Genomic DNA, 123,554 nt, shown 5'->3' on the forward strand with positions numbered 1-123,554 from the left:
TTAAAAAGTGAATGATGTCGTCTTTGACATGTGAATCTTTTTTAGTTTGAATATGAAGTCTCATATGCTTATAAATAGATCATTTGAGAACTTCACATTTACAACACCAAGAGCCTACAACATTCATTCAAAGCTTTCATTCTCTCTTCTCTAAGCATTGAGCCTTAATCTTTGTTCATTTTTAGAGATATAATTTGCGTTGTATTGTTCTTATTTCACTCATTGAGAAGTGTTTTCTGATAACATACTCATTATCAGCTCTTGTATCAGTAAAAGAGTGTGTATAACCCTTGTGCGTGTAGAAAGTGTTCTACACAGGGAATAGTTGAATTACCACGTGTAAGGTGATTGCAAGTGTAGAGGGTGTTCTATACGGATCCTTTGTAGTGGTGTTGTTCAAATGTGTAATAGGTTTCTATCTCCACCTGAAGGAGGTTGAATAGTAAATTTGGGGATCCTTAAGGGGTAGTTTGAGACGAGAACGTAGGTAGTGGGGCCGAATCTCGTTAACATACTGAGTTTGCTTCTCTCTTACCCTTACTCTTTATATTTATTACTGTTTCGTATTTTGTTTATATTTTATATTGTATATTTGATTTATAATTGTTATTTTTTTTTAATACAACTCAATTCACCCCCCTCTTGTGTTAGTCATCTGGGCAACAGGAAGATTTCAAAACTTATCATAATGCACTTTTTAAGGAGAGTAAATGTTTTGAAAACTAGTGCTTATTGTACTCTTTTTCCTTCGCTAAGGTTTGTTTCTATTGGGTTTCTTTTGCAAGGTTTTAACGAGGCAATCCTAAAACACTTGGCGGTACACATGAATATTGTACTATTTTTCTTTCGTCATTGATTTTTTTCCCACAGGGCTTTTTCTTGACAAAATTTTAACGAGACATATTTTTTTATATTAAATTAATTTAATTTTTTTAATTATTATTTATATCAAGGTTTTAAAAACCGTTCCGTTCCAGCCGGAATTTTTCGTGCTGGAACAGTAACCGGAATCGGATAGGTGTCTATTCCGTTCCGGGTCAAATTCCTACCGTTCCGGTCAAATTCCGGTATTCCGGCCGGAATAGTAATTCCGGTCTAAAAAAAAAAAAAAAAAAACACTCTCTTGTAAATAAGTTGAAAAATAATGAATAAAATTGTACTTTTAGAGTTTAAATACCTCTTTCCGTGCACTAGAAATATTGTTACTTTTAATAATCTGTCTATTCTTTAATTTTTTTCCTTTATTTTTGTGTCTTAACTCAAGTTTATGATTTTTTTTAATATATATTCATTTTATAAATCTTTAATTTTTTTATATATATACACATATACATATCACACACTTACATATATATGTATTTATTTTATTAATTATTAGTTTATATATACATATAAATATTTATATATAATATATAATTAATTCCAAAACGATACACCGAAACGTACCAATACCAAAATATTCCGTTCCAGTGCCTCGACCGAAATGGTCTCCAGTAGGGGTGAGCATCGGCCGGTCCGGACCGGCAAAACCGACCGGACCGGCACTGTTTGGACCGGACCGGACCGGACCGAATTGGGTCCGGTCCGGTCCGGTCCCATTTTTAAGGGACCGAAAAGATTCGGTCCGGTCCCGGTCCGGGAGTTTTTCACCCCGGACCGGACCGGACCGGACCGAATAGGAAAAAAAATATATATATTATTTATATATATTATATATTAGCATATTACTAATATATATAATAGTATACTATATGTATATATATATATTAAATATATTACAATATAATTACATAAATATTAAAAAAAATGTCATTAAATATTAGCATATTATATAAATATATAGTTATCATTATTACTATAATTACATATAGTTATTAGTTATAGTATAGTTATTATTACATATATTTATTAGTTATAGTATTATTACTAATAGACTAATAGTATTAGCATATTACTAATATATATATAATACTATATGTATATATATTACAATATATTACAATATAATTACATAAATATTAAAAAAAATGTCATTAGATTAAAAAAAAAAAACAAAAAAAAAAGTCAACCTTGGACCGAATGGACCGACCGGACCGGACCGGACCGAATAGGACCGGACCGGACCGGTCCTGATGGAGTTCGGTCCGGTCCAGGGTGGGAAAACCCTGGACCGAATAGGTCCGGTCCGGTCCACAAAACCTCCCCGGACCGGACCGAACTCACCCCTAGTCTCCAGAACAGATTTCAAAACTTTAATTCATACATTACATATTTGATAAGAAAAAAAAAGTTTATGTATAATATAGATAGTATAAAGATGATTTGTGAAATTTTTCTTTAGAATTAGTGACATATTCAAATCGAACATTTTTGGATCAACCAACTCCATATCATTCCATGCGATTTAACAGTCGAGCGTAACAATTACCAAATACGAATAGTAATAGCATTTCACAATCTGGGTAGAGATTAATTAAAGGAACTGAGTTTAGTTGCACTCATACAAAGCATCACACAGCACAACATCGGCAATACAAAAAGATAAAACATCATTCTCCAAACCCTCATGGAAATAAACCACCCAGAGCAACTTAGTACTCATCACCCTCATCATCCTCGCCTTCAGCTGACTCAGCACCAACTTCCTCATAATCCTTCTCGAGGGCAGCAAGATCCTCACGAGCTTCAGAGAATTCTCCTTCCTCCATACCTTCACCCACATACCAGTGTACAAAGGCACGTTTCGCATACATGAGGTCAAACTTGTGGTCAATGCGGGAAAACACCTCAGCCACGCTGGTCGAGTTCGAGATCATGCAAACAGCCCTCTGCACCTTGGCAAGATCGCCTCCAGGAACAACAGTGGGAGGCTGGTAGTTAATACCGCACTTAAAACCAGTGGGGCACCAGTCAACAAACTGAATGGTCCGCTTGGTCTTTATAGTAGCAACAGCTGCGTTGACATCCTTAGGCACAACATCACCACGGTACATTAGGCAGCATGCCATGTACTTGCCATGGCGAGGATCACACTTGGCCATCATGGATGAGGGCTCAAAAGCACTGTTGGTGATTTCAGCCACTGAGAGTTGTTCATGATATGCTTTCTCAGCAGAGATGACTGGTGCATAAGAAGAAAGCATAAAGTGGATTCTGGGGTATGGGACCAAGTTGGTTTGAAATTCAGTCACATCTACATTCAGCGCACCATCAAACCTTAGAGAGGCAGTCAAAGATGAGATCACCTGAATTTCAGAAATAGAACAAACATTTAGATGAGACGAGCTATATCATAGCAACATAATCTAGTAAGCCCAACATAAATGTGACCCTGTTAGTAAAAAAGGACATATGCAAGTACAGATGCCTCTTTTTTATTCATATTTAATCTAATAACGCAATTATCTATCAAAACACAGAAGTTAATACTTCTAGATCATCTAAGTATGTTTATTAATTAGCAGACCAGATTCACAATTGTAAGCAATATGCCCATACACAAGTCCACGAAAGTTTTCCAGATTTCTTAAAAATGAAATAAGTTAGGATATCAACCTGAGAGACAAGACGGTTGAGGTTGGTGTAGGTGGGTCTCTCAATATCAAGGGAACGCCTGCAAATATCATAGATGGCCTCGTTGTCCAAAAGTACAGCCACATCAGTGTGCTCCAGGAGAGAGTGGGTTGAGAGGACACTGTTGTACGGCTCAACAACAGATGTGGAGACCTGGGGAGAAGGGTAGACTGTGAAACCCAGCTTTGATTTCTTGCCATAGTCGACGGACAATCGCTCCAAGAGAAGGGAGCCAAGCCCAGAACCAGTGCCCCCACCAACAGCATTGAATACTAGGAATCCTTGGAGGCCAGTGCAGTTGTCAGCAAGCTTTCTAATACGGTCCAAGCACAGATCAACAATCTCCTTGCCAACTGAAACAGGAAATGGATTTTCTCAGATCCTCTATTTGACATTCCACAAAAATACAGATGACAAATGTGAGATGCTTACTGGTATAGTGGCCACGGGCAAAGTTGTTGGCAGCATCCTCCTTGCCACTGATGAGCTGTTCTGGGTGGAAGAGCTGGCGGTAGGTTCCAGTCCTCACTTCATCAATGACAGTGGGCTCAAGGTCAACAAAGACAGCTCGAGGGACATGCTTCCCAGCACCAGTTTCACTGAAAAAGGTGTTGAATGCATCATCACCCCCACCAACGGTCTTGTCACTTGGCATTTGGCCATCAGGCTACACAAACAAGAAATCATTTAAGAGGTTCATCAATCAAACCAAAAGATTGAACCGACCTACCAAGTAAGGGCTAACCAGACCTACTAAGTGCCTATGAACGTTCAGCTAATCAATTTTAATGGCTTTCAAAACCAACCACCAATTCTCATTCACATACACAGCACAACATTTTCTTCATTATTTCCATTGAGGTACAGAAAACTACAATGAATAAATGCACTTTATGCTTTATGTATTTGTCTTAAAAAAGTTATGCATACTGCATAGACATACGATCCAAGCATGTACATACATACGCTCAGTTTTAGCACCATGTGTTTTTTGCATTTGATTTGATGAATATCCCCCATTCAGGATTTTTTCATTTATTTCTCTAAATTATCCCTCATTTTCACATAGTTTGGCCTGGATCTTTGCTCGAACTATACTTTGCATCTAAACAATAGCAAGGGAAAGCTTTCTTTAAGTTACTTTACCGATAAATGAAATGTTCCCAAGCTATTTATTGGATAATTCATCAGATCAATTCTCAGTCAATTGTGGCCAAATCTACAAAAAATTTCCTAGGTGATTTTCGATAACATGTGGAGCAACAATTAAATTATTACAACTGTATCACGAAGTCAAGCAAAGGATTACAATAGAACGAAACCTAGAGTAACTAAGGGAGAAGCTTGAAAACTAAATCGAATCAGAGCTTTAAAAAGCATTAAAAACATCCATGGTCCTAATGGAGATATTACAAAAGCCAGATCAGATGCTTAAAACAAACAGATCTTACAAATTGCAAACCCGCAGACAAAGGTCCATATCAAGATACCTATTAACTACTCAAAATAACACCGACAAGAGACAGATCTGAGGAAAAAACAAGCGGATCGAACCAGAAAATCACAGAAACTAATTTCCATTCGAATAAAACCCATAGAGAACGGAGAGTAGAATAATGAAGATAAATTGGAGAAAATCTGAAGGAAACTCAATAAAAATGTATCACCAAAATTAGGTGCGCAAATTGCAGATCTGACATACTAAAAGAAATCAGAGAAGAAAATCGCAGATCGCACAAAACAAAGAATCACAAAGATAGTTTCTATATTAAACTTATTACAAGGCAAAGAATGAGAAAAAGAGTACCTGGATGCCGTGCTCAAGACAGTAAAGCTCCCAGCAGGCATTGCCGACCTGAATACCGGCCTGACCAATGTGGATTGAGATGCACTCTCTCATTTTCGCTGGGAAGTGAAGAAAATTCTAGAAAACGAAGGAATATAGTAAAGGAAAAGAAACTGAGGGAGGCTTCCTCTTAGAAACGAAGGCGTTTATCAAGACGCCCTCTGGAGAAACCCTTGTGATAGATCTGAATCTTGCGGTTTGGTGTATATATAGCAGGAAGGAGCGAGAGACATTTAACCGGAGGTGTTGGTTGAGCCAGGGCGGATTGAGTTGGCTGTCAGCCTGTGATTGGAGGTTGGCGTAACCAACCTACTAACCACAGTTGGTATTTTATTTTTCAGATTTTGAATTATTAAATTTTGCCGCCCGAGTGGCCCACTGAGGGGTTACCGTTCTGTTTGGCAACAAGGCTAAATTTTTCCTCTACTCAGCTTAAGATTTTCGGTGCACCGTCTTACGATTTTGTTATTTTTTTATTATTTTATAAGTAAATTATATTAACAGTTATAAAGTACGTAATTGTCATACGTTTTTTTTAAAATAAATAAATATAAAATTTATATAAAAAGTTAATTTTTTATTAATAGGTTCAATTTTTTAAAAAAAAATACATAACGCTTATATCACCCATAACTATATCTTACATTACTAGTTTTTATAATCTATTTTATATCTGTATTAGTTTTATAATCCCAAATAATATAAGCGAGAGGTGTGCTGTAACTGTAAATGATAATCATTGAAGTTTACAGGTACAAGCAACCAAATTTGGTGGTCTCGTCTTTATGAACGGTCCCAATTCTGCCCGATGGGTGAACGGCATCATTTGTCGTCGATGATGCTAGATGGATAAATTTAGTAGCCAAAAGGGACGTCATCTAATAAGAGAGGTATTTTTTGTGTCTTGTTACAAGACATGTCATGCGTACAACACACAAGCCTTGTCCATTTGGAGATTTTTAAATTTTAATAGATAAAAAATGTATAAGAAATGATAAACGAGACCCGGCATCATCTAACAGCAAGAAGTTCTTATTGTTTCTTAAGCATAATATCTAAAGAAAATACTCCCTTTCGAAAATTAAAGCGAGATCTAATAGTTTAGGCTATTGGATTTCAGCTCTCTGCAGACCGAGCTCCCGAATAATTTTGGTTGCAACAATCTTTACAAAAACCATCTTAGCTAAATGACTCCAATACCAAAACTGGTCCTGGTGAATCAATTGAGGACATTGCCTCCATTCCCAACCATCAAACTGAGCATTTGAGCAATGCAGAGGATGGTGTCAAATGCCATAAAACATGCAAAACAGAAATAGAAGCAATTGATTTTCCTTGGAGCATAAGTTCTAACAAGCACACTGATAAGGAAACTAACATGCAGAACATTTCGTAAGCAGGATGGCCAAGTATCTAAAAAAGCCTTGAGAAACTAAACAGACCCTTTATTTAGTTTCAAGGGATGCAGACGACAACGATTAAGCTTGACGAGATGCAAGCATACTGTGATGACGCAGGCCAGGGGTCGCCAAGTAGTCAAGCACCCGTAAATGTAACTAAAACTTATCAATGAACTTATTCATCTGCTCATAAGTATTACACATGATCGCAAGAATAAGTTCTTCTGGGTCTTCATGCTGAAACCATCATTGTATTCATCACAAGCACAACAGTTACTTCCAAAGATGAAAATACTCTGATGCAATCTCATCATCCTTGATTCTGACAGTTCCTCTAATTATGTGTACCGTTATTGATGTTTTGAACATTTTCTAATTCTGGAGAGTACAAATCAAGTTGCAGGCTGTGAACCTGTCCATGCACGGCGATCATCATCAAATTCATTCACCTTTTGGTAGCGGCTTTCTTGTAGATAAGTTACCCCAGTCCATAAACCACGAATAAGTAGGATGCATACAAACACTACACTTCCAAGGGTGCAAACAACCTGGATTTAATACACAGTGAAAATGAAGGCCAGATTCTATCAGAGAAAGTTCACGGACTAAATCAATCACAAAGACCAAAAAGTACCACGGGTGACGGACCACGCACCAAGATTCTATCAGTGAAAATGAAAGCAATAATTACCCACGCACCAAGCTTCAGATAATTTTCTTAGCATATCTATGGCATGAGTGCAGCTCATGCCATATCAAGAGTCTACCAGCATTCACAGCAGTCTTAGAAACCATAGGTGGTCACTGAGCTTTTACAAAGGCCATATACTCGCATTACTCCCATTGCCTCTTATGTTATCATGGGCAGTGCCGTACTAACCTCCAATAAATTGCAAGAACAAACTACTGTTCTTTAATCTTATGGTATCTTTTGTGATACTATACTGCATGACCAAGGAACAGAAGATACCATGCCTCTTCCCCACCCCCCCAAAAAAAAACCCAAACACACACACACCAACACCCAATTTTCAACTCCTTCATGACATTGATTGATAAATGGATAAAAGGAAAAGTGAGCGTGTTGGTGCTAACATTTCAACTCCTTCATGATAATTTGAAGAAAACACAGCCTAAACTTTCTAAAAAGAAATTATCCAGAGCTGCAACATTTCAAGGACACGATAAAGGTTGGATGTAATGGGGCTGTCGATTGTCACCAAAAAAAAAAAAAAAACACAAAAAACAAAAGACGAAAGACGCTATGGGGTTGTCCCATTTTTTGTTGATAAAGATGAAGAAAGACACGCTGCTCACTAAAATTACTCCTAGCATATGCAAAGATTAGCATAAGAACTTTCTAGTTTCTGCTTACTTCCTACATGGTACTTGAAATTTGAAAGCCCAAGCATCCATGGATTGACAATCAAAATTATATGATTGAAGACTCTCAGTGTCAAAACTTACAAATGCATATTTAAATAACACAATTTCACAATATAAACAAACCCCCACCCCCCAAAAAAAAGGGGTATACAATAAACAGTAATAATGATTTCAATTTCAGAACTAAAAAGAACCAACAAAGATACGTGTAATTATATATAATGGCATTGATGCGCATGAATTTCCTTTATTTTTAAAGAATAATTATATGATGCATCCTACTTCTAAGAAATAATAATACAAAAATTCTATGTGCAGTCCTTTTTGTGCACTCTTTTTGTGCACTTCAGTGATATGATTGGTTGGATATTAAAAAAAAATTAATACAGCCAATCATATCAGTGGAGTGCGCAGAGAGTACGCAAAAGTGACTGTATGTAACATTGCTCATAATAATATGATACATCCTTACCTCAAGGAATGCCTTCAAAACCCACAGAAATGCCAGCAGTAAGACTCCGTTAACAGAAAACCCTACCTGCATTGACAAAAAGGGACATCACGAGATTTAATTCATTTTTCTTTTTGTTTGTTAGATTAGGAGAATCGAAGCCAAGAGGGTCCCTATTGAGTTTACCAGTTTGGCAGATATAGGAACAGGTAAAACAGATCGTACGGCCTTACGGGCTCGCCTCGAGATCTTCTTGAACATATTCTCAATAAACCGAACCAGCAGATCCAAGCTCCTATCTTCGTCTTCGTCAGCGTCGTCGTCGTCATCTTCGTCATCATCGAACTCGGGGCTGATCGAACGGCTCCAATTGCGAGTATCGTCAATGATACCTTCACTTCCCTGAAACCCAAATTTTTTGTTTTAATAATAATTAATTATATACAATGAAAGAGAAAGTAATGGATCTAGAGAGAGAGAGAGAGGGAGCAAGAAAAGAACCTGAGGGAATTTGGAGGCTCTTCTAGAGGCTTGGAGGAGAGGAAGCTTATGGAAAGAGTGGAATTGTCGGAGGGAGAATTTGAGAGACGAATTGGAGAGAAACTCAGACCGTGGAGACTGAGTGAATGATGAGAGAGAGAGAGGTGATGAGAGAGTCACCGAGAACGACATGCCGCGCGGTGACTTCTGTTGCTTTTGTTTGTGGGGAGACAAAACGCAGGTGTTTGAGACGGTGGTGGGAGCTCGGTGCCGTTAGTCAGTTAGGGCGCAGACAGGCGCACGTCGTTCAGTTCCGAGTGTCACGCTGCTACATCGTGAGTACAAGACAGTTCTCTCTGGACATCAACGACATGTCATCTATGTTACGAACATAGATGGATACATTGAAATTAGAATCCGAAGGCAGCCCAGATGCGGGGAAGTCCACATGCCACGGAACCTATTCCTCCACCGTTTGGGAGTAGAACATGCCGTCTCTTTCATTTAATACATGAAAGGGAATTGGTAAAAACACACCCACACAACCATTTAAAATGTATTCTATAATTTTAATATTATTTTTAAGGAAAATATTAAAAAATACTTATCCGACCTATGCATCGGACCGATAGCATATCTTATCTTTTTTTTAATATTAAAAAAATGTCTTATTGGTTAGATGCATGGTTTGGGGTCATTTACTAATAAGAAATAATTTAATCACAAAAAAATTATACAAAAGAAATCTCACAAACTGATATGACTTGATATGGTTAGTCAGATTATAAATTTAATGTACTTTTATTATAAAGTAAATCTAACAGATCAGATAAAACCAATCAATTTATTTGATTATTTTGTGTAATTATGGATGTAGCAGTACTTCTTACTAATTATATACTAATTGTGTCACTACCATATTTGTTTACACCAAATTTATTTGGTTCACACTGTTTATCTGTAATACCTTCTTTTTTTTTTAGTAATATTATATGCAATTGTGGAGTGTGCAAACGACGCGCAATCATTTTGAAAAAGAGTGAAGTTCACGATTAAAAAGTTAATTTTTTTTCATGTGGGTCTCATACTAATTCACTTTTTTCAAAGAGGCTGCACGGTATTTACACAACTACGACTCCAAATATCATTTTTCTCTTTTTATCCACCTCTATCATACTAGTACCTAATATATATTCACGATGTACTCTCATATATAAATTGTGATATTAATATCTTTTATAAATGTCAAGTCCGTAGGAGTTAAGTACTGTTAATTGTTTGGTCTTGAGTGTACCAATTACAGAATAACATGTCATAAGCTTCCTCTCCTCCAATTAGACCTTATGATCCAAGCTATACATCGCAAAACTAATATTAATTAATTATAATTATCCCACCCTAGCTGTAATGTAATGTAATGATTCTTATCTCTGTTTTTTTTTTACCGGTTGTTGTTGTAAATTAGTTTACGGGAAGATAATTCAAGCTTATGATCTGCTCCTTGTTCCGAGTTTTGACATATAATTAAGCGGTCAGGTTGAATCTGTTGCATGCGCCCTACGTGTTAGGTTTGGATGGACATGGTCAGGGGATCGAGGCCATATGACACCAGAGTACATTAATGGCTAGCTATTGCTTTATGCATGCATTAAAGTGATTGTTACGAATCATTTTCCCAATATTAGTCGTCCTCTGTGAAACCATTAAAGTTCTTTCCAGATATTATCTGCATAACTAGAAGGAATACCTCATATATAATCTGATTTCCTTTCCAAAATCTTCACCTGTAAGCATTATTTATCTTGCCGGAGTCATTTTTCAGGATCTTCGAGTTGGATGGAGACGCAGAGGAATTTAAGCTTTGCTGTGGAATCCGGGTACACGACCTCTAAGTTTGATGATGATGGCCGCGTAAAACGAACTGGTATTTCTTTTATTTTTCTATAAGCACACATACATCTTCACGACTTCATGTTTCTTGGGGCTTCGCTTCATTTCCTTTTTGCATGGTTTCAATTTTTGAAGGAACCGTGGCGAGTGCAAGTGCACATATCATAACAGCCGTTATTGGGTCTGGAGTACTGTCTCTGGCATGGGCGATGGCTCAGCTGGGTTGGATCGCGGGGATTGCTGCTATCCTTATTTTCTCTCTCATCACTCTGCTTACTTCTAGTCTACTTGCCGACAGTTATAGGTCGCCTGACCCTGTTAGTGGGAGAAGAAACTACAATTACATGGAGGCTGTAAAAAATAACTTAGGTAAGAAAAAGACTGCATGCACGCTTTTGTTGTTATTGTTGCTGCTGACCCAAAACATGATATCTTCCAAAACATTAGTTTGTTGATGCTATACGACTCATTTGACTATGAGAGATCTTCAGGTACAGGTGCCTTTTGCGTTCAAAGTTATATAGGCAAATCTACAACTGGGTCTCATACTCTCTCTCTCTCTCTCTCTCTCTCTCTCTCTCTCTCTCTCTCTCTCTCTCTCTCTCTCTCTCTCTCTCTCTCTCTCTCTCTCTCTCTCCACAGGAGGAATCAAGTACAAGCTTTGTGGGGTAGCACAATATACAAATCTTGTAGGAATAACTATTGGATACACCATCACTTCTGCTATTAGCATGGCGTAAGAGCTATCCACCAAAATCTCATCATATCTGTGTGCTTGTAATAATTTGTTCATACGGTTCACAAGTGAGATCTATCATTTACGCTAAGCCTAATATCGAAAGATCGATATACTTCTCACCATAAATGGCTTAATTCCCTTCATTTATGTGCACATAATTAATGTATTCTTAAATGTTCTGAGCGCATCAGTAAGAAGATTGCATATATATTATGACTGTTGATTTCGTTTTTCTTAACCAGGGCCGTCAAAAGATCGCACTGCCTTCACAAGAATGGCCATGACGCAGGATGTCACACTTCAAACAATCCCTACATGATCATTTTTGGGATCATTGAGATTGTTATAAGCCAAATACCTAATTTTCACGACCTTGCAGGGCTCTCCTACGTCGCAGCTGTAATGTCTTTCTCCTACGCTTTCATAGGCATCGGTCTCTCGATAGCACGAATAGCAGGTCCAGCAACAATGCAAATTTTAAATATCGTTGGGAAGTACCAACCATTGGGGGTTGGGGCTGGGGGAGGGGAATTTCATTGGCATGACAGATTTTGATGGCCTTCGATCCATTGAAAGTAGTGGTTAGTTAAGTATGATTTTTTTGGTTTCAAGTGTTTTCGTCTTTTCAATTTTGCAGATGGGAAAGCTGGGAAGACAAGCATCTCAGGTGTAAGTGCAGGAGTAGATGTGACAATTTCACAGAAGGTGTGGAACAGTTTACAGGCCATTGGAAACATTGCCTTTGCCTATTCGTACTCGAATGTCCTCATTGAAATACAGGCAAGCTCTATCACGATCTCTAAGTACATATGCATAATCTTCTTCCACTCGTTTCAAGAGTACTTATAATAAATTGGATAATCCATCACAAAATATTTTCTTCCAAAATAATGTTGACTGAAATTTCAATAAATTGCAGGATACACTAAAATCAAGCCCACCAGAGAACCTGATGATGAAGAGAGCTGCCGCCATTGGAGTGTCAGTTACCACCGGCTTCTACTTCCTGTGTGGAGTTCTGGGCTATGCAGCGTTTGGAAACGGAGCGCCTGGCAATTTTTTAACAGGATTTGGTTTTTATGAACCTTACTGGCTTATTGACATTGCTAACATTTGCATCATTGTCCATCTTGTGGGAGCTTACCAGGTAATAATTATTTTAAAAAATATTATATAGCTAGCCTAGAGCAAGGAGTGGGTTTTGCATGTGCATGACAAATCTTAGGTTTACAAAGAGATTCCAAAAGTAAAGCAGATCTCTACGTGAACCTAGCATCTCTCTTTGTAAACCTTGCACGTGATCTCCTTGTATAGAGTTGGTCTAAACCCAATACAAGGAAGTTCATCGACTCGTTGTATATGCCACTAGATGTGAAATTTATGCTAGCTGCTGCTTTATTTGTTTATTTGCGAGTAAATTCAAATTATATATGCGTGTAGGTTTTCAGCCAGCCATTACACCAAAGTGCGGAAAAGTGGTTTATCAGCAGGTGTGGAACAGGTCATTTCATAGTACAAGAACATCAGATTGTCATTCCGTTTGTGGGTATTTACAACGTGAGTTTCCTCCGGTTGATCTGGAGAACAATGTATGTGATATTTACGTCTGCGATCGCCATGATGTTTCCAGTCTTCAACAGTGTTTTGGGCTTGCTTGGAGCCGCAGCATTCTGGCCATTGACTGTGTATCTACCAATAGAGATGCACATTTCGCAGGCTAAAATTCGCAGTTTTTCTCTTCCCTGGATTTGGCTAAAGATATTGTGCTGGGTTTGCTTGACTGTATCACTCGCTGCTGGTTTCGCATGCATTCAAGGCATTATTTCGGAGCTTAAACACTACCAGCCTTTCAAGTCTGTTTCTTGACGTATCTTCTGAGGCAACCTTTGTGAACCCTTGTTTGAATTAATTATCCATGTTATCGCATGTTGGCTAGGGCCGTTGGAGAGATGCATGTAATGGGTCATCTTACTATTATCCCTTGAAATTATAAATAGTACTGGGAATTGCTCTAATAATTAATGTGAGTGGGAGTACGATCTGCATATATACAACTCAGCTACTATGGTTGTTAAACCCCAAATAGTCGACCATGATAATATTCAACTTCTAGTTTTTATATATTTATCTTGATTTATTTTCTACTTTTGTGGTGAATAACCTTCCCATAACGAAAAAAAAAAAACGAACGTAAACATAATCCCATCTGATCAACCGCACTTCAAAAACCAGTTTACCAGGCAAAAATAGAAGCTAGCGGAAAAAGATGTCAAAAGAGAATTGTATCTCGTGAGATTCTGGGCTAAAACCATTCAACTCATAGGTCTGTGATACAAGATAACATGACAGCTTATCTAGATAATGGTGTGCAAGGCACTTTAACATAAATTGATGTGGAAAGTTCTATACTAATGTTAGGATTTATACAAGCAAAGAATGAGCAAGAGCAAATAGATAAGCCACAGAAACATGAGATTAATTGAGTACTAAGGAGGTGTATGTGAAAACACTGCCCTTTAATTTACACGTGGGGCAATCTGTGAAATCCTTTCTTCTTCTAGAAGTGCATATGGATCGATATATTGGGGTGGCGAAATAGATGTCTTGCTTGCATCATGGACAAAAGTTGGTCCAAAGTACTGCCAAAGAAAAGAGGAAGAAACTCAAATTTAGATTCCATCAAATGACCAGCATTGCGATGCAATAAGATAAGGAAATGACTCAAATCTTTCTCTAACTCCACCTCATGTGTTCATTACAAGCAGAACGATTTCAACAAATATAAATAAGATATAAGGCAGAGTAGAAAAGTAAGTCCAACAGGTCACAAACGGCAATAAGAACATTAATATTATCAGGTGATTGTTCAAGTCAATATTCATGGGTACCGAGAGTCAAATACTAAAAGCCTCCATTTTCAAGCAGTTGCCAATCTAATTTTAAATTTTGCTTGAAAATTTGTCTGTCCTTCCTTCAAATATTGTACAAGTTTGACATGCATTCAGCAAAGGAAAGGCACATGCCAAAGTTAGGTTCCCATTGGTAATGAATGAAACTAATTTGCCTTTGCCAATTCAAGAATATATTGGTCACTAAATATCTAGAAGATAATTCAACAGTTTGATATTCAGTCCGCATGTGACTTCTTTGTGGAAATTTGAAGCCAAAGTGAGAATCCTCCAAAACAAAAGAAACATGACAACATAATATCCAACTTAGAATGTTAGTGAAAACTGGGTCCAAGGATCTTGTGGTTCTATTATAATAAAGTTGATTTCGTAACAGCACTTCCTAAATGAAGTTAACATAATCGAACATTTCAAAAATATTAGACACTAAAAAATAAAGCTAAACAAAACTAGAAATGTTTAAAATCGATCCATAAACATTGTCTAGCAGATGCAAACAACAAATGAACAATCACAGATCAAAGGTGGAGAGAGAGAGAGAGAGAGAGAGAGAGAGAGAGAGAGAGCTTACAAAGTAGAGAGCCAAAAAGAATGTAACAGTTATAAGGATCAACGGCCAAAATCCAAAGAAGAATGTCCCTCCAATTGTTAACAAAAGTCTAGCCCGAGGAATTAAACCCTGAAACAATGTATATAAGTCAGTTTTCATGTACAATGTGTCCATGTCACAACAATAAAGCAAAGAGGAAGCCTAAGAAACAAGTTCACTCTGATAAATTTCTTGACATAACACTATCATATATTTGATTTACTGGAAAGAGTAAAAATTTATTAACTAATTCCTAACCATCTCAAAAAATGTTATCAACCTGCCCCCATTTCCTTACATTCGATTTGCTTATCTTCATGGGCAACTAACATATTACAAGGAACGACATGTAAGAGGAAAATCATGAATCAATGACCAGTTCCGTATTTGACATAAAAATACAAGAAGCTTTGGATAACTTCTATGCAGATTAAGCAGAAGGTTTTGACAATTATATGGTGGACGTTGGTTACAAAGAACCTCTTACTCTGCCAAAGTTACACAAGATTAGATAAACTCAGTTCAAGAAGATCTATCACTCTAAAAGTGTACTAATTGCTACTTGGAATTATGTTTCACGTTTCCTCTCTCTCTCTCTCTCTCTCTCTCTCTCTCTCTCTCTCTCTCTCTCTCTCTCTCTTTTTTTTAAATTGGGTAACTTCAGCATAATTGAAGAAAGAGTACCCAAGTACATTTTTAAGGGGGCATGCCCCCGTATAATGCTATACAAAGTGTCACTATAAATACTGTAGACATTTGCATAGCCAACCACACAAGCAACAACACAGCTCCAAGGCACATCTGCTTCAAACACAAGAAGACCAAGGCAAAACTGCTACAGACACCACCCAGGATAGCTGTTACAGACACAAGATATAACAAGCACAACAAAACAGAACTGAGCAACCATGGCACAAAGCAGGATTATCAAAAGGAACTCCTTCCTTTTGTCTCCATTAGATAATATTTGCTTTTTGTCTCTGAAAAAGGATATTTTCCACTGAACTAATACCACTCCTGAATCTTTGAGGTAAATTGATTTTACTATATACTATGCTGCATAAGTTCAACAGATTAAAGCATTGAAAGCATATAAAACAGACACTGGTTCCAAGCCTCTGAACCAGTGTCTGGATAAACTGATTCAAGATAACGCCAATGAAAACTTTGAGGTAAGCGTATTGAATTAAAATAAAAAGAAAAAATTTGGACCTCAAGTCCTTCACTGTTCAATTCCATGGAGCGCTCTCTTTGATTAGATAGGCTTTTGTCAAGCTCAGTTGAGACTGCATTTCTATTCGAAAATCCTATATCTTCTTCCTTCAAATTTGTTTCGTTATCCAGTCCATATTTGCTTCTTTTTGTTTCTTCAAGCAATGAAGTCGGAGTCATGCCCCTCTTCCTCAGTTCCTTCATAAATAATGACTCAGGAGGTTCTTCACCTGAAAAATATTGGTCATGTGAGACACCAAAAGTGAAATCATCATTAAGGAGAATCGTACTGCATTACCAAGGAGTCAGCAGGAAAAAAATTGGAAATGAATTCCTCACAAGGGTCGAATAGAACATCTAATGAAGCTAGAAAATAATCGAACATCTTCAAAAAGCAATGTTGTGAAAGACATTTCTGAAACTAACCCAAGGTGTTTGTATATATGCCATCAAGCTATGAGATTGAGGGGTAAAATTGGTTCACAGTCCATAACATCTTCACCATCCAGAGTAACAATGAGTTGAAGAATAGTGGTGGGGCTCGTATTTACTACAGTGAGATCTTAGTGTGTTAGGGTACTTCAATATAAAATCATCAATAAACACTAAACACGCGTGCACGCGCACAGAGAGAGAGAGAGAGAGAGAGAGAGAGAGAGAGAGAGAGAGAGCTCTGATGAAAAGTTTTGCACTGCTAGAGGCATTCCCGGCACAATCAGTTATTAAAATTCAGGCAAAATGAGATCCTAAATTCCACATGTGGATAGTTTTCATACTTGAGCAAAAAAATAAAAATCCTAACTTGGTAAACAGCACGGCACCATTTCACAGTTCGAACATACGGACCAAAAGAAAGCCCTCTTGACCTGAGAGCAACGCAGTAGAATAACCCACTCAGTTACGTCAATCAAAAGAGCAAGACACAAATTAACAGAAGTTCTACCTCTCTTTTGTGACTTACCATGAATTGGTCCGAGATGTCTAGCCCAACGTATTTACCCAAATTATTCCACTTTTATTAAGAGATTAAATAAATTCTTTCGCTTTCTGTCAACGCAAAATCAAAGCACTTGTACATAAAAAAATAAAAAATAGTAGTACGCTTAATTTCTACAATCTTTTGGTGGACTAGTAAGAAATTAGAGCTCCATACTTACAATTTTCCATACTCGACCCCAAGAAAATTAAAAAAGGTACCGTTTTTACTGGAATTTAAACTGAGTTTTCAATAACAATAACCTAAAATATGAGCTCTTGGAAACTCCATGTTTCCTTCACTAAGTTTTCTCAGCAACCAAACAGAGAGTTACTTTCTTTTCCTACCCCAATAAAAACAAGTGTCAATAAAACAAAAACAAAACCCGAAAATAAAGACGAAGAAAGAAATAAGAAAGACGAAGAATGGACTGAGTAGGAGAAGCTTGCCGTTGCTTTGGTTGTCGCTGTCTCGAGCTTCACAACAGACCCTAAAACCTTTGGTCGTATAGTACCTGGAGCTCCTACACCAACCAAACCTCAGAAACTTTTTCCTGGAATCCGATTCCGAGCTCCATTTTCCCGGGAAGTTTGGCAGGGGAATTGAAACCGGAGTGAAAGCGGATTTCAAAATTTGTAGAGAGGCCATTTGGTAAATTTGGAGCAAGTAGGAGAAGAAGTTCTAGAGAGATTTCATTGCCAGAGTTCAAAAAAAAAAAATAAAGAAAATAAGAAAAAGAAGGGAAGTGGTTTGAGACTGAAGAAGAGGAGGCGGGGAAGGGGCGTATTTTAGTGCGGGAGCGCTTCCTGTGGCTAACGTGCGCGGTGAGAGGTACAGGCAGGTTTGTGGCTGCAAGTTGCGGTTAGAATACGGACAAATGGAAACTTGTTCTCAAGTCTTTCCCCAATTTTTAAATAAATAATAAAACCCATACATCATTTAAAAATAAATAATAAATAAACTAAATTATTGGGAAAATCACAACACAACTACGTTATAATAATTAAAATCTCACTTATTCCATTGGTTCCTTTTCATTGTTTTAATTTTTTTAACTAAACAAATGAATAATTCATAATTCATAAAAGTTTTAACACAATTTAAAAAGAAAAGAAAATAAAAGAAATTGGAGTTCTATTTCTGAGGTAGTAGGCACCAGGCAGTGGTAGCCTCAAATTCTTAGAGTTGTGTGTTAACTGAGAAATTTAAAAAGTGATTAGGAAGATATGAAAGGAGAAGAGGATATTTAGGTCCCCACAAGAAGGTTGGTTAATGCATGAAACGAGAAGTAGGTTGTTTGGACACTAGTATTAGATGAAATAATTTTAGATAAAAGTTAAAAGTTAAATAAATGTTATTTTTTAATATTATTATTATTTTAAAATTTAAAAAAGTTAAATTATTTATTATATTTTGTATAAAAATTTTAAAAAATTATAATAATAAAACGAGAAGAAATGAGATGGATTGAGAATATCATGATATATATTGACCTTTAAGATTTCATCATCTTTTAAATTATTTTAAATTTATAAGTACTTAACACAGAGAGATGATATTCAACAACAACCAAAAAACCTATATGCTTAAAAAATTATATATGAATAAAAGAAGACAAAAGAGGGGAAAATGTCTAATTTTTTAAATTTCATAACCTTTCAAATGAATAGACGATGCGATTTAACAAGAGTAAAGTTATTGTTTCGAAAATCACATAAATATATATATATATATATATATATATATATATATATATATTTATATCATCATACATTGCGGTTTTGTTTTACAAAAATATGAAGTCTGCACCACGGCAACCCCAAAATTAGCGCGCAAACAACGCTGTTTTTTAGTACTGATTTGAGGTTTTGGACTTGCGTATACGATGGGAAGCTAGCAATCATAAATCAAGACGTAGAGAATACACACACACACACACACACGTATGTATATATAAGTATATATTTGACAACATCTGGTTGGACTACAGCCTGAAAACTTGGACTATTTTTGAGGCAGAGAGCAACCAATTACAACAAATTACATACTCCAAGTAGATGTATATAGTTCCAACAAACATGTGCAATTCATCTACAACGACACGTCAAAGAAACTCATAGAGTTCCTTACAAGTTACAACCAAATAGGGGACAACAATTTTAACTAAAACTTGTGTGTTAATAAAACCAAAACTACAATCTGCACGAATACTCAGTCCTGAAGGATGATAATCCGAGTAATTGAGCTACCCTAGGCTTTAGTTACACAGCATATCATGGAAAGATTGAGTCCCTAAGTGATGGTCTTGACCTGGATTGATTGGAAAGCCATTGGGGTTGCACGGGTTGGAGGGACGTCTGAGACCACCAAAACAGCATCTCTCTCTTTCAGCATCCCTCCTGATTTTATTAGGTCAATGGTTTCTGAGATGTTAGCTTCCATGTCAGCCGATAAATCAACAAGGAGCGGAATTACTCCCCATTGCAGATTCAGAGCCCTACGGGTGTTATCATCATTCGTAAATGCAAATATGGGAGGGTTTGGACGGTTGCGTGACAGGAGTGATGCCATGTGTCCATGCTTCGTGTACACAAAGATTGCGTCCACACCAAGTTTGTTAGCTACAGACACAGCACATAGTTGTAGTTCACCAGTTAACGAAACATAAAAATAAAACATTTAATTCTCACATGCCAAGTACTTGGTGTGTGCAATAAATTTGGGATCCAGTCTTCTCACTTAAAAAAAGTACTTGGTGTGTGCAATAAATTTGGGATCCAGTCTTCTCACTTAAAAAAAGTACTTGGTGTGTGCAAATGAGACAGAGATATAGAGAGCATGCTTTTGTGTACCAATCTATAATGTCACATAATTTGCATTTTAGTAACTCCTTAATAATAAACAACACAACAAGAAGAGCTAACAGCTACCATTTAGGTAGTTTCGGAATTGGGGATGATAGAATCAGACGGGGGCTGTGAAATTACCCATTTCTGCAGCACATTTGCATATCTGCTCAGCAATTCGATCAGGCAATGATACTCCAAGTTGATACTGATGGAGACGACTTTGTTGATTTTCCACACGACCCCATGATTCCATTCGACTGCTGGTCATCTGCAGGACAGAAAGAGCCTTCTGTCCATATAAACCAATAGCTGACTCACCGGACAACATCAGCGCATCAGCATACTGCCTAACTGCTTCAGAAACATCTGCAACCTGATGGAACCGAACCATAGAATCAATAATACAATGTTCAAGAAGTCCCTACTGTTTAACGCATTATTCCTCAAGCACACTCCCCTTTCTTCCATACAGAATTCCTCATAACCAAAATAATAACAGCAGTGGTAGTAGTACTTATTGTACTTGTAGGATGGTACCTCAGCGCGTGTTGGGGTGGGATATTCAACCATGGACCCAAGAAGTTGAGAAGCTACAATTACTGGCTTGTTTAGTTGCCTGCAAAGATGAACTATTTCTTCTTGCACGATAGGAATCTGTTCAAGTGGAATCTCAACTCCAAGGTCACCCCGAGCCACCATGATTCCATCTGAGGCCTCTATTATCTCTTCCAATTTCTGTAGAGACTCCAAGCACTCTATCTTTGCCACTACCTTCGTGGATCTGTGAATAAGAACTATTCAGTTCTTTCAGGCGAACTTGAAGAAAAAGTGATAATGAATAAAACCTAAGCATATTTATTCCAAGCAAAAACAATAAGCTTGATTAAAATATGCATTCCAACTTTTAGAAAATTAAAAGGGTGATCTAGCAAACCTAAACATTATAAGCCATAAGTGTTAACTAGGATTGGTAACAATCAAAGTTTTTTTTAGCATATTGAGGGGGGTAAATAGGATAAAGTTTCTTTCCATAGCTGGTGATCCATCACCATACTGTGGGCAAGTGGCGCTAAGTTCAATCACAGGGAAGAGATACTGCCTCAAATCACATTTTCAGAAGAAACAACATATTTTCCGAAGAAACTAGCATTGATGAAATTTCAAGTTGTCAATTAGTGGTGATAGGTCAAAGAATTTAAGAAGAATCAATTATATTGTTCAAGAGGAGGAAAAAAAAGCTATCAATATGTAGAACTCAGCCAAAAAAAAAAAAGATTAAAATTGAATTTGTGACAGTGCACTTCCTTACACAGATGATTTGGTGGAGAGGTAGTTCTTAAGATGTCTGACAAAACCGGAATCATTTACAAATGACATGGCAATGAAATCGACACCTTCAGAAACTCCAAATTCAATGTCAGCCCAATCCTGTGGATCAGACAATATAAATTATGAATATATGATGATGAAAATATATTCTATAGTTATGGGTTTCGTAGCATCATCTGAAGACAGATGAGGCATCTAATCAGTGATTCAGTTCAAAATTGTTTAAAACACTTTTCATGTTTTCATGACCAGTAAACAAGTCGGCAAAAAGAGGGAAGAGAAGATGATTTCAGGCACATTGATGCTTTAATCAGGGAGCTGGTTTAGAGCAAATGCTGCAGAAATGACAAAGAAACTTCACATTCACCAGTTACAAGGACCAAAGCATGCCATTATGTTAAACTTATATGTCCATAAGTGGAAAAAAGAGAATCTAAAAGCCAAACAGGCTGGAAAATAAAATTCAAGAACAAAGTATGCAAAATCAACCTTAGTTGATAGAGTAAGAATCCCATAATTCCTCCCCACCAGCTTCCCATCTCTCCAAAAGCTCAATTTGGCTCGAGGCAGGAATAAACCAGGGTCAGTGCACTTACAACGTAAATCACTCCCAATCTTTTCTAATACTTCAAACCCTGCCATTCCACCGTCAATAATAAGTTCATCTCCCACCTCGATACCTGCCCAGGTAGTAAATCATAGCCAAATGCATATCAGTAAAGTTAATTGAGAGAGAGATTATATATGTGTGTGTGTGTAAAAAGATAGGCAGGTGGGCTGGGAATCTGATTCTTGATTCAATTAGTATTAATATGCGACTACCTTCAGAAAAACCTTCATAGTTAGCTTGAACAGTGAATGGACGCGAACCCTCAAACTTTTGCGCTGTAAACAGCCAGATTGAACCATCCTGATGATCCCATTAGAAGGTGAATCTATCAAAATTGCATCTTTCTTATGATAGATCAGCATTGTGAACAAAACATAAAAGGAGACCGTACTCATCTTTTTTCCCTAGTTAACACCTATGTTGAATTTTTTCTAGACACAACCAAACCCAATTAGTGAGTTCAATACATTTACCTCTGCTTTGACAGAGGAAGGAGCTCCATGATCCACCACATGAATCTGACTACCTTCAGTATCAATCATGACCGAAACACAAAATCCTTTTTCTTCATTTAAGCTCTTAATCTTCCTAATCACATCTCGGTGCCACTCCCTCGCATTCTGACACATATTAAGCCTAGCCACATTCATCCCTCCCAATGCCAACTTCTCCAAATCCTCCAAGGAGCAACACGCTGGTCCTATTGTGCACACGAGCTTCGTCTTCCTCATTCCCATAAACCCCTTCTCCCTCAACTCCCCCTCCGAAACCACATCAAACCCCAAAACTCCCCTTAAACCCTTGAAATCCCACAAACCTTCCGATTCCTCCCCACTTACTCGCACCACTGTCCTTACTCCAATCCCAACCTTTCCCTTCATCTTCCCTCCATTGCAACAAAACCCGCCACCAAAACAGGGGGTTCCAAAGACCCAATTCTTCGATTCCAAACAAGGGATTTTCGTGATAATAGTACCACGCATAAGACTTAAACCCCAGACGACCGCCATGGACCGAAAAACTAAAGGCTCTCAAATGAACTTCTTGACGAGGATTTAGACTTGATGATGAAAATGTCAGAGGTCAAAGACTTACTTGTGATTGAAACAGCTTGACTAGTAAAGAAAACAGAGTTATCGATAGAATTGAGGCAGTTTTGGATCGAAAACCCCACAGGAGTTTGGATGGCGGAGCTTCCAAGGCGAGGTGGAGGGGTGCCGGGGATTCATTATGGACAATATTCCATACAAAAAAAATTAAATAAAGGAGGACAGGTAAGAAACCGTAGTTTAGGTATTGTTTGTACTTTGTACCCACCCACTGTCTAACAACGGGCTGGTTTTGTGCGTTTGTTTTGGGGGTGGGGGGTGTTGGTGAAGTTGGACGAGTCAGTCAGCTGTCCCGATTTAACGGTCAACTAACCTTTCCGGGGTGGTGTTGGCTTTATTTTTTGTGGTGATATATGCAGCAGTTTCACTTTCCTGCCTGCAGCATTTGAATTTTGGACTCTCTGGCTTATACCCAGGGGAAGCGTTGTACGGTTGGGGTCCAGAGACATAAGAGTGAAAAGAAATGGCAGACTGGAAAGTGAGGTATCAAACATTTGGACAAGAAAATGCAATGACCAGAGGCAAGTAGATTCGAGGAGAAGATTCAGATATACTTCCCGCGTGAAAAATCTCAGATGTCCGTCTGCAGTATATATGTTTTTTTGAAAAATGCTGAGGCAACCGCAAGGAGAAACCGCGGCGTAATCGCATCCCGCGTGGCATTAAATGGATACGGCACTGTTTCATTTTCTCGTATCTCAAAACCATTTTTTCTCATATCCACACTTCGCCGCTTCTTCTTCTGCAAATAGCAAATTGATGGGGAGGAGGAAAAGCAAGAGGAATCTGGGTTGGATTCCAAGGTGGGTCATTTTACTCGTGTTCAATGTTTCTTATCTGGGTTTGTGAATTGGTTCCAATACCTTATCTGTAATTGTGGATGGGTAGGTAGTATTTGCATGATTATGCAGAGACGGGACGAGAGAGAGAGAGGGTTAAAACTAGGAAGTGGGAAGTGGGAGGAAGACCTTGGACTTGGGCGTTGTTATTGTTTTTGTTTTCTTTCCATACTTTGCATGCTGAAACGTGCGGGCCAATTGCGAACTGGTAAAATCGCCATTGAGGCAATAATAATCTAGGGACAACTGGAGAAGACCAGTGACTTCGTGGATTCGTGAGTGTGGCTCTGTGGTTTCGTGGATTCGTGGGTGTGGCTTTGTGGAGAAGACGAAGAGAAGAGACCAGTCATGGCTTCATGGGTGTTTCGGTGGGTTGATGGAGACAGAACGATGAATGTGAAGAAGACGAATAGAGGTCTGCGGCTTGGAGAAGACGAAAGGTAATCGTGGGGATGGAGAAGAAGAAGATGGAGAAAATATAAAGTGAGAGTGGGGGCGAAATAGGGATGGAGACCAGGGACCCCTTCTGTCTTCGAGCAAGAAACGAAATGATGCCATTTGTTTTTTCCACGTCGTACGCGATGCCGCGGCAGGGACGCAGGCCGGTTGTCCATTTCTGATTTTTTTTTTTTTTTTTTAAAGCGCATCCATGCGGTCCTGTAACAGAGAGAAAATAGAGATCAAGGCCCCAAACAAACGTTCATCTAATGATTATATTTTTAAAATTTTTTAAAATAAATTATAAAAAATAATTTTATTTTTTGAAAATTTTAAAATAAAAATTATATTAAAAAATTATATTATAATAATATTTTATTCTATTTTTAACTTCCATATTACCTTATATCATTTCTAAAACTTAAATTTACGAGTTTATGTTTTTGGTTTGGATAATCTCTAAAAGTAATGGCACTGAATTATGCATCTGTATTTGTAAAGTCATATTTGCATAATATCTATACTAATCCATTATTTACTCTTTAAATATTATTTTACTAATTATTTCTCCTTCCTCCAACTCTCTCTCACTCTTTCTCACAACCTTTTTCCTCTTCTCCCTCCCTCGACAACACAACAAATATTCACTTTCACCTTCATTTTATTTTTATAATATATTATATTCTTGTATCATTTTATTATGATTGTAATATAATATATAAAAAAATATGTTATTATTATTATATTTGTATTATTAATGTCAAATATACGTAGTGGATGCTAATTATAAAATACATATATAAAAAAAGTAATTTTAGGAAAAAATTAATAATAATAAATATTTTATTATTATTTTGACTCAAATATGTATAATCTAATGTGAGAGTTTTTCTTAAATAGCAAAGTCAATCTCTGAAAGTGGTACTTTTGCATATGTATATGCATAAATCAATATCAATGCTCTTATGAATGATATTGTTGTTTAATTGGAGTGCTTCCAAATTTGAAGGCTGTCATAGGCAGCAAATTATTATTTCAAATATTTTAGTAAGCAGTTTTATAATTTTAACAAATGAGAAGTGCTATAATTTGGAATTGTTTTTATATTTTACTTGAAAATATAAAAAATTTGTAATGATTAGATGAGATAAAATGAGATGAGTTGAGAGAATCTTCTAATCCAAACAATCCCTAAAAGACACATTAGCAAGAAGCCCTCTAATTAGGAGGATTATGATTATTGCTCTACCTTTTGTTGCAATCCATTTCCCTTAATGTTTCCACCTACAATTAACAGGCTCAGAGAAAGAACAAAAAGGAAAAAAAAAAAAAAAAACCTTTTTAACTATACAAGCCTAAAATTACCAGCTTCATGCAGATCTTTTATAAAAAAAAATAGACCCTATTATAAAAATTAAAAATAACTTTATGTTGGTGGAACTCACTTTTTCATAAAAAAAAAAAAAAACTCGGTAAGACTTATGCATTTAGAACTTGTCCATATCATTACTATTTGAGTTTTGTTACATACAAGCAAAGTCGCGTATTAGTCTGCGTATTAATATTGATTATTTTATACTTAAAAGTTAAATTAACACTATTTTCAATAAAATTTACTTTTTGATCAATTACAATAAATTAGTGCACATATTAATGCACAAATATGCTTGCAACTAAACTTTTCCTTACTATTTTACCATATGTTATGGCCCCGATGAATGGTGTTTGGTTCAGTTGAAAATGACAGAAAATGTAAGAAAATTACGAAGAATTTGACCATGGTAGTCTCCAAGAATGGGCTTAAATGTAAGAAAATTACGAAGAATTTGACCATGGTAGTCTCCAAGAATGGGCTTTAATACAAGGCTAGCTTCAGCACTAGTTTTATACACTTTTAATAGGCTGAATTACTTCAAACAACTCAACTAAATTGACCCACCTACAACTAATAAAAGACCAGCCCAATGAACTAAGCCTCACATCCAGTAGATTCGCCACCATGATCGATCTCTCTCAATGGGAGTAGAGAGAGAGAGAGAAAAAAAACATAATTGCCTTCATTATTATAATATGGTGCATGTTCATTGATCGTGATTCGTGAGCCTTCACTTCATTATCATAAAGCCACACAATGGCACCTGCATTATCTGCTTGGATGGATAAAGGAAGTTCAACATATAATGCAATGCAATAAATACGTAACAAAGATTTAAAGAATATAAATTTGGATATTAAAAGTATTCTCAGTATATTTTAATATTATTTATTATTTACTTATTATTATTATTATTTAATATTCTATTATTAATTTTTTACTACTATTCATAATATTTCTTACTACCAAAACCCAACTTTATATGGTCGGCATAAGAATCCCCTTTCACCATGAAAATAATTTGTTAAAACACGATAGATCGAGCCTAGTGTGACAAAGTAAGGCTCCATTAACGTTGAAGAAATAGGGGTTTTTTTTTTTCTTTTTTCCTTTTTAAAAAAATTTGCTTTAGAAATTAAGGTCATATAGCACTTTGGGAAGGTTATATTTCATATATATATAAATATATATATATATATATATGTGTGTGTGTATGTTTTATTGGCTAAACTTTAAAAAATCTACCTTACTTTAGTTAGGTTAGGTGATCGGATCAACCACGATGACCAAGATTTTCTCATACGTATCTTGTTTCTTTTAAAAAAATATTGACAACGCGTATTTACCCACTTAATTAGGGAACAAGGTCGTTGGATAGTGTGTCCGTATGTTGCGGTGAAGGCTGACCAGAAATACTGACTAAAGTCTGGCATTATCTTCAAAGTCTATGCGCATATTCTCTGCTTCCTTATTAAACTCTTATTGCTAATTACGGCATATTCGTTGAGCCTGTGACATTTACTGACATTATGCTCTTATTACTTGAATGAGCCGTACGCTCAAGCTGTCTAAAGAAAAATAAAAGACTAAAGAACCAGACATGTGACTTACTTGTTTGGAAGTCATCAATGCTTACTTCCTCGACTGGATCGTCCTTATTTAAAATAATTTTGTCACTATCAAATACATCATTTTTTTCTTATTTTTTTTATAGTTTTGTTTTAAATAATTATTAGGTTATTATTATTTTTTAAATAAAATTATAAAAGAAAAAGACATCTCTGGTTAGGAAAAATATAGATATATGCATAACAGTAACTCGTTTGTTTATGATTTGAATAATGCTACTTGTCCCTATAAATGAATCTCGATAATTTTTTTTTTATTTAGTAATTAAAAAAATATTGTTAAATGATACTGTGAGTTTTATTTTTTAATGTGTAAAAGTATAAAAAAAAAGAAGAAGAAAGAAAGCAAATAACCTTACCGAGACGGCGGGACCCATCCACGTGCTACACCTACACCCAACTCTTATGCCCATATATACTCTTTAACACGTTGAGAAAAAGGTGCGGGCTAAAGGTGTAAGCTTAATCCCTTTGTTGGCTTTCTAGCGCATCCGATTTTGGGTTTGGCGAGATTGACAAAGACACATAAAAATTCAAGTTCTGCAACTTAACTTGACCGGTTGGAACTTGGAAGGGCTTCAAATATAAAATACTTTGCTCATAAAAAGAAACATAACAAAATTATTTATTAAAGTAATGTGATTCGAGGTGTAAAGTTTATAAAGTAAATATTTTATTTAAAGAAAATAAAAAGGCACAATTGATTTGCAAACGGCTTGTCCATTTATCGATTTTGATTTGATTCCCGAATCTGTATCCGGTAGTACAGATGCTAGTCGCAAGTTGTCCATTCACATTTTAATACAAAAATCTTTCATGACCCATGATTTAAACAGGGAAACGATGCACAGAACAAAAAAGAACAAAGAAAAAGTGAAATGCTGATCTTACGTACGTGGGATTCCGACCTGGATCCGACAATTTTTTTTTTTTTTAATTTAATAATTAAGAAAATATTTTTTTAATGATATTGTAAAAAAATTTAAAAATATTAAAAAAATTAGCATTGACGGATCCGTTGCTGTAGAGGCGGCATAGAGCCACTCAAAAGAAAAAAGGTATCTTCATGGCCATAAAGATACTGCGTAGTGGTCCATTAATCACCAATTTTGATACGAAAAGCTTTGCATATCTGCGTGTTGATCTTAAATTTTCTGAAGCTCTTAATCACAAATATGAGAGCTAAAACACGTCAAACATAAGAGGGGTCATAAGGGTCATGAGACATTTTACTTGATATGAAAATTGGAAAGAGTGATAATTCAGGCTTCATCTATAATCTGATTTTCGAAAATTTGGAATTCTAAAATTTTGGGTTGGATAATGTTCGTGATTCGGGAGCCAGATTGAGTTGGATGAATGAATGGACATTGGATATATTGACAAAACGATGTTGTTTTGTTTTTAAAATATAAAGAGACAATTTTGATTGTATATTGTATATGAGATTTGCTATTTGTTATTCTAGATCGGTACAATTCATTACATTTATTTTTATTTATATTTTAAAATTATTTTTGATTTTATTTTTATTAAATAATTAAGTCTCGTTTGGTTATACAGTTAAGATGAGATGAGATGGGATGTTTTATTAAAAATTGAATAAAATCTTGTTATAATATAATTTTTTAATTATTTATTATATTTTATATGTGAATTTAAAAAAATTATAATAATAAGATAAAATGAGATTGTTTAAGTTTAGGTAAATAAACGGGGCCTAAACTCTTAGACTTATCATTTTTATACCATGTACATGATAAGGAAAAAATAAAAAATTATGTTTGGGGTGTACTCGAATTTTTCATTGTACATACAGTATGTTTGTGAAGAGAGAATATGACCAAAGAGGAGAGATGTAAGACAGGTAGGAGAAGGATGTTTGTGTTGAATGAGGATTGGATCAGAGTAGATTGGAGTGTGGAGAGAATATGAATCGGAAGCAACCAGGCTCCGGAAGACAAGATCTGAACAGGCTGTGATCAAAGTGGAACCTACGATGCCATTCCAGTGATGCCACACCCGAATCCGATTGCATTTTAGGAATGGGAGTGTAAAATAGGAAAACACAAAAAAAAAAAAAAAAAATCCCCAACAGTCGAGGCTTCCAAATCTTCGGTCTTCCTCCACAATAAATATATATATATATATATATATATAAAATTACAATGCGAGTGTATTCAGCGACAGCAACTCCACTAACTGCTCCCTCTCTCTCATCCATGTCTCTGTTCTGTGTTAAATGAGATGAGATATATAAATGCACGCACGAGCTAAATTACATGGAGAGAGGCAGATGGAAGGAAGAAGAGGGAATGCTATAGAAGAGAGAGAGAGAAACCCAGCCAAGCCACACCTATCTACGCCCTGCCTCTGAGTGACACAGACAGAGCAGGAAAAACAAAACGAATCCTTGGAGTTCTAATTCACCGCCCGGGAAGATTCCATATTTCCAGTTCGATTTGGTTCATTTCATTGAACATTCCGCTCCCTAAATCCATTGTAATAACATTGTTATTATTATTATTGTTACTGTGTCGTGGTCTTCATCGTTATTAATTAACCATCTCGAGCCTGTACTAGTTCTGGACAAAACAAAACAATACGAAAGAAATCAAGAAAACGAATCCCAAATCCCAGTTTCATCTCTGGAGTTAGGGTTTCTTTTCCTTACCTGTGGGCATGAGGTTGAACGGTGAAATCCAACCGGAGGAGGAGAGGAAGGTAATCGATAGCTTCAATTCGCAGACCTATTCGATAGGCATCGGGTTCCCTCACTCACAGTCGCACGATCTCGTCGTCGGGTATGCCTTGACCTCTAAGAAGAAAAAGAGCTTCTTGCAGCCCAAGCTTCTCTGCCTTGCTAGGTATAATCTCACTCACACCTATTGCTAGGTATAATCTCCCTCACACCTATTGCTAGGTATACTCCTATTCGTTTCCGTACACATTCTTCCATCATTTCCATCTATTGCATTCAAATTCACCATTTTTGTACAATCCTCGATGATTATTGCCTTTTATCGCATTGAAATTGGCCATTCTGTCACATAGAAATGTGCTTGTGTATGTACATGCTGTATATTTTTGCAGTATGAAATTCGTCAAGTTAATTTCCTTATATGGGGTAACGCCCAAAGATTTGGGGGTCTGTTTTCTTGTTTCTATTTGTGTCCGATACTTTTTCGGCAAATCGCTTTTGCAGTGGTGGTTGTCTTTCTCGATGGTGGTGAGAGACGATCACTTTCGCGAATCAATCTCTTGCAGCTGTTTGGATTGACTTTTTTATTATCGGTTTCACTTCTGGGTATCTGCCTTTCGGATTAGTCCACCAATGAGGAACCAACCCGAAGTCAAGTTGCTTTACTCTCTAGTTTGTATGATTTATCTTCTATAAAATTGATCTGTTTACTGAAGAATCTTGTCTTTTCCTTGTGAAGAATGGTTATTCCCCAATTTGTCCCAAGATTTCCTGCAATTTATTTATTTATTTATTTTTTATTTTTTCTATTAACTGTTTGGACTATTAGCTTGTGTTCCCTACAAAGGAGCTAATGCATCTGTACGAGGACTTTGTTAAATATTTTATTAGATAATGTTTGTAGACTATGTTCCATGGAGCTTTTGTTGTAGATGGCGGATGGACCTTTCATGTGTGTCAGCAGCTTGGAGCTTCAACTGGCATTAATTTACTCTGACCATTATGTATGTATGTATGTATGTATATGCATGCGTGTATTTATTATTTGTTTATTCCGATGAGATTGGTGGAAATCAGCATGGCCAAACATCGCTTAAGGCGTCTTTTCTCTTTACTTGATTTTAGTCCCTCATAAATAGCTCAACTCTAGGTTGTTACTTTTAAGTGTTGCATTATAATTTTTGATAGGTAACTCTGGCTTTTAATTAGAGGAAAAACCCGATGGCCATTTCATCCGAAATGCTTTGTTGTTTTTTTAATTATGTAGAAGCAAAAATTGGTATTTAACTTTCTTTGTTGCGTGTGTTATGGACGAAGGAAGCTTTATCCTTTAGTGTTGCCTGACCAACAAAATGTTGTTATTTGTGCTGTAGGAATAAGGGGATATTTTTTGTAGCCATTGATTTAAACAGGCCCCTGTCAGAACAAGGTCCTTTTGATGTTGTTTTGCATAAGGTTAGAGATCATTTATTTTTTCTTCTTATTCGACTTGTAAAAACCCTTTTGATTTTTAAGCTTTTGTTGTGGCTTTTTATTGGTTGTGTATGGTGTTTTGACAATACACTGGTGATAATGCCATTGCTTGGCTTTTTTTTTTTTTTTTTTGATAAAGCATTTTTGACTATATGCTAATAACACCTTTTTAACATTCAAGTAAATGTCTCACAAGCCTAATGTTCCTTCCAGTTGTCAGGAAAGGACTGGTGTGCCAATATTGAGGTCCGTTCCATCTAAACTTATCGTTCTTGTATTTTTATATCTCAAGTTATACGAGGAGTTGAACTTGTGATACTGCATTTTCTTGATATACAACTTGTAATATGATATAAATAGATGCTATCTATCGTTTATTGCCATTAGCTATTACGGTGCAGTAACTTTCTGAATCCTTGTCATCTTAATAGTATTAGTAGTAGCTGCAGCAGCAGCAGTACAACAACTACTAATAATAATAATAAGATGGCTATGCCTTTAGAGTGTGGCTTACTTTGCTGTTATCTGTTTTTGTCCTTTTCTTTTGAAGAATTTCAGGCAAAAAAATCCGGAAGTAACAGTCCTTGATCCTCCATTTGCCATAGAACATCTGCACAATCGTCAGTCCATGCTGCAGGATGTGGCAGATCTAAACTTGTCTGACTGCCATGGTAAGCTTCTTGCTGCTGTTATAGTGAACTGTATCAAGATCTTTTTCCCCTTAAGTCTTCTTTATATTTTAATTTGTGATTCCAACTATTTTTGCATTGATTGTTAACTGTCGTTTTAGGCAAGGTTGGTGTTCCAAGGCAGTTGGTCATTAAAAAAGATCCATCTTCAATTCCTTATGAAGTGAATAAAGCTGGGCTCAAGTTGCCTCTGGGTATGTTCTGATTCTTTTTTATTTTTTTCCCTCTGTTTAGATTAGGGCTGTGGGGACCAGAGGTTTGTGATGTGTTTAGATTATCCGAGCTTAATTTGCTTATAGCGCTTAATGTCTTTGTAGTTGGTGGATCCATATTGGTCGACTTATGGTTGACTTAAAATTTAGACAACCGGTGTTGGAGGGGGTTTTTTTTTGGGGATATATCATATATACTCCTAGGACTCCTAGTTTTTAAATGATAATTGTTGATGGGCTTGTTTAACTGTTTTGTAATCTTTATGGGGGTGTTCTAATGTCAAATATTTTTAATGTTTCCCCTGTTTGATCTTATTTCAGTTGCAAAACCTTTGGTTTTGGATGGAAGTGCCAAGTCACATGAACTATTTCTTGCTTATGATCAGTTCTCCCTTGCAGAACTTGAACCTCCTTTGGTTCTCCAGGAGTTTGTTAACCATGGTATATGTGGCAACTGATGCATGAACATCTTCATCGCCATTCCACCAACTACTATAATTTCAATTGAAATTCTTTTTATTTCACTTATTATCAGGTGGAATTCTCTTCAAAGTTTATATTGTGGGGGAAATCATAAAGGTTGTAAGGCGTTTCTCTCTACCTAATGTCAGTAAGCGCGAGCTAGAAAAAGTTGCTGGTGTGTTCCGTTTCCCAAGGGTTTCATCTTCTGCAGCTTCTGCAGATGATGCAGATCTGGAACCTAGTGTTGCTGGTGAGATTATTGCATTTGATTTTTTTCTCTTCCCAAGAATTTTAGTTCATTCGACTTCCTATTTTGACTCCCTTTTTTCTTTTTGTGATTGCATATTATATATCATTTCTTTAACTATGAATCCATCAATGTGTTAGTTCTATCATACAAGAAATGAGGTTTTATGGGTTTTTAAGTGATACTGTGGTTGATTCTTAAATGTCCTCGTTTCTGGTTCATTGTAGAGGTGTTTCATATTATTGCATCAAACTTGTGGTGCCGGTTAAGTGAATTTGAGTGGCTGAGGCATGCAAAGAGCTGCCTCATAAGTTGGCTGCCTCATTACTCACTGTAATTTTATAATGCAGAACATCCTCCACAACCTTTGCTGGAGAATCTAGCAAGGGAGCTCCGTCACCGATTGGTAAGTGTTCTTGGTACTAGTCATTTGTTGCAGCAGTCATGTAAATAGGTCTTGTAATCTGTTCCCAATAACTAGTTATGCTGTATTTTCTAGGGTCTCCGGCTATTCAACATAGACATGATTCGAGAGCATGGGACCAGAGATGTCTTTTATGTCATTGACATCAACTACTTTCCTGGCAAGTATAACCTGTTTGCATTGAAGCCAAATTTACTCTATTTTCTGATTCGATTTAGGTTGAGTTCAGTGTTGGATTCTGGAACCTTTGAATTGAATGTGCTCTCTGACAAGTTTTCATGTCTATTGTCGAAAATTGAATAGTTCGTGCAGTTTTGAAATTATTTGTTTTGCTGTGAAATGGGAAACAACCCGAAGAGGAGGATCTTTAAATGATAAAACTTGCCCCAGATTAATGCAAAACATCATATGTAACGACTTCGGATTGGCTGGTTATTTGCTTTCATTCTTATACATCTGGAACAAAATATTTTTTAAGTAGGACTTAAGAGCTCTATTTTGTCACTTCACATTATCATCATTACTCAATTGTCATTTTTGTTTTGATTTTTCCCTGGGCGTTCAAATACTTGAAAGCAAAGAGCTGTAACTTCTTTTAGCTGTTGACTGAAATACAAGTCTTTCTGCTTCTAGTGATTTTAAGCATGATCCATCTTACACAGGAGCAAATCAAGCTTTGGCCAATTTAATAATAATTTTGAAGATGGCCAATAATTTTACCAAAACCTGATGTTGCAGGTTCAAATCCTTGAGCGTGATTCTGTCCTTGTTAGTTTTTTGAGTAATGATACACACACAACACTCTTCACAACACTTTTCACAACACATGATATAAAATGAGGGAATTTTTGTAAAGTGATGTTATTTTTATATAATATTTTACAATAATACCCCTCATTTTAAAACATGATCATGAAATATGTTATGAAAAGTATTGTATGTTTATCAATTTTCTAGTTTTTATCACTCAAAACGTTCAATAGGATTTAATCACTTGCATGCGCCCATAACCTGAGTGTGGACTGGGATATGTTTACTGGTCGGATTAGCCCATCGCTAGGTCCATGAAACTGTCAGTTAGTACACGTAAGCCTTTTTTTAGACATGTAAGCACGACCGAATTTCTGGTGTGTTTTTTTTTTTCTTTATTGCACCTTGCAGTTGAAAGTGTAAACGTCATGTCCAATATGTCTAGTTTCTTTTTGAATTATTTATGTTAGAATTGGAGCCTACAAAGGTATTAATCACCCTCCAGGAGATATGAAGCGAATGTGAACGCCTCCTCACTCTATCACACACTAGCACACTCAGACGCATGCATGGATAATTAACGTTGTCTCATATTTATGTTTTGGAAGCACTGCAGGGTATGGGAAAATGCCGGATTACGAGCACATATTTACAGATTTCCTGCTGAGCCTTGTGCAGAGCAAGCATAAGAAGAGACCTGCTGTTTAATGATTAAAAGAGGCTTGTACAAAGATATATCTTGTATATGATGCTTACTACTGCAGGTGTTGGCTTTGGCCAAAACCCCCCCTCCCTGCTGGGAGATTGAAGAAGGGTCGAATCTAATTTTTACTTGTGTAACTACTGGCTGGTATGAAATGTTCACCACTTTCCAATTTGTTTGGGGGCAGTGGCTGATTCTTTCTTCTCGTAAAAGGATTCTACTGGTCCCCTTCTCTGACACAATTTCTCAACCTATCAAATCCTGTAATTGATGGACAATTTTTTTTTTTTTTTTGAGGTTTTTGTTATTCTTTTTGTTTTGAAATGTTTTTTTGATGATTCAAACTGTGGCTGCTAAGCTAATTTCCTGCGCAATTTCCCTTTCGTATTTGCTAGTATTTGCGTTGTCCGAGATGATATTTAGAGCTTTGGAGTTAAAAAAAAAAAAAAAACTGAAGCCAGTAAATCATGAAACCTAGTTGTTGCATTTAAAATAGGATCCTCTGGGAATATATTTTGGTTTCACACAAAGCTCGATGATAATCAGAATGTTGCATTGCATCCGTTGAACAAGATCACTAGAAGTTTAACAAACCTAAACATGCAGCATGCATGATAACAATATTATTCCCATGATCGGTGAGAAAGGGGGCAACAGTAATTGAACATTGGTGACAATAAAAAGAATAGTGCTAGGCTTGCCCATTAAAACAATTGTGAATTGTGAGTTTTTATTTTTTATATTTTTAAATATTTTTAAAAAATAAAAAATATATCAATACATTAAAAATTATTTCATTAATCATGAAGTAAAAAAATTAAATTAATGAACGAACTTTTAGAGTAGTCACATTAGAGCGGCACACTATCATTTTAACAACAAAAATGCTATGCACACCGATAGATCATAGATGGGTCCTGATTGGATCTCGATTTAGTGATTAAGAAAATATTTTTTTTTAGTGATTTTGTTATTTTTTTTTAAATATTTAAGAATATAAAAACATAATGAAAAGAATCAAACAAAAAATAATTTTTTTTAATTTTTCTTTCTGGGACCGACTTCGTACCGAGGATGTAGCACTGCTGTAGGTGACAAATGAACTTACAGAGGGGTGGGTCGGTGCCGAGAGAATGGAGGGAGAGAGAGAGAGAGAGAGAGAGACTGTTAGCGCGACTCTGAGAGAGAGAGGTTGCTGCTCTAGCTTAAGTGCTCAGATAGGGCAGCTGCAGAGAAACATAGGAGAGAAATAGAGAGAGGGCCAGCGGGCGGCGGAAGCGGTGCGACGGGGCTAGTGGCTGGCCGATATCGACGGCGGCGAGAGCTTCGAGGGAGGAAGAGTGAGAATAATTTCAGATTTTCTAGGCGTAAGGTTGACAGAGAAGGGAAACGGAAATCACTGGAGGGGCATCGTTGTGCGACAGGGACTTACCGAGAGAGAAGACGCGACGGATCTGGGGTGTCCGAACTACGGTGGGGACTAATGGGCCTCCTCTGTGCGTGATGGGGGAACACTGAAGTGAGAGAGGGAATTCGGTACCGTTAACAGAGAAACACAACGGCAAAAAGGAAAGGAGAGGAATTTCGGCGTGAAATTACAGGAAAGGTGCGACGGTGAAGGGAGTGACCGGTCGGCTGTTTCTGGGGGTCTTCCGGCGAAGTAGCTTGGCTGGAAAAATCTGTGATGTCTCGGTTTGAGGAAGGAAATGCTACGGTGCTGTGAAAGTGGGTTGTTGTTTTGAAATCGCAGAGGGGGCAGAGGGTGTTCGACGTGTTCGATTTGGAGTCAAACAATGGCCGCCGTAAGCTAACAATTCGGTCATGTTACCCTAGAAGAGAGGGAGTCAAACAATGCTGCTGAGTTGAAACAAAGAAGCATATGATGAAACACTACAACGCCATCCTGCCTTTGTTAGACAAATGCAAAACCATGGCTGAGTTGAGACAACTACATGGGCTGATGATTACTACATCAGTGATAAAATATGTGATACCCTTGAGCAGGCTTATTGATTTTTGTGCGAATTCCAAAGCTGGAGACCTTGATTATGCAGAGTCAGTTTTTAGCCAAATTGAAGTGCCTGGTGCATATATTTGGAATTCCATGATCAAAGCTTACTCAAACATCAACAACCCAGATGAGGCTTTGCATATGTATAGAGAAATGCAGCGAAGAGGTTACTCACCGGACCATTTTACGTTTCCTTTTGTGCTCAAAGCATGTTCAGTAATTACGAATCCACATCATGGGAAATGCATTCATTGTCGAATTTTGAAAACTGGATTTGAATCGGATGTGTATGCGTCCTGTGGTTTACTAAATATGTATGTATCCTGTGCAGATATGGTAGCAGGATTGAAAGTGTTTGAAGCTATTCCTAAGTGGAATGTGGTGGCTTGGACTAATTTGATTTCTGGGTATGTTAATAATGGTTGGCCAAAGAAAGCAATAGAGGTGTATAAAGAGATGGAGTTTTGGAGTGTAGAGTCTAATGAAATAACCTTGGTTAATGTATTAGTTGCATGCTCTCATAGTAGAGATATAAATTCTGGAAAATGGGTTCACAGTCGTATCTGCCATCAGGGATATGATCCATTTGAATCAAACTCAAATTTCAACATAATACTTGCAACTGCCATTATAGATATGTATGCAAAATGTGGTAGCTTGGGATACGCAAGGAAGTTGTTTGACAAAATGCCTCAAAAAAACTTGGTTGCATGGAATTCCATGGTTGGTGCTTATATTCAATATGGCAGGGTTGAGGAGGCACTAGGTCTGTTTCGTGATATGATGATTGGTGGGTTTCAACCGGACATAGCTACATCTTTTAGCATCATAGGTATCTCTGCTCATTTGGGGGCTTTATCATTGGGACAAAATATTCATTCATTTGTATTGAAGACCAACATTGTCAAGGATATTGCCGTTGGAACTGCCCTATTAGATATGTATGCTAAAGTTGGAGATGTAATAAGTTCGCATAAGATCTTTTGTGAATTGCAAAAGAAAGACACGATTGCATGGACAAGCATGATAATTGGTTTAGCCATGCATGAGCATGCAGAGGAAGCTCTAAGTACTTTCAAAAGAATGCAAGAGGATCCTAATGTAATCCCTGACGAGATCACATACATTGGGGTTCTATTTGCATGTAGCCATCTTGGGTTGGTAGAAGAAGGTCAGAGACATTTCACTTCAATGGTAGATGATTATAGCATAGAGCCAACAATAGAGCATTATGGTTGCATGGTTGATCTCTTGAGTCGAGCAGGCCGCTTTGAAGAGGCAGAGAGGGTAGTGAAGAAAATGCCAACCCAACCAAATATTGCCATATGGGGTGCTCTTTTAAATGGTTGTGAGATTCATGGAAACGTGAATTTAGCTGATCAATTGAGAAGCCGTATAACAGAATTGGAACCTCGGGGTAGTGGAGTTTATGTTCTTCTTTCCAATATATATGCTAGTGTTGGTAAATGGCAAGAAGCAAAACTGGCTAGAGAGCTGATGACACATAGAAGGATTGCAAAAACTCGAGGGCACAGTACAATTGAACTGAAATTGTTGAACTTGTAATTACTTGTGCAATTTTACTTCAAAAGGATTTTGAGTTACAAAAAAAAAAAAAAAAAAAAAAAAAAGAGGTGACAAATGAACTTCAATTCTGACAGGGAATTGATCAAAAGCTCTTTTTATTTTTCTTGCCCACAATCACAATTTAAACATCTTAACCTTCAACTTAGCCAGATTGCATATGCACAAGGGGTATCAACTTCTGGAGCAATCAAAACTTGAGAGCAAAGATCAGCCGACAAATGATGCATATTTTATTAATTCGAATTACTTCTATACAATAACACAATAACTAAGAAGTGAAAAAGATTTATCAGATGGTCCAGCTCTGTACAAAATATACACATATATACATCGATAATCTTCCGCTTACCAAAAAGGGCACCACCTGAAACAGGCAAATAAGTAGTGATCATTAGATATCGGGATTTCCTGAATTCATAGTTGATCAAACGCTATCGGCATGTAGACGGTTACTGGTTTTTAGAATTCAGTTTTGCGGGTATGACAAATCAGGTGTTGTGACCGACAGAACTTTCAGTTCAGAACATCTTTCACGTGATTAGCCTTGGCTATGCATATTTTTAATAAAGCTTCTTATTTACCGACAAAAAAAAAAAATAATAAATGTGTAACGTTCATAAAGTAAATGGTTATGTGATTTTTATAAATCATGTCTGAAAGAAAGAGAACATCAAAGCGAAGAAAATAATGCAACATCTTACCCGACAAAATTTTGGCACAAATTTTCATGCGATTTAGCTTGGATAATCAACTTTTGAACTTGCGATTTAACAGATAATCCATGGTCAACTTCGCGGGTATCTCCAGAAATTAAGGTGCTCTGGTCAACACTTTGTTGGATAGAACTCGTGGATACAGAAGGACAAGTAGAAAAATCACGTCCAGTAAGTTTATTACTCATTCGAGCCATTACAACTACAGCACGCTCATTCAAGACCTCATTAGCATCACCGAGTTGACTAACAGCCTGCACAACCAATTGATAATATAAGAGCAACTCGATAAAACAATTCCATATCATCTGACAATCAAAGTTCTAACTTACCTGAAGAAGTTCCCTTTCCCGAGCACCCCGTTGAGGTTGAGGAAGCTCTTCATCTGGAGCAGAGTCCTCATCATTCACAACAGGGGGGACATTAGTGGTTGCAAACACTGACATTTGTGGGACTTCATTGAAGTTGAAAAGACGCCAGTTGATAAGAGGATCGTGAACAAAGGCCTGTAATATGTATACCTTAGGATCAACTTCCTTATTCTATCATTTCAAATAAGCATTATTTTCTATTTCATTAAGGACCAAAGTCACAATCATTGCTCGCTCTTTTTTTATCTTTAAAATGAGCATACCCCACAATAATTGTCATTAATCCATTAAACTGAATAATATTTACCCATTCAATATTTTATTTCTACAGCTTGTATGTGTAACCATATGGGGGAGATTATCTCACCCTGTACATCCATGTAATTAGATATAAAACATTAACTTTTCCTAAAGGCAAAGCTTACAGACTCCAAACAGAACATAGGACTTTTAGTATTTACCTCCATCATAGCCATGACACTATCTTGATTCGTTCGGAGAACTTCCATCACATTTTCACAAGTTGAACGGAAATTACCCTCAATACCACTAACCTCCATGGCTTTCACAAGCATTCTAGTCAAGCGGAAGGGTACCTACATTATGAATTCTAAAATATAAGATTTTTAATCTGTAAAAACTCACAAAGCTTGAGTCATATTACCACAAATGACAAACCTTCTCAGGAAACTTCTCCCGGTTCATTGAAGCTTCAAAGCAGTCACCAAAATCAATGTGCAAGATCTTTCCGCTGCAACAGAACACCAAAATGTAAGATGCCGCAAAATTCAACAAAAGCAGGCCTAAATGCTTCGCTTGCTATATAAGATACCTAGAGCGGTGCAGCATAAGATTACTTGGGTGTCGATCACCTAAGCCAAGAAGGTAACCCACCTGAAATAAGAAACACTTAATTTAGCTCACTTCAAAACTTAAAATTGCACTAGAAAATTACTAATAAAAAAACATGAGTAAATGAATAAAAAAACAAAAAAAAACTTGCAGACATCCTCGTGAAACAAGTTGTCAAGCCTTGATATGGACCTGCTAGCATCATGGTGCTTAATGACGCTAAATTAGTATGAACTCATGTCTATGTGCAATGAGATCGTTGAAATATGATTATCTTAACGTGATTATCTTAACAATGGGCACTCTAGAGATGCAAGTTTTAGAGATAGATTCAGCAACAGAGGGAAGAGAGGGGAGAAGGGGGGGGGGGGGGGGGGGGGGGGGATGGGGGACGGGAGGATTTAGTACAAATCATAGAGATCCACAACATACATGGAAAGCATACAAGAGAGAAGGAAAAAAAATATATATGAATATGAAGGATGGTACAAAGCAAACAGATACCATGCTCATGACAGCTAAACTTCTGGTATAATTTGTCCTCCTCTCTAGCCATACCTCAGAAGTGCTACTTTTTAACCAAAGAACCTGTCAAAAGCCAATTCTATGCAGCACTGATAAGTAACAATAGAACAAAAGCAACAAGCATAGGGAAGAATAAATACCCTTGCTAGGTCATTTCCTTCAGTATTTTTCAGGGCATAATCAAATACTTCCACTTTAGCAATGAGTGGCAAATGGTCATAATCTGGGGCGAAACTCAACATATATTTGTGCTCTTGATTCAGGGCAATCTGAAACCATGAAATGTTTAATCAAGCAAGCTATGCAGCTACCCTCAAAGGCCCACACAATCACTCAACAACATGGGCAAATACACAACATAGAGATGAGGGACATGTGAGATAGAGTGGTTTCAACTGACCTTTCTGGCATTCCTGTACTCCCGGATGAGATGGTAGAGTGTATCACAATTTGGGACCCAACCAATCAATCCATTGTTGGGAGACAAGGGAATGACAGCATATCGTTGGATAGACAGATCCTTTTCTCCAGTTTTCCTAGAATTCTCGAGCAGTGTATTCACCAAACCAAAAAGCTGGCAAGAACAAATATGTTAGGGTATGTTAGTGCCCGACAGAAGTGAAAAAATAGTGATATTTATTTAGAAAATAGAATAAGATATCCTTTAAAACCTGGAAACCTGAAATTACCTGCATGACACGTTCATCTTGGCGTAAATCTTCATGTCCCTTTAGCAAGAAGGCATGATCATTACCATCACTCCCACAAATCGTTAACTTCCGAGGTCGCTGTTTAGATGGTATAATACCGAGTTGAGATGCGAATGACGCAATTGTCACCACCGGTGAATCTGAAAAATATGAAAATGTGATTTATATTGGAGTTCACCTCAAAAGGTCTAATCCTAGCATGTTGCGATGAAAATATATGCTCAAACATACCAGCTCGATAGGTTCCAGGAACAGCTAGCTCCAAATTGCGACATTCTAACAACTCCGGAGACACAGACTTGTTTCCATTGGTTAAAAAAATGTTAAATGCAATTATAATGGACAAAAAGCTCATGAAAATAGAGATTCTTCTTACTTGCAGATCCAGGGTAGTAAGACTTTGAAGCTGCTTATCTATCCTTCTGAATACGTGATAATAGAGATCCCATGCCTGACCAAGACATTCCTTAAAATATTAGGACCCATGGTTTATGAGTATTCACAAGAAAATGCAGAGTGAGACCCTAAGCCACCCATAACCTGTGTCTGGGCAAAGAGCAGAGGAAAAGCTTATAACCATGACGCAGATGACAATTTAGAACCACAAAGTAAAATCTGGTGTAAGAGCAACTGCCTGCAGATAAGAGGATTCAAAGTATGGATGCACACTGCGTCCAGATTGCTCATACCAAGGTGTACAAGATATTTATTGAGTTAAAAAAAATATAATAGAAAGGAATAGTTCTGGATCCTAAGGCCAGGTTTGTTTCCAGATGAAAATGTTTTTTGGGAAAATATTCAGCTGTGTGTGATTGGGAGGGGTAGAAAATTATGATCGAAAGAAAATATTAGGTTGGTCAACAGACTGCTCTCTCCACCTAAATGGCTTACCCCTCTCAAGATGTGTAAGCCATTTTCCAGACTGCTCTCTCCTCTCCCCACACCTGGTCCTACAACAGGCTTGAGACCAACCTTACCCTCTCCATCCCCACCTATACCATTGCTTCGTCTGCACAACTCCTCGCAACTCACCAATGCTCCACCAACACAATTCCCTACCGCCTGCCATCCTTTTTCCCTCCTTGCCATGGAATCTAAATTTGACTCCAAATCGTCCTCATCCATGCCCTTTCCCATTCTCTGACTCCATGTTCCACCTCCCCCAGTTTCAACTCACCCCCAACATAATTCAAGCCAACTCATATACCTCTTCGATCAAAAACACCACCTCCATTGAGAATGCGGACTCGGGGCTTGATGATAAGAGTTGGGATTGGGTTGGTTTCCAAAGACTTTGTGGTGGTTACTAAACCAGAAAACGGGTTGCACAATGAAGCTATTCACTTCTTCAATTTCAGTCAACCCATTCTTTTTCTAGATGCATACGCAAGTCTTAGTTGCACATCCTATCCTCAATTGCTAACCAACTTCCATTTCTTAAGATATATAGGCTGAGGTCTCAGTTTGATATGGATACAGGAGTTTATTTTCCTATTCACAATAATGAATGTAATGGTAGCTTGAAAATGAAGTGACATGCAAGCTGGGGAAGGTAGGTTCACATGCAATGGCATCTTCAGCTATTTTAATGAGATGGACACCAAAAGCTGATTGAAGAGGACCAACGCCACGAGGCATCAATTTATGTAGAAAATTTCTAATCCTCCCAACCTCGTAGAAGGAACCATTAAGATGTCAGGAATCACAGTGGTGTTCCTGATTTTTACACACACAGAGACAGGATAGTAGTCTCTCTCTCTCTCTCTCTCTTCTATAATTAAAATATCATTTCATTAATAGCAGTAAATAGGCATAGCCCAAGTACACAGGAGGTATACAAACAGCATACACCTAGTTACAAAACAAGGAGCTAGAAAGTGATGCAAAAAAGTCACTAAAGCAAGCTCCATGAAGAAAGGAAGCAAATGTCTAACTACAGTTCTGTATAAGTTTAAATGATAGGTTATGATAATACTCATTATTTTCATTACAATTTTCTTCGTTAAAAAGAACGGAAATAGCTAGAAAATAAAGAACCAAATTACTTTTGAAAGATTTCATACCTGATTGAGCTCAGCATCTTTTCCAGTTCTCTTATATTTCATGCAGCATTCATAGGCCTCTTGTAATTCATGATGATATGCCTGAAAACCGCATGAGATAAAAGAACCGACCATTAAACTAAAGAGGTGGTGTCAATGCTTTATGTGTTCAAGTGGGAAGAGTTCCAAGATTTCTGAAATTTTTTTCCAAAGCAATGGTTTGATCTAACTTCCAATAAAAAGTTTAGGAGCCTGGAGAGGTTTAGTTAGCTAAACATAGGAGTTTCTAAGCAAAATTTATGATAATACTATTCAAACAATGCAAAATGAGCACAATCTATTAGTTATGTAAAAATAATACAGAACAAAAACTGCTGGAAATCAGACTAAAACCTCAATGAATGCCTTCTCTTTTATGGTTGTATTATTCCTCATAGCCCCTTCTTCGAGCATTTCGTGCAATGGCTCCAATGCCTTCAGCATGCCCTCAATATTATGTTCACCAAAATACAAACGACTAGCTTCTTCTAGTGCGTCATGCCACAGTTCATGCCAAAGTATTGCAACGCGGATTAATTCATTTGATACAAGTTCTGCCTGTAGATAAGCACCCACTTATAAATTCCTAATTTTAATTAAAAAAAAGAAAGAAGAAAGAAAAATAACAAAATTATAATTAATAAGTCATTTCACCTGATCGACAAGTACACCACTATGCTGCCGAACTTTGTCAACCACTTCTTGGGCGGCAGATTTACGCAAAGTACTTACTGATTTACAAGCTACCAGAAGAGGGTACATAAGAGCCTGTAAAATGAATTGAATTATTATAATTCATGTGGAAGGAAAAATGATTAAAATAAAATGAAAGGCATCTATAATGAGGACATGGCTTGCAACACATTCCATGAATACCTGTTGGAATCTTTATATTTATTCATCTCAAGAACTGCATTCCATGAACACCTTTTCAGTAATGTCTAATTTCTAGGTTGCCAACAAATTTTATCATCACCGCCTTGTCTCAACCTAAGGGTAAAATCAATTAAAGAACGAAGAGATCAACTCTGCCTCCCAATCATGTGTTAATCTAATAAAAGTCAACTCTGCCTCCCAATCATTTGTTAATCTAATAAAAGTAACATTCCATTATAAACCTCCCAACAAATTTTTCTATCTAAACATATTCTCACCACTTTGACGCTTTATTTTTTCTCTCCATAGGCATTTTTCCTCTCTACCAAAAGACCCAAGCATCTCTTCGTCTCAATCTAGAAAGGGAGAGAAGGTGGGGTAAGAGCTTTTGCTCCTCCCTCCTTCCTCCCTTCTGGCTTGCCCAGAATCTGTTCAGTTTATTTTCTACTGGTTTTTTTCTAGTTTTCAGTCCATAGCAAGGAGAAGAGCCAATCTACTGCCTTCCATTCCAGCCCTCAATGACCGCCATGCACCCACTGCAGGTCTCTCCAACTGCCGATCTTTCATACGGCAGAAGAAGAATGCCAAACATAGCGGCGCGTGAGCCACACACTCGGCTCAAACAGCATGTGTGATCCACGTGCCTCCGCACCAAGGAGTGCCTGCTGCAGCCATATGTCATTTCTAGGGCCAGTGACCTTGGATCCTTTGGACCCGACCATCCTCCACTCTCCTAGCGTGGTGCGTGACTTGCTACCACTATCTCGGGTGGTCATCCGCCGGTGATTCGGTGCATCTCCAATTTGCTATCTTCCTATGTTTTTGCTTCCCCTAACCAAGGATCATGGGAAAGAGGTAGTGGAAGTCTCCGGAAACCAGTCCAGACCAGCAACATGCAGCACACATCACTTTACTGCGACTTCCAGTCGCAGTCTTACGGTCCGTTTTCGGTCTATCAAAACTGCTTCAAGCGGCTTCTCCCTATGAGAAATGGGTGGGGGTCAAGTCATTGGCCTCAGATCCATCTTTTTTTCTGGTGTTGTTTTTCCTGGTTTGGGATGAATGCTGGGGCCTCCCACCCTGTTGACTATTATATACTGAAACCGTCAAATATATCTATAATATGTTTGCTTAGAAAAAACAAAAAGTAACATTCCCTTGGAATCTGTATATATATATTAAATATCTGCAAATGTTTTGCTATTGAAGCCTCTTTATAGCAAGCCATCTCAAAGGCCGATCCTCACACAGCACATCATGTCAATTTGATCTTGATTCTTGGAAAACTTGAATGCAGGACATTACTTTGAAAGTGTAAATTTTGCTTGATCTCTTCGTCAAAGCTAAGCCTTTTAATATAAGTACCATACCAATATCTTGTTAAACATGGATGCTTGGCATATATAGAGGAAAGAAAGGAGCATTTATTTGAATGTTTTGTTGCATGTTGTTTTCCTGATCAGGGAGCTTGCAGCTAACACAAATAAAGTAATCCCTCTATCACTCCTAATGTTTATCCAAACCCCAATCCCAAAAGCCCCACTTACCTAATATGAAGACCACTCTCCCCACATCCCATCATATTTAGCTTCCAATGAGATTCGCTAGAAAGCCTCTTTCTACATGGCTTAATGCCATAACCAGTTACCCAACAGAGCTTTGTTAAACAAGAACAGGGTTCTAAGTCCTAAACTGCCTGGAGAAATCAGGGTGCAAATTCTAGATTACTTGACTAGGAGCAAATCAAAATCCTATGAGTTGAGTCGGCTTATCAAAAAGGAGATGAGACTAGACAAACTGCTCATTATTCCTAGACCCGCTGAAAAACCTAATAGCAGTCTCCTCTATTCACAGCAATCGGCAGCATTCTACTTGGTGCCTCCCTTATCACTATAAATGTAGAAGAGGTTATAAAGATCCCCATCTCAATTCTCAAGAGCTCTTTTAAAGAAGCCCGAGGGGTGTTTCCTAAATCAAAATGGAGACATGCTCTGTACAGTTAGTGTGTACAATCCCCTTGCACCATTTCTTCTTGAAGCCATAACTCGTCAACATATACAGCAAGAAACCCTTTCTAACATGATCATACAACTTTTCCTAAATTGAGTTTTCAAAGCACTCTTGGCACCCCTGATCTGATTCAACAATCAAGGCATTCATTGGCAATAACAACTTAGTCTAGAATTTGACACCCTTGACGAAAGAGACATAACCTCCTGCAACATCTTTCTCAGCCTACTAGCAAGAACCTTGGAGATGATTTTATAAACACTACCCACTAAATTGATAGGACACAAATCCCTAATATCCTTACCCGACTATCTTGAGGATAAGGGTGATAAAGGCAGCATTAAGGCTTTTCACAAACTTGGCTTGAGCATGGAGTGCAAAAAAATTTTACTTTGAGATCCTCCCAGCAGGTCTTAAAGAAGGCCAAAATGAAACCATCAAAGCCTGGGGCCACCAACTCCAATAACTCGCTCAGCTAAAAGACGCTGTCAAACAACATATAAAGCTTTCCCTCCACCAATTGAATAATAATATTGCCATCCACCTTTTGCCTCCAACTGAACTTTTTAGAACTACAAAATATGCTCAATGAATTCTGTATTATCTTAAAAAAACCACGCCACTAATAAATAGAGACCATCCATCTTGTTTGTGCATCATGAATTATGGAAAACTTATGTAATCTTATCTCTCACATTTAGCCAAAGAGTTCTTGACTTCCGTCTCCATCTCCCCTCCTCGAATAGAATAATCCTCTCTAGCTGACTAAAAACCTCATCAACTTTTCAATCTCTGACAAGGTTCATTCTTATGCGAGAACATCAAACCCTTGTAGCTCATCCATAAGGCGTTATTTCCACTTCCCAACATGGCCAAACACCTTGTTCCATTCCCAAAAATAGTTTCAGGGTATTTGTATTTACCAGCAAAGAAGGTTAGTTGAGTTAATTTGTAGTTTAGGAAATACAACATAACCAGATAAATATGAATAATGTGGCGGGTGGGGGGAGAGAGAATCGAGAAAATAATAAACTGAAACAAGTAAAGGGGATTTGGGAAAGATGAAACAAAAAAAGGAATAACCTCTCATTGAAGTTGATTGATTCCTCAATCTTATAATATATATTTTTTTCAAGTGCCTCTATCTAATAATATTAGTGCGAAATAGTTACAAATATTGAATCCAAAAGTACATTGATAGCATGAACATAAAAGCCACCAAAAGCAAACCTGTGGATGACTTTGTCCGATTCGCACCAAAAGCGACTGTATCAGTTCTCTCAGAGGATAGTTATTTGAATGTATACGGGCAATTATTTGAGGTAAAACCACAAGCCACGTGTTAATATTAACATGTTCAAATCCTTTCCGTAGTGCCATTTGAACTTCTTCACTAGTTCCATGGTTGAACCACAATGTGAGAAGGCGAAGTATATCCTGAAGCAAATAGTAGGATCCATAGAAATTTTTTATTAGAGTCAATTGTACCGAAACCAAGCAACAAGGCATGATCCAGAATTTCAATGAACCATGAATACCATATCTCCAAGAATAGACTAAGTGCAGAGTACAATTGACAGCCGTGTGGTAGAAATGCAGATCATGATATGGAAATATACATACCAGTAAGTGAATATGTCTATATATGGATACAAAGATACACAAGCATTTATTGGCATTATTTCTTCAAGATAAAAAAAATATAAAAACTCAGCTTCATCAACATCCATAATCACTGCAACTCCCTTCATAATGGAACATCAGATACTGTAAACTGCTTATATACCCATTTAAGCAGCACGCATAAGGTGGAGAAATGGAAAAGATGTATATCTAGATAGGGTACAGAACAGAACCTCTTTACACAGGCCGAATAATTTAAAGAAAAGGATTGCATTGCAAAAAGGCCTCAGATTGAGATTTGGTTTACCCGTAAACTATCATCAACTCCTTTAGCATTCGCTGCACATGCTATTGAATGAAAATATCCCGTGACTGCTGCAACAACATACTGTGCTGCAGAATTGGAAAAACCTCGTACAGTATAATGACACATTACTGCTGTATTGAACAAGGCCCAGGTATGCCATGCTCTTGCCCATTTTTTCGCACATTGAGTAGCATATTTAAATGCCACAAGGATATCTATAAAAATTGAAACTTTGTGAATATGGGAGGTGAATCAAATCTTCAAAGGAAACATAAAACTACAAAAAAAAATTACAAGAAGTCATTACCTTGAATAGTATTGTCATCGAATCCAGGAGAGAGTGACCACTGCCAAGTCCCAAGTCTATGATATACACGGGCAATGAGTGGAATGGTTGGACTTGTACAGCTTACATAGTCAGTTGACACAATTGTTTGAATACTTGGAGTACTTGAAAGGTCTATAGCCAAATTCTACAACAAAATTGTGCCAAGAAAAATTAGTAGTAAGAGGAATACAGAGTAGAGTGCTAGCAGGAAGTAGTGATCATGGATTCATGAGGGTAAAGGTGAGAAATATGCTATACCTGCAGCTGAGCAAATGCTTCCTTGCGCTTAGCATCTTCTCCAAGTGACCACTGGTATTCCAAGTATGCCAGCATTACTTGAGGAGGCCCACGGTACCTTACATTTTGAGGAGAAGTTTCGGGGTCAAACTGAAAATGATTCCATACAAAGTTGAGTTAAGCAAACAAGAATGTGTACAAGTCTCAAACTTAGCATACTTGTTGGAACATATGTGCTAAATAGACCTGCAAGAGTTTAACTAAAGTAGATCTAGCCTGGCTGATCTGTCCACTCTTTCGGCAAAGAGAAGCAAACTTGAGCCAAGTTTCAATATCTTCTGTAGGCGGTAGAACGAGTGCTCTAACTGCCAGGAGTGCCTGCCAGACCTGAATATCCAAGCATCTGAAAGGTTAGAAAAAAGCAAATGAATCGTAGCAGCAGAAATCTAGCTCTTAAAAGAGGAATGACCCAGAAACCTCTCCCAACCCATACCCTTCTTTTCTAGAGTCCAATCCCGATGCAACTCCTAACTTCTGAAGAACAACAATTGCCCCATCCAATGCTATATGTAAAACCCACCAATCTACACCAAATCCTGACTTTTACAACCACAAACCTCCAAAACCATTTTAAACACTGTCATATACATGCTGAGAAATACCATCTACACCAAATCCTGATTTTTACAACCATAAACCTCCAAAACCATTTAATAGGCTGTCATATACATCCTGAGAAATACCATCTCTCTAAAGATAATTAACATGAACAAATGCAATTCAAAATCACAGCTACTCCGATTCCGATTTTTTTGTGCCAACTTTTTATGCAGTCTACAAAATTAATGGAGAAACTGCAGGTGGTTAGCATTAACTCAAGCCAAACGCCAGCAAAACTACCAAAGGAAGAAGTACAGCTCAGCCGCCCAGCAGTATTTATCCATTGTATTCATCATGGTAGTAAGCATGCTTACGTGCACCATTAAGAATGCAAGATTAGCCAAACATTTCTAACTACTTTAAATTATTGTTTTTAATAAAAAATTAAAACTAACTACAATTACACATTAATTGCAGCAATCCCCATCATTTCTTTAACATTTTATGCATTCACCCAAATCCGAGCTCTACCATGAAGTATTTTTTACTTTCAGAGTAACTAGAGTTTCTACAATTAACTATGCTTAAAACCTAATGTCTAATTGGGACTAATCCTCATTTCCTATATGCCAGTTTGTTTCTGACAGCGGTACCTACCTCATTACAGAAAGTAAGATCAGTCATAATAAAAGCAAAACATATCTACCTCAACATTTCGTTTCACTCCTTGTATTCGTTCATTCCACATATTGCGAATAAGGGCCCGCCGTCCTTCAGCAACGGTACAGTAATCAATGACCTGTAAGAGAAACAGATTTTTCCTCGTATTGTGATTTATTTAATGACTAGAACAGAAAGGGAATCTAGATATATCATAGCAAACCTCCTCTAGTTCTGAGAGCTGCTGGACACGGACCATATTGATATAAGCACGTTCATAGCTCTCCAGAACCTGAAAAACAAAGAAATTACATTACCGGCTCATCAAATAAGAAAAGACATAATGAATATTTTTGTTGTTGTTATTGAGTCATTGACATCATTTTTTAAGTAATAAATTCATTAAAAGTGCAAATGGCACAAGCCAAGTACACAAGATGTATACAAGAGAGTTATTTCCGAAATGACCATTATTATTATCACTAGTATTGATATTCTTCTTATTATTTGCTATTATTATTACTATTAGCCGGAAGAAAAAGTCATAATAGGAATAAAATCATCTGCATTACCGAAGTTTGTAAAGCAACAGAAACTAACTACAGTACTGAGGTGCTCGGATGAAAACAAAAAGTTTCTTAGTACATGGCACTTGAAGCCAAATCTTATGGAGGAAAAAAGCGTGTATGGCTGGCTTAATGTCAAGTTTTTAATATGCATGCTTACTATATTTCTATTTGACTATTTTGAACAATAATGACAGCAGTATACACCATATCAAGCCTGTTTATACCTTAGTCAATATTTTCAAATCTCTATAACAGTAGAACCAAAAATTCTAAAGCTGTTGTATGTGATGATGGGCTTGCGTATATCAGCTACATCAGAAATAGACAGCATGCTCTACTTTATGTACAATAATACAAAAACTTCAACATAACAGCCAATAGTAAAGAGATATCACAGTGCTCAGCACTTTTGGGGAAACTACCTAGAGAAGGATCTGCATCATACTTCTCACAAGACAATAATTTTTTAAATCCTCGATTAAAGCAAGTATTCATGGCAAGCAGTTTGAGGTTTTTCTAGAGGGAAACTCTCACTGAGAAATTTTGAGCTTCCCAAGTTTGGCAATACAAGGCCCTCCTTAGCAGATGCTCCCCAATGGCATGCTACAGAAGTGTTGGGGAGTTGTGATGGTTACTTGAATACTTGCAATATGGACTTTTTTAAGAATAATTCCACATTAATTTTCACTGCTCTCTAAAAGAAGTATACAAAAACAGTTGCAAGATTACTGCCAAGTGCTGCCCAGAAAATAAATAAAAAAGATAGGATAATCAATAATGTTTATGGGGTTAAAAGGTTAAAAAAAGAGCTCCTCAGAAAATAGACCCATGACTTGATGTTGTTTTCAAAGTGATCTTGCCACCATTGATGGTCTCCATAAATTCAGCGTGCATGAAATCTGGATGAAGGTGATGTAGCCCAAATCAGGCAAAAGCTAGGATTATCATAAAAGTCACTGTTTTTTTTTTTTAATAAATAAAATAAGTAAATGATTGTATTAATAAGAATAGGCATAGCCCATGTACACAAGATGGTATACAAGAGGTAACACCTCTTTAGGAAGAAAAGTAACAAGAAAATTATGAAAACCAAGGCCATTAAAATCTACAGCTATGGCCCATAGAAATAAAGTTCCAGCAAAAAGTAATCTAAGTTCCTCTAATAAGCGTAGAGCGCAGCGCTCTTGGTCTTCGAACGTCCGTTCATTACACTCCTACCATAAGCACCACAATATAAAAATATGAATCATCTTCCACACAACTGTAATTTGTGGGACGCCTCCTAAATTTGCCCAACTGGCATAAAACTCAACCATTGTGGCAAGCATAACTCGGGCTAGCTCTAACTTTTTAAATACATGGTCCCATAACGCTCTAGCAACCTCAAAATGCAATAGAAGATGATCCATAGTCTCCCCACTTTTCTTGCACATACAATACCAATCCACTATAATCACCCTGTATTTCTGTAAGTTATCCATCATTAAAATCTTATCCAAAGAAGCTATCCAAGCAAAAAATGCCGCTTTGGGAGGCGTCTTATTTTGCTAGATCCTTCTCCATGGAAAATGATTATTCTGCAATTGTGTAAAGACTTGTAGAAAGAGCGAAATGAGAAGGTACCTTTTTCTACGAGTACCCACCACAATGTCTCAGATCCTTGCATGCTTGGTCTCATGGAGTGTAGAAGACTAAAGAAATCCTCAAAGCTGCCTACCTCCCAATCTTGGGCCACCCTAATGAAGTTCACGTTCCATTGGACTAGGTCCCCAAATATCTCCATAAAATCAGCCACTAAAGCTTCTTTCTCACATGTCATCATGAAAACTGAAGGGATTGAGTCCTTAAGGGTGTTATATTCTAGAGCCATCTGCCAACACAAGTCTAGTGTGACGAGTAAAAACCCCTACCCTAGTCTAATGTGCTTCCAAACTCCCACTCCATAAACCCTATGTACCTCCCTAGTACTCCACATCCCCTCCCCCCCCCCCCCCCCAAAAAAAAAAAAACCTCCATATTTGCAATCAATCACTGACTTCCATATGACTTCTGGTTCCATATTATATCACCACAACTATTTCCCGAGTAAGGCCCGATTGAAAATCCTTAAATTTCTAATTCCCAACCCATCAGAAGAGATTGGGGAGAATACACCATCCCACTTAACTGAAATCCTCCTCCAAACTGCTCCAATGGAAGTCACGATGAAGTTTCTCAATAAGGGTAGCCACACTTTGCTAGAATTGGACAAAAAGATAAGAAATATGTTGGTAAATTAGACAGAGTGTTTTTGATTAAAGTGATCCTACTACCTTTTGACAAGTACAATCTCTTCCAACCTGTCAATCTACGTTCAATCTTCTCAATCACTGTATCCCAAAACGATTTAGCCTTTGAGGCTACCCCCAAAGGAAGACCAAGGTAATTCATGAGAAGAGAGGAAACCTTACATCCAAGAGTGTTAGCCAATTGTCTGATGTTGCGAACATTACCAACCGGCACCAACTTGGATATGTCGAAGTTCACTTTCAAATCGGATGCCACTTCAAAATACAGTAACAGTGCCCTCATTGCCTGAATATGATTTTGTTCTGCCTCATAGAATATCAGTATATCATTTACAAACAAGTGATAAAAGTTAAGAGTACCCCTATTGGGGTCACCAACCGAGAATCCAGCCACGAAGCCACTGTTCACCAAGGTGGAGATCATTCTGTTAAGCACCTTCATTTTTTTTTTTTTTTTTTTTTCGATTGGTAAATAAATTTTTATTGCTCAAAAGAGAAGGCATATGCCCAAGTATATGGGACATATACAAGAGCAATGCCTAGTTGTGCTAATTTAGAGATACAAGGAATTCATGAAAAGGCATGCCATGGAAATCAATTACAATCGACCAATGGAGTAAAGTATTGAAAAAAAAATTTCTAAGCTCATCCAACGACCGCTCTTGGTCTTCAAAGTTTCTTACATTCCGCTCCCTCCAAATGCACCACTATAGACATATATGTATCATTTTCCATATGGATGCAATTTGAGAGTTGCCCCGAATACCTCTCCAAGAAGCTAGAAGGTCACATACACTTTCCGGCATCACCCAAGCTAACCCCAATTGAGCAAAGACTTCATTCCACAAGGTCATGGAAATCTCACAATGTAGTAATAGGTGGTTAGCAGACTCTCTACTCTTCTTGCACATATGGCACCAGTCCATAACTATAATACCACGTTTTCTCAAGTTGTCTATAGTGAGAATTTTCCCTAAAGAAGCCGTCCATACAAAAAATGCTGCCTTTGTTTCCAAATGCTCTTCCATGGGAAAGGATCCGTGTTGTGCATGGTCATGGTTTGGTAGAAGGAGCAGGCCGTGAATACTCCTTTCTTGGAAGGGCACCAATAGATCTTGTCTTGAAAAGAAATAAGATATGAATAAATGGTTTTGGCCTCAATGCCAAACCAGTCCGTGTGTTGGTTTATTTATACAGCTTAGGTTGTTACAATTACAATGATGAGAATACATTTGAAATAAACATAGATATCGAGTACAAGATAGGCGGAAGCAAAAATTAAAGTAAATCAGGTAGTTGGAGCCGATAAGGTTGTTGTAGATGATGAATCCGTTGGTGATAAGTCTGCTGTGTCGAGAGTGGACTGAGTCTCTTGCTTAACATCCCCCTGCAAGCTGGAAGGGGGTAGGCACACTTGCAGCTTGTTCCGAAGCTCACAAAAGCGATTGGTGCTTAATCCTTTTGTAAAAACATCAGCAATCTGGTCTTGAGAACAAATAAACTTGAGTGTAATATCTTTATTAAGAACTTTCTCGCGGATAAAATGGTAGTCCATTTCGATATGCTTGGTTCTAGCATGAAAGATTGGATTAGAAGTTAAGGCTAATGCACCAATGTTGTCACACCAAATTGTGGGAGGGATAGAGAGTGGTATACAGAGTTCTTTGAGAAGCATTCTAACCCAATAGAGTTCGACTATGGTGATTGCTAAAGCCCGATATTCTGCCTTAATGCTGGAACATGCTACAACTGTTTGTTTCTTAGCAGTCCAAGACACTAGGCATGAACCAAGAAATACAACATAGCCTGTAGTTGAACGGCGATCATCCGGATTACCGGCCCAATCGGAGTCGCAATAGGCTTGAAGAGTAAGAGATCCTTTTTGATACCATAAGCCGTGATCAATTGTTCCTTTGAGATAGCGGAGAACCCGCTTAGCAGTAGACCAGTGAGTGGATCTTGGACAATGCATATGTTGGCATAGTTGGTTAATTGAGGAAGCAAAATCCAAACGAGTCAAAGTGCAATATTGTAGGGCACCAACAGTTTGGCGATACTCAGTAATTTGAGCTGTTGATAGAGGTTCACCATCAGGAGCTGAAAGCTTAAGTCCCGAGGAGCTTAGTAGGGATAAGGTTTGGCACCAATCATCTTAGTGCGATGGAGAAGATCACCAATGTATTTTGATTGCCGGAGGTGTAAGCTCGTAGAGTCTCGATGAGCTTGAATGCCAAGAAAATAATTTAACGAACCAAGATCCTTCATTTTGAATTCCATTTGCAACTTGTCAATAAGAGAAGCAATAAGAGAAGGATGCGTGCCTGTCACAAGAATATCATCCACATAGATAAGGAAGAGCAAGTGAATATTTCCTTGATGATAAATAATTAAAGAAGAGTCCACTGGTGAGGAAATAAATCCAAACTGAAGTAGAGACTGAGATAGGCGCATGAACCAAGCCCATGGGGCTTGTTTGAGTCCATATAAGGACTTCTCAAGCTTGCAAACATAGATAGGAAAATCTGGATGAACAAAGCCTTGAGGTTGCTTCATATAGACTTCCTCTTATAGAACACCATGCAAGAAAGCATTAGAAACATCCAATTGTCGTATATTCCAATCAAAGTGAACAGCAAGAGCAAGAATAACTCGAATTGTGGAAGGTTTAATAACTGGACTGAATGTTTCAATGAAATCTATGCCACATTCTTGTTCAAAACCTTTAGCCACTAACCAGGCTTTAAGTCGATCAACTTGACCATTGGATGTTTGCTTAACCTTGTAGACCCATTTGTTATCAATAAAATTATGATTCAATGGTTGAGGGCAGAGTATCCATGTACGGTTTGCAATCAGAGCATCATATTTCTCTTGCATAGCCGTGCACCATTCATGATGCAATGAGGCTTATTTGTAAGAACAAGGTTCAATTGGCATTATTATACTGGTGAGAGCTTTAAGAGGATGTTTTGTGGAATAGAATGTCTTATACTCAGGGAAGGTGCGAGGCTTGAGATGGCTTGTTTGAGACCGAGTAGTCATAGGATGGGATCTATGAGACTCAAGGGGAATTATAGGTTCGGCTAATGAGTGAGGTGGAGATGGAGAAATATCTGGATTTGAACTGGATGTGGGAGGAACGAAATCATATAAAGATGATAGATTGATTTGGTCAGGAGAATTATGAGAGGTAGATGAATCTGCATGAGTGCTAAGAGATAGATTAGATCCAATATTAGAGAGAAGTAAATCAGAATTAAAATTTGAAAGAAATGAGATAGGGAATGAATTATCGTGAGAGGTAGCCACTGTGGAAGGTTGTGAGGACTTCAATCCATCCTTTGCAAGAAATGTAAGTTCATCAAAAACCACATGATGAGAGATAAAAATTTTATGAGAAACTGGATCTAGACACCTATAGCCACGTTGATTGGCACTATAACCCAGAAATATACACTTCTTAGTACGAAACATGAGCTTGTGGGATGCATATGGCCTTCAAAGTGGATAACAAGCACATCCGAAGGTACAAAGAGTTGTATAATCGGGAAGTTTGCCAAACAATTTGAAGTAGGCAAACAATTAATAAGGTATATGGCAGTTAAGAAAGCATCAACGCAGTATGTGAGAGGTAAATGAGATCGAGCAAGTAAGGATAATCCCATTTCAATAATATGTCTATGTTTTCTCTCAGCAGTACCATTTTGTTGAGGAGTGTGGGGACATGTGATGCGATGATGAATGCCATTGGTTGCAAGGAATGATTGAAATGGTTTAGACATTTATTCCCCACCTCCATCAGTTTGGAAGTTCTTAATTTTGCAAGATAATTGATTTTCAATAAGAACTTTCAATTTGAGAAAACAAACAGAGACATCAGATTTAGTTTGAAAAGGATAAAGCCATGTAAACCAAGAGAAATCATCAATGAAAAGAACATAATAACAGCAACCACTAAGAGATTGAGTTGAGAAGACCAACATCGGAATGAATAAGTTCCAAATGTGAACTTGTTATTCGATGAGAACTTAAAAAGGGAAGTTGTTTGCCTTTACCAAGTTGACAAGGCTCATAGATTTCATTATTATTCAGTGAACCAACATAAGGGAGAGAATGTTTATTTAATAATTGAGTAACAACTGAATGGGAAGTATATCCTAATCTAGAATGCCAAACTGGAACCGATGCTTTGACTCCTACTACTGCTGTCATTGCAAGTGGTTTATTGAGAACTGACGACTACAAATTGATTGGATAAAGTCCACCATTACTTTGTCCTTCCAACAGTGTCTTCCCCGTGTGGTTGTCCTTGACAAAATAATGAGAAGCAATTAGAATGAAGAAACTATGATTGTCAAGGCAAAATTGATTAGTAGAGAGTAAATTAGCAGAAGCTTGAGGACAATGAAGAATATGACTAAGTTTAAGTGAAGAAGTAGGAGTATGGAGAACAATAGAACCAGTATTTTTGATATTCAAACATTGTCCATTACCAACAGCAACATGTTCCTGTCCAGTGTATGGTTGTGCAAGAGTTAGCTGCTCAAGGTTGGCTGTAATATGCTGATTGGCCCCACTGTCAGTGAACCAAGGATCTTCGGCAATATGTGTAGCATTAGTTTGAGCAACCATAGCCGCTAATTGAGTAGAAGGATGGTGACCTTGATAAGCATAGTCCATGCGATGAAAACAGTCCAGTGCTTGGTGGTTTGATTTGCCACAGATTTGGCAAGGGGTGCGTGGGGTATTAAAGGTTTGCTGAGGATGATTTGGTCAAGGAGAAGGATAAGATTGGGTATTAGGTGCTGGCTTTTTGGAATAGGATGGAGGGTGGAAGGTTTGAGGGTGGGGTTTTGTGGGGTATTTTGGCTTTCTGTTGTAAGGCTGTTGGGGATGTTTGGGAGCAAATAAGGCTAAATTATTGGTTTCAGGTGGGATTGAATGGTGTTGAGTTTCTAGAAGTAACTCACAACATAGTAGCTCGGCTTGGAAGTCTTCAAAGGAGAGAGCTTTGTCTCGGGTGGCAAGGGACAAAGAAGTGACAAAGGGGTGATATGAATGATTCAAACCACTCACAATGTAAGCAATTAAATCATCATCATCAATGGGCTTACCAACAGCTCCTAGTTGTGCTACTAGTGGCTTTGCCAAATCAAGATAAGCAGCACACTTCATGGAACCTTGATTCAAAGTTTGGAGGAGCCGCTTCAAGTGGTTGATGCGAGATCGAGATGGAGAAGCAAATTTGTTGGCCAAGGCAAGCCAAGCAGGTCGCGTCGAATTGAGACCATACACAGATGGTGCCACTTTATCAAAAAGAGCATTAATCCAACCCAAAACAAATTGATCCTTTCAATTCCATAGGATATACTCAGGATTGAGAGTAGTTGTTGGTTTCCCTTGATCATCAATGAGAAACTGAGAGGGGCATGGTAGAGAACCATCCAAAAAGCCCATTAGATCTGCCAAATCAAGATAAGCAGCACACTTCATGGAACCTTGATTCAAAGTTTGGAGGAGCCGCTTCAAGTGGTTGATGTGAGATCGAGATGGAGAAGCAAATTTGTTGGCCAAGGCAAGCCAAGCAGGTCACGCCGAATTGAGACCATACACAGATGGTGCCACTTTATCAAAAAGAGTAGCATTAATCCAACCCAAAACAAATTGATCCTTTCAATTCCATAGGATATACTCAGGATTGAGAGTAGTTGTTGGTTTCCCTTGATCATCAATGAGAAAATGAGAGGGGCACGATAGAGAACCATCCACCAAGCCCATTAGATCATGACTCTTGAGAATTGGAACAATTTGAGACAACCACATGAGATAGTTAGTCTCATCCAACTTACCCGAAACAAGTTGGCTAAGATTGGGGGCAATAAAATTGATAGATGATGAGGCAACCATTAGACGAGGTGAATTTTTTTTTTTTTTGAAGAATCAGTGTAGAAGTGCGTGAGCAGAGTGGCTCGATACCATGAAAGAAATAAGATATGAATAAATGGTTCTGGCCTCAATGCCAAACCAATCCGTGTGTTGGTTTCTTTATACAGCTCAGGTTCTTACAATTACAATGATAAGAATACATTTGAAATAAACAATAGATATCGAGTACAAGATATGCGGAAGCAAAAATTAAAGTAAATCAGGTTGTTGGAGCCGATAAGGTTGTTGCAGATGATGAAGCCGTTGGTGATAAGTCTGCTGTGTCGAGAGTGGACTGAGTCTCCTGCTTAACGGTCTTCACCTTCCCCTGACACACGAGTGGAGTACACAAGGTCAAAGAATGCCGAAAAGTCATCCATTTCTCAATCTTGTGCATCTCTAAGGAAAGTAACTTTCCATTGGCAAAAGCCATTGGAGATGATAACTAAATCCGCAATTGATGCTTCTTTCCTTCTTGCCTTGCATAAACTTGTGGAAAAACTTCCTAGAGTGCCCGATCGCCGCACCATAAATCATGCCAAAATTTTACCTTCAATTCGTTTCCGACGAAGGAAGTACGTGCTGCATATGTGTCCCGCCCTTTTCTTTATATGTTTCCATAGCCCAACTCCATAAGGCTCACTCACCTCGTTGGAACACCAACCTCCCCATGATTCCCCATACTTCAAAGCAATGACGGTTTGCCACAAGGCCTCTTGTTCTTGGTGATATCTCCATAACCATTTGCCAAGCAAAGCTTTGTTGAAAGATTTCAAAATCCAAATTCCCAAACCTCGTTTGATGGGAGAGCAAATTGTGGCCCATTTCACCAAGTGGAATTTAAACTCATCATTTATTCCTCCCCATAGGAAATCTCATTGAAGTTTCTCCATGCGATGAGCCACCTTGGCGGGGAGCGGAAATAATGAGAGGAAATACGTTGGTAAGTTATAAAGAGTGCTTTTGATTAAAGTCATCCGACCCTCTTTGGATAAGTACATCTGCTTCCAACCAGCTAATTTCCTCTCCATTTTTTCTACCACATCAACCCACATGGATTTTAATTTGAACGCTGCACCCCATGGGCAACTGAGATATCTTACAATCTAAGATGAATGCCAAACTCTCCGCATTGGGTACATACCCTATTGGCACTACCTCTGATTTAGCCAAATTCACCTTCAACCTTGACGCGGCTTCGAAGCATAATAGGAGAGCCCTCAAAGCTCAAATTTGCTCATGTTTGGCCTAACAAAAGATTAGGGTATCATCAGTAAACAATAAATGAGAAATGTTAAGCGAACCTAAAAGTACCTCACCCACTGAGAATCCTGATAGGAACCAGCCCACCACGACCCCTGAAATAATCTTGCTAAAAGGTTCCATCACAAAAACAAAAGGAAGCGAAGAAAGAGGGTCACCTTGTCGCAATCCTCGGGAACTTTTAAAAAAGCCATTTGATGTACCATTCACCAATACAGAAAAACAAGTCGTAGAGATACAATGATGGATCCATGTGCACCATTTAGTGCAAAAGCCACATCTCTCAGCATATAAAGTAAGAATCTCCAATTGACATGATCATAAGCTCTCTCCATGTCCAACTTGCATAGGAGCCCTAGCTCCCTTGACTTAATTCCACTCTCCAAGCATTCATTGGCAATGAGTGGGGACAAAGGATCCCCTTGTCTAAGGACTCGAGAGCCATTAAAAAAGCCAACTGGACTACCATTCACCAAAATTGAAAACTTCACCGTGGATATTCACCATCTAATCCACGAGCACCATCTCTCCCCCAATCCACACCTCCCAAGCAAGTAAAGTAGGAACTCCCAATTGACATGATCATAAGCCTTCTCTATATCTAGCTTGCATAGGATTTCTTGATTGCTAGATATTAATATACTATCTAGGATTTTGCCTATTTATGGTAATACATTTTTCTTATTAATTATATATTAAAAAACAGCTATCTAGGCATCATTGGCAATATGAACTGGGTCCAAAATTTGCCTACCCTATACAAATGCATTTTGGAGTTTTGTAATGATAAAAACCTCCCCTAGGTGGTTAGCAAGCACCTTGGAGATGATCTTAGACACCTCACTCACAAGACTAATGGACCAATAATCCTTCACCTCCGATGCCCCAATCTTCTTGGGAATAAGTGCAATAAATGTGGTACTTAGGCTTCTCTCAAAATTTCCAACCGAAAAAAATTCTTGAAACACCTTCATTAAATCCTCCTTCACCACATCCCAACATGATTGGAAAAATCCCATGGAAAATTCGTCTAGACAAGGTGCTTCATCTTTGACCATCCTCCCCACCACATTGTGAACCTCTGTCTCCTCAAAGGGCCTCTCCAACCAAGAAACATTATGCAGCTCAATGGACTCAAACACTAGTCCATCAAGCTTTGGTTGCCACCCCCACCTATTCGGTAAGCAAGTGTTCAAAAAAATCAGCAACATGCTCTCAAATTGTGGGAGCCTCCACACAAACCATACCATCTATATTTAGCATCTCAATGGCATTAGTTCTCCTATGAGAGTTGGCCACTCTATGAAAGAACTTCATGCTCCAACCTCCTTCCTTCAACCACAATGCTTTTGATTTTTTGCGCCAAGAGATCTCCAATAAAATGACCCTCTCTAATTCTAAAACTAACTATGATTTATGAGATAACTCTTCCACAGAAAGGACCCGACCCTCTTATGGCTCCTCCAACATGGACTTCTTATGGTCGCCTATATCACCTAAGGATTGAGCATTCCAAAGCTTTAAATAGAGATTTAAAACTTTCAATTTACCCGCAAAAATGAAGCTAGAGGCGACATGAATCTATATGAGGACCACCATTGTCTAACCTTGACCACAAAACCTTCATTTTTTAGCCACATATTTTCGAATTTAAAATACCAATCCACCTTCAATACCACCACAATCCAGCAAGATAGGAAAATGTTCAGAACAAAGGGCGAGGCAACCTCTTTTGACATATGTCCTGATAATGAGTTTCCCACTTCAATGAAACTAAAAATCTATCCAATCTAGACCACGTATGGTTATTAATTAGACCTCGTGTATGCTTCACCTATAAGAGGAATATCCACCAATCCCAAATCAAAGATACACTTCAAGATTTCCATCATTGCTGGCTGCAGCCTACTTTCTCTTGAACGTTTGCTAAGAAGCCTTGTAACATTAAAGTCACCACCTATGCAACAAGGTAGGTCCCACCAACTATGTATTCCAACTATTTCTTCCCATAAAAGTCGTCTGTTACTGTCCAAATTCGGCCCATAGATACCAGCGAAAGCCCATAAGAAATTGTCTTCCACATTCTTAAAAAAAATGCCACTGCGTTCCCAATGAACTCCTTCAATTTCTCCACCACCCTTCTATCCCACATAACTGATACACCTCCAAAAGCCCCATCAGATGCAAGGTAAGCTCAATCCACATATGAATAGCTCCATAAACTTTGAACAATAGTTCTTGGAATAAATTTCAGTTTAGTTTCCTGCAAGCACACACGTCCGCTTTCCACTCACGAAGCAAATTTTTATCCTAAGGCGTGTATTAGGCTCGTTAAGCCCTCGGACATTCCAAAAAACAATTTTGGGCTTCATAAAGAAGGTGATAGCCCCTTCCCTTTGGATCTTTCTTGGCTTGAGCTGCCCTCATAGTTCAGAGACCATGTTAATCTCTTCAGCTCCCACGGTTTTTGGATCCTAATTTCTTGAGCCGAGTATGCCCAACTTCAATGGCAGTAACATGTCACTGTTAAGAAGGCAAATGATTACTTTTCTGGAAAATTCACTGTTGGGTCAAATCAAAATCTAATATTAGGAGGCATCATCCAATTCCAAAGTTCTCATTCTACTTCATATCATTAAAGAACTTAATGGACTTATGTTCTTGTTCTTCTCACTATTTGGGTGCTTCCTTTTCTACACTATATGCGTACTTGGGCTGCATCACTCTGTGCTTGGAATAATATTGCCATACTCATCAAAAAATGGCCTTTCCTTGCATTTGAAAATAAACAAAATGTTGTATCATGCTGTTTATTTGAAAATAATCAACACAGTGACACATGATGAAATTTTTTTCTTTTCTAACATAAAGTCTACCTTGTTTACCAATCTCTCCACAATTGTTTTCCAATAGAAGACGACTTCCTGATAAGTAAATAAAATCCAATCCAAACATGGAAAGAGGAATATAAACCAAGCTGTAACCAAACAAGCCTAAATATATAATTAAATACCACCAAGGACAATAATTCTCAAAATTTAGCAAAATCCAAGACTTGGGCGGCCACTCTTCCTCCGTTTATTAAATACAATTCATGATATTTCCTACTTGAAATATAGTTAAATTGTTTACTTTTCAAAAAAGAAAAATATAAAACACACGAAAAAAAAAAAGACCACGCCAATTATTTTAAACCTCAAGATAAAGTTTTAAAATGAAAATAGAGCAAGAACGTTACAGACAAAGTGCTAAGGTTTCATTATTCATCAAAGAAACTCACCAAAGCAGCAAGTTCGGTTGCAAGGCATTTCCTAGCTCTTTCAACATATTTGCGTGCTTCATCATACTGGAGGGAAAAATTGTAAATGGTTCTCAAAAATTGCAAAAAGCATTGTGAGCAGTAAAACATGAGTTTACCTTTCCTCTGTGAACTAATAATACAGCCCTGAAAAACGTTCCATTACTACTTCCATCACCACCACCAGCAGTGTTCCCCAAACCCCGAAGTTTGGTATCGTCACCATCATCTAATCGAGACACATATTCTGCCATTTGATCCCACTCTCCCATGTTCCATGCAGCACTTGCAGCCTGAGACCACCACATAAGGAACATTGGCATGAGTAATAAGATATTGACAACAACCATTATAACATCACAAGCTAACAACCATTGGTGCCATTTCTAGCCGAGCAGCTGGCTCCGCAGGGGTCCAATATTCTTTGCACAAGCTGTTAAGTTCCTCCCATCGAGCCAATGCAGCAAGGCATCGCATCCGCCCTGTAGAAGACCCAAATATGAATTATTCATACAAATTAATACATACAAGAATGATTCCAAACTAACACATTAACAAAGGCAGACCTAAAATGGCATCCAAAACAAGATGTGGGCTAGTTGCTTGAGATACTTTGGCAGTGTAAGCCTTGAGCGCATCATCCCATCGCTGCAGTTTCTCATACCTAATGAAGAGAAATTTAATGTGAGCACTCTCTATGGAAATACTTGACACTGAAGACACATAAAACGGGTCCATTGCTGCTCGTTTCACACACATAAAAATGAATGGTAGCAGATGAATGCTCAGCTTTACCATGACTCCTTCAGCTGAACATCCAAATGTTGCTGGGCATAAGTCAATATCCCAACTGCAGCCTAGAAAAACAAACGTCCATCAATCAAACGGAAGCAAATTTGTTCAATAAAGGGGGATATCAAAATTAAATTAGGTAGCAGCAGTTAAATGATAAAGTTTCTAAAAGGTACCTCATGCTGATGTAATTGATTGTTTATGTGTATGAGCACTTCCACTACAGAGACAGGGTTAGCATCCATCTTCTTGGAGCATGCTCCTTCAAATTCCATCTCTTTGTAATGGAGGGCTTTAGCAAATGCACGACACTGATGTGTAATATTGACAAAGTAAATATACAATAAACATATTAGAGAAGATAATAAGATGAAATAAACATGACAGGAAAAGAGTTTGTTTTTCCTGGAGAAAAATTGTAAAATTGCAGGAACCATATTAGGAGACATGACACCTTTTCTGCCAGAGCACCAAGGAGGCGGATGTCAATAGGAAGAGGTTTCTCATCATGCTCCATGAACTCTGCCTGCAGATCATTTAATAATTTAAATCAATTGAACGCATGACAGTTTTGATGATGAAAGGCTGTCCTAGCCAACCACCATTGACTTTTCCTATCCCCAGTGAATCAGCCGCATCAGGTATGTCGGTTTAGATTGACGTTAGAAATGGATACAAGAGATACTCCCATATCAAATCAAAAGGGGTAAAAAAAAAATAGCCCTTGTTCAAACAATTAGTCACCAACTTCCCAGCTGCTCTATCATAGCCCAAACAATATTGTTCAAGAGGCAAATTGTGTAATTAAGTAACCAAAGCCATCTTTTATTCACTTCCCTAACTTTGATCAATAATAGGAATACTTGAATGCTGAAAGAGAAGATATATACCAAGTTGAGAAGTGTTCCCAAGATTTCGGGAGGGATATTTGGGGATGAAAAAGCCATCTCTAAACTGCGAACTAACTGTTTCTGACTACTCTCATTTAATTGGGCCCAACAGCTAACAAAACCAGCTGCAAACAACTCACGCCCAACAAAAGGCTGCAAAAAAGCTGAAAAATAAGAACCCAAGTCCAAACTCCTGAGGAAAAAAGCTGTGCAAATGAAAACTACTAGTGATACCTGCAATTGTGCAAGCCTCACACAGGTTCTCAAGGCTGGAGAAGGAGATTCTTTCAGAAGTTCAATACTAAAATGCCTCATCCATTCTGCCCAATCTTCCTTCGTACTGCGCTGAGAAGCCTCCCCAGCAGTGCGTAATCGACCATCATTGACCTAGATGAAATTTATATAGCCCAGGCTCTCAAAAGAAAGTGCAGGCAAGCCACGCAGATATGACCAGAGCCACAGCAACCAAGTTAATCCCACTCTAGCAACAAATTCATTCATAGAGCCACAGCAACCTCACAGTCGTAGTAAGTGGTCAATAGTCTCTCCAGTCTTTTTGCATATGCATTACACTTATAATAATCCAGTGTTTCCTTAAATTATCTATAGTGAGGATCTACTTTGGCTAGCAAAAGAAAGCAAAGAGCAATTGTTTTAGTTTGGTGTGGCTTGTGCAAAAGGAATGGAGAACCAGTTGAACATCTCTTCCTCCACTGTGAAGTACATAGTTCAGATATCTCTAGAATTCTATCTTACAGGCTTTTTGAACTAGTTTGGACTCTAAATTGGAGTGCGAAGGGGCAATTTGGTAGCCATCAAAGCAAAATATTGTGGAAAACGATTCTGATATGCTTAATGTAGTGCATTTGGAGAGAAAAATGGCCATTGCTTCTAAAATTGTGAGAAATCTATGGCCATAAGACTTCCTTTTTCAGAACTTTGCATCACTGGATTGCTGGACATTCTCATCTTTCTAGCTTTAGTTTCCATACTTTTCTGGATTTCTTAGCTCTTAATGGCATAGTGTTTCTCATGTATTCTTCCCATGTACTAGGATATTACCCCTTCTTTATATCAATAAATCTGTAACTTGCTTATTAAAAAAATAGAAGTAATGTGCATATGTATATTTAGTAGAAAAAGCCAGCACAGAGGCTTTTCTACAGCCAATGACTTGGCTTGCGAAGATATTTTGACAAAGATGGTGTACACAACAGGTGTAACATAGGCTGCAAAGACTTGTATTTAAAGGAGAGATGTCTCTTCTGACATATATTACAAGTGTACCTGATGGCCTCTGAGATTTTTATGCACGTCAGACCAATCTTCATAAGGGTCAATCTTCTTATCATCTAAAGGGTCACTGATAACCTCTGTTGGAATTCGTCGACTTAGTCTTTGGGCACTCATGCTCGCCAAGATCAATGGTTCACGTCTGTGCAAGCGACCTTCAATTTCCTCAAATTCCTTATGCTAAAAAATAACTTTTGCAGTTAGTATCTTCAGATGCAAAAGATGTTTTTATCAGATATAAGTAATTCCCTTTTTTTGAAAGAAAACAGGGATAACAAAGATGATAGTTAGAAAGAGAAGCAGAACCTGAAAGCGAAGTTTTAACAAAAGTTTTTGTATTGATGGTATAAAAATGGTGAAGTCCTCCCCAAGGGCATGAGCCAGACAACAAAGTGCGTCAACAGCATCCTTCCGGAGCTCATCATTCTTCCTACAAATAAAGAGTTCACACAATTGAAGCATCATAGACAAGGTAAGAAAAGCCAAATGGTTTCATCACATTAAAGATGCCCAATTATCTTAAAGTTGGAAGTAGTAGATGCAGTTAGGAGTGAATTTTTAGCTAGTTGCATTTCATTATAACTTTTTTGGTAGATAATCAAGAAATTATATTCATAAAAATAGGCAAAGCCCAGGTACCATTACCTTAAAACTATATCACACATTCTTCTAATTTGCAGGCAAGAAAGAAACTGAGGAAGACATATACATACATTTCGAATCAAAGAGACCAAAATACTCGAAGCCTAGAGCATGATCAAAGATTTATCCTCAACTCTTTTTCAATGACGAAGAATCCCAGAGACCGTGCAAACACAACTTATCCCCGACCTTAAACCCATTTAGCATGATGAACTTCAGGAATGAATAAACTTTCATCACAAAATCAGAACCACATGGAAGCAAAACTAACTTGGAATTAAATGAAGACGAACTGGGGAAGAATCTACATAGTGCACCATCTTTGGTCAACAAAAATCAATAATGAAAGATTGCGTGGAAAAGGAACTTAACAGGCACATGTGTGAATGCTGGAAGCCATCAATAACTTTGGTTCAACTTAATAACTTCAGGTTTGTTTAAATCAGGAAAAATTCCACGGTTTCTGGTTTTTTTCCCTAACCAAACTTGGAAAAGAGAATGATGAGAAATATTGGTATTCACTCCTCTCAGTTTGTGACACTCTTCACTGTATATCCAATATTAAAAATTGCCAAGCGGGTGGGTTACATGTGGAGGGGGATCCCTGCCCCACCTTGATGCAGCAGGAATGAACTGATTCGTGGGGGAGAGAGAGTGAAAAAGATAAGCCCAAACAAATCCTAAGGAGAGGAGTATTGCGGTTCTGATACCAGGGGGAGCCTCGCCAACACACACCCCAGTAAAACAGCAAAAATATTCTACATGTATGGTCTTTTAATTACGAACACATGAACATGGGGGAAAACGAACTGCCAAAACTCCCTAATTTGGATCCCTGCTGGAGGAGCCATTGAATAAAATATAATATATATCTATAATGCTTTATATATATAATGCTTGAAAGGAAACTAAATAAGACCCAAAAGTTAGGGCAACTAATTCTTCAGCACATAGTTAGGCCAAGATGATTGGAATAAAATTGAACCACACAGTTGTAGATGTATATACAAGAGAGAGAGACTAATTTGGGTTTAAGGAAAAGGGACACTGACCCATCCAAAAGGAGCTTCAAGTGATGCACAAGAGAAGATATGTGACCGGCAACCTGATCGAAGGGAGTATGGCATTAATGACTAAATAATCAACTAGAATAACACAACCTTTTTTTTTTTAGAACTTCAAAGATAAAAAAAAAATGACCTAGAAGCCCATTGACCTGCACACGTGGGATCAATCTTGTCAAGGTTTTGATTGAGGCACCTCTTATATCGACAGATGCATCCACTTTAAACAAGCGAATAAGTGCAGGAAGAAGTAGATGCATATGTTCATCCAGCGTCCCTACATTGCAAACCAGAAGCCGAAAGTTCTCTAAAAATCTCAAGTTTAAAAAACTTAAAAAAGAGAAGCATGTCGGTATGGTAGAAAAATATTATAAAACACCCTGACCTCAAAATGTTTTTCCTCCATTTTGAAACATAAAACTGAACGAAGCCAGCCTTAATGCCTTCAAAGGCACCAAACTCAACCAAAAATTTATAATTTCTAATAACAAAAAATGAAAAAGCCAAGTGCCAAACATACATGGATCCATTGGAAAGAAGATCAGATTATTTATTTAATATAGGCGAGAGCTCCAATAGAAAGAATTTTTTTTTTTATATAGGTAATCAAAGATATTGTATTCATAGAAAAAGCCAAAGCCCAGAAACACAGGAAATACAATAGAATGAAATTGCCAGTGATAGCATGGAAAATCAATTCTATCTATAAAATTGAGGTCGGTGTTACCACAACTAATTACTATTTGCACTTTTTTCCTCTTCAGCTTTTTACTCGGCAACACATCCAACAGGTTTGAACCCATGACCTTGGCCTCTATCCTGTTCTATACAGGGGGAGGAAATGCCATTTGAGCTAGTGTTTATCAGCATGTTTTCAGTTTAACCTATAGTCCTCTTAGCTTATTGTTTTGCAACATTGATCTCAATTCATACTGGCTTTAATACAGTCAAAAAACAAAGAGCATTGTTTCACCCATCTTGCAAGTTTCTTGCATTGGTTATATGGGTTTCAATTTCACTTTTGCATTAAATGAGTGTTCTCCCTGCACTTACTCAAGCAATGGCAAATATACTTCATTAATTTCATTGAACAATCAAAATCAAATTCACAATATTTTTTTTTTGATAAGTAAAATCAAATTCACAATATTGATCTCCATTTTTGCTGTATTTCAATTTTGCAATAAAATCCAATACTCTATTCAAGAGGCACCATAATCAAAGATATCCCGGCAATGATTTTTTAAACAATAATTGACATGATTGGCAAAACTAAATAGCACTAACCACCAAAAACTTCAAGTGTGTGGAGGATATCAGGAACATAAGTGTAGTCATTACACCTCTCTGCATCGCTTAGAACTTGGATACAACCCGGAAGAATTATAGGAAGATGCTCCCTAAACTCATCATTGAGGGCCAAGCAAAGCTGTTCCACTAGGTGAAGAACCTGAGACCAAAAAGTCTCAAATACGTATGAAAATGATAATTTCCATAGAACGACAAGACAATCAATTAATGTAACAATAGGTGATTGCACCCAAAAGACCAAACTTACAGGATAGCCAAGGGAAGGACGGCTAGTAGGAGGATAACTGAAGGATGACCATAATTTTGAAACTAAAGAGAGTAACTCCGGCAGATATTTTCTAATATGCTGCAGGGGTGCATCAAATCCAAAACATTACATCCAGAAAAACCTCAACAATCGTAACGGGTGAAACTACCACGTTAGTTCAAAGTATACCTGACGCACGATAGATACCAAAGTTCCAAGCTTCCATGTTATAAAATCCTTTAGAGTATCTTCACATGTTTGAACAGTGTTAAAAAGATCGGGCAAAACCTACACGCAAGGGCAACAATCACATTTGAATCAAGCATAAAAACTAGGGCTGTACTGAAAAGCCATTAGCCCAACCTGACCCGAGCCAAAAAATAACCGACCCGTTTCAATGATTTTCGGTTTCAGAATTCTTTACTCGATTTCCAATTTTAAACGGTTGTAATTGGGTAATTATCCGTTAATCGGCTGCATAACCGAAGTTTCTTTTTACCCACATATTAAACAGTGTTAAAAGATCAAGCAAAACCTACATGCAAGGGTAACAATCACATTTGAATCAATAATAAAAACTAGGGCTGCATAGAAAAGCCGTGTGCCTGACCCAATTTTCAGATCCAACCCGAGCCAAAAATAACCAAACTGGTGCAATGATTTTCGGTTTCTTACTCGATTTCTGATTTTAATCTGTTGTAATTGGGTAATTATCCGTTAACCAGCTGTATAACCAAAGTTTCTATCTATCTATCTATCTGCCTGAAAAGCCGTTATCCCGACCAGGTTTTCTGACCCAACCCAAGCCAAAAATAACCGACCCGTTTCAATGATTTTCGGTTCCTTACTTGATTTCTGATTTTAATCGGTTGTAATTGGGTAATTACCCGTTAACCAGCTGTAGAACCGATCTATCTATCCATCTATCTATCTAGAACCCTCAATTTCTCAAGGAAGAGAGCCCTCAAATTCTCAAGAAAGCCCTAAAACCCTCTATGATTTGCAACTTCATAAATCTCGCATCAAAACACTCCCTTTAGCCATGGACGCTCAGAGAGCTCTGCTATATGAACATATGGGTGCAACTATTTCGATTAAATCCTAACTCCTGTTTCCTCTGGTTTTTTTGAGTATTTCTTACTATTTGCTCTTTCTTTATGCTTGTATGAAAATCTTGGGTACATTTATGGTTTTGATTTTTGTTCTTTTTCAATTCTGATTTTCTTAAATATGGAAATCAAATAATGGCTCTTTGGTTGCATTTTTTATGCTTTTATTTTGCCTTGGGTGAATATTCTAGCTTGTAATTTGATGGAGGAAGAGAGAGGGATTCAAGGAGATTAATTGGGACGCAAGGAAGTTTGTGCTTGCTAATTGATGGAGGAAGAGAGAAAGGATTCAAGGAGATTTATATTGCCCAGATTTTTACCGGACTTTCTTTGGTTTGAGATTCTGTTTGGTTGCTGAGAAAACAAGGGAAAATAAAATATTTCTTCTTTCCAGCTCTTCATCGCCCCCCAGCAATATTTGAGTTGGAAAATCCGATTTTTCTGGAATGTATTTCGGTTCAGGTTCTCAGCCAATTCAGGCGGTTCAGAAGTGTCCTTTCTGGAAGCAGCCATTTTCGGATCGGGCCGAGTCAGATGAACAGTCCTAATACCAACCCCAGATAGTGAAATTTCAGAAAACTCAGTATAGGAAATGTAAAATTTGAGAAAATCTTAAAAGGTTTTTAACATGCACTAGCTGACCTCAGAAAATTACCGTGTTTAGATCTTATACACCAAAAATATTACACCTTCCTCTTTACAAGTCTTCTCCCTTCAATTAGACACCTAAATTTCTTTTTACTAAACTAGAAAAGCATGCCGATAGAATGGGAAAACAGAACAGCTGCCATCCCCATCAGTTAACAGAAGGAACTTCCAAAGATATTAATACTTATATTTGTTTTCATAAGTATTTTCCTTTGCATAATATATCTAATTCTTTTTCAGTAAAACGGGGACGCATATCATAGTTTAAGATGATGGAAAGACAGGTTGGCTGCAAATCCCATCAATAAACAGGATGAACTTCCAAAGGAATGGGTGACTAATAAATATGTTAACATCAAGAAGGGTAGCTGACACATTTCATCCTCCAGAGTAGAATAATATGCAATTATTTCTCAAAAATACAAGACTAACCTTCGGTAAGTATGGAACACAACCCAGACCCATTGACTAACCTCGCAAAACAGAACGTATGATAAAAACAATTATATCAGGCATCGCAACATAAATAACAGTTAAAAACATCTGATACGTATATAATGAAAAAATAGACATAAAACAAAAATGGGGAAAAAAAATCTTGTGCCACACGTTACCTTAAATACGAACATAAGGGATCCAACCACCTTTAGGTGATAACTAGCAAGTGAAGTATCCCTAAGTATTCGCATGAGAGAATTGATCGCAACCTGAAACCATAGAAATGATTATAATAAGCCATAAGCAAAAGTCATATATAAGGTGGATGTCCTACCGTGGAATAATAATCTTCAGATTGAGCAAAAGATGGCCACAGATCCATAGGCAGATCATCCATAGACTGAATATGACCTGAATCGCTGGCAGCACGGCTTACATCTCCATGTGACCCTGGCAAACTTGCTTGATTTCGTTTATGCGCATGAGGATCTAGAGCACCCATAATACCAAGAACCTGAAGAAGCACAAGAATACTCTTAGCAAAAAATACCAAGACGGAATATATATTAGACTTCTAGTTCATTTGTGCCTACCTTTAGTACTTCCCGTCGGGTAGACCATGCCAACTCACCATTCAACAATTTCAAGAGTAAAATAAGCAGCTGCGGATACTCATTATATGGAGTTATGACGTACCTGTTAAATTAATACAACCATGTTATCATAATCCTATACAGAGTACAGATTGAACATAAAAATTATAAACTTAACTAATAGATGAATCTAGATTAAGTTACACCGACTTTATTTTTTATAAGTAATAAGAATTTAATTATGAGAGCAAAAGGTGCTTATCCAAGTACAACAAGATGTGTACAGCAGTACAGGAAAGTATAGAAAAAGAAAAAGATACAAGAAAAGCATGGAAACTAAGCCCATTAAGTCTATAGAAGTTGTGCAAAGAAGAAGAGTGTTGAAAAAGAAAGTATTGATCTCCTCCAAATGAAAATTACTCCATCAATTTTGGAATACATATGCCCTGTATTAATCAGTAGGTACAGTATGCTGTGGCCCTCCGAGGTGAGCATCATCTAAGAAGCAGGACAGCACCTAAGGGGAGATGAGGAGTAATTCACCACTGTCTCATCAAGTTTTAATGCCTAATCATATGAGTCAGAACTAGTTGAAATCACTTTCAAAAAGCAATTGGGCATGTTTGGTAATGGTTTCAAAAAACCAGAAAAAGTAGAAAACTTCCAAGACACAAATAAGCTACTTGCCATTTCTTACAATTTTTGTTTCAAGAATCATTCCCGTTGCAAAAAAGACTTTGCATGTGCACACAAAAGAAATAAAGAACAATACTTCTCACTCCACCTCACCCAACTCCTATGTGTGGTGTGGGTGGAGACCTCCCTAGCACCGTCCTCAACTCCTCAAGAGGGGGGAGGGGAAGGATTGGGGATTCCCCCACCCCAGGCAGGGAGGTCATTCCCACCTCCCTTGCTCCCCCTTCAACTGCTAGGGGCAGGTATCATCCTCCACCATGCTTCTCTTTTTCTTTTAGTTTTTTTTTTTTTAATTTTTTTTGGATTTTTGAAAGAACTTTTTCTGATTCAAGGTGCACTGAAGCAAGTTCGCATTTTTATTAATAACTAGAGCAATTTTATTATATGAGCAGAGAAGCACAACCCAAGTACATGGAAGTATACAAAAGGTAACATTCAACCAGCAAAAAGCAAAAAAAGAACAGAAACCTTAAAAGCCCAGACCCAAGTAAATTCCCATATTTTTTGGATAATAGCACTTTGCATTCTCAAACTACCAGGAGTTTTGCACTTTGCACTTCAAATTATCAAAACCAACATTTGGCAGCCTCGAACTATCAAAAAGCTCACACTTTTTTTATACGTAAAATAAACTTATAAGGAATCAAGTAAATAGAAGTAGTCCAAGTACACAGAAAGTTTAAAAAAGAGAACACCTACTTACAAGTTAGAAGCTAGAAATGGATTCAAGAAATACATGAAAACTAGCCCTGTTGAAAACTATCAAAAACTAAGGGCATGTTTGGACACCATGCAAATTCTCAAAATTCTTAAAACTTCTCATAATTTTATTCCTAAACATCACTCAAACACAAAACACTTTCAATATCAAATTTTCAACTTTTTCATCTAATCATTACCTAATCATTATTCAAATACAAAAATCAATACAACTTTTACAAATTTCAAAATAAAAATAATATTAAAAAAATTATATACTCAAACAAATTTTTAACTTTATAATATTTTTACTCAACTTTTTCTCTTTCCTTTCCCAACAATAAAACATCTTCACTCAAACCATTCCCCTACTATTCACAAAATCCTAAGTGTCTAAACATGCCCTAAAACTTTACACTATTAAGATTTGACATCAAAATTGTGTTATGCCACCTATTTTTCTTCCATCTTACTGGCCAGAATTGACCAAGGGTGCAAAATGTCAGATTTTGGTAGTTGAAAGATGATGTGTGTCAGTTTTGATAGTTTAAGGCGAAAACCACAAAACCCTATGTAGTTTGAGGGTACAAAGGGTACTTTTTTCCAATATTTTAAAAGCTTTTTCAACCCAATTTACCAAGCAACTTTTCATCCTATCTAATCCTTTTTAAAAAATAATTCAGTAACAGTGGGTTCCGTGTTGAGTTTTTCTCTCCGTACTGCATGCATGCACACACCCTTCTCTCCGGCGCCCCTCACCGGAGTTGATCTTCCTCTTTTCCTCTGACTTCCATTTCCTCCTTCCTCAAATTTCTTTCTCTTCTTCTTTTACTTCTTTCCTGTTTATGATGGATGGGGCTAGGCGTTTTCCGATTGAATCAAAAACTTTCTTCTTCGCAAAGGTGGGTGCCTACCTCTTTCGCATTACCGAAAGAAACAGACGTATGGCCTTATTTTTACTCATTAACGGGACGTCAGCTGCATGGGTGGTCAGAATGGTAATGGAGGCCACTGTTTCTCGTCGGCGAGAAGGTTTCTTCAGAAAGTTAAGGTTAGGCAGCGGGGTTCTCATTCTGCAACTCCTCAAAAACTCAAGGGGATGTTATCTCTTGTTGGAAGAATTTAACAATGATAGAAGAAAGGGCTCACTGATCATACCCGAGGGAGATAAGGGCTGTGGATGGGAGGGTTTTGCTTATCACCTTGAGAAGGTGGCAGAGTCTACGGTGGCCGAGTCCTCAAAACACCAGAAGGTGGTGGGGCACCTGGAGGGTGGGTCGCGTAAGTGAAGGACCGCTGGTCCAAACCTGGAACCAAGCACTTCAGCAACCTATGCATCGGTCTTGGCTGGCTCCTCGCCAAAATGTGGACATTCCCCTTACCCAGCGGTTGCTGGGGGGTCTTCTGATGAGTGCACAAACCTGGGGGATGTAGAAGGAATTTTATGGGTTGTCAGAGCTCAACTTTCAGGGGTCTTAGAAGAGGTTTCCTTCTTGGTGAAAAAAGTGGACCTGGGTTTGAGCATGGTGATGGGACACGGTAGGGTGGTTGAGCTGGGCAGAAAGCATGGTGCTGAAAAGGACTTGTAGGAAATATCGGGAAGATCAGTGAATATAGAGGAGACCGTAGGACAGAGGGAACCTGTCTGCCCTCTATATCGAGCCTCAAGGCCCCGTTTGCAGGCTGCAAGCCCTAGCTAGGGGTCACAAGGCCTAGCCCACGGAGCCTTACACGTGGGCGGTCTAGTTCCAACTGAGGCAGGCCTTGCCTGTCCTCAGCCTCGGGCCGAAAGGCCTCTTGCACAGGCCATAAGCCCACAAGGCTCAGTAAGGCCCTCCATCGAAGCCCAGCTCGTGGGCGGGTCAGCTGCTATTGAGGCAGGCCCTGCCTGCCTCAGCCTCGAGCCTTTGGACCCCTTCCACAGGCCGCAAGCCCAAAGGGCCTAGACAGGCGGGTCGGCCCCTCTCAGGCACCCAAAATAGCCGTTGACCCGGTTCTCTCAAACGGGTCGGCTGCTTTTCACTCGATCAACGCTCCCCCACCGGCGGCATCTCAGGCCGACCACCCACAGTCGCAAAACATCTCGCCAGCCACCGGCGAACCTTCCGACGTGGGTACGGAGCTTCATTCTCCACTGTTTTCAATGGAAAACACGCACGGGTTGAACATGGATAACGCCTCTCAGGCTACCACCACCTCACGGCCGACGGGCCAACGGCCAACGACGAAGCCATACGTGGCACTCCAGAGCAGTTTCAGATCGTGGCAAGCAGATCCAAAGGGGCGGGGCCTTCGTCCACGCCTGGTCTTGACACGGGAGCAGTTCCCGAAACCCATTTCCTCTCTTTAGGTCTCTCTGAGACCTTGTCCAGGGTGTTGTGTACGGTGGAAGATGAGGTGGACGCCTCTTCTTTGGAAGGGGGGTCTTCAAACATAGGATCCGAGGAACTACAGCTAGTGTGCAAGGAGTTAGGGGCTGGCTTTTTGTCCACTGTACCAGATGAATCCGAGGAACTACCTAGCCCACTTTGCTCTTTGCCACCAGAAGATTCTTCATCCGATTTACAATCGGATTGGGTCATCAAGAAGGTGAACGACATGCGGCATTGCTTGGGTATATCCTGCGAAGGCTTTGAGGATCAGTTGCAAGCTTTACTCATCGCCATAAGCGCGGGTCAGCCTTCTTTGACTAAATCTATTGTTAAGAAAGACATAGAACTTAAAAGATTGGCCTGTTCCATAAACTATGATGCAAGGGAGGGCAGCACATGTAGGGGAAGACTTAAAGATAGGGTGAATCTTGGTTATCCATGAAGCCAAAGATTCTAGCCTGGAATGTTCGGGGCTTAAATGACCCGAAAAAACATCTCACAATCAAGAACCTTTTACGGGAATGGAAGGCGGATGTTATTTGTTTTCAGGAAACGAAACTAAAACATATTGATAGAAGCATTAGAAGCTTGTGGCATTGTTCGTATGCGGGATGGACCACTCTCGCCTCTAAGGGTGCTTCAGGGGGAATTCTGGTGTTGTGGGACAAAAGAGCACTTAATCTCGTAGATGAATATGTTGGGGAATTCTCAATAGCTTGCTCTTTCTCTAATGTGGATGATGGATTTTGTTGGGGTTTTGCAGGTGTTTACAGGCCTAACTTTGATAGTAGCAGAAAATTTCTTTGGGACGAGATAGTTGGCCTTTGCAGTTGGTGGGATATACCGTGGTGTATAAGGGGTGATTTCAACATCACTCGGTTTCCAAGTGAGCGATCAGGGGTTCCCAGCTCGGATACAGCCATGGTGGATTTCTCCACGCTCTTGTTTGATCTAGACTTGGTGGATCTTCCCTTGGCAAGGGGAGATTTTACCTGGACAAATGGAAGGGCATGGTCGCGTTTAGACAGATTCGTCGTTTCTTCTTCTTGGGAAGCCCACTTTCCCACTCTTTGTCAAAAACGGCTCCCCCGCCTTTGCTCAGATCATTTTCCCATTCTCCTAGACTGTGGGGGTATTCAAGAAGGACGCCGCTATTTTAAGTTCGAGAACATGTGGTTGAAGGCGGATGGGTTCGTTGAGAAAGTTAGCGCGTGGTGGGCATCTTACCAGTTCACAGGCACTCCTAGCTTTATACTTGCTGGGAAACTAAAAGTTTTGAAAAATGACCTAAGAAAATAGAATCTGGAAGTCTTCGGGAACATCAATGACCAGCGGAACAAACTCTTCATGGAACTACAACTTTTTGATGAAAAAGAAGTAGAAAGGAGTTTATCAGATGATGATAGGGCAAGAAAATTGACTGTTGTTGCTGAACTGGAAAAAGTTACTGCTATGGAGGAGATTATGTGGAGACAAAAATCACGGGCCCTTTGGTTGAAGGAAGGGGATAGGAACACAAAATTTTTTCATAGAGTTGCAAATTCTCATCGAAGAAATAATGCTATAGAGGTCCTCCATGCGGATGGCGGAGTCTTACTGGGTAGAGACGTCATCAAGGAGCATATTGTCCAGTACTATGAGAAGCTATTGACAGAGCAATACACTTGGAGGCCCAAGGTCGACGAACTAGCATTCGATACCATTGACCACTCAAGTGCAGCTTGTTTGGAGAGGCCTTTTGATGAAAGCAAGGTTCTTGGAGTGCTAAAAGGTATGAATAAAGATAAAGCTCCAGGACCTGATGGTTTTTCTATGGCTTTCTTTTATACTTGTTGGGACATTGTTAAAGAGGATCTTATGAAGGTCTTTATTGAATTTCATTCCCTCACGAAATTCGAGAAAAGCCTCAATGCCTCTTTCATCGCCCTCATTCCCAAGAGGGTAAGGTCAGTGGAAGTGAATGATTTCCGTCCCATAAGTTTGATAAGTGGGGTCTACAAAATCATTTCCAAAGTTTTAGCGAAGCGGCTGAGTGAAGTCTTGGGGAAGATCATCTTGAAGTCCCAAAACGCTTTTGTGAAGGGAAGGCAAATTCTTGATTCAGCCCTTATCGCCAATGAGTGCCTAGAGAGTAGAATCCGATCCGGCATTCTAGGTATCTTATGTAAACTAGACATGGAAAAGGCTTTTGATCATGTGCATTGGGATTTTTTGTTGTATATCCTTGGTAGGCACGACTTTGGGGCACGATGGTGTCAGTGGATAAAGCACTGTATCACAACAGCCAGATTTTCTGTTTTGGTCAATGGTACACCTGAAGGCTTCTTCAACAGTTCTCGGGGTTTGAGACAAGGGGATCCTCTCTCCCCGCTTTTATTTATTCTAGTCATAGATGTGCTAAGTAGAATGCTGTGAAGGGCGGTGGAAAGGGGCTTTCTCTCTGGTTTCACGGTGGGTGGTTCCACACATGCCAGCTTGACAGTTTCCTACCTCCTCTTCGCTGACGATACTTTGATTTTCTGTGACCCAGATCAGGAACAGTTCCGCTCTTTACGTGCACTTCTCCTATGTTTTGAAGCTATATCAGGCCTTAAGGTGAATTTATCCAAGTCGGAAGTAGTCCCCGTGGGCTCAGTCAACAAACTAAGTACGGTGGCAACCATCCTAGGTTGCAAGGTTTCATCCTTGCCTATGAAGTATCTTGGACTCCCTTTGGGGGCCCCTCATAATCTAAGACAGTGTGGGAAGGGATTATTGAGAAGATTGAAGGAAAACTGGCAGGGTGAAAGAGAATCTACTTGTCAAAGGGGGGGAGAATCACACTTATAAAAAGTACGTTATCTAACCTTCCAACGTACTTTCTCTTTTTATTCCCTGTGCCAGCAGGAGTGGCGAATAGACTGGAGAAGATTTTTCGGGACTTCTTATGGGGAGGTTTAGAGGACACAAAGAAATTCCATTTGATCAAATGGAATAAAGTATGCACTCCTCTGTCTTGCGGTGGCTTGGGCATAAGGAATTTGAGAACCTTCAATAAGGCTCTCCTGAGTAAGTGGTTATGGCGGTATCATCTTGAGAGAGAGACTCTATGGAAGAATATCTTAGAATGCAAATATGGAAGTGTGTGGGGTGGCTAGTGCACAAAGGAAGTAAGAGGAGCTTATGGTGTGGGAGTATGTAAACTTATTCGGAACGGATGGGATGACTTTCGTGGTCATTGCAAGTTTGTGGTGGGAAGGGGCACACAAATTAGATTTTGGCATGATATTTGGTGCGGTGATGTCGCTCTAAAAAAGGCTTTCCCTTCCATCTATAGGATAGCGTTTGATCAGAATTCTTCAGTGGCTGACAATATGTGCCCTACAGCTGATTCCATACTTTGGTCTGTGAGATTCTCTAGAGCAGCACAGGATTGGGAGTTAGGTGCCATCACTGACTTCTATAGCGCATTACATGACTTGAAGATTAGGGCTGGAGGGGAAGACAGACTATTATGGACGTGCACAGGGAATAAGAAATTTTCAGTCCATTCGTACTATAAGGCCTTATTAAATCACCCACCAAATGCCTTCCCCTGGAAGAACATTTGGAGAAGCAAAGTTCCCCTCAAGGTTGCTTTCTTTGGGTGGGTGGCGTCTCATGGTAAAATACTAACGGTGGACAAGCTAAGGAAACGTGGACTGTTCATAATGGATTGGTGTTTCATGTGCAAACACAATGTTGAATCAGTGGACCACCTCCTCCTTCATTGCGACGCAGTTAAAGTTTTGTGGGATGAGATCCTCTCAAGGCTGGGCATTGCTTGGGTCATGCCACAAAGGGTGATCGATTTACTGTCTTGTTGGCAAAGGCTAAGAGGGAATCGACAGATTGTAACTGTATGGAAGATGGTACCTTTATGCTTAATGTGGTGCACGTGGACCGAAAGAAATGGCTGCTGTTTTGAAAATAAGGAACGCTCTCCGGATGCTTTTCGAGCTTTTTCTTTCACACTATACTCCTTTGGGCATCTACTATTGTTTTGACTAGAACGAGTCTACATGACTTTTATGCTACTATCCGTAGCACTTAGATTGTAACTAGGCTCTTTCTTGTATACTCTCTGTGTACTCGGGCTTGGCCTATTTACGTGGATCAATAAAATTTATTTACTTATCAAAAAAATCCTTTTTAAAAAACGTCTCCAAAACAATTGTTGGCTCTATGTTATCAAAAATCGTTGTGAAAACCTTCATGAGCCATTCCCTAATATAGCCAAATATTTCTCCCACCAACAAACCTGCCTCTTACAATCCCCACTCATAATTTTTCTCTATGTAGCTTGTGGGCACCCATGAGATGCAATTCATAAATGAGATTGCCAATAGATGAGAGAGAGAGAGAGAGAGAGAGAGAGAGAGAGAGAGAGATCAATTAGCCTTCTCCACTATGTATACTGGGGGCCCATTTGTCCACAATGGTGTCTTTTTAGTGAGAGGAATGAAATAAGCTTTAGGTTAGGTTTGGATAGTGAGTTGAGATGAGATGAGTTAAGTTGAAAGTTGAATAGAATAATGTTAAAATATTATTTTTTTAATATTATTATTTTTTTAGGATTTGAAAATGTTGAATTGTTTATTGTATTTTATGTGGAGATTTGTGAAAGTTATAATGATGAGATGAGATGGGTTGAGAGTATTTCTCAATCCAAACTGAGCCTTAAAGATCGCAATTGGTTAATGGATAAGCTTCGAGTTTTCTTTTTCAACACTTTACTCCATTGGTTGATTCTATTAGACTTCAATGATCTCAATATTCATGAATTCTGTGTACTTAGGCTATGCCTAGTACTCATCAATAAAATTCTTATTTACAGATAAAACAAAACGGGGTGAATCACAATTCCCAAAAGCTTAGGCAGATAAGAGACAAATTTAATCATCTAGTTCACATTCCAACAACAAAAAAAAAGAAGAAAATACTTGTTCCAAAGGGAATAAGCTTGGGAAACATGTCAATACCCAGTGCTCTGCACAACTTGACCAAGAGTAGTAACAGCCACTTCACGTTTCATAATAGCTGCTCCATCCAATAAAGCTTCAACAATTAAAGGCATAAGTTCGGGAATGTATCGTCTCATGGTGTAACCACCCTATACAAAAATCACAACCCAAAACATGTTAAAGATGAATATATAAGTATGTAAATATATATGAAGGCAAAAAGAAAACAGATTGCCATTATTCAAGAGGCAATTGGATAATACGCCACAACCTTATGAACCCTAATTATCATTATGCCATAACAAGCAAAAACAAGAAGGATGTTAGAAAAAAAAGTGACAAATAAGCAACCAAGGGCGATCCTGAATATTAACACTCTCGAATAAATGTGACATCTAACAGCCGTAATGTGACTGATTCCTTGGTCAAAATATTAACTTCCACATTTGCACATATCAAGCATTAAAAAGGACTCCACTACACCTTTGATATTCTCATATGCTAAAGTATGAAAAGAGAAAAATGGTTCACAGAACCAACTAAGAGAATGCCAACAATTTAAATCACTAAACACCACCCACCTTAAAGTGAATGCTTCTGTCTAATCATAGAAAACAAATGGTGGAAAATTGTCAGCATTACCAAAAGAAACCCATGGTCAACAGATAATTCAACTCATATGAATAACTAAGCATTTCCTAGCACACTCTTTTGAAGCAACCTATTGTTTAAACATCCTGAGACCATTGGCATCAGAATCTGACAAAAGCATGAGTTGATTATTATAGTGCAGAGTTTCATGTGCCAGAATGCTTTTGCATGTCAAATTTAATGTACAAAAACTAAAATCACATAGTAAATACCAAAGTCCACAATGAGGTATACAGAGATCAGGATGATGTTTTAAGAACCAGACAAGCCATTCAACCAGTTGAGCTTTGACAGAGATCATTGGTTGGGTTGGCCCTTTAAAACTGTTCTGACAGTTGCATCAGATTAACAGGATTGAACTGGTCAGTTTTTTGGCTGAACGGTAAGAGTTGTGATTTTATAAAACCAATTAATTTCTTGAAAAGGTAAAATATTCAAAACTTTTATGTTGTCCCAAATGCTCAACAAATCTTACACATTATGAATTCAGATATTAAATTTGTATAACTTTGTACTACAGATAATTTAGTTGATACTATTACGAAATTTAAAATTGTACTTGAATAATAAAATAGTCTATGAAATCAGCTGTGGAATCAATGATTGGGGTAATTGAACCGGTTCTTTTCTCACTCACTTAATGTCAAAAGGCCTGAATACCTTTTTCCCTTGGGTTTCTTTCATTATTTATAGAGAGTTACATATCTGTTGCTAAGTATATCGGCACTAATTGCCGCCAAATTTTCTGTACATGTAAAGTATTTCCCACGTTATCTACAGCCTAATTGTCTGCTATATACAGTCTAGATATATATATATTTTTTTTTGATAAATTATATACAGTCTAGATATATATATATATATACCTAAATTATCCTCGTAACACTTAATGTTCCAAAAAATACTGAAAAAAAACACAAAATAAAATTATGTAAAGTTTTTAGAACAAAATTTGTATTAGACATGTAACAAAAGTATAAAGCAAGTTGTCTTCTTATGTATCAAAAATAATAATAAAGCAAGTTGTCTTCTACATCAAGTTTGTGAAGGCGTGTTCCTAGTGCACCAAACAAGTGTCAGTAAAATGCTATATACTAAAAGATATTCGAACTTAACACAACTAGAAAAACTAGAAAAAATGGAATATCACCCACCACTCTAGTAAGATCCCCAACAGTTACAAGAACTCCACTTATAATGCCATGATTCGCATTGACCCCAGTGCCATCATTTAGCCTTGCCACCAGTGCCTGACCAAACAAAGCCTATTTACTAAGAGATGGGATCCAAAAACTTAAAAAAAAAAAAAAAAAAAAAAAAAAAGTCTCAATAAATGTCATAATCACCGCATGACTTATTAAACCTTGTGTATCGGAGCAATGTATGGAAGAATTAGCCGTTCACAATTCCGTATCAGACAGCCTAGTAACTTCGCACTTTCTTCCTTGCATTTGCTATCGGCACTGGTACACATGACAAGAGAAGTCAACAACTGACTACTTGAGTCCTTCCAACCTTGATATATTTAAAAGAAAGAAGAAGAAGAAGAAGAACAATCTCGTTCTTGCATACATGAAAGATATCAAATAACAGGAATTCATTCACATCACCTGTGCTCCAGATACGTTAATAACTGTATGAGATGGCGACGAAGCGCTGGAAGTACATATGCAGGATTTTTTTCTGATAACCTTCCAGCCAAAGAAATTGCATATTCTCGAACATCAAAATCCTGCAACAAAAATGAAGCTCCAAGATTGGACCATAGAACACACTATTTCAGATTACTCTCCTCTAGCAATATGAAAATACCCTTTACAAGGGGGAAAGAGAAAAATAAGGATATACAACATTTGTTTACAAAGAAAAACAACTCAGTTAGTGGCTCACTTTAGGTTATTGCAAACTCAGACAAAACAATCACAAACTGGGGTAAGATCCATGTATCCTTTCATCACACTCCATCTAAGACTGTCTCCAGTTACCTTTCAGATGGTCAGTGTCTTTCCTTAAAACTCATAATACAAATGCTCACGTAAGGCTTAAAGAAATTCAGGTTTTGGGCATGACTCTGCTCAAACAATTCTCTGTTTTTGTTGCAAATATGGTCATCTTCCAATAATCATAGCAAGTTGCCAAATTCAAGCCATGAACCAAGGCATGAAGACAAAAACTTATCATTTTCAAGCAATGTAGGATATCATACAATACTAACTCTTATCACTTATCAGAATAGGGAATCACAATCTCCCCTTTTATATTCTCGATGTCCTTATCGGGCCAGTCCATCGTAAGTGGCACAGCTCAAGTTCCACATTTCTTATTGAGATGGACTCTTATACCATTTTTTTAACGCTCTAATGGAATGCCCAATCCGCATGGCTTATACTCCAAAAGGACTAGCCTATGATGCAATTAGAGCCTCATTAGAATATTATAAAGAGCAAGAACTCCTTCTTCCCAAGCAATGTGAGATCTCATACACCACACACCCTTATCAATTATCAGAATAGGGTATCACACTATTGCAATATGAGAGTTGCCCCGGATGCCTCGCCAAGAAGTTAGGAGGTCAATTATCATTTTCGGCATAACCCAAGCTAATCCCATCCAAGCAAAAAAGTCATTCCACAAGGTTGTAGCAAACTCACAATGAAGTAATAGATGATATACGGACTCTCCACTCTTTTTGCACATACAACTCCAATCCTTAACAATTACCATCAAAGTGGACATCAAGGCATGGGGTCTAGTAATGGAAGGGCAACCTATAGACTGGATTAGTATTCCTAGGTATTATATCTGGTGTAGAATTAATGTCATTGGATATTGATAGGTAAGTAGAGCCACCAAAAGATAAAAAGGGCAACGTCAAGTAATTGTCGATAAAGTAATCTTGACTAGTTCTTTTAGAATGTGTGTCAAGTGGCTAGCATTTTCTGTAGGTCCTCAGCAGAGACAAGCTTCATGTTGTTGGTTGGGATAAAATTTGTTCTTTGATACCTTGTTGTGGTTTGGTCGTAACATGGGGATCTTCAATAAAGCACTCTTTAGGAAGTGGTTGTGAAGATATCACCAGGAAGGGGAGGCTTTGTGGAGAGTAGTTATAGACTCAAAATAAGGGAGTATTAGGGGGGTTGATGTTCTAATGAAGTCGGTGGACATATGGTGTGGGGTTGTGGAAAAATATTCGTTCCAGATGGTAGAGGTTCTCTAACATTTTCAGATTTGCGGTTGGAAGAGGTCATGGTATTTATTTTTGGAATGATCTTTGGTGTGGTGAAAGGGCTCTTAAGTTTGTTTTTCCCACTCTTTACAGGATTTCTAGTGACGAAGAGGTCGTGGTGGCTGACTTGGTGGTGTGTTCCAATGGCTCTATCCATTGGCATGTCAATTGTTTTAGAGCGGCTCAAGGTTGGGAACTAGGAACGTTTGCTGATTTGTTTGACTCATTGTATGCTATGTCTTTTGGTAATGGGATGAAGGATAGGATGGTTTGGACACATAGTGGGAGTAAAAGGTTTTTGGTGCGTTCTTATCATAAGGCCCTTTTGTGATTATCTAATGATCATTGCTTTCCCTGGAAGAGCGTATTGAATTCTAAGGTTCCTCTTCTTTACCTGGACTGCATCCCTTGGGAGAATCCTCACCAATGACAATTTGAGAAAACATGGTCTCATCATTATGGATTGATGCTTCTTGTGTAAGAAAAATGGGGAATCTGTGGATCATCTATTGTTACATTGTGCAGTGACTCAATTTTTGTGGAATGAGATCTTTAACTGGACCGGTGTGGCATGGGTTATGCCTGGAAGAGTTATGGATATTTTTTAAGTGCTGGACAGGTATTAGGGGCAATGTTCACATTGCTGCTGTGTGGAAACTGATCCCTCATTGTATTGTGTGGTATTTGTGGATAGAGAAATAGTAGGTGTTTTGAAGACTAGAAGTGTTCCTTGGATGAGCTGAAGAGATTCTTTTTTAATAAACTATTTCCTTGGGCTTCGGTCATTATTCGTAATGAGGACAACTTTTATAATTTGCTTCTATCCATCACTAGTGCTTAGTGGTATTTACGCATATTTTGTGTATACTCCGTATGTGCTTGGACTATACCTTATTCTATTAATAAAGTTTTACTTTTACTTAAAAAAGTGCAATGAGAATAGGATTCCAAATTATCAAGCCCCAAACGTGATAAAGGGCACAGTAGGAATGTCAAAGCATTCCTCTATCATTATGCTAGCTTTCAGGCGACAGCAAGTACATTGAGCGGTCAAGCTCTTTAATGGAAAAGCATCTCTAAAGGTGAAGCCTTGTGGAGTAATAATATTTTCCCATAAAAAATAATAACTGTGAATAGCAATTTAAAAGGACCACACACACGCATATATATAGAAACATGTGCTCCATATGCAGCAAAAAAACTCAGTCTGGTATCTTAAATGAAAGATTTTGGAATCTGCTTAAAGTAGGTGCATATCACTTTCAAACGAAGCATAGGCTTCAAAAGCAAAGAGTTCATTATCCTCTAAAATATATCCATTCATGCACCAGGGATATATATAAAAAACAATCAATCTATGAGATAATTAAGTACTGACGAGTCATAAAGAGAGCACAAAAGTAAATAAATCAACAGAAAAAAGTTCATTCATTAGTTAGACATTACTTCACCAGCAAAACTAAAAGAACTTAAGTATTAATATCGTTTGCATCGACTACAAAAATACTATACTCAGTTTAGAACATTTAATGCAAAGATTAAAATTATTAGAAAGTAAACCTCATCATTTAGAGCAGCAAAAAATGCACTCAGGCTATCAGCCTGCGCCAAAAAATCATCAAAATGTCTATTTCCATGAAGAGAGGAAAAGATAGAATGGCGAACAGTGACATCAGCATCCGCAACAGCTGCAATGAGAAGCTTTTCCACAAGCTGCAGAGAGCCCAATGGCAGTTAGCAAACAAGAATTTTTAAATGACAGTCAACATTACATGCACAAGAGCAAGGCCCAAAAGGGCATTAACAAACCCCTAATTTCATGCCCATAGAATCATTCATAGCCCACACCCAGATATACTTGAGAAATAGCCGGAAATAAATCTGAGTAAAGGTCCTCATACTACAAGTTTTCGTCCAAAAAACTTGTATGATTGCATGTACAAGCAGAACTCTAGAAGCGGCTCTTTCAATTGCTGAAGAAGAATATATTAATATAAATATTTAAAAATAGTGGCACACCTAATATAAGCTTGCCGGATGGATGGGGTTACTAACAACAAAAAACAAAAAAGAGTGCCAAGCTTTTACAGTAAATACCACTGGTTACGAGCTTTAAGTATATTAACACAAAAACAGAGTTTGGCATTTAACCTCCTCAACAAGACGCCGTCTCTTTCCTCCAGCTCGATTCAACCTGCTAGGACCAAATTGTGTACCTGCTATACCAGAAAAAGAATTTGCAACTAATCTGCAACAACAAAGGGCGGCATCTTTTCTTGTGGCTCCATCCTCGTCATCTAAATACACAACCACCGATTCTCTAGCAAACTCAAGAAGCTCATGACCCTAAAAAATACATTAACTTCTTAGTGAAATTAAAGTCCGATCAGCATCCAAGCTGTACCTAATAATTGCTAACGAACCTTGAAATTAAAACAAGCAAGAGTCTGCAAAGCAAGTGGCACTAGAGCTGAACCAGTCAGATCTGAAGCCTGCTGGGGGATATTCATCACATTTCCTCTCCCTATTCCAACAGCATGCCTCCCCTGAAGATAATGGGATTTTGAAAGAACCACGGAAATGCAACCAAGCAACCGATCTTGAATAGTAGGCAGCAAAGGTGGAATACTGTAATAGCAACCAATGAAAAGAAAAATTAAAATCCTTCCGAAGACTTCACAGCCAAAATTTATGTGAATGAAGGTTAATAAAATGGCTTACCTTTACTTATCAAAATAAAATAAAATGACTTACCTGACAGTTATTTGCTCAAGTGCTTCTACAAGTGTAGAGGAAAGACCAGCAGAAAACATAACATCCAAGAGACCACGAACATGGGGTTCCATCACTGGGCCCATTGCTTTTGAAATACTTCCAACACAAGCCAAAGCCTCAAGTGAGGGTTTACCTCTACGCGGAGCAATCTACAGAGAAAAAATTTGGCAACTGTCAGATATCAAGTTCAGTTTTAGATCGATATTGCTGAAACCAACAAAATCTCCAACTGCAAGTGAAATGCAACCAAAAGAAAACTACATGTTTGTGCATAACAATATTGTAAGAAAGGCGGGGCACATACTGCATCACGTAAGTGAGATGTAATTGTTGGCAAATAGTGGACAAGGTCCCCATCCAAAGCACCGGCCATCTCCCCAAGGGCAATGAATCCACTGGCACGTTCAGCTGGTATTCGCAGAACTGCAAGAATATGCTTCATGCATATCTGCAAGAAATTACAGCCTCTCTCACACACACATCCTTTGGATAATCATTCTAAACATAAATTTGAAACAAAAGAAACAGTGGTTAGGTGACACCACAACACTTCTCCTACCAGCTACAGGGGTTAGGTGTAAAACTGAAACAAAGAAAACAAACCGTCAAATAGTTTGTAACAAATCGATCGCGCAGGAAATGAGCAATGCGAGGTAGTAGCTGCGTAATGCTCAGGCGAACAAGCCGATCCCGATGCCCTAAGTATGTGACGACAATTTCAGCAACTTCTCTATACCTTGACATCATGAACTCACCAGTATTCCTGCCCACATGAATTTCAATTGTATATAAAGCCAGAAACTATAGCCAATTAAAGGATGACACTAAAAAAATGTACAGCCTGCCAAACGAAGAAGAGAGACAATAACATAATATATTTAGGATAATGATAGGCCTACTACCTTCTACCACTTATTTACTACTCTATAGTGCATTTGAAACTTCTTCTTTTTTTATTATTTTCTTTTAAGTATTTTTTAACATCAATCATTAAAAAAAATTTAAAAATATACAACTTCACTGATAATCGCTTCCTTAACCATTAAGTAAAAAAAATTAAAAAAATAAAGGAAGTAGTAAATAAGTGGTAGGGGGTAGTAAGCCTATCATTATCCATATATTTAACAATTTACAAATTTACTGTTTGGGCAAAAAAAAAAAAATTATAGGTAAAAGTAAGTTTTATTAATAAAAGCGGCATAGCCTAAGTACACTAGAGATATACAAAGAACATGCCAGGTTACAACTACGTACTAGTGAGAGTTACAAGCAAAGTATGGAGATTATCCGTGTTACAGATAATGGCTGAAGCCCAGGAAAGCAGTGTACTGTAGAAAAAACATTTCAGTTCAGCCATAGAGTGCTCCATATCTTCAAAACACCTCTTGTTTCTCTCCAACCACACACACCACATAATGCAGTGAGGTATCATTCTCCACACAGCAGCGATTTGAGCATTTCCTCAGATATCTTTCCAACAGCACATAAGATCCCGAACACTTCTAGGCATGACCCATGCCACCCCTATCCTATTAAAAACTTCATACCATAAACACTGGGCCACTTCACAGTGTAATAAGAGATGATCAACTGATTCCCCATCACACTTACACAAAATTATTACTGTTTGCAAAGTCTAAACAGATTTGTTTCCTTTGATGAGTAAAATTCATTATTACTATTATATGACTACCAATGCAGGACGCAGATCCACTATGATATAGATACACGATAGCTCTAACTGTTTTTTTTTTAGTATGTAAGAACAAGTTTTATTAGAAACGAATGTACAGGTGAAACCCATATACACAGGAAGTATACAAAATAAAACACCTAAGTACATTCTAGCAAACATAAAGCAACATCAGAAAATCATGAATGGAAGATCCATTAGTCACTAAAGCAGAAAACCAAAACAGCAAAGAGTGCACAAAGTTGCTCCAAAGTACGCTCCTTGTCGTTAAAACACCATTCATTCCTTTCCATCTAAATGCACCACATGAGACACAAAGGAACCATCTTCCAAGCCGCATCCACTTGAGTGCAACCATGAATCCCTTTCCAGCATGCTAGAAGATCAACCACTCTCAAAGGCATCACCCAAGCCAAGTTGGTTCTACCAAAAATGCCATCCCATAAAGCCCTTGCCACCTCACAATGCAAGAGTAAATGATCCACAGTAGCTCTTAATGTTAAACCCACTTTTCCCAGAAGCATGAGTTAATGAGAAGAGGTAAATTTAATATTATTAATTTTATTGATAGGTAAGAGATAAATTTAATTATTTAAATAATATTCTAATATTCCTCACATGTGGGCTAGACTTCTTCTTAATAAGTAAGCCCAACATGTAAAATATTTAATTAAATAGGGATGAAGCGTAGAGTCAGGGTTCGAACTCATGACCATTGCCCCAATATTATTTTAAAACATCACTTATCCCAAAAGCTTAAATTGATGGGAAGAGATAAATTTCATTATCTAAATCATATTATAATAATATTTTAATAAGCAATAGGAAGTTTTATGAAGACAAGTAAGCGGAATTATATAAGCAGAATTATATTATAATAATTAACCAAGCAGGAAGAACTTAGACGGTGTAGATTTGGTCGAATAGAGAAAAAAGATGCTAAATTTTAAGATGACTGACAAACAACAGATTTTATTTTTTTTGTAAGTAAAAACAATGGATTTAAGAACCTCCAAGAATAAAACCGAAGACCATAGCAAAGAGGGAAATAAAATTGAAGCTGGAATGATAGAAGATCAATTTCTAGGTTCAAAATGTGTCCCAGGAAGAATACATATCTTATATATTATTTAAGAGATAGGAAAAGGTTGCTTAAATTGACTCAAAAAGGATATTTATAATAGCCTGTAGTAAGCCTACGATCTCAGCCTTTCATTATGCCAATAATAGATCAATCCTAAACCTTCATTCCTAAACTTTTAATGGACCAACAATAAAATAAAAGAATAAGCTTATGCTAACAGGTGGGTCCAACGAAGTGGACTGATAAGTCCAGTTTTAGACTTTAGATGCTCCTGCATCAATTGATTCCCCATTCTTTCTACATATGCAACGCCAACCCATCACGATAATATTCCCTTTCCTTTTTTTTAATAAGTAAACGATTTTATTAAATAATGATAGGCATAGCCCAAGCCCACAAGAACATATACAAAGGTATGCTCTATCTATGTGGAATCTATAGAGACAAGTCAGTCATGCAAAATTGAGGCCATTAAAGTCTATAGCTATGGCCCATGTACATAAAGTTCTAAGAAAAAAAGCTCTTAATTCCTCTATTGAGCGCTCCTTGTCTTCAAACGTCCGTTCATTGCATTCCTACCGCAGCACCATAGAATACAGAAAGGGACCAATTTCCACACAGCTTTAATTTGTCGAATGCCTCTTAAATTTGTCCAACTGGCCAAAAGTGCATCCACAGTAGCAGGCATGACCCAAGCTAAGTCTAACCTGTTGAACACTTCATTCCACAATACTCTAGCCGTCTCACAGTATAGTAAGAGATGATCCACTGTCTCACCGGATTTCTTACACATGCAACACCAATCCACTATGATCACCTTTCATTTCCTCAAATTATCTGTTGTCATAATCTTACCCAAGGAAGTTGTCCAGTGAAAAATGCCGCTTAAAGAGGTGCCTTATGTCACCAAATCCTTCTCCATGAAAACTGTCTATTCGGCAAGTGTGCAAGAGACTTATAGAAAGAACGAACTGAGAATATACCTTTGCCTGTGGGTATCCATCACAACATATCAGCTTGCTGGTTGTTCGGTTTTGGGGAATATAATAGACTAAAAAAGTCCTTAAAGCTGCCCACTTCTCAATCTTGGGCCGCCCTACTGAAATTGATGTTCCATTGAGCTTGCTCCCCCAATATCACCATTAGATCAACAACTGAGGCTTCTTTTTCACAAGCAACCCGGAAAATAGATGGGAATAAGTCCTTTAGAGCACCATTTCCATACCATGAGTTGCTCCAAAATTTAATCCTAGACCCTCACCCAAAACAAATCGTGTGCTTCCAAACTCCCACTCCGTGAGCCCCACTCACCTCTCTAGTACACCAACCCCCCCCCCCCCCCCAAAAAAAAAAAAAAAAAAAACCTCCGCATTTGCACTCAATCACCACCTTCCATAGGGCGTCCGATTCCAGATTATATCTCCACAACCATTTTCCAAGTAATGCCCGACTAAAAATTCTCATATTTCTAATACCTTACCTACCAGAGGAAATTGGAGAGCATACATTGTCCCAACCAACTAGATGGAAATTGAATTCATCACCCACTCCACTCCACAAGAAATCACGCTGAAATTTCTCAATCTGGTGTGCCACACTTGCTGCAAGGACCACCTTTCGACAAATGCAGTCTCTTCCAACCTGCCAATCTTATTTCTATCTTCTCGATCACTATTTCCTATATTGGAATAGCTCTTGAGGCAGCCCCCAACGAAAGGCCAATGCAGTTCATAGGAAGAAAAGCAACCTTACATCCTAGCATGCTAGCCAGCTACATTATGTTGTTAGCCCATCCAACTGGCACCATTTCTGATTTGTCAAAATTCAAATTCAAACCGAACACAGCTTCAAAATAGAGTAAAATAGCCTTCAATGCCAAACCTGGTTTTGGTTTGCCTTACAGAAGATTAGTGTATCATTTGCGAACAACAAATGAGAAAAATTAATAGTACCCCTATTGGGGTCACCAACCACAAAACCATTATTAACCAGTGTCGAGATCAATTTGCCAAGCACCTCCATTACAATGACAAAGAAAAGTGGAGACAACGAGTCCCCTTGCCTTAAACCTCTGGTGCTTTTGAAAAAGCCAACTGGACTGCTGGTGATCAAAACTGAAAATTTTGCCAGTATACACCATCTGATCCACGACCTCCATTTCTCCCCAAATCCACACCTCCCAAGTAGGTACAATAAGAAGTCCCAATTAACGTGGTCATAGGCCTTCTCCATATCCAACTTGCAAAGCATCCTTTAATGCCAGCTTTTAATCTACTGTCCAAACATTCATTGGCAATGAGAACCACATCTAAGATTTGTCTACCCCTTACAAATGCATTTTGGGGTTTTGTAATAATCTTCCCCAAAACCGCCTCTAGGCGATTTGCAAGCACCTTGGAGGTTATCTTATATACCCCGTTCACAAGGCTAATTGGCCGTAACTCTTCCACCTCCGATGCCCCGACCTTCTTAGGTATCAATGCAATAAAAGTAGGCATTTAGGCTTTTCTCAAATTTTCCAGCCAAAAACAGTTCCTATAACACCTGCATTAGATCCTCCTCCACTACTTCCCAACATGTTTGAAAGAAGCCCATAGAAAAGCCATCAGGACTTGGTGCCTTGTTTTTAACCATTCTCCTTACCACATCATGAACCTCCTTCTCCTTAAAAGGCCTCTCCAACCAAGAGACATCATGCGACTCAATAGACTCAAAACCGAGGCCAAGCGTTGGTATCCATCCCTCTTGTTCTATAAGCAACTGTTCAAAAAAATCAACAACATGCTCGCGAATCACCTGACCTTCCGTACAATCCACACCATCAATTTTCAGCATCTCAATGGTATTGGTTCTCCTATGAGAGTTAGCAATTCTATGGAAGAACTTCGTGTTTCGACCCCATTCTATCAACCACAATGCTCTTGATTTTTGACACCATGAAATCTCCTCTAATAGGATAACCCTCTCTAAATCTAAGACCAATTATGTCTCTTCCTGGATAACTCTTTCGGGTAGAGGACCCAAACCTCTTGTATCTTCTCTAACTCCTAAATTTCCTCCACCTTGATTTTCTTTTATACCCTTATGTCACCGAAAGATTGAGTATTCCAAAGCTTGACGTCTTTTTTTAGCGCTTTTAGTTTGCCTACAAAGATGAAGCTAGGGGTACCGTGTATCTAATATGAAGACCACCACATATCGACAAAGCCACTATCGACAAAGCCTTCAGTTTTCAAGCACATATTTTCAAACTAAAGTGCTGACGCTCTCGTTGGATACCTCCACATATATTCCCTTTCCTTAAATCATCCCAAGTGAGAATCTTCCCTAAAGTGATTTTCCAAACAAAGAAAGCCACTCTCATAGGGGCCTTAATACACCAAATGCTTTTCCAAGGGAATGGGTTGCTTCCGTAGGAAGATAACATGTTAACATATGATCTCACTTCCAACACCCAAAGCTTTAAAGAGCCAAACGAAACCGTATAATATGATCTCCTTCTACATAGGCTACCCCACGTACATAACTGATGTTTTCCATTTAGCTACCATTATTCTACTAAACAGATGAGACTCACATGTAACATTATGACAGATGCTCGCATAAAACACATACAAACACATCCACGCTTTACGGCATCCAGTTTATTAGTCCATTTAAATTACATAAGCACAATATTAAGGATTACTAAATAAATTAAAATAATAGAATAACAAGAATATTGGTGTGCATCTCTAAATTATTATTTTCTATAGGTAATGTGCATCCCCACGTTCTAACTTATTAATGCTAGAAAATCATACTGCCATCAAGAAATACAAATTCAACTAACTAAACCAACCTCAAAAGCTCCCCAACAGCAAGTAAAGAACCATGTATACTGTGAACAGGAGCATTTTTAACCAATCCATTCTGTGTAGCCTCAAACATCCGATAATACCTGTCGACGACATGAGAAAGTAGAACATAATGTCCAGATAGGCATCAGAAGGGGGCGAAATCTTTTACATATCAAAAAAAGAAAAGAAAGGGGGGGGGGGGGGGCGAAAAGAAAGGAAAGCAAGGTAAGCACACAAGCGTGTGAAGAACAAGGTTGTCTCAACACCCATGGCCATGTACCAGATGGTGGAAATTTTGTAGTCAACCCAAGAGAAGATAAACAAACAATGCAGCATGTGCACTGACAACTTAAGTCAAGTAAACCATCACAATATCCCCTTCTCGCAATATCAAAACAAAGTTCATCCACTACACACTATCTGACCAAATCCAATTTTCTCTCTATATGTTCCTCAAAAAATTTGATTCATGTAGTTTCTTCCTTCATCTTGGCAGAATTGCCATATATGTAATTAAGCACAATTTTGCAAAGGAATTGCCCACTTGTTTTCAAATCTACAAATTATGACAATGCTGTATTTTTCTAAAGAGTTGGTTTGCTTAATGCAAGGAACAAAACTTTGTTTCAATATACTGTTTGGGTCAGTCCAAAGATAGACTCTTTGGAAATATTTAAGAAATATCATGGGAAGTTGGGAACAGAAAGAAAAATGAAGAATGCATTGAAAATATTATAGATGTATAAAAAAGTCCATTTGTATGTAAAAATAATTGTTTTTGCAGGGTGTGGTTGTTAGCGTGATATGCCCTGTGTTTCCTTATTTATCTTTAGACACTTGTATATATTTATTTACTTAGAATTTGTACAGAGGGCTAGTTTCCATACGTAGACAGATTTTATTTATTGTAATCTAGGCTTAATTCTAGCCGCGTATATTGCACTTTGGTGCCTTTATAATGACAAGAAATCCTCACAATGGAGGCATTCAATCCATTTGACATGGTATCAAGAGCAGGTTACTAGTTTTACGTTTTTTTTTCCTTCGGGTCTTTCTTTTTGGCTGTGGGTTCTGTGTGTTCTGGTGTTTCGGTCCTCTCTGTGTGATTTTTGGTGCAGTCTGGTCCTCCTTGGGTGATTTTCGGTGCAGTCTGGTTGTGGGTTACGGGTTTTCCTGTGGCGTTCAGCAGTCTTTTGCGTGGCTCTGGTTCCAGGCTTCTAGTCGGCACTTTCTGTTGCCCTTTCCGTTGCTGGTTTGTGTTTTTCTGCTGCCTCTTTCCATTTCGGCTTCGTGGGTTGGGTATCGGCAGCAGCACTTGTCATTTTTTTGGTCTCAGCAGCAGTTGTTTCTGGAGCTTTCGGCAGCTTCTTTATTTCTTTTGGATTGTCGGCAGTTTTTTGGTTGGTCAGGTATTATTTTTAATTCGGCGTGTGCTTATTTTTTACGGGTCTCATGTCTTCCGAGTCTTTTACCGTAAAATTTACGGGTAAAAATTATTCTGCATGGGAATTTCAATTCCGTTTATTTGTTATGGGAAAGGAGTTATGGGATCATATTGATGGGAGTAATCCGGCTCCTACTGAGCTTCTTAAATTAGCTCAGTGGCAGATCAAAGATGCTAGGGTGATGACATGGATTTTAGCATCGGTTGATCCTCTCATTGTTCTCAATTTGAGGCCTTATAAAACTGCTAAATCTATGTGGGAATATTTGAAAAAGGTATATAATCAGGACCATACGGCTCGACGGTCTCAGTTAGAGTATGAAATTGCCAGTTACACTCAGGGCAATCTCTCCATTCAGGATTTTTTTCTGGATTTAATAATCTTTGGGGAGAATTTACTGACATAATTTATGCCACGGTACCAGAAGAGTCTCTCTCTGTTGTGCAGGAAATTCATGAGCAAAGCAAGCGCGATCAATTTTTAATGAAGTTACGTCCTGAATTTGAGGTCACTCACTCTAATTTGATGAATGGTGCTCCTGTGCCGTCTTTGGATATTTGTTTTGGGGAATTACTTCGTGAGGAGAAGCGACTTGCCACCCAAGCTACTTATCAGCACGACACAATGATACCCACTGCTGTTACTTATGCTGCTCACGGAAAAGGCAAGGGACAAGACATGCGGACAGTTCAATGTTTCAGTTGCAAAGAATATGGACATATTGCTAATAATTGTGCACGGAAATCTTGCAACTACTGTAAGAAGCCTGGACAATTATCAAAGATTGTCCTACACGTCCCCAAAATCGCCAGGCTCATTCTTATCAAGCTACGGTGGGTTCCGCTTCTTCTACTCCTGTTAATGACTCATCTACTATTACTACTGAGAAGGTTCAGCAGATGATTCTTTCAGCTTTTTCAGCCTTAGGGCTGCAAGGTAACGGTTCCCTATCTCTCTCATGACTTGTTGATTCGGGTGCATCTAATCACATGACTTGTTGGTCAGCCTTAGTGCCCCAGAGAGAGAGAGAGAGAGAGAGAGCAATAATAATTTTTTTTTATCAGAAGCAATAATAATGACAATAACATAATAATGCCAAGGGCTGTTGGTATTCATTGCATTAGCCCCTCATCACGATAAAAAGCCTTGAGGTTCACATATAGGTCACAGGGTTGGGACGGAGAATTCATTCTACAGATACCAATTAGAAGGCATGGGATGTTCAACTTGGCTTGTGCATGTATGTCCAGACATCAATGATTAAAAAAAAAAAAAAACAAATAGACCATAAAAAATCTTCCACTGTAAGGACTTTGTACGTCACCCGGTCATTACCCTCAAGAGGTTCCAACATTCAATCCTTCATTAATCAAGGAATTGTTCTGGACACCCAAAAGTGTACTCAAAATCCCCCCCCCCCCCCCGCCCCCACAAAAGAAAAGAAAAAAAATTAAACTCCAAAAGTGGTTATGGACTAACCATTGCACACGCCAGCGTGTCTCACGCTTTTCAATAACTTTAAGGCAAGCCCGCAAAGCCTCCACAGCTCTCTCTCGAACAGCCAATGTTTGATCCCTTAGGGCAACCCAGATAGCATCAACAAATTCAGATACATGAACATTGAACACTGTTGAAGCGTTTTCAGCCATTTCCTACAATGAAAAGAAATATGAATCATAATCTCAATAGAAGAAAACTTAGTTAAAATCTAAACAATGATGTCCATAGCAATAAACATGGGCAAGTCAAATGGTCATTTTCAGTTAAGCCCAAGCCTTCTGAAAGCAATGCAAAACTATGAACTAGAATCCTTGGCTTGCTTACTTAAAGAGGGACATTCTATCAAGGTTTGTTAACAGTTAAGGCTGGATTTTGGAAGGCAATTTCTATGTATATAATATGGTTCACAGGAGAGAGGAATGTCCATACTTTTGAGGGGTTCAGATAACCATTAATGGAACTAAAGCTTTTGTTCTTAAGGTCTCTCTATGGTTGGACAGCAGCTACAAGGTAGTCGTTACTTTCTCATTTTATTTTATTTATAAGTAAGAAAAGATTTTATTGCCAAGAAATAGGCATAAGCCCAAGTACACAGAACGTATACAAAGGAAATACCTACTACTTTCCAAAAACGAAAGGAAAACTAAAACAGATTCTGGAAATTATCTTCTATTACAAAAACTTTAGCCCACAAACTCAAAGTACTATAGCCCACAAACATGATTCCTATTGCATCATGTGGTGTATATGGCAAGAGCGTAATGAACGGACTTTTGAGGACAAAGAGAGATCGACGGAGGAACTAAAAGCTTTCTTTCTCAAAACTCTTTGTACTTGGTCCATTGCCATTAACTTTAATGGTCAAGCCTTTCATGACTTTCTTGTATCTTTTGACCCTACTTAGATTCTTTGTAACACTCGGTTATGCCTATTCTTTTATTAATACAATTTGATTTACTTATCAAAAAAAAAAAAAATCCCTTAGTTCTCTCAATGAACATTGTTTGTCTCCGAAGCATCTTCCATGCCTTTCAAGCCATAGGCACAACATGAGACAAGAAGGGATCGTCTTCCAAACATGAATAGCATTCTTGCTACTCTTCAAACCCTTCCACCCTACCAATAAATCCACGACTTCCATGGGCATTACCCAAAGTAAACCAATCCGACTCAAAACCTCATTCCACAAGAACCTGGCCACTTCACAATGAAGAAAGAGATTATTAACAGATTCCCCATCCTTCTTGCACATGACACACCAATCAGCAATGTATATACCTCTCCTTCTAAGATTTCTAGTTGTCAACACTTTGTCCAAGTATACCACCCAACAGAAAAAAAGCAACCTTGGAATGAACTTTCACTTTCCATATGTTTTTTCAGGGAAATTCACAACTCCTAAGACTGGTTAATATTCTGTAAAAAGTGGAGATTGAGAACTTAGAATTTCCTGCAGGAATCCACAGCATGTTGTCCTCCCTACCTAGCATCAACTTTGAACTGGAAAGTCTTTCCAGAAAAGCCTTAACATCATCCACTTCCTAGTCATTAACATCCCCGATAAAGATAACATTCCACTTAATATTTTTTTTTGATGAATAGCTAACATTCCACTTAATATTATTGTCTAACATGTTGGTTTAGATGTTAGTTTTTATTTTTACTAGTTTCTCCTTGCATAAATCCTTTTATTAGTGTTATGCCTATTTTTTGTGCTTTTTTATGCAATTTATAACTTTAGAACAGGAAAACCTATGGCAACATGTTATATTGCATGAGATAATATCAACTGATCTTCTTTTGCTTAAATAAGAAACGATATGACATAATCGTAACGGCAAATCTCATGAATCAAAGTTCAATTCATGCCTTTATCAATAAAAGGGGATAAAAACAAATATCCACCTAATCTATTATCATATGCTACCCAAAACTGATCTAAAAAAAAGGACCAAAGATTTCACCCAAATTGACCCAATCTATTAAATTGCCATGTGGACTTTCAACATGTGAGAGGCAAATGCCCTTTTAATGGTATTAATGATGATAGGTTATAAGATAAAATAGTTTTTAAAGTTAAAGGAAGAGTTAGGAGTGGACAAACATCGTTAATGCTATTTAAAAAACATATCTCTCACATGCTGAAATTATACATGAAGATTATAGGACAACTTGTCCAAAAATAATTGTCGCACTTGCTTTCAAGATTACTACAGCAGCAAAACGGTAATCTACTCCATCGCCACAAAGCCAGGTCCATGTGTACATTTAGCATGTGAGAGGCACGTCTTTTTAATAGGATTAACAATGTTAGATTGTAAGAAAAATGGTTGTTTAGATGTTAAATGAGGAGTTAAGGCCTCGCTTGTTTTTACAACTCTTCTCAACTCATTTCATCTCATCTAATCATTACACTTTTTTCGAATTCCCACACAAAATAAAATAAATAATTCAATTTTTTCAAATCTCAAAACAAAAATAATCTTAAAAAAATATATTCTAACAATATTTTATTCAACTTTCATCTCAGCTCATTTCATCTCATCTGCAAAAACAAACGAGGCTTAATGTTGAACTGACACCGTTAATCCTGTTTAAAAAGATCTCTCTCTCGCATGTTGAAAGGACACGCCACAATTGAATAGATTGGGTTAGAGGAAATTCATCTAATCTAGTTTGGAGGAAAACTCAGCCCATAAAGATATGTTACACTTACTTTCAAGATTAAAACAGCAGCAAAACGGCAATCTACTCTGTCCCCACGAAGCCAATCCAGAGCAATTTGTACCTAAGAGAACAAAATACATCAGGCAGTAAGTGCTCCCCAGCAACCAACACTACAAAGTACTGATGAAAATGCAATAAACCTGGCGTTCCACTTCATCTGCAGTCATTGCTCCACCAGCCCTAGCTAGATGGCCCATGACTCTACCAGCAAGCACCAAAACATCAGGATCCCGCTTCACCTCAAACACTGTCCGCATGTAATTAGAGAACTTTGAAACCTTGGAGGCATTCTCGCCAAGTGCCACATCTATCAACTCATCAATAGCTCTTAAAGCTCCCAAGTTTTCAGCTACGTCATTACTGTCTAAAAGACTAGATATTCGATCATACAACTGATCCATGAAACGAGAAAAAGCTTCACCACCAAGGTCACGAGCTTCTTCTTCCAGATGTTTCCTTAAAGCTAATGAAGCCCCCTCCTGTAAACAAGGGGTAATTTCCCAAAAATAAAGCAAACATGCCAAGTGGTACCAGGGTAGCAACAAGCTAAAACGATCGAATGACCAGTTCTGAAGAAGGGGATGCAGAAGAATAAAAACTAGTTATATTAAGCTGCGAGGAAAATTATTCAGATAAAGTAATGCCAAGATCCCAAAGCGATCTACATAGGACAAAAAGTCAAAGTTAAAGACTCTCGGTTTTTGTAAGCATCCTTTAAAAAGAAAAACCACACATTAAGAGCAAAGGAGAAAAAAAGTATAGTAAGAAAACCACAACTCCAGAAAGAAGATGGTGCACGAAAACAGAAGTCCCAGACCAAAAAGAAAACCAATAGAAAATTATTGATAGAATCGAATTAAGCTGAACAAAAGAAATCTATATACTTTTTCCTCCTCGGGAAAACTTCCATACTCTTCATCGAAAAGGTAATTAACTGAGTTATTTAATTTTTTTTTTTTTAGAACAAAAAAGGTAATTAACGGAGTCACCCACACAAAACAAAATTAAAATCCTCCGCTTTCGCTTCTTTTCGAAATTTCCTCCAACCAAGTGATTCTAGCCCGTCCTTCCAAAACTACACTGAAGAAGCGACTCAGAATTCCACATACAGTTTCTTCCCACTTCTTCCCGGCAAAAGAGAAGAAAATGAGAGAAAACCTTCCAAGATCATCAAAAAACTCTTTAAAATTAATCACCGTGAATCGTATGATTAGCCTTTAAACGAAAAGAACTCTAATAACTGTCCTTTAATATCATTTGTTTTTATTCAGTTCTTTCCCAGTAACCAATCGGAAAGTAGCGAGAGAAAATTCGGTACTTTGGGCTTGTCACGCGTGCAGAGGTCGGCGAGGATTCGGTTGAGCGAGTCGAAGCTGCAGCCTCCAGCCCCGGAGGCGACGGCCGCAGCAGCTGCAGCTGCAGCGCCGGCGGAGAAGCGGAGGGACTGTGACGTGTACGCCATGTGGCTCCCACGATTGAGAAACCCTAGAGAGTCCTCTCTCTTTCTCTCTCCGAATCTTTCACCCAGATCTTCGATTCTTCAAGGCATCGAAATGGACACAAAGCCGCCGTGTCGTGTTTTCCGGTCGGTTATAGGCGTTATGAGTACGCGTGGTGAGTGTGTGTAAACTCTCATTTTTACTGTGCAAGAAAGACCGGTCTTTCATAAATGTTGCCAACAAAAGCTAAACCCCAGTCCCTTTTTTAATATTTCTGGGTTCCAAACAAATTAGATACCATTTTAGGTTTAGTTTTTTTTTTTCGTTTACTGAATTTTTTTAGATTATCCCTTTTATGAAAAAAAATTACTAAATTCACCAGCCGTATGTATGTATGTATGCATCACACTCATTAATTATATTGTTCATAAGTCTGGTCCGTATGCACGGATTCTTCTTTTATCAACAAAAATATATATATTTAGAAGAGTAACAATCCATGTATTTCGATGTTTTTCTAAATGAGAAATATATAGAAGTCGAATGATAAATTTTACATGCATGAAAACTTAATATATATACATACAAATGTATGAATTTCAATTGTCAAAAAGTCATTAGGCTGCATTAGGATGTTGGATGTTGAGTTCATTTCAGTTGGTATTTTATGAATAATAGTGAGTTAAAATAATAGAGTAAATTTCGTAGAATCTATCTAAAATGAATTTAAGTGTGTTTGAATGTTAACATGAATTTAATACTATTTATAGAAAATTAAAAAATGTTGTGGGTCTCTTATATGTACAGAGGTTTTGAATTAAGATAAATTTAATAATTTAATAATTATGTGTTTAAATATTAAATTCAGCTTAAAATTAGATTAAAATGAATTGATCTCAACGTAGTCCAATAATCAAACTAACCAAAATTATAATTTTGTGAAATATTTACTTATAATAAAAAACAGTGTGATAGATTTATGACATTTGATTTGGGAGATGATCATTTCCAGGGAATAAAACAAATAAATTAAATAAAAGTTTATCAAAGTTCTGGCTTGGTTTCCGTTTGGCTGAGATGATAATTAAGCAGCTCAACTAGTATGTAGAACAAATCATCTTCACTTTTGTCGTCAATGACACGATAAAGATCTAAGAATTTGATTTCAACAGATTAGTCCAGGATTTAAATAATCATAACAACACGAGGAATTCCACCAACGTGAACAATAAATTGGTTTTTCTTAAATGTTTCAGGAAAAAGATTGTGCTTTTTTGAATGATCAAGAGGAGAGAACGGTGGAGATGGAGGAGTTTTTGGCAGTTAGCAGAAGGGCATCAAATTGAAGTGAAATTGAAAATCACAAGGATCTGAGATTTAGCAACAGAAAATTACTGATTGACGAAGAGTGGAGGTACCACTTACAAGTCTTACAATTAAGAAAAAGCAACTAGTTAGTGCCCCATTCCTACCGGAAGAAATAGAAAAGTAGGATAGAATTGGTCATGATCATGAGGAGGTGACTTTGTTTTTGATTCTACCGGAGCGCATAACAGGAGTAATTGTCTCCTCGTCTTCATGTCCCTAATCAACCATAAGACAATATGTGGGGTTATATTTTATAAAGATTTTTTGAAAAATAAAAGCATAGAGATTAAAATACCTACATGATTGCTCAGAATCTTCTCGTAGGTGATAAAATTGCCGTAAGAAAGCCGGCCCACAGAGTAGCCTGAGGAAGTCGCAATTGAGTCTCTCTTATGGTTCTTCCCTCGCTTCCTCCTCTCCTGGCTCTGACGCCTCGAATCCTTTCTTACTGTAAGATGAGATTGTCTGAAAGCTGCTCATTTCCGAAGGACATGACTCTCCATCCACGTCCATCTCGGTCGCCCAATTCCGAGAAGATGGCCTCTCGAGGAATATCTAGTCTATGCTAAATATTGGGCTGAAATCCAATTTCTTTGTCAGTAGTGGTTGCTCCACGTTGACAGTAGTAATTGGGGTTGTGTTTCCATGTTTCATCATATAGATCAAAGCTATAGTTGCAATAAGCATCAAAACCTGCAGAGCAATTCCCACCAAGTTGGCTCTCAAAAATCCATCTTTTGTCGCATAAACTTTAGACTCCCAAACTTCTGAACTACGTATATTTTCAGCTTCGGTTGAAGCACCCAATTCTGAGCTTTCAGCATTGACACCATCTTTGGATGACTCGATTTTGGGGAAGGCAATCTTCTCACTTTCACCTTGTATTTCTCCAGCTTTATAAACTTCGAGTTGAATTTCGTCTGCCGTTGGTGTGATGACTCGCTTTTGAGTGTATTTTCGCTGAAATAATTGTTTTTATTTTAATTAATATTTTAGTTATTTATTTTAATTTATTTGCGTTTTAAAATTGTTTTTAATTTAATTGATGTTTTGTTTTATTTCTTTTGGTTGTTTACAGTTTTTAATCTCTTTTCGGAGGTTTAGTGTTGTTTTTCCCGGACCGAGGATTAGACCTCGTCTTTTCCCTACATCTCTTTCCCTTTTTCCTTTTTCTCTTTTTCCTTCTTTCTTTTTCCTTTCTTTTTCTTTTTTTTTTCTTTCTTTTCTTTTTTTTTCTTTCTTTCCCTCTCGAGCCCCCCCGGTCTCTCTCTCTCTCTCTCTCTCTCTCTCTCTCTCTCTCTCTCTCTCTCTCTCTCTCTCTCTCTCTCTCTCTCTCTCTCTCTCTCTCTCTCTCTCTCTCTCTCTCTCTCTCTCTCTCTCTCTCTCTCTCTCTCTCACGCTGGAACCTTCAGCCGCTCGAACCGCCACCGTCCGGCCACCGTGCGGCTCACCGCCGGTCCCATCCTCTTCGTCTCCCTCCGGCGCACCTCCCCACCGAAACTCACCCCCAACCGGCCGGCCGTTTGGCCGGAAATCCTCCTTAAAGCCCCCACGGCTTTGGCTCCGATCCGCCGCCGTCGCTCCACCTCCGGCCACCATTTCTTCACCACTTCATCACCGGTCCATTGCCGTCCTAACCCACCTATTTCTGGCCTCCAACGACCACCGGAACAGCTCCTACGAGCTAGCTTTCCTTTTTGGGAAATCCGGCCTCTTTCCGGCAAATCCGCCGCCACCCACGGCCAACCACCACTTCCAATAGCTTCACAATCATCCTTAGACCATTCCCTATCAATCCCAAGCCCTAGTTTGTCCCCGTTCAAAAGTGGATTTTTCACAACCCACGGCCACAGTGAATTTTCACTGTGACGTTGCTTTTTCGCCGCCGTTTGCAACGCCTCGTGTTTTCTAAAATTGCCATATAGCGCTGTAAGTATTTTCCAAACCCTATTTTCAGATTTAAATATATATCGCTCATTCAAATTATTTTACCTGCTGTTGGTTGGTTGATTCCGGACTGAGTCCGAGGAGTTCGGGGGTCGAATGGATGGAGGACGGTGTAGCTTATTTATTTGATTTATGTGTTGGATTATTTTATTTTGCATTGATATGGCATTTCATGGTGCATGCACGTGTGTTTTTGTTTAAGTGTGAAAAGCCTGTGTGTTGGCGTAATTGGACTTACGGGTGCGTGTGTATCACGACCCCAAGCCGGGATGGGGTATTATCCCGGTGGAGCTCCTCTGGTCACTCGGGAGCGGAATAAACTGAGTGATGTCCCCTGACTTGTCGCTAGACGACGGGAGCGGGGGCTAGGGGTTGCTTGGCTACAAACGCGCCGGGCGTGGAACCGGGCATCGCTCTACGCACCGACTCCGTGGCCCTTCGCTGGTGAGGGCTAGAGGATGCTTGGCTACGAACGTGCGGGGCACGGAACTGGGCATCGCTCGTTAGGTGTCACATGCGTGGTGGTACTCTGCGGTGTGGCACTGGAGCCAGGGTGTGCAGATGAGCCCTAGGGGAGGTCATGGTGCATACGGATAATTTGGATAATGGTTTGAGACGGATAAAGGCCAAATGTGACTTTTGGCGTGTTTTTCGGAAAGGATGTGTTTTTGGGCCAAAAAGGGTTTTTGGCGTGTGTGGAAAACTGTATCTTTGAGTTTTGTGCATTGGGCATGTTTCATGCATGTTGTTTGAGTTCTATGTGTTTTTATCTGGTAGTGTTTGGGTTTTACTTACCTGCGGTACCATTTTTGGTTCCGTAGCTTTTGGTGCAGAGTTGGAGGACGAAGAGGAGGAGGCTGAGCCCGAGAATGCGGCTCCGCCGGGTTACTGATGCTATGCTTTATATTTGGTTTAAAACTGTATTTGTGTTTTTTGTAATATTTTATCTATGTATGTTTTAAACAGCTTGTATTACGTTAAGAAAAATTCTGGTACTTAGTTATGACTTTCGTTATCCGCTGCGTGTTTCTTCGTGCACATATGTTGCTTTTGCACACACTTGGCACCCGTCGATGGGATGGTGACCCGGGTTGTCACTATCCGGACGTCTCGATTTCCCCGTATTCGGGCGTGGGGATTTGGGGGCGTCACAGGTGGTATCAGAGCGGTTTGGCTCTGGGTAAAACCACATGTCCCGTAGGCAGTACCAGAATGCTTTTTAAAGTTATGTTTTAAAAAATTATGTTAAGTACAATTGTTTTATTTGTTTGAGCTTGTTTGTTTGTTTGTATTTATTTAGTTATGTTTTTGCAAGCTGGTTTCTTTTGTTTCTTGTTGTGTGGTGTTGGTTTTGTTTTTGTTGGTTTTATTTGTTTTCTTAAATGAGGGTCAAGAGTGGTGTTGTGGCAGGAAAATGGGGAGACCAAGGAAATCTACCCAGGAACCACGGGATAATACCTCCCGGGATGATTCCATAGCCGAAGCAATACGGCAGATGACGGAATTTATGCAGCAGAGTGCGAGGTCTCAACAGATAGGGCCTTGGCCACAACAAGGGGGTCTCTGGCCACCATCAGGAGGGCCTTATCCACCGTCAGGAGAGCCTTGTCCACAACAAGGAGGGTTTTGGCCACAACCAGGAGGTCCTTGGCCATATCAGGGAGGGCCTTGGATGTATCCAGGAGGGTCCAGTAGCATGGTGCAAGCCGGATGCACCTATGAGCGCTTCCTGGCGCATAGGACTCCACACTTCACTGGAAATGAGGATCCACTTCAGGCTGGAAGATGGATCAAAGATCTGGAGAAAACCTTTGAGGTGTGTGGATGCACTGAGGCACAGCAAGTACTCTACGCCAGCTATCACTTGCAAGGTACCGCTTCTGATTGGTGGGATACCAAGAGGGTGTTGTTGGAATCTGAATTGGGATCTTTCGCTGCGGTGACCTGGCAGCGTTTCAAGAAGGAGTTCAATGACCGCTTCTTTCCCGCATCGGTAAAGAAGCAAAAGGTAAGAGAGTTCTCCAATCTGGTCCAAGGGGGCGCGACAGTGGAACAATACGCTCCGAGGTTCATCGAACTTGAGCGATTTGCTCCTCACCTTGTCGCCACTGAGGAGATGCGAGCAGATCGTTTCCAGGAGGGGCTACGTCTTGACATACGCCTTATGGTGGTCAGCCATCGGATATCCACTTTTCAGGAATTAGTGGATGTGACCACCCTTGTGGAGCGGGAAAATAATCTGAGTGTGGGCTCCCCTCCAGGGCATAAGAGGCGGAGTTTTTTTGGTGAAGGAAGCAACTCAGGTTCGCCCCAGAAGTTTGTTCAGCGGACCGGAACTCGACCTTAAATGTCCTCAGGTGTTCGTATGGGAGGACGGGTGCCTATTTGTGGAGCTTGTAATAGAGCTCATGAGGGCGAGTGTCGGATGAGTAGCGGACCCCAGTGTTACCAGTGCGGCCAAGTGGGACATATCGCTCGGGATTGCTCCGTCAGAGTTCAAGGAAGCCGTGGAGGTAGACACGGTGGAAGAACCAACCCGAGACAAGCAGTGCAAGCCCGGGTTTATGCTGTCACACCCGGAGAGGTGGATGATGAGGCACCAGCGACCCATGATGCTGGAGTAATTACAGGTATGGTTTAATTTAATTTTAAGTTGGATTTAATTCTTGGTGTATGTGGTTTATTCTTTGCTTTTGGATTTCATGGGTTGATGTGTTTGGTTCAGGAAGAGTCCGTTTGTATGAGTTTTATGCTTGTACTTTGTTTGATTCCGGTGCTTCACGGTCGTTTGTATCTTCCACGTTTGCTCGGGTGTGTAATTTGGTCACGGAGCCGTTGCCGAAGTCTATGGTAGTGGCTCTACCCGATGGTGAGATGGTGTGGTGTTCCAAGGTTGCTTTGGGATGCCCGTTAAATTTTGAGGGAAGGTTCTTGGATGCTGATTTGGTGGTGTTCAAGCTGTTGGGTTTTGATATCATCCTCGGGATGGATTGGCTATACCGATATTCCGCGAGTATTAATTGCAGAAGTCGGATAATTAGCTTTCAGTTTCCAGATGGTGATTGTCTGGAATTTGCGGGGAGTAGATTAAAAGAAAAACCGATAATTATATCGGCGATTCAGGCAAGAAGAGAGATTGCATGGGGAGCGGATGCATTCTTGGTGCAGATGGTGTCCACGCCGTCTGAGAAGAAGTCTTTGGCAGACATTCCAGTTGTGGAAGAATTCCCCGATGTGTTTGTGGATGACTTGCCCGGACTACCCCCTGTTCGGGAGATGGAGTTTGTTATAGACTTGGAACATGGAGCGGCTCCTGTGCATAAAGCTCCTTATCGCATGGCATCGGCTGAATTGAAAGAGTTGAAGACTCAGTTGCAAGAACTGGTAGAGAAGGGATTTATTCAGCCTAGTACGTCGCCGTGGGGTACACCAGTTTTATTTGTTAAAAAGAAAGATGGAACCCTCCGTATGTGCATTGATTATCGGGAATTGAATAAGGTGACCATAAAAAATAAATATCCTCTCCCGCGGATAGATGATTTGTTTGATCAGCTTCAAGGAGCAGCCGTATTCTCTAAAATTAATCTGAGGTCGGGATACTACCAGCTGAGAATCAGAGACCAGGATGTGCCTAAAACTGCTTTCAGGTCGAGGTATGGGCATTATGAATTTAAGGTGATGCCGTTTGGGTTAGCTAATGCCCCTGCAGCTTTCATGGATTTGATGAATCGAGTGTTTCGACCTTATCTGGATTCCTTTGTGGTAGTATTTATTGATGATATACTGATTTATTCCCGAGATGTTGAAGAGCATGTGTATCATCTTAGTCTGGTACTTGAGAGATTGAGAGAACACCAGCTATACGCCAAGCTCAGCAAGTGTGAATTCTGGTTGGAAGAAGTTAAATTTCTTGGGCATGTAATTTTCCAGGGCGGAGTGGCTGTTGATCCTAGTAAGGTAGAAGCCATTTTGTCATGGCAGCGCCCAACTACAGTGCGCGAGGTCAGGAGTTTCTTGGGGCTCGCCGGATACTACCGAAGATTTGTAGAGGGTTTTGCTTGCCTATCTGGACCTCTCACAGCTTTGATTCGGAAGAATACAGAATTTGTTTGGTCAGAGAAATGTGAGAGAAGCTTCCAGGAATTAAAGAACAGGTTGACGACGGCACCAGTGTTAACGCTCCCAGAACCGCATAAGCCATTCGTAGTCTTCAGTGATGCGTCTAAGTTCGGTTTGGGTTGTGCCCTTATGCAGGAAGGACGGGTTGTAGCCTATGCATCTCGTCAGCTAAAGGACCATGAAAAGAATTATCTGACGCACGATCTAGAATTGGCTGCGATTGTTTTTGCCCTCAAAATCTGGCGACACTTCTTGTATGGGGAAGCTTGCGAGGTATTTACTGATCACAAGAGCTTGAAGCATTTGTTTTCCCAGAAAAATCTGAATATGAGGCAGAGACGATGGCTGGAGCTAATCAGTGACTATCAGTGTGAGATCAAATACCATCCGGGGAAGGCTAATATAGTTGCTGATGCTTTGAGCCGGAAGTCACACTTGGAAGATGAAGCCGAGCCATCAGAATTGGAATCGTTGCTTTGTGGGATGAGAAGGCTCCTTATAGAGAGTTCGCAGCAAGTGGAGATTTTGTCTTCAGTTCTCGATATTCGGGTAACTGATTTTGAAGAATTGAAAACTCTCCAAAGAAAGGATCCGAAGCTGCTGAACATCAGGAAGAGAGTCAGAAAATCTCGAGGGCCGTTGCACTATAGCATGGATAATGATGGGATACTTCGGTTCCGAGATCGCAGAGTGGTCCCTAAGGACTCAGATTTCAAAGAACGGATCATGGCGGAAGCTCATGCGGCCCTTTATTCAGTTCATCCCGGCAGTACAAAGATGTATCGGGACTTGAAGAAAAATTACTGGTGGGATTGAATGAAGAAGGACGTTGCCTTATATGTTGAGAAATGCCACACATGCCGTCAGGTAAAGGCCGAGCATCAGAGACCTGCAGGCTTGCTCCAACCCCTCCCTATTCCTGAGTGGAAGTGGGATGACATCACGATGGACTTCGTAGTGGGTTTGCCGAGAACGCCTAGTGGGAAGAATTCTGTTTGGGTGATTGCGGACCGGTTAACGAAGAGTGCTCATTTTCTGCCTGTTAATAACACCGACTCTTTGGGTAAGTTGACCCGTTTGTATGTCAAAGAGATAGTGCGGCTACACAGCGTACCAAAGAGTATAGTGTCGGATCGAGACCCGAGGTTTACGTCGCAGTTCTGGAAGAGTTTGCAGGCAGCTTTGGGTATTAAGTTGAAGTTCAGTACTGCTTATCACCCGCAGACAGACGGCCAGTCAGAGCGCACCATTCAGACCCTGGAAGACATGTTGCGAGCATGTGTCCTGGAATTCCAAGGAAGTTGGGAAAACCATTTGCCGCTCATCGAGTTTGCATACAATAACAGCTTCCATGCGACCATTCAGATGGCTCCCTATGAAGCTCCTTATGGGAGAAAGTGCAGGTCGCCCTTGTGTTGGGATGAAGTTGGGGAGAGTAGGATAATTGGACCCGAAATAATTCAAGAGATGCAAAGCCAAGTCCGGATCATCAAAGATAAAATGGCGGCAGCTCAGAGTCGCCAGAAGAGTTACGCTGATACCAGGAGGAGAGAGTTGTCGTTTGAAGTTGGTGATTGGGTTTACCTTAAAGTCTCTCCCATGAGAGGTGTTAAGCGTTTTGGTAAGAAAAGGAAGCTAGATCCGAGGTACGTCGGCCCTTTTCAGATTCTGGAGAGAGTAGGGTCCGTCGCCTATAGAGTTGCTTTGCCAGATTATTTTGGGGATGTTCATGATGTCTTCCACGTATCATCCCTGAAGAAGAGCTTTGGACAGCAAGAACCACGCTTCGTCGACTCAGCGGGTATTCAGTTGCAACCGGATCTCACTTATGAAGTTGTTCCGTCGCAGATTTTGGATTGGAAGGAGCAACAGTTGAGGTCCAAGACGATACCTTTGGTTAAAGTGGCTTGGGGAGACCCGTTAGCTCAAGACTTTTCTTGGGAGCGAGCAGCGGACATGAGGGAGCAGTACCCGTATTTGTTCGAATAGAGAAGGTATGTGTCTTAATCTTAATCACAGATGGTTTATGTGCTTTCTTGTGGCTTGTTTTAAGTTGGTGGTTGATCTGCAAATTTCGAGGATGAAATTTGTTTTTAAGGAGGGGAGGATGTGATGACCCGCTTTTGAGTGTATTTTCGCTGAAATAATTGTTTTTATTTTAATTAATATTTTAGTTATTTATTTTAATTTATTTGCGTTTTAAAATTATTTTTAATTTAATTGATATTTTGTTTTATTTCTTTTGATTGTTTACAGTTTTTAATCTTTTTTCGGCGGTTTAGTGTTGTTTTTCCCGGACCGAGGATTAGACCTCGTCTTTTCCCTACATCTCTTTCCCTTTTTCCTTTTCTTTTTCATTTTTCTCTTTTTCCTTCTTTCTTTTTCCTTTCTTTTCCTTTTTTTTCTTTTTTTTCTTTTTTTTTTCTTTCTTTCCCGCTCGAGCCCCCCCAGTCTCTCTCTCTCTCTTCTCTCTCTCTCACGCCGGAACCTTCAGCCGCTCGAACCGCCGCCGTCCGGCCACCGTGCGGCTCACCGCCGGTCCCATCCTCTTCGTCTCCCTCCAACGCACCTCCCCACCGAAACTCACCCCCAACCGGCCGGCCGTTTGGCCGAAAATCCTCCTTAAAGCCCGCACGGCTTTGGCTCCGATCCGCCGCCGTCGCTCCACCTCCGGCCACCATTTCTTCACCACTTCATCACCGGTCCCTTGCCGTCCTAACCCACCTATTTCCGGCCTCCAACGACCACCGGAACAGCTCCTACGAGCTAGCTTTCCTTTTTGGGAAATCCGACCTCTTTCCGGCGATTCCGCCGCCACCCACGGCCAACTACCACTTCCAATAGCTTCACAATCATCCCTAAACCATTCCCTATCAATCCCAAGCCCTAGTTTGTCCCCGTTCAAAAGTGAGTTTTTCACAACCCACGGCCACAGTGAATTTTCACTGTGACGTTGCTTTTTCGCCGCCGTTTGCAACGCCTCGTGTTTTCTAAAATTGTCATATAGCGCTGTAAGTATTTTCCAAACCCTATTTTCAGATTTAAATATATATCGCTCATTCAAATTATTTTATCTGCTGTTGGTTGGTTGATTCCGGACTGAGTCCGAGGAGTTCGGGGGTCGAATGGATGGAGGACGGGGTAGCTTGTTTATTTGATTTATGTGTTGGATTATTTTATTTTGCATTGATATGGCATTTCATGGTGCATGCACGTGTGTTTTTGTTTAAGTGTGAAAAGCCTGTGTGTTGGCGTAATTGGACTTACGGGTGCATGTGTATCACGACCCCAAGCCGGGATGGGGTATTATCCCGGTGGAGCTCCTCTGGTCACTCGGGAGCGGAATAAACTGAGTGATGTCCCCTGACACGCTAGACGACGGGAGCGGGGGCTAGGGGTTGCTTGGCTACGAACGCGCCGGGCGCGGAACCGGGCATCGCTCTACGCACCGACTCCGTGGCCCTTCGCTGGTGAGGGCTAGAGGATGCTTGGCTACGAACGTGCGGGGCACGGAACTGGGCATCGCTCGTTAGGTGTCACATGCGTGGTGGTACTCTGCGGTGTAGCACTGGAGCCAGGGTGTGCGGATGACCCCTAGGGGAGGTCATGGTGCATACGGATAATTTGGATAATGGTTTGAGACGGATAAAGGCCAAATGTGACTTTTGGCGTGTTTTTCGGAAAGGATGTGTTTTTGGGCCAAAAAGGGTTTTTGGCGTGTGTGGAAAACTGTGTCTTTGGGTTTTGTGCATTGGGCATGTTTCATGCATATTGTTTGAGTTCTATGTGTTTTTATCTGGTAGTGTTTGGGTTTTACTTACCTGCGGTACCATTTTTGGTTCTGTAGCTTTTGGTGCAGAGTTGGAGGACGAAGAGGAGGAGGCTGGGCCCGAGGATGCGGCTCCGCCGGGTTGCTGATGCTATGCTTTATATTTGGTTTAAAACTGTATTTGTGTTTTTTGTAATATCTATGTATGTTTTAAATAGCTTGTATTACGTTAAGAAAAATTCTGGTACTTAGTTATGACTTTCGTTATCCGCTGCGTGTTTCTTCGTGCACATATGTTGTTTTTGCACACACTTGGCACCTGTCGATAGGATGGTGACCCGGGTTGTCACCATCTGGACGTCTCGATTTTCCCGTATTCGGGCGTGGAGATTTGGGGGCGTCACAGTTGGAACCATAACTGGTTGTTCCTTGTAGTTTAGATTACTTAGCTCTCGGTTGCCAAGGTTACCAACAATCAAAACTACTTCCTGGGTCTCCTTTGCTTCTAAATTATATGGTTCATTAACCTCGGCCCGTAGAGCCAAAAGCACTTCCTCAAATTCTGTAGGTACTGTGTTCTTCTGAGACCTCTTCTGTCTCTTGGCGTACTTCTCCTTCATAATACCAGTCATGCTGTCCTGAAGCCTCTACAATGTTCTCATCTACTGCAGGCTTTGGCTGTCCCTCCTCTTCTGGTGGTTCACTGTCTACTTTCGTCTCCCTCATTGATCCCAGCACATTGTGTTTAGACTTTCGTCCTTTTCCTTTATGACTTCGATCAAACATAAGATACCCGTCCACATCAATATCCTCTGACAAAGTGGTCAAGTTACAATAATGCAAGGGACCTGAAATATGCACTTTGAAATCTTGCATGAGCTTGGAGACAACAGAGATAGTCTTAGCATACCTAAGCCAGAAATTTCGAGCTAAACCATCAAAATTTGCTTTTGATAATTCGGCAATTTCATATACTCTTAATCTTAAATAAGCTAGGCACTTTAAGCACATAGGGCTCAATGACTGGAGAATTAGTAACTGAGATTGATAAACAAGCAAGCGAGAGAAGAAAAAGCAGCCCGGTGCACTTCGATCTTGAAAAGAACGAAAGCTTTGATCCCTCTTTTGCTTTGAGAGTCTCTTTCGGAAAATAAGTACTGATGGAGCTTGGTTTAGAAACACGGACCTCTTCTTGCTCTTCTTCTTTTGATAGTTCACCTGAAGAGACATCCTCGTTTTCTCTCTGGGAATTATTGGACTTTGTTTCTTCTGTAACTTTAGTGTCAGAAAAGCTTTCCTCGAGTCATCTACCATCACTTTCCTTGAGATAAAGCTCGATTCGAGGATTCGGTCTTTCATGCAGGAACTAAGGCCTTGGCGAGAGGTAATTGGCTTTAGGATCATAAGGAGGCATTGAAGGGTCTGCATCAAGAGGCACTACAATTGGACCCGACCACAAACACGAAGAAGTAGGACTAATCTTAAAATTCGGGTCACGATTAACACAATCAGGTTCCTCCGATAAGGATTTCGATTCAATATTGGAACTCAAAGGCACCTCAGAATGAAGGACTTCCTCGCATCTCAAAGCTTCTTGAATTGAAGAAGCTGTAAGAGGTGCTTTCGTGTCATCCGCAGCTTCAGTCTTGTTCTCTTGCAAACCAGGATCTTCCTTAGCATCAATATCTTCCACTACGTTCGAGAATCTCACTTATCATGATGGATTCTTCTCGTTGGAGAACAAAAGGGAAGTCCGAGCAGGCTCGTTCCTCTCACCCACTATCTTCTTCCTTGGAGACGCGGTCATCTTGGAAGCCACTGATATCGTCGAAGACATAAAATTCTTTGTGCCTTTCGAAGAAGCTGGGGATCGGACAATCCCTACTTTCGCATTCTGGTCTTTTGGGTTTTCTTTATCCTCGCAACGTCGCAAAGAAGCTACGCTTTCTCTACCCATCGAGCTTATTTGCTGAAACTATGCAATTCATCAACACGGAAAATGCCATAATTAAACATTTATATAAACTCACAATTTCACATTACAGTCTAGCCCTGACTGTTCGATTTATGTGAAAATTTTGACGACATAAAGAACGAACTTGGTGCAGAACTGTAGAAAATAAGCTCCATTTCATGTAGCTGAAGATACTTCCTGGCAAATACTATCCATTTCAAAGGATAGAAAAATAAAGGAAAAAAATCTTTTTTTTTTTAATCTTAATTTGAGTGTAGAGCATGATCATCGTAATAGGATATTTTCTAGGCAACTATTTCCATCCAACCAAATAGATGAGGAAAGAATCACACAGCCAATTAATAGTTTAGCTCCCTCAGGTTTCCTTTTTCATCTTTCTTTCTTGATAATCCAAGATATAAAATAGAGGGAAACGTTGGGAATCAATAATTTCCTATCATTTTAAGCAATTTGCTCCTACATTCTCGGAAGCCAAACAGACAATATCAATATTGCAAACAAAACTAGAAATAAAAGAAATTAAGAGAGTCGAACCAGAATGACTATTAGCCAGAGTACTCGGATTGGAGCCTCTCTGGTTGGCAACAATTGAGGCTTTCGTAAATGGTTCCCACCGAAACTCCTCCTAATGGGATTGCTAATCTCCGAGTTTCTTGAATTGTGATTTTCCCTACTTGTAATCATTGCCGAGGAGGATGATCTGTTTGAAGGCACGACCATGGATCTCTGCGAAAGTTGGATGGTGGGTTTGTAGCGGCGACTCAGAAAAACTAGAGTGAAAATGAGAAAATCTGGAGCAATAATGGCAATGTTCTTAAGGATCTTGAAGGATTACAATTAGAGGCAAATAATTGGTGGCGGAGGATTTGATGTAACGGCTAGTTTTCAAGGTGAAATGGGGAGTGTGGGTATTTAAACGGTGGAGTATTTTGACCGTTGGATACAATATTTGAATAGTTCAGAGGGGAAGAAAAGGTTGGAACCGCTAGAAACGGCTAGATCGTGAACATGTTTGGATTTTTGGAAGGTGTAGATTACGAATTGGGCATTGATCGTGATTTGCCCGGGAAAAAAAAAATACTGCTCATCGAATATTTTTAAGAAATAGTGAAATCGGTTATTAAATAAATAATTTTTTGTAAGGTGTGTCTCGTATTAATTATTATTTTAAAATGAATTGCACAATATTTATAAATCTCATAACTTTAAATATTATTTCTCAAGGAAAAAAAAAAAACCTTTTTTGTACTTTCACATCTACAAAGAAATTACAAAAAGGAAAATAAAAAAGAATGAAATATCTTTTAGAGAGTAATGTTATATATAGTTGTGGAGTACACACGCGTCGCATAAATTTTTTAAAAGATAGTAAAGTCTACTATTAAAAAATTAATTTTTTATATGAATCTTGTATTTATTTATTTATTTTTAAATAAATTATACAACACTTGCATATTTCAAAATTGTAAATATCGTTTTTGGATGTTCAGATTTCATTATCGGCGTGATGGATATTCTCATTCAATCTAATAAAAAGCAAAGAAAAAGGTTAAGATATACAAAAGATCTTCCTTTGCAGCCATTAAGATATTTTGACACCCAAAAATTGAAAAAATTGCACCTTATTAATCAATGCCATGGAATTCATTCATATGTTCATGTCTATTTCATTTTAACTCAACATTTGGAGAAAGAGAACCTTAATCCCGCTAGACACTACTAATCAACAATACGCACAATAATGTATCAATTTATTTTATTCGTACTTTTAGTTTTTTTTTTTTAAAAAAACTAATTAAGGTGTTTAGCATAGTGATGAATCCGATAAGATTGTCAAATATCATGCCTAATACTTATAAAGAGTGACAAACGAACTAAGTTGACTTTGATAAATAGATCAATGTCGAACCTAGTTTGTTCAAATGAAACACTCTTAACTTTCAAGTCTGAGTTTCAATTGGCACTAAATAATCAAATTTGGGGGACTATGGTAGAGGTAGAGTATGCCTTTACCCTCACGAAAGGATCCAAATGCTTATGGTATGATCTAACAAATGATTGTAATAACAGTCTACGTTATCATATAGAGTCAATTTACAACACAATGGTATTAGATATGATTATTAGTCATAAATAATCAAATTTAAACATGTTTAAGGTTTCGGCTTGTGCATTAACGGTCTGCTTGGGCGCTCAGTGTAATAACCAGGGCCCAAGCCCACAAACCAAGCCGAAGCCGAAGCCCATGAAGAACCCAACCAAGGATACCACACGACGTCATTTTTTGGTAAACATCCTTCCCCTTTGATCTCTTCTTCCTTCCCGGCGTCCTTTTTCTAGTTGGTTTCCACTTCCTTCTTCTCCTCCGCACATGTTCAAGCAGTTCTCCCACCAAGATTTTCGCCTTCCTCGATTCCCACTCTCTCTTCCATCAACCCTTCTGATTTTCTTCCCCATATTTTCAGCTAATTAACCCCCTAGTTCCAACTCAGTTTCATACAAATTCCACACTCGGTCCATAACTGCTCTCTCTCTCTCTCTCTCTGAGCCCGACAATGCTCACAAACTCTCTCACTCACAAGTCATTCTTAGTTGGCTTTCCTTGTCATGCACCATTGCCGGTGCTCAAGATTTGCTGTCGACGCCACCCATTGCCAAGCTCCATGACGGTAGGCGTTACCTCTCTCTTTCTCTCTCTGTGTACAAGCCTTCATCGAGAGTTATAGGTTTCATTCTATTTTTTTATTTTTGAATTTTTTTAATCTTTTCTTTTCACCACGTAGCCTTGCGCCACCACCATTATTCGAGGGTTTTTCATTGTTGGCAAACCCACTCGCCAAACTTTTTGTTGAACGACAATAAGCTCTCTCTCTCTCTCTCTCTCTCTCTCTCTCTCTCTCTCATTCATTTTTAGATCACTCCCAACAAGATCTCAATCCCTGCCCGAGGTGTAACATGGTTTATGGCTGGACATTCAGATTCGTTTTAATGTCACTTACTCTAAAATTCAAATTTGTTGTCTTGGGTGGTATAGCACAATCTCGGTTTTAATGCTGCAAGGTAAGGTCCTTATTCAATATTAGTCACTACGTACATTACGCAATGTTAAAAACTCAGGTTTCATAGCATTGCCTTATATCGCATAACGTCTCCAATCCCCTAGATAGTGTTGATCATCTCTCTAACTCCACGTGCCACACACATGAGAATATGTAAGATTTTCTTAATATTAGGCTCATTTTTGTTTGCATTGTTATGAGTGATATAAATGCTGTTGGAATTTTAGATGAGTTAAGTGTAACTGATAAAATCCATAAATGATGTTGTTAATTGATGGGTTGCTGTTGGAAGTCAAAAGTCACGAATTTGTGGAATTGTCGAGTAGAGAAAACTTTATGCGTGCTGCTGTATGGTCGAGTAGTTGGCTAATGGGGTGAGTGGTGGATGAATTAGTGTGTTATGTGACTTGTTGAATTGATAGGTGGTTGTTGAGGTGATGAATATGATTGATTGGATTGAGTTACGTGGCTATCTAGTGTTGCTTTATTTCTGTCGTTGGGTTGATGAATATAATTATTTAGGCTATTATATGTCGTTGTGTGGGTGGAGTTATGTGGCTGTTTGGGTTATATAATGACTGTTGGAGTTGACAATGAATTATTTTGGATTTTTTATTGCTTTTGGGTTGCTTTTTGGTTGATGTGGGTTATGGGATATATGATATTTGTGGCTCTCCATATTAGTGGTTGTTAACCCTCTTTGTGTAAGATTTAATTAGGGGTGATATCGGTCCGGTCCGGTTCGATGAGGTTTTGCAGACCTATTCGATCTAGGATTTTCCTACACTAGACTGAACTGAACAGACATTGGGACCGGTCCAATCTCAGTTGGTCCACTCGGTCCTCCAAATACCAAATGGGCCAATGGCCAATTTGTATCCATCTAGATTCCAAACAACTTAAACAAGGTTATTATACTTCTGATCTTATCAATCATGAATCATGATTCATAGACAATAAAATTAAAAAAAATAGAGATAAAGAAATTTAAAGTAATCCCTAATCAAGTAATTAGTAAGCAACTAAGCATGAAATTAAAGCATCCATATTTCAAAATCCAAATAAAAAAAGAAAAACAAAAAAAAAAAGGCAAAAGTAACTAGCCAAGTCCACAACTCCAACTCCAAGAGTTTGAATAAAGGGCAAAAAAAATTAAAAAACCAAAAAAGTAAAGCAAATGACACAAAAATTATTATAATTTACAATCCATGTATCTAGGCTTCTAGCCATAACCCACATACTAATAAAATGATATTACAAATTAAAAATAACTGAATAATAACTAATACAAATAAATTAATTACTAATACTTGATCTCCAAACAGAAAACACCATTTGATCTCCTCAAAACTTTCATCACTAAATGAAATGCTGTTGTCATAGATCAATAAATTAATAAAATAACATGCCACATTTTTTTGGTAATGTCAAATAGGAACACAAAAATTCAATGAGAGACAAATTAGACAATATAAAAGTAAAACAAAATTGGACAAGTCACCATTCAAGAAAATAATATGAGAGATTCAAGAAAACAATTCAAGTTCTCATCTCATGAATCTACATTGAATGTAGGCATTGTATTTGATGCCTCCATAGATACTTCACCCTCCTGAGCAAGTGTTATACAATAAAGAAAAAATGAAACAAATTATATAAATTTACGTAACATATAGATCATAAAAGATATAAAATGAAGTAAATAAGAAACATACTCATATCCAACTGTCTCTTAAAATCTTCTACCTTATCTATTAAAGTCCTAAGACTGATTGGAGTAGACAAAAAATGAAGCCAATTTTGTGTATAAATAAGACCCTCAACTATCATTGGAGATAAACTACCTCGGAAAGGATCAAGGACACCACCCGCCGTGCTAAAGCAAGATTTAGAAGTAACTGTAGAGATTGATATTGCAAGTACATCGCGTTCAATTTTTAAAAGCACGCATATCTAAATGAATTAACTTTCCACCAAATTAAAATGTCAAAACTTCCATTATCTACCTCACACTTTTCATCTAGGTATATATCAACCTCTAACTTGCTTTTAAGAGAGTCATCTGACTGCAACCATTGCTTAAATATAGCCATTCTTTGTGCACAGACATCCACGTCTCCACTTGCATCATCTTCATCTGTAGGATTTACATCTTTACGTTGGAAACTTATATGCTGCTACTGTTGTTGTAAATAATTGTTCCCTTCTTCATTTCCAAGGTATGTCTCATATATGCAGGTTAAAGTATTCTTCACTGAAAAATTTAAATCAACCGCTCTTGTGAGATCATGGGCATATATCCATTCCAATCCAAAGTCAAGATATCGCATCTTCTACTGAAGATCAAGAAGAATCCCAAAAAATAACAACATATTCATATTATCCATATTGCTCCAATATTTGTTAACTTTTTTTTTTCATATTTGTGGCCATTAATCCCACTATGGGACTTTGATTTTGATACTCTAAATCAATTGCATCAAATATTGCACGTAACTCCGGAAGAAAAGAGTTGCAAATTACATATTGACTCCCCAAAAAACGTAAAGTTGCTTTATGAAATAGTTTTAGAAAACTTACAAACAACTTTACCTTCTCCCAATCTATATTATTGAGAGGCACTAACTTTTTTGACTTTTTCCTATTCACCACATGCTCCACAGCATCATGATCATCGTCTCCAACACTAGTAAGATACCCTGAATCTTCTTCTTCAAATTGTTTAAAAGCTTTTCAAAATTTTGAAGCCATCTCTAACATAAGATAGGTGAAGTTTTACCTGATCAATACATATAAGCAAATGTCACTTTTATTATCATCTATGCTAAGATTTGTCCGTAAGTCTCAACACTAAATACTATGGTCACAAATTCCCCACTACCACTTCCTTCATCCACCTTCCATGGTAGAGTAATTTGGGATTTATCCATCCTATTAAAAGGAAATTTCTTACATTATTTCTCAATATGATATTTTATGGATTTTGTATCGTTGGTCTTCGTATCACATGTATACGAAGCATCACAATAATCATATTTAGCCCTAGGTTTACTTGGATCGCTGTTTGGTATTCTTGTAAAGTGATTTCAAACCATTGACCAAGGTCTACCTATCACACTCGATTTAGTACTAGTACTTACATTGGGTGGGAGTGGAAGAATGCCTTGATCCTGTGTAGGCATGGTTCACTCTACATCATCTGTAGTAGAGTCTTGTGGATTCCTTTCTAGAATAGGACTCATTTACGAAAATAATGCATCAACAATCTGATTTTAAGAAAAAAATAAGAATAACAAGAACTGAAATAAATATATCATACAAAATCACAGATTAATTTAATCCATTCCCAAACATAGGGAATTTGCTATCAAGTTTAGAGCTTTTATTAATTTGTATTTTCAATATGTTTCTTCTCTCTCTCTCTCTCTCTCTGTTTCTAATTTTCCAAGCAAATAACAAAAGTAAATGAAGCTAATAGCCTAATCACAGATTCATAATAATAAAAAAATACTAAAGTTTTTAGTATTTAAAATTTCACAAATCACAAATTTATAATAATACCACGAAACCTAGATTCATGAAATCACAAAACACATATTCACCAAACACAAAACATAGATTCACAAAGACTAGATTCACGAACTCACAAAATTAGGAAATCACAAAACACATATTCATGAAATCATAAAACACAAATTCACAAAATTCAGATTCATGAAATCACAAAATCACAAAATCATGAAACACAGATTCACTAAATCATGAAATACATATTCACAAACCCAAATTCACAAAATTAAGAAATTATGAAATCATGAAATCACAAAAAAAATACTGATTCATGAAATCACAAAAGTACAAAATATATACTTGGATCTGTTGATTTGTGTGTGACGGTTTGATGGAGGGGCTGGAGAGGGGAGGCCTTGCAACGGAATCGGGGGGAAGGCCCACCATGTCTGTGATGGAATGGGGTGGGGGAAGGCCTTGCGAGGTTGTGAATGAAATGGTCATGGAATGAGGGGGGCTAGGGCTTCACGCAATGAGAGCCTCAGAGTGAGAACTGAGAATTGAGAGGGAATGGGAGGGAATCGGGGGAGAGGAGGTAGGTTTCACGTTTCAAAGTGAAATTTGTTGAAATGACGCTCTGTAGATTGAAAATAACCCTAAACGATGTCATTTCAACATAAGGGGAAGGGAAATTAAAACTGAATTGCGTGAAATTGTGTGAAGAACCGTTTAGGTCTAATTTTGCACTAAACGGTGCCCTTTTTGCCTTGAGTAACATCTATTTTCATTTGTTCTATCTTTTTAGCACATAAATTTATAAAAAAATTTAATTAGTAAAATTAAAATTAAGTAAACCATTCAATATGGATTATTTAATTAAGTTATTTCCTCATTTAAAAAAATTAATTATAATTATATTTAGGGGTGAGCATCGGCCGGTCCGGACCGGCAAAACCGACCGGACCGGCACTGTTTGGACCGGACCGGACCGGACCGAATTGGGTCCGGTCCGGTCCGGTCCCATTTTTAAGGGACCGAAAAGATTCGGTCCGGTCCCGGTCCGGGAGTTTTTCACCCCGGACCGGACCGGACCGGACCGAATAGAAAAAAAAAAAAAAATATTATTTATATATATTATTTATATAATAGTATTAGCATATTACTAATATATATAATAGTATACTATATGTATATATATATTAAATATATTACAATATAATTACATAAATATTAAAAAAAATGTCATTAAATATTAGCATATTATATAAATATATAGTTATCATTATTACTATTATTACATATAGTTATTAGTTATAGTATAGTTATTATTACATATATTTATTAGTTATAGTATTATTACTAATAGACTAATAGTATTAGCATATTACTAATATATATATATAATACTATATGTATATATATTACAATATAATTACATAAATATTAAAAAAAATGTCATTAGATTAAAAAAAAAAAAAAAAAAAAAAATCAACCTTGGACCGAATGGACCGACCGGACCGGACCGGTCC

At 38.5% G+C, this 123,554-nt stretch overlaps 9 protein-coding genes and 2 long non-coding RNA genes across 28 annotated transcripts; 4 read left to right on the forward strand and 7 right to left on the reverse strand.

The window, feature by feature from the left end:
* Positions 1-2,424: 2,424 nt before the first annotated feature.
* On the reverse strand, positions 2,425-5,607 carry LOC122309509 (tubulin alpha chain). Its single transcript, XM_043123019.1, has 4 exons — positions 5,381-5,607; positions 4,006-4,240; positions 3,556-3,926; positions 2,425-3,245 (listed from the first exon to the last, which is right to left on the reverse strand). The coding sequence occupies exons 1-4, from the start codon at positions 5,471-5,473 to the stop codon at positions 2,592-2,594; spliced, it is 1,353 nt and encodes a 450-aa protein (XP_042978953.1). The 5' UTR covers positions 5,474-5,607; the 3' UTR covers positions 2,425-2,591.
* Positions 5,608-6,722: 1,115 nt separating this feature from the next.
* LOC122309510 (protein SHORT HYPOCOTYL IN WHITE LIGHT 1) lies at positions 6,723-9,630 on the reverse strand. Its single transcript, XM_043123020.1, has 4 exons — positions 9,158-9,630; positions 8,843-9,058; positions 8,678-8,743; positions 6,723-7,367 (listed from the first exon to the last, which is right to left on the reverse strand). Exons 1-4 carry the CDS (start codon positions 9,326-9,328, stop codon positions 7,212-7,214), a joined length of 609 nt encoding a protein of 202 aa, XP_042978954.1. The 5' UTR covers positions 9,329-9,630; the 3' UTR covers positions 6,723-7,211.
* A 1,164-nt stretch (positions 9,631-10,794) lies between these two features.
* On the forward strand, positions 10,795-13,848 carry LOC122311085 (amino acid permease 6-like). The gene is made up of 7 exons (XM_043125460.1): positions 10,795-11,060; positions 11,162-11,395; positions 11,669-11,762; positions 12,008-12,222; positions 12,403-12,545; positions 12,685-12,912; positions 13,206-13,848. Exons 1-7 carry the CDS (start codon positions 10,973-10,975, stop codon positions 13,629-13,631), a joined length of 1,428 nt encoding a protein of 475 aa, XP_042981394.1. The 5' UTR covers positions 10,795-10,972; the 3' UTR covers positions 13,632-13,848.
* A 184-nt stretch (positions 13,849-14,032) lies between these two features.
* LOC122311086 lies at positions 14,033-18,186 on the reverse strand. The gene is made up of 4 exons (XM_043125461.1): positions 17,901-18,186; positions 16,476-16,705; positions 15,246-15,353; positions 14,033-14,404 (listed from the first exon to the last, which is right to left on the reverse strand). Exons 1-4 carry the CDS (start codon positions 18,097-18,099, stop codon positions 14,282-14,284), a joined length of 660 nt encoding a protein of 219 aa, XP_042981395.1. The 5' UTR covers positions 18,100-18,186; the 3' UTR covers positions 14,033-14,281.
* A 1,180-nt stretch (positions 18,187-19,366) lies between these two features.
* LOC122312019 (pyruvate kinase isozyme A, chloroplastic-like) lies at positions 19,367-24,659 on the reverse strand. The gene is made up of 7 exons (XM_043126835.1): positions 22,713-24,659; positions 22,452-22,539; positions 22,119-22,309; positions 21,610-21,728; positions 20,838-21,081; positions 20,439-20,673; positions 19,367-20,072 (listed from the first exon to the last, which is right to left on the reverse strand). The coding sequence occupies exons 1-7, from the start codon at positions 23,247-23,249 to the stop codon at positions 19,744-19,746; spliced, it is 1,743 nt and encodes a 580-aa protein (XP_042982769.1). The 5' UTR covers positions 23,250-24,659; the 3' UTR covers positions 19,367-19,743.
* A 5,140-nt stretch (positions 24,660-29,799) lies between these two features.
* On the forward strand, positions 29,800-35,585 carry LOC122310519 (inositol-tetrakisphosphate 1-kinase 3-like). Of its 13 annotated transcripts, none has more exons than XM_043124447.1 (10): positions 29,802-30,495; positions 31,703-31,784; positions 32,016-32,048; positions 32,353-32,473; positions 32,593-32,685; positions 33,025-33,144; positions 33,239-33,415; positions 33,763-33,818; positions 33,912-33,996; positions 35,203-35,585. In XM_043124447.1, exons 1-10 carry the CDS (start codon positions 30,311-30,313, stop codon positions 35,292-35,294), a joined length of 1,044 nt encoding a protein of 347 aa, XP_042980381.1. In that variant the 5' UTR covers positions 29,802-30,310; the 3' UTR covers positions 35,295-35,585. The 13 variants fall into 13 exon arrangements, with proteins under 13 accessions (XP_042980380.1, XP_042980381.1, XP_042980385.1 ...); XM_043124449.1 differs by adding an exon at positions 30,834-31,333 and having other exon boundaries at positions 30,353-30,495; positions 33,912-35,269; XM_043124452.1 differs by adding an exon at positions 31,262-31,333 and having other exon boundaries at positions 30,434-30,495; positions 33,912-35,269.
* Positions 35,586-36,340: 755 nt separating this feature from the next.
* On the forward strand, positions 36,341-38,904 carry LOC122309762 (putative pentatricopeptide repeat-containing protein At3g05240). Of its 2 annotated transcripts, XM_043123406.1 has the most exons (2): positions 36,341-37,466; positions 37,632-38,904. In XM_043123406.1, exons 1-2 carry the CDS (start codon positions 37,169-37,171, stop codon positions 38,864-38,866), a joined length of 1,533 nt encoding a protein of 510 aa, XP_042979340.1. In that variant the 5' UTR covers positions 36,341-37,168; the 3' UTR covers positions 38,867-38,904. The 2 variants fall into 2 exon arrangements, with proteins under 2 accessions (XP_042979340.1, XP_042979339.1); XM_043123405.1 differs by having other exon boundaries at positions 36,341-38,904.
* Positions 38,905-39,096: 192 nt separating this feature from the next.
* Positions 39,097-102,523, reverse strand: LOC122309761 (serine/threonine-protein kinase TOR-like). Of its 4 annotated transcripts, none has more exons than XM_043123404.1 (57): positions 102,158-102,521; positions 100,980-101,318; positions 100,829-100,900; positions 98,092-98,264; positions 95,170-95,268; positions 89,155-89,314; positions 88,856-88,999; positions 88,531-88,700; positions 88,200-88,404; positions 87,928-88,122; positions 87,337-87,489; positions 84,161-84,282; positions 83,914-84,013; positions 83,705-83,800; positions 81,918-82,048; positions 73,151-73,253; positions 72,892-73,071; positions 72,734-72,826; positions 72,552-72,587; positions 70,552-70,650; positions 70,363-70,461; positions 70,092-70,254; positions 68,957-69,081; positions 68,793-68,845; positions 67,405-67,528; positions 67,093-67,278; positions 66,040-66,192; positions 65,806-65,958; positions 65,370-65,441; positions 65,092-65,226; positions 64,919-64,980; positions 64,690-64,787; positions 64,496-64,605; positions 64,243-64,416; positions 64,106-64,171; positions 51,004-51,072; positions 50,827-50,919; positions 49,767-49,907; positions 49,542-49,670; positions 49,263-49,428; positions 48,956-49,170; positions 48,256-48,462; positions 44,794-44,907; positions 44,494-44,697; positions 44,122-44,202; positions 42,435-42,509; positions 42,290-42,356; positions 42,038-42,198; positions 41,749-41,922; positions 41,489-41,617; positions 41,328-41,411; positions 40,804-40,865; positions 40,650-40,722; positions 40,433-40,567; positions 39,933-40,106; positions 39,589-39,854; positions 39,097-39,251 (listed from the first exon to the last, which is right to left on the reverse strand). In XM_043123404.1, the coding sequence occupies exons 1-57, from the start codon at positions 102,299-102,301 to the stop codon at positions 39,233-39,235; spliced, it is 7,425 nt and encodes a 2,474-aa protein (XP_042979338.1). In that variant the 5' UTR covers positions 102,302-102,521; the 3' UTR covers positions 39,097-39,232. The 4 variants fall into 4 exon arrangements, 3 of the variants coding, with proteins under 3 accessions (XP_042979338.1, XP_042979337.1, XP_042979335.1); XM_043123403.1 differs by having other exon boundaries at positions 67,405-67,524; positions 68,941-69,081; XM_043123401.1 differs by having other exon boundaries at positions 42,290-42,509; positions 102,158-102,522.
* Positions 101,611-102,774, forward strand: LOC122309763. Its single transcript, XR_006242515.1, has 2 exons — positions 101,611-101,765; positions 102,111-102,774. It is a non-coding gene; the product is annotated as an uncharacterized LOC122309763 (long non-coding RNA).
* An 880-nt stretch (positions 102,775-103,654) lies between these two features.
* Positions 103,655-104,689, reverse strand: LOC122311648. Its single transcript, XR_006242831.1, has 2 exons — positions 103,946-104,689; positions 103,655-103,862 (listed from the first exon to the last, which is right to left on the reverse strand). It is a non-coding gene; the product is annotated as an uncharacterized LOC122311648 (long non-coding RNA).
* A 9,693-nt stretch (positions 104,690-114,382) lies between these two features.
* Positions 114,383-116,351, reverse strand: LOC122309248. Of its 2 annotated transcripts, none has more exons than XM_043122646.1 (2): positions 115,991-116,351; positions 114,383-115,450 (listed from the first exon to the last, which is right to left on the reverse strand). In XM_043122646.1, the coding sequence occupies exons 1-2, from the start codon at positions 116,174-116,176 to the stop codon at positions 115,196-115,198; spliced, it is 441 nt and encodes a 146-aa protein (XP_042978580.1). In that variant the 5' UTR covers positions 116,177-116,351; the 3' UTR covers positions 114,383-115,195. The 2 variants fall into 2 exon arrangements, with proteins under 2 accessions (XP_042978580.1, XP_042978579.1); XM_043122645.1 differs by having other exon boundaries at positions 114,383-115,456.
* Between the last annotated feature and the right edge of the window lie 7,203 nt (positions 116,352-123,554).

This window comes from Carya illinoinensis, chromosome 5 (assembly GCF_018687715.1).
Source record: "Carya illinoinensis cultivar Pawnee chromosome 5, C.illinoinensisPawnee_v1, whole genome shotgun sequence".
NCBI classification, from domain to species: Eukaryota; Viridiplantae; Streptophyta; class Magnoliopsida; order Fagales; family Juglandaceae; genus Carya; species Carya illinoinensis.

Excerpts from the sequence above, each read along its gene's own strand:
- LOC122309509 (XM_043123019.1), bottom strand. The coding sequence starts at position 5,473 with ATGAGAGAGTGCATCTCAATCCACATTGGTCAGGCCGGTATTCAGGTC. Across the intron at positions 4,241-5,380 it reads GTCTTGAGCACGGCATCCAG|CCTGATGGCCAAATGCCAAG; the intron begins GTACTCTTTTTC and ends TTGTTTGTGTAG. Across the intron at positions 3,927-4,005 it reads TGCCCGTGGCCACTATACCA|TTGGCAAGGAGATTGTTGAT; the intron begins GTAAGCATCTCA and ends TTCCTGTTTCAG.
- LOC122309510 (XM_043123020.1), bottom strand. The coding sequence starts at position 9,328 with ATGTCGTTCTCGGTGACTCTCTCATCACCTCTCTCTCTCTCATCATTC. Across the intron at positions 8,744-8,842 it reads TTCCTATATCTGCCAAACTG|GTAGGGTTTTCTGTTAACGG; the intron begins GTAAACTCAATA and ends TTGTCAATGCAG. Across the intron at positions 7,368-8,677 it reads TTTTGAAGGCATTCCTTGAG|GTTGTTTGCACCCTTGGAAG; the intron begins GTAAGGATGTAT and ends TATTAAATCCAG.
- LOC122311085 (XM_043125460.1), top strand. The coding sequence starts at position 10,973 with ATGGAGACGCAGAGGAATTTAAGCTTTGCTGTGGAATCCGGGTACACG. Across the intron at positions 11,061-11,161 it reads TGGCCGCGTAAAACGAACTG|GAACCGTGGCGAGTGCAAGT; the intron begins GTATTTCTTTTA and ends CAATTTTTGAAG. Across the intron at positions 12,913-13,205 it reads ATCTTGTGGGAGCTTACCAG|GTTTTCAGCCAGCCATTACA; the intron begins GTAATAATTATT and ends ATATGCGTGTAG.
- LOC122311086 (XM_043125461.1), bottom strand. The coding sequence starts at position 18,099 with ATGGCCTCTCTACAAATTTTGAAATCCGCTTTCACTCCGGTTTCAATT. Across the intron at positions 16,706-17,900 it reads CAGCGACAACCAAAGCAACG|GTGAAGAACCTCCTGAGTCA; the intron begins GCAAGCTTCTCC and ends AATATTTTTCAG. Across the intron at positions 15,354-16,475 it reads TGAACAGTGAAGGACTTGAG|GGTTTAATTCCTCGGGCTAG; the intron begins GTCCAAATTTTT and ends ACATTGTTTCAG.
- LOC122312019 (XM_043126835.1), bottom strand. The coding sequence starts at position 23,249 with ATGGCGGTCGTCTGGGGTTTAAGTCTTATGCGTGGTACTATTATCACG. Across the intron at positions 21,729-22,118 it reads TTCTTACTCTATCAACTAAG|GATTGGGCTGACATTGAATT; the intron begins GTTGATTTTGCA and ends TCTGATCCACAG. Across the intron at positions 21,082-21,609 it reads CTCTCCACCAAATCATCTGT|ATCCACGAAGGTAGTGGCAA; the intron begins GTAAGGAAGTGC and ends TCTTATTCACAG.
- LOC122310519 (XM_043124446.1), top strand. The coding sequence starts at position 30,311 with ATGAGGTTGAACGGTGAAATCCAACCGGAGGAGGAGAGGAAGGTAATC. Across the intron at positions 32,686-33,024 it reads TGGGCTCAAGTTGCCTCTGG|TTGCAAAACCTTTGGTTTTG; the intron begins GTATGTTCTGAT and ends ATCTTATTTCAG. Across the intron at positions 33,819-33,911 it reads GGGAGCTCCGTCACCGATTG|GGTCTCCGGCTATTCAACAT; the intron begins GTAAGTGTTCTT and ends TGTATTTTCTAG.
- LOC122309762 (XM_043123405.1), top strand. The coding sequence starts at position 37,169 with ATGATGAAACACTACAACGCCATCCTGCCTTTGTTAGACAAATGCAAA.
- LOC122309761 (XM_043123401.1), bottom strand. The coding sequence starts at position 102,301 with ATGGCGTACACGTCACAGTCCCTCCGCTTCTCCGCCGGCGCTGCAGCT. Across the intron at positions 101,319-102,157 it reads GCACGCGTGACAAGCCCAAA|GAGGGGGCTTCATTAGCTTT; the intron begins GTACCGAATTTT and ends CCTTGTTTACAG. Across the intron at positions 70,462-70,551 it reads TGGTATCTATCGTGCGTCAG|CATATTAGAAAATATCTGCC; the intron begins GTATACTTTGAA and ends GCACCCCTGCAG.
- LOC122309248 (XM_043122645.1), bottom strand. The coding sequence starts at position 116,176 with ATGGTCGTGCCTTCAAACAGATCATCCTCCTCGGCAATGATTACAAGT. Across the intron at positions 115,457-115,990 it reads TCTGGCTAATAGTCATTCTG|TTTCAGCAAATAAGCTCGAT; the intron begins GTTCGACTCTCT and ends TGAATTGCATAG.